General features: G+C 30.5%; 1 protein-coding gene, 1 long non-coding RNA gene and 3 other non-coding genes across 5 annotated transcripts; 2 read left to right on the forward strand and 3 right to left on the reverse strand.

Moving 5' to 3' along the window:
• Positions 1 to 11,513: 11,513 nt before the first annotated feature.
• LOC129905750 (uncharacterized) lies at positions 11,514 to 12,508 on the reverse strand. The gene is made up of 2 exons (XR_008770646.1): positions 12,203 to 12,508; positions 11,514 to 12,134 (listed from the first exon to the last, which is right to left on the reverse strand). It is a non-coding gene; the product is annotated as an uncharacterized LOC129905750 (long non-coding RNA).
• A 3,781-nt stretch (positions 12,509 to 16,289) lies between these two features.
• LOC129914117 (protein suppressor 2 of zeste) lies at positions 16,290 to 69,228 on the forward strand. The gene is made up of 7 exons (XM_055993189.1): positions 16,290 to 17,873; positions 51,953 to 52,491; positions 52,576 to 52,669; positions 53,049 to 53,210; positions 53,354 to 53,594; positions 53,758 to 57,751; positions 68,204 to 69,228. Exons 2-6 carry the CDS (start codon positions 52,032 to 52,034, stop codon positions 57,742 to 57,744), a joined length of 4,944 nt encoding a protein of 1,647 aa, XP_055849164.1. The 5' UTR covers positions 16,290 to 17,873; positions 51,953 to 52,031; the 3' UTR covers positions 57,745 to 57,751; positions 68,204 to 69,228.
• A 5,466-nt stretch (positions 69,229 to 74,694) lies between these two features.
• Trnae-uuc (transfer RNA glutamic acid (anticodon UUC)) lies at positions 74,695 to 74,766 on the reverse strand. Its single transcript has one exon. It is a non-coding gene; the product is annotated as a tRNA-Glu (tRNA).
• A 26,898-nt stretch (positions 74,767 to 101,664) lies between these two features.
• Positions 101,665 to 101,736, reverse strand: Trnae-uuc (transfer RNA glutamic acid (anticodon UUC)). Its single transcript has one exon. It is a non-coding gene; the product is annotated as a tRNA-Glu (tRNA).
• A 7,218-nt stretch (positions 101,737 to 108,954) lies between these two features.
• Positions 108,955 to 109,036, forward strand: Trnas-aga (transfer RNA serine (anticodon AGA)). Its single transcript has one exon. It is a non-coding gene; the product is annotated as a tRNA-Ser (tRNA).
• Positions 109,037 to 144,179: the final 35,143 nt, after the last annotated feature.

Raw genomic sequence — 144,179 nt, forward strand, 5'->3', positions numbered from 1 at the left:
TACTCGTTTTGTATTGAAAATAACTGAGAATTATAATGGAAGGGGAAAAAAAAGGTAAAGGCAATTTTGAAGTGCACACGATGTTGATGATAATGACGAAGCAATTCGAGGCAGTCGGGTAAAATTTATTATTGTCGAATATAATGTGAGTTTGAGTTTTGTGTTTGTTTGTGTGTTTGTGTGTGTTTTTTGGTTAAACATTGAAATTCGTTTTTGTGAATTGCTTATTTTGGAATTGATGATAATGAAGTTTATATAGGGTGATTCGAAATGAAGAGAGGTGTTTCTTTATTGATTATGTTAAATTAGGAAAAAAAATTCTACTTGGAAAGAAATATAATACCAAACTTTTACTATGGATTCAAGGAACAACACTCAACGATTCATCTTGTTCTTGGACTTCAAAGTGGGACTGAACAAAAAGGAAACCCGCATATTATGCTTGACAGACATCGAAAAGGAATAAGATAGAGTTTGAATCAAATCAAGTTAACTCAAGAAGCTATAATGGAACTTGGCTTTTCAGAATTTAAAGATAATCAAAAATTTTCGAACAGATGTCTTTTTTGGACAGGTTTTTAGCGAAAAGTCGGGACTACGAAAAATTAAGGCCGGAGTACCACAAGGACCAACTCTAGGACCTATTCTATTCAAGAGCTAAATACACCCCAAGTAACAATTTAGCTTTCATAAGGGTCAATGCAAGCTATTTTTTGGCTTTCATAACAAGAAGGACAGGTCTTATGCAAATCATTTTGGCGCATTTTACCGAAATTGCATAGGACTTTCCTTCACAGGTAGTCCACAAGCTAATAGCTAGTGACAACCAGCTTAAAATGGACTTACGGATTACTTGCGTAGGATGTTATAATAAGGCCTTATAGATGTTGTTGTAGGTGTTGTAGAAAATGTTGAATTTATGCATAAAAAAAGAGAATTAATTGAATTTTATTTCATTCTTTTTTTATTTTCTTTCGATTTTTCTCTGTTTTGCATTTTCTACATTTTATTTTATTTATTTTAATTTTTGCCTATTTTGTTTCTTTTCCTTTTTTGGAAATTCCACTGCTTTTTCTGTTGTTCTGAAATGATGAGAATATTATTTTAATTGAAAAAGAACACATTTTTTTATTTTCATCACCTGGTCCGACCAGGAATCGATCCCACGTACCTCTTCATCTGCATACCAAGCCAGCACCTTACCAGTAGACCTATGCTCAAATATTAAAGATGAGTGGAAAATTGGGAGCTAATTGAAACCTCACATTGAAATGCAATGTTTTTTTTTCTAATGCGTTACAAACATTGCATATCTGCAGGATAAAAACTTTGCATACTTACAGGTGAAAACATTGCATACTTACAAGAACCTCTTGGAACAGGTCTTATAGAGGCCTTCTGTCACTTGAAAATACAAGGCTTCTTTAGAACGGTTCAAACAGGTCTTATAAAGGTCTTCTTTAATTGATATTTACAAGGCTTCTTCTTAACACTTCTAGATAGCCTTAAGGAGACCTCCTTTCTTTCCAAAATGAATGACTTGCGTTAGTAAGCCTTAAACTAAACGTATACAAACTATAGCTTGTCGAATCGAACAAAATGGACCTTATGCAAGTAAAATTGTTACTTGGGACTGCATTAATGATTAACCAAAAAAAAAAAAAAATCCCAAGCAGAAGGACTATGTAGATGACTCTATTACATATTCAATTTCATCCTCGCTAGAGATTTGGGCTCCGCAGAGTGAAGGAGCACGTCAACGTAAGACAGACTAAAGTAATTTGCTTCAAACCACCACAAACAATAACGAGGATACGAAGAAGGATTTCCAACAACTCAGTTGTAGCAACAAAGAACAGTGCCAAGTACCAACAAACACGTTTTTTTCTCTTTTCATCTTATTCATGCACTACTCACGAAGCAGAATGAACTGAACAAGAAGACGAAACTAGTGCTTTGCAAGAAAATCATTAGACCCGTCATCACCATTTCCCCATCAGTCATGAAGAAGATCAAACCTTTAGAGAAGAAAATCCTCAGAGTTTGCATTGGACTTAATCGGAAGAGCCTTAGTATTGGCCAAAGAAAAAGTTGTACAAATTCGCATTCATGCAGTTAAATACGGCATAATGAAGAGTCTTTCTAAACGCTTGAAGCCTTAATTGAAAAAAAAAACTACAGTATTTATCAAGCAAAAAGATAAGATATTTGACATGAATCACTTCGGACACAAGAGAGACAAATTATATTTTTCAGTGAATTGGTAGCCAGCCACAACCTCAGGGGTCCCAAAAAAATAAATTGCTTTTTTGAAAGAGAAATTACATATTATGTTGGGGCCCCAAAAAATATTACTTGCATAATCTTAAGGACCGAGAAATAATAAGTGGGCGTATACGTAATTTTTTATTTGTTCTTATTTTCTATATCAAAGGGGCCCCAAAAATTTAGTCTTGCCCCGGGGCCCCGACAGCTCAACCTACGCCCCTGTGTCCATCCAGTTCTATTCACACTGAACTGAATCTTCCTCAACTATTCTAGGTCAAGAGCTTCTTGTCTTCAGACTTTATTGTCTTGAACGGTTTCCTTTTGGTTTGCAATACAAATATTTCCTTTTCGAAGATCATGTCCATTACATTGTCACTTCGTAATGTAATAATTACTTAGGGCAACAATGGTTTTGTTTAATTAAGTTTGATAAACTTATCCGAAAGTTTTTGGGGTGCTGAACTTTAATCCGAAGTCAACAAATTTCTATAAGCTCGCGTTTTTCAGATATTTCCATTATTAATCTTAATAAGCGAATATTTGTAACTTTTTAAGCATTTCCCTAGCTTACAGTGGTACCTGTATCACCCAAATCAGAGGTGCTAGAAAAAAACTGAGGGCAGATTTGCTATGTTTAGTTGAGGGAAAAAAAATAAGAATCTTAAAAAAACATTTGAGCGATGCAATCGTAGCTTGGTCTTTGAGATGAAAAAGTCATTCTTCAAAATATTGGACAACATAACAAAAGCACCGTTTTTCTTCGCAAAATGCTGTTGATTTCTTGGTTATTTTAACATTTTACCAAAAATTATTTTTTTTTTTAATCTTTGGATCACCCTGTGCGTGTCATCCAAGTAAACAATGCAAAACAAAACAATATCCCGCATCTATACATTATTGAGTTAAGTGTACTTTTATATAAAATGTGTATATAGTTGTGTTTGTGTTGAATGAATCACATAGCCTACGCACACTCTTACGACCAATATTGAATTGAAGTTTTTGTAGATGTGGGTAGGTTTAATGCCCATAGGGTTTCTGTTCAGCTACGCATTACGCATACAGAAATAAAATTAAATTTTAATTATAAACGTGTTCAAGCGTAGGTATTTTTAAACAATTTATCTACTTGGTATGTTGGTAGGTATGTAAAAAATTATCTTCATTTCGGAAAAAAATAAATTGTTGAAATTTGTAGGTACCTAGTTGTTTGACAAATAGAAAGATTTGTATCCAAGTTCAAATTTTTCAATTTTGTAAAGTTCCCTAAATTAATTTTAAAGTATTTCTGAAAGTGGGTTAGGTTTTAGTATTACATTCTTAAATGTATCTACTATTAGAACTATAAATCCTAAGTTCTAATAGATGTTAAAGATTTTTTATTTTCCTCAGATATCTATGTACCTACCTAAAATGTAATTTTCATATCAAAACTGAATCCATAATTTAGAAGTCGATACAAAAATAAAACTGAAGAAGTATGAGTGTCCTTCAATAGCACAATTTTTATTGTTTTCAAAAAGTACGAACACTGCTATCCTCTTCTTATGTAGGTACATAAAGTATTTCTATTTATTCACTACAGTATTTTAAATACCTACCTACCTACCCTCGCTATAATGTAAGATACTCGTACATAATAATTTTCCTATATGGTATTGTCTGTACTTATTTCTTTTGTTATTCCTCATACCCTCATGTTTCAGTCTTCACGACTAATTTCTGTTATGTGTTTTTGTTTTTTTTCCTTTTACATGTTTTTAATGTAAAAGACACTGCAATACCGACTCTGAGTTTATTCACTTTGTTTTTATGCTACCTCACCAACTTATCAAAATGGTGGAAACAATTTCTTATTGGAATTTTTTTCTGACAAGAAAAATATATACCGCCTGCAGGGGGCAAAAACTTGTGAACGTATTGAATTGCATTTTTGTTTGCTTTTTTTTTTTGTTACGAAAACGGCACATGTACCATGAACGTGACGTCAAATAAGGTATGAAGTAAAGTTTAAAACATACAGTAGTTATTGGAGCATTCCAATCTTCACCCGAAAAATGATTCTCAACCTGAACGATTATGCTGTTCAAATGTTAAAAATATGTTCTTTATTATAAGCTTTGTTTTTTCTATAACTCTACTCAGGAGCTACTCATTGTACTTATGATTTTATTCGGAAAATAAAAGCTAGTAGGTACTTTTAAGTACATAAGAAATTTTGATAGATATCCCAGTCTTCTCCGTATCCCTTAAAAAACTTACAGAGATATTGTACCATTTAATACATTAACCTACCCCCGAAAATAAATAAGAGAAGGGTGACAACGCCCTCTTGAAACTATTACCGAAAACATTTAAAAGCTTCAGCAAAGCTTTTACATCTATGTACGTATACAAAAAACTGATATTAAATACTTTGTTTCTTTGTTTGTTGTGTTTATTGTTTCTGGCAAAACAGAAAGTGTAGGTATTTGTTCTTTCTAACGACATTTGAACCAATTGGGCATTTCACAAGTAAACGTTCTTTTGGGCTTCTTCACATGAATAAATTTGAAATAAATGAAAAATAAAAAACAAAAAAAAAAAAAACGGCTAACCGGGCCGTTTACCCGGTTCCCACTCTCGTGTGAAATAGGCCTTAGTAGATAGACACGAAACCGAAAAAGTCGATAGGAAAAGATTTATCTTAGAAGTCCTTCACTAAAGTGACATTGGTAGGGTGGTTGTTTTGTTTTTATTTCCCTCCGATTTTCCTTAAAAATCCCAAATTTATCCAACCACCAATTCATCTAATTTTCCTGCAAGGAAGATTTATAAGGTATTCACATTGGTGAAGAATCAGTCCTTCTGTTTATATGGGATAAGTCTGGCCATTATCAACTTCGTGCAGTATCTATCTACTGGTTTTCAAAAGCCTCCCTCATGTTCTCCAAGGTTCTCAATGGTTCAAAGTACAAACTTCTCTTGACTGCACCAGCTTTGGTGGTCTATTTTGTTTCTTGCAGCATTTTCAACGTTTTGTATGAAGTGCCAAGCAGAACTTCTCAAAGGTTTGTGGGCACGGCAAAAATAAATATTAGGTATGCGTTTTAAGGTACCGAAAAAAGTGACTGAGTTTGGCTGGCTCAACAGCAGCAAAAATGTACACAAACAAGTCCAAAGAGTTATGGCTTTATGTTTTTTAGTCTTTGTTCTTTGTTGCACTTAAGCATCTAAGCTGAACTCCTATTAATAGTTCTGACGTAGATACATGACATAGTCGATAAGATGATATTCCTCCATTTTCTCAATAGGTAACCATGCTAAGAACTTCAGTAGGATTACCTAAATGCATACAATTATGAATGTATCTACTACGAAATTTCTTTATGATACAAATTCTATAACAATACAAATTGAAACCGTTATTCAACCGCACTTTTCTATCATGTTAGCATTAGCACTCTTATAAACGGTATTCATATTCACATTGGCCTCAGTCTGCCGACTCATTTTGACATTTCTGTGTTCCTTTTCACTTGCACTTCATGGTAACAAAGTTACAAATTAAAATAAACGAAAACACTCCTAACCGTATGTTCAGCTATAATGAAAAAGTGTGTCACTTTGAGCATAATTCCAGGTACCTATTTGAACATTTTGCTAAGATTTTATAATCTAATCGCCTCTAAAAAATCGTTTTAGTCATTTACGTGTCAGTCAGAAATCAGGAAAACGGTACCGATAAAAACGGTGCAAAAATGTTTTTATTATTTCAAAACCACGAACTTATTTTCGATTGTAGATACCTACATATAATTTTTTTTATAAATAAATTTTTTAATTGTGTTTTGACGGGTGCCTGCTAGTTAATTTTGGTCTTAAAAATAAAATTTCTATTTCTCCTGTAAAAACTCATGACTGCCAAATTTGAAAGAAATCGGTTCAGAAATGTAGCTCAACATCTTGATACAGACATACAGACAGACAGAATTCCGGGACCCAGTTTTTTCGCCTTCTAAATGTTATCTGAAGCTCAACTAATAATATGAAATTAGGTACGACATTTTTTCTAGTTCCGTAATGATTTTTCTATATAAAAAGTCATGAATGTTTTAGGAAGTTTCGTCAAAATAAATTTACTTTTTAAGCTAAGTAGGTAATTGACGTTCACAGTTCAATTCAATAATTTGTATGTTAAACAAGAAATACAAACAATAGTCGTGTTTTCGTGAAAATTATGTCAAGTAAAGCCTAGTATACAGTTCTTTTCGATAAAAAATGAAATGCACGAACTTGCTCTTAGAGTTAAAGTTGCTTAAATTTTTATGACTTTTTATATAGAAATTTGGAAAAAAAAAAAAATAAAATTCGTTTAAAAAAAAAAAAAATAAAATAAAATCTGAAATTAAATTGCCCTCCAAAACAAGTATGCAGTTTTGATTGATATATTAAGATGCATTTTTAGAAAAAAAAAATTTCAAAATCGTTAGAGCCGTTTTTTAAAAAACTAATTTTTTTATAAATAATTTTTTGGAAAAAAAGTTTTAAAATAAAATTGGCATGCCATTCTGTAGAAATCACTAATCAACATCTAAAAACAAAATTTCAAAAAAAATTCAATGTCCCGTTTTCGAAAATTTGATTTTTCAAAATTTTTTTAAAAATCCAAAAATTAATTTTTTCAAAATTTTATTTTTAGCTTATATTTAAATTATATAAATGCTTCTTCACAAAAAGTTTCGTTGAAATCGAATAAGCAGTTTCGGAGATAATTGGATTTGAAAAAAAAACGGTTCTATGACAGGTACCGTTAATAATGATTTTCAAAAAAAAAATGTTTCATTTAAAGATAGACCTTAGCTTAAAACTAACATTTGAATTTTTTGAACAAAATCGTTAGAGCCGTTTTGGAGATATTTCAATTTTACTAAAATCGGTATATGACAAGTACCGTTATTTTTGGTCTAAAAAATTAATTCCAAAAACCCCTCTGGAGAGTCGCCAAATAACGCTACATACCAAGTTTGACATTAATCGGTCCATCCGTTTAGGCTGTAGCTCCTTATACAGACAGACAGACAGACTGACAGACTGACAGACAGACGGACTTCCGGGACCCACTTTTTTGGCATTGTCTACCATCGTAATGTCATGGAAAAATGTTATCTCAACTTTTTTTTTGTACGAATGCATAACTTGATATAGTATAGTACCTATATCGCAAGTAAAAATAAGTGGTGAAGAAAAAAAATATTTGTGGTAAACAGATGACAGTTGTAAATGGCCATACTTCGGTTAATTTTTAAAAGAAAAATTACTGAGCCCAGCATTTTGAAGAAAATTGAATCTTATTTTTTTTGTTTAGTTTAGAGCAATGAATATGTTTAATCTAAGCAAAAAAAAAGATACAGCCAAAAAAGCAAAACAACTCAAAAATTAGAATATTTTGATTTTTTTGTTATGTTTGTTTCGGCTGTTTTGGTATGAAAATTTTTTTTTTTCAATTTTTAAAAAACATTATTCGTATAGGAAAATTCTCTACAAAAATTTTAAGAGAAATTTATCAAAATTTTGCTTTTTTACGAGATATATTGAAAAAAACCAAAAAGGGGGCTTTTGGCCCCTATCTTCAATTTTCACCCCCTCATTTAATGGCACTTTGCGGTTTTATCTTCTTTTATAACCCATTGAACGATTCCGATAACGATTGCAATAAAAACCCATGAACGTCTTTGTTCCTTATTGCTATGATTTTTATGACATACATAATCAATAGCCTATTTCCTCTACAAATAAGAGTAGGGGCGTAAAAAAAAAAAATGGACCACAAAATTGACCGGCAAAATCCACATTATTCATCTTTGACCTCTCCTGAACTCAAATCCATTGATGAAACTCGGTCCTTATATTTTGCATACTCAACTACCTCTAGCGTCCTAACAAGGTGAGTAAAATTTTGTTGCTGGGCTCGGTAGTAAATTTGTACTGGCTGAAATTTAAATTCGAAGTCGCACGGAAACACTGCTAATATAATGTTTTATAAATTCTCGTGAATATTCAAAGAAAAACGTCAGCCATTTGCAGTTACAAATAATAAAAAAAAAAACTGTGATCAAAAGAATATTCTAATAGCTAACGAAAAAAAAATTATGTAATTACATAGTTGGAAATATCATGGTTAGTTGAGGAAAAGTGAAAAAGGACAATTTTTACACTGACAAAAAAACAAATTTTTATTTTTAAGAGGCTGGTTGTTTTTTTTTCCATAATTTTTAAACTAAGAAAACGAGAAAAAGTGATGGAATTTGTCGGAATTACTATGATTAGTTGAGGAAGACTAAAAAAGTACTATTCGTGTACCTACTGAAAACAAATCACCTCACACACCATTTTATATTTTGGTTTTTACTTATTACTTTTGAAAAAAGTTTTGATAGATTATACTAAGCATGTAGCTTTTCTAGGTGCTCATATATGGCAAACCAAAAAAATCAATGATTTTAACACTTGAACAAATATTTGTATTATGTGGTTTTAAACGTGAAATCATTCGTATATTCCTGATACAACATTCAATCACGTAAGACTTCTAAGTAAAATAAATACAATTGAGGCGTAGTGCTATCTTTTTCTAAGTTAAAAATTAAACAAGGTCACTGTGGCGTATACGTACTATTTTTATTTTATTTTGTATGTGACTACAAAATAATGCTTTTATAATCTTTAACTGAGGGTAGGATTGCGAAAATAAAAGTTGGGCTATTCTGGGCTAACCTTGGGAAAAAACAGGAAAACAAATTCATAACTTTTTTCGGTTTCAACTAACACTACCTATGGATATTGAGTACCTACATGAATATTGCCAATTTTAAGAATTATTTCGTTTCTAAGCTACTCATAATTTTTAACAGTCACAGTCACACTATTAGTCATTTAAAAAGAAATTTTATTTCAAAACTAGTTTTATGTCGCAAGGTCGAGGTTCACACATAGCTAGTAAAAAGTTTTCATAACCTTTATTACTCACGAGAGTATTGATTTATCACAAATAAAACGAGACAAAAGCTTACAATGCATGAAAAGCCGACTAATTGGACAAAAAATTAAGTTTCAATTTTTTGCGTTTGTTTAATATGCAAAGTTTAATAAAGTTGCATTTTATTCCTCCTAACACAGGGAAACTAAAAAAATAAGTTATCTGAATCTGAAGTTGCCCAAAAAAATAATCTTCTTTTACAAAAGAATTACAATAAATCAATCAGACATGACAATACGATGATACTATTCTGTTTGACATACTCTGTTTATCTTGAACTGTAGCCTTAATTACTGAAGCAATTTTCTACAAACTTTGTTTTTATGACTTTTATGAGATTGAAATTTTGCTTACGCTACCTACCAGCCTTCCTCTTCCGTTTATTCGGCGCGGGGCGGCGTTGTTATGATCTAGCGGATCACAATTCTCCTTTGTCCATATCGCTCATTTACTTGAACGCTGCCATAACTCAAAAAATTAGTTTTTCAGGATACGAGTTTTAAATTTAGTATTGATCTGTTTTTGTATGTAAAATGGAAGTTTCTAACACAAAACTGGTGCGCCTTGTTCGTCGTTTTTTGAAGCTGAGAAATGAGTTTCTGCAGTATTAGAGATTAATTTATTCCAATAACATCTGCATTAATAAACTCAAAACCTGTGATTTTTGAGTTATTACAGTATTCAAGGAATTCAAGTAAATAAGCAATATGTGCTTCACATTAATGATCCGTCTGTATGGAGTTCGATGGGTTGGCCTCAGAAATCGGGGGCAAGCTCCCGGTTTTGTATTGTTCCAATTCTGGAGACCAACTGATAGCTGATGGTGTTTTTGCATTTGTTTGTATAGCAGGAGTTCTGTAAGTCCTGCTGTCATACGAGGCATCTTCATCTCAGCTGTTGTTTACTTTCTCTAATACCCTTTGTACATTGTTCAACATTGTGAACTGTATGTGATTAATTGACACACAACAGCGGTGTAGAGGCTTCATTTTAACTTAGGGGGCATTTTTCGATCACAGAAGATATCAGACTTTTACGGTTACGCTCCCTACTGCCATATAACCAAAATAAAATATACATTTTTTTCTGCAAAATCTCTGGCAATTAACTTCGTACTTTTTAATGCAATCCGAAGATAAATCTACGGACTAAAAACACTGCAGCTTGGGAAAGATTTAGAAATTCAGTTTGGAAGAGTTCAAAATAAACAAAAAAAAAAATGCTTCAATGTCAAAAATATATAGATTAAATAAAAACCATCGAGAAATTCAAGTACGGCAAAATTGTTCATGATTTTTTTATAAATACCCGTAGATCAGGGTTCTAGTAAAATAGGACTTATCGAGATTGAAACTTTTGTAAAACAAAAACATTTTAAAACCTTTATAAACTATTTTCAAAGCTTTAAAAGAACTATTGATACGGGTGGAAACTCGTTTAATGACTGAGTACTTTCCATTTTTGTTGGCAGTAAAGTTATGGCCGCACCTAACAAAAACATATCTATTAAAAAGGACTTTGAATTAGTGCCAGGACATTGCCAAAGATTTACAAATCATTTTTACTTGCGATATAGGTACTATAGTTACGGTGCACATATTTCTGAAAGTGAATTCCGAGAAATGAAAAATTCGTTGGATATAGTTTGGAAAATATTGATTTTTCAAAATAAAAATAAAAATTGAATTTTTTTTAAAATGAGTTTTCACAGCTTTTCCTTATTTTGATATGAGATTTCTTAAACTAATTTATGGGAGCATTAAGTCGTTGGCGAAATCAGAAATCAAGAAAGCGGTTTAAAAATAGGTATTGTAAATAAGTTCTAAAAAAAGATGTTTTAATCAAAATCATGAGAGCTGATTTGAAATTGTATAATCTTTAATTCAACTTTTAACATGCTTAAAAGTTTTAAAACTTAGCTGGGTTCTTTACTCTTCCATAGTTGCTCATTATTCGAAAAAAAAAACTTTTCCAGGTGTAGCTTTTCAACCTGACAAACACAAGCTGGTGGTATGTAATTTGCGAAAAATTTAAAAAACTTATAAAGCCTAGCCTAGTAAGAGGCGAAATGAAAATTTTCATAAAAAAACCAACTCAACGAAATCGAAAATTTTGCTTTTCGTGGCACATTACGCAGCCTAGCTGCTGGGGACTATTGTTTTGCTTCAGCCGCGTACTATAGGCTTAACGCTTTTATTAAAAAAAAAAATTTTACATTTCATATAGGGTCAATGTGGGTAAATGTAAACAGGGGTAAATGAAAACATGGCTCATAACAAGCTTCAGTTAAATCTATTTGATGCATACATAAGTACAAATCGCGGACGCATGTATCTTTTAACTTATACGTCAAGCTCATTGCTGTCAAGAGAGAATTCATTCGACGAGCGTATTTTCCGTGAAAGATAATTTTTTAAAGTGCCAAACAAGTCGTTAGTCTTTCAGAAAAATTAAATATTTTTGCAAATTCAATAAAGTCAGTATAATTTGCAAATATTTTTTTGTTTTTAATTTTGATGTAGATTCTATGTGATACAAGCAAATTTTAAAATACAGGACATTTATGTCGATTTGCATGTGTTTACATTTACCCCAGAATATTTTTCATAATGGGTAAATGTAAACAACGTATTCTGGGGGTAAATATAAACATACATTTTCGGTGAAATTATTGGTTTTAATAAAAATAACATATTTTTAGTCAATTACTACTGCTAAAGTGCCGCGGAGTCACATTTTAAAGTAGCCAACACCATCATTTTCAGTGGATGATGTTGCAAAATCGGCCTTTGACGTAAAAAAACAAAAAATATTACGTTCAGAGCTGCTCAGGATGCATATTGGGCGCCTATATAAAGAATCAAAGGAAGAAAACAAAAACTTTTATTGGAATTTAAAAAAGTTTTTGTCAAATACCTTCTTGAACGTTTTTCAAGTTGTTATCCATATGATAAAGAGGAAATTCTAAATTTTATACCACCGTTTACATTTACCCCGAATTTGCAAAAAAACACAAACATGGTGGGGTATTTGTAAACATGCCATATTTGACAGTAATGTAAACAATTTGGGAAATATTTGTTTATATTTATAAAGAAGAATTGCCATCATTTCATATTTGCATTTGAAGATACCATTCAAGTTGTTCCGTGAAAACATAAAAAAATCTAAAGTCGAAAGAAAAAAAAGACATGAAATTGTTTACATTTACCCACATTGACCCTAAAATTTTTGTTTTTTGAATGTTATAAAATCTTTAACAATCTAGGCATTTTTTAACATAACAGCAAGTACGTGCGACCCAGTCGTGCATTTTATGTAGAAGAACAGTGCCCTAATATTCACAAAGTATCGACAAAAACATGAAAAAAAAACTAAAGAAAGATTTAAAAAACTATGTTGGCAAACTTGCTCCTACTGCTTTAAATGTAACCCTTAATGTGTTTGATTAACTAACATGGACAATTTATGAAGATAGAAAGTTGTAGGTACCCGAAAAAAAATACGTAAAATGATGGCATCAAAGCCCCTGGAATTACGTTTCACCAGATCTGTTGATATTTCTCGACTATTCTTTAAAAAGTTCTATTTCTAATAAAATTCTTTAAGCTTTAAAATTATTTGGTTACCTTTGGAAAATAATAAAAAATTGTTTTCGTTGAAAAAGTTATCAAAAAAACCGTACGAAAACAACGTTAACTTCAAGAAATCAAGTAAACTTGTATATAGCATTCACTTGCCACTCAGTCTTCTGTTAAAATTACTATCTGATCGCATCTAAAAAGTTCAACAAAAAAAAACATGATTTTTAAAAGTACTTGCTGTAAATACTAAAGGACTGTTTTTTTTTTTCAAACCAAAATGATAAAATGTCAAACGACATTTTTTCGACTAGTAGTTAGGACAGAGTATTCGTGGATCAGTCAGTACTCCTGGGGCCCAATTCCGCGAGAGTGAGCTTTGCACGGAAAAATGTGTAAATTGCCTTGCGAACAAGGCAGGCAAAAACTCACTCAAAAAAACACACTCTTGGGGAATTGGGCCCCTGCTCTGTAACTTAATCACAACATTTTTGAATGTCTATAAAATCCATTTTCTGCCTAAATAAAACAAAATATCTTTCAAATTCAGAATTTGTGAATTAATAAATTATGAATTTGAAAGAAATTCTTTTTATTTTGATGCAATAAAATGTATTTAGTAGTTATTCAACAATTTTATAGCCAGTGATAAAATTTGCAGAAAAGAAAAACACTGTACAATGCGCTGCGCTGTGAGGACAGTCACAATTGTAACGAATGCAGTGAAAGTTAATTTTTTGGTGTCACGCGTGTCTTGCTGTTTTTTTATGTTTTTGGGCCTAAAATATTATATTATGTCTTAAATAAGCAAAGTGACCAAACTTATTTTTCAACTTTTATAAGTTTTTGTAAAACAAATAATTTGTACAAAATCATGTCCCCTACGTTCTCTCTTCCCCTAGAATATCACAGCTACAGCAGCAAATCGTTTCAGTGTTCCAGGAGAGAGAGGCTCTTTTAACAATGGTTTCTTAGAACAATATCGGACCTCAGCATAATGAACCAATCTTAAGTAAAACCAACGAATAATAAATCCTTTAAGGGCCATTTGCTGAAACGAGTTTTAAATATTTATGTAGACTATGAACTCGTATTCCCTACTTTTTCCTCTGCGTAAACTGTAAAAACAAAAATAAATAAATAAAAAACATAAATCCTTAAGTTTCGTTTGACCAAACGGGTCTTTAAGTGAAGTACAATGTTGTGAGGGAGCTTATTTCAAAAAAGGAGCAAAAATCCGGCTTGGAAGTAACGAAGGTTAAGTCAACAGTACCTACTCGTACTGTTCACAAAAACTATTATATAGGGTCTTGTCCGGAGACTAAACACATAAAGGGGCAAAAGATAGAGATGGAATACGAAAAAGAATTTTATGAAGGCACTAAATGGTGCCTTTAATTTTTTTCTAAATGTTTAATTCCAGGTTTCCAGGATAAAACATATTTTAGATTTATGTAGGTAGGCTTAATGATTGTATTCGGAAATTCACTCACTGTTTTTGAATTTTTATTCCAATACAAATATTATCAGAAGGCTTCTAACATTTCGTCACCTAGAACTAGGGCTACTTAGACTATGTCACAATTAAAAAAAATTTTCAGGAGAGCAATTTTAGAAATTAAAAATGTGTTTATGTGCGATCAACTGGTGGATGAGTAGTATAGTGTGTGTCACTTTTGTAGGTATAGCAAAAAAAAAAGTACTCTAATTTTGCAATGTAATAGTGGCAAAAAGTTTTATTAGGGTCTAAGGTTTAATAATATGTAAACAAAAACTATAATATCGTTCGTCTTTGGCTCGCTCAAATCGGTTGAAGTTGTTAGGAAAAAAACGATTTTATATGAAAAAATGATTTCTTTTCCTTCGCATATTATTTCGCAGCTTCTTTACTTAGTCTTCAATTCCAACAAATATAAGCTTAAAAGTTTTTTCTTATATATATATATATATTTAATATATTTGTTTTTGTATTTAAACGGTGCAATTAAAAAAAAAACATATATCTTAAAAATCTCTAAAAATCCAAATTTCTTCGATTTCTTCCTATATTTTGAGCGAGCCAAAGATATTAATTAAAATGAAAATTGTAAACGCAGGATTTATTTTTGATAAGTAATGTAACTTTTAAAAGCTATTACATTTGAAAATTCCATACTTTAGCATTTTGACACACCCTAATGAGTAGGTATTGGTACCTAGTCAGTTTTCAATTGAAAGGTGATTTAATTGAAGTTTTGGTCTGAAGACAATGCGAACAACTTCAAATTCTATCGTACGTATTGAACTAAGATATCACTTTGCTTCAACAATTTCTTGGATAGGAATTTTAAATCATTAACTTTAATTGAAAGAATTTCAGAGTCGCATGCTAATAATAATTAGATAATATTGAATGAGAAAGTGAATTTTGTGCTTTAAAACTTCTTCCCAGTATAATCGGAGGTTCACCTAGATACAAAGATATCTACATGGTTAAGTGAAGGTCAGATATATTATCTACGAGATTAAACAATAACTTTAATCGCTATAGCTTTAACTTCCATAAAGTTTCTAGGAAATTATAAGCAGACATCGTTACCTACCTTCTCAACTTACTAAAATACAAAATCAATATTCAAACCACTAAAACTATAATTACACTTCTTATAGTTAATTTCAGTCTTTTTTCATAAAATTCTCAGAATTCATTCTCCACTTCCATGCCTATAAAACAGCCTTCATACTTAAAAATAAAGTAGAAACATCCAAACAAAACGATACAAACGTGATATAAAATCGAAGAACTACACAAAAAAAAAAAAAAATGAAAAATAAAAATGAACAACAAAAGCACCACCAACAAGATTATACAAAAAAAAAAAAATATAAAAAAAAAAAAAATACATCGCCTCCATTGAATCGCATGAACCTGAAATCTCCACACCGCCGAACAACAAACGAACGAACACAAAACTCACTCACAAAGTGGTCGGGGTAAGCGTCACTTTCTCTCTCATTCACTCTATCCCAACTTTATATACACCCTATTCACTCTTCCAACACACCCTGCTCAAACAAAAATACATTCTACTTTTTTTTTTCTTCTCTTTTTTCCTTTGAAAAATCCACCGGCAGATACACTTTCTGTGTATCTATCTGATGACGACACTAGCGCCGCCACGTATCATTAACGTACATTTCGTGCAACAACAAACAAGTTTTCCCTTCGTTACACAAACAAAATGGACAAAATCGGCACAATTCGGCTCTGTTCGGCTACAATCGGATTGACGTCACCCCTCGTCTACCAATCGCCAAGAGGCTTACTCAAATTAAAGGCGGAGTTATCAAAGCAATTTTGTACCTTTCATTATATTCCATCTCTTTCGGACTAAGGGAATTTATAGAAATGAGGACCTGTATCGTCTGCGCCATGTCCGATGTACTTTAGTCGAGTGATAGTGTTCGTGGTAGAAGGTACCGTTATCGTCTCATCGAACAAGAAAAAAATAATTTTTTTCAGTGAGACAAGAAAAAATAATAAAAACAAAAATTCAATTAAAGTTTGATGAAAAATTCCATCAAAATCAAACAGAACTGATAACATTATAAACAATTTGACATTTCATAAGACTCGGTGGTGAAAAAAAGAACTAAATTTTCTCCACTTTTTTTGGTGCCGGTGAAAAAAAATTTAAAGAAAAAATCAATTTAAAGTGAAAATTTTTCAGGGAAATTTTTTTCTTCTTTCCTTCCCACAAAATCAAAGAAAACAGCTGGAATTTAAAGAAAATTACAATCTGTCAAATTGATAGAACTGTCAAGTTACTTATTTTAAGTAAAAAGGTGACATATTGCAATGACAAAAATTGAATTAAAAAAAATTTAGTGAAAAAATATAAATTTTTTTTTATTACAAAAAAAAAAAAAACCAAAAGACGACGAAGAAGAAAATCTAATACGAATTTAGAGTTCGCTCTCTCTATCCCCCAATATTCATGATATTCCTATCTCTCTTTTACTCTTTTGATCGCCGTGTATATCGGGTGTGTTCGTTTAACAACAGCAAGCAGCAATAGCTGAGGCCAGAAAGTGGTGGAATTCTCGAAATGTCGTCGTCGTCAATGTTTGTATTTGTGAGAAAATCTAACACACACAACACGTGACTTTCCTTTGATTATGATGTTCTTCTGTTGACTGTTTTTGTTAGTGTGTGTGTATTAGTATTGTTTGTGTTGTTGGAGAGATTGCGCAATTTCCAACATCGTCGTTTTCGCTTCCATCGAGTGTATCTATTCGATACGGATTCAGAACTGCGTCTGCATTCGCCGCCAGAGGTCGTCCGTGTCGTCGTCGTGCATTCAACAAAGTTTCTTCTTCATCAAACGCGCCTCATCGTACCGTACCGCGCCAACCAACCAACGAAGCAGAAAACACTTTGCAAGATACACACAATTTTTTGTTGTTGTTGTTGCGTTTCGCCTTCGTGTTTCTATCGTTTGCCCGCACTTCGCATCAAAATGCAAAGAAGATTGTGTGTGTGATCTCTGCAAAAACGAAGTGCGTAGTTTCGATGTGTGGTGTGTGTGCGTGTGTTTGTGTATTATAATTGACGGTTTTATACGTCAGAATTTATTACAATATTTTACGGGCCTTTTTGTGGATTAGTAAAGGCACAGCAGCGTGTGTATATTTTATTACTTTGCCCCTTCCCAGTCACCTTTTGTAAATTGGTGTGTGTGTGTGTTTGCTTGTTTCGTCTGTTCACCAACTCGCTTTTATTGTGGATTACGCGTTCTGTGTGGTGTGTATGTGTTGAGCATACACGCTCGCAGATAATACATCTCTGTGAACCCAAAACAGCAGCACACACTCTTAATTATAATAATAATAATAAATCTGGAGGATTGATAGGAGTGGAAGAAAGACCGTAAAAGAAAATACAACAAATTTTATAGAATCGGGCTCCAAAGAGGAATACGAAAGAAAAATTAATTCATGGATGGATGCTTTAGTGGATTTCAGATGTAAGTATAAATTCTGTTTGTATACAGATGTTTTGTGTGTGTTGGTTGTGTGTTTGGTGAAAATAAAATATTATGATATGCGGTTTTTTTTTTGGATTTTCTTTTGTGTTTCTATTCGTATACCCTATTTTGTAGATTTTTTATTTCGATTTTCTACTAGATTTGCTTTAAAAATTGTTAAACTGTGTATTGTGTGTTTGTTGAACGTGTATAAGGATGTATTGGTGTATAAAGAAGAGGGCATCAGCATGAAAAGATGTTTTTCTTGCTATTTTTTGTTGTTTCTTTTAGCTGGTACTTTCTTGAATATTATTTTTTTTCTATTTCTCTTTTGAGTCGGTGTGTGACACGTTTTCTTTTTGTTTTTGTTGTGTTTTTTTTTTTCTCATCTAATTGGTTTTTGATGATGACAAATATGAGACTGAAAGATTTCGCTTTATTTTATTATTGTTTTTTTCTTATTCCTTTTTTGGATTTTAGCATAATAAAAGCTTATAGATAAAATAAACAAAAAAAATATTAAGCTCTACCTACATTCACATTAAAGTCTTTTTGGAGTTGTAAAAAATTAGATTTTTAAGTTTAAAATGCCATCGACCCTTTTTTGTTTTTGTAGTTTTTTTTTTTTGCTTGTTTAAAGTTTTGTATAAAATTTTATTTTGGCCCCATTTGGCCCCCCTTTTTCTCTTTTTTATCATTTTCTCTCTCTTCAAAAAAAGACCGACGGAGTATTTTTTTTTTTTTGTTGTTATATTTTGTTTTGTTTGGGAGGAAAAACCTGCGCTTTAAAGTCATACAGAAAATGAAAAATGACGATGATGTTTGTTGAGGACACGAAGTGATAGAGGAAATATATCTACATGAAGTAGAGAGTAAAAGAAGAAGAGTCCATGTACTGGCAAGTGTCCTTATATGTTTGAGCTTTTTCTACTTTTTGTTGTTGTTGTTGGTATTATTGGAGGTACTTTATGGTAATGGTGAGCTTTATTTGAGTAGGTAGGTATATGCAGTTTTTTTGCTAGGTTTTTTTTTTATAATAAAATGGAGTGCTTCTTTGAATTTGAATTTTTATTTTTTATATTTTTTTTTTAAGTTCTATGCAAAATGATATTTATTGGGGAATATGCTAATTTTTTTTTTTTAGTTTATTTTATTTCATTTTATGGTAATGGAGTGAACACACATATTTGAATTTTTTTGCAATAGCAAAAAATAGTGATAAAATGCTAAAAATGTATATGAGGATGTTAAAAGTTGAGGGTTGGATTTTAGAGCTCCACATCATATATGATAACTATTAGGTATAAGTTTGAAGCTTTTGTTGATAAAGTTTTGTAGGTATGTTTTTTTCGTATGTATATTTTATGGACATATATTTAATTAAGTGGCACTTGACATTGACATTGTTTTGTATTACTATCTGTATTCACATAACTAGATATAAAGCTATATAGGAAGTTATTGGTAGAGACCTGTTGAGTTGATTGATTTTTTAACCAAATTATAGGTACCTACTAACATACGTTTTTTTTAGTTTTTAAAGTTCTCAACTGACTTTGGGATGCTGTTGTTTTTTTTTCCAAAAACTCGTCCTTTTTTTCTTTTATAAAATTTGACTGAAAAGATGAGTTATCTACAAACAATTTTAACGACAAAACTCTTCCTCAGAAACCTTAGTAAATAGTGTAGGCACGAAATAGTAGGAAGTTTTTTATTACACGGTTAGAAAAATGAGATAACCAGTTGTCCTTCTGAAACTGTCAATGCGCCATTAATGACAAAATTTAAAACTGTGTAACTGCATCATTGCTGACACACAGAAATTTTGCAAACGATCACACAACATCACACAATTGGGAAAGATTTTGACCTCACTTTTATGTGAGAGAGTCAACTCCTTGACCTATTTGATAGACCGTGCTTAAAAAAGATCAAGACCATTTCAATTCTTTAGTTTGTACATTCATTCAGATTTGTCAATTCTGGTAAGTAGACAATTATTTTATTGATTTTAATTTCTAGTTTTTTAGTTTTTAACATTTTCTTGCAGCTCTAACATACTCTGATGAAGAAACTATTGGCTTTAGCAAAATCTGGTAACAATTTGAAGTGCAGGGTCCTGAGTTATATATCTCGAAATAAAATTCTCAAGAATGACACAGACAGGATACCCAGTTGTAATATAAAAATCCTGCCAAAGTTACGAACCGTTGCACTGTTTTAGTTGATTCTGAAAACTTAGGTAACACCTAAAATACTGGCATTTCTAAAATTAGTGTGAAAGGATTACGAAAACCTCACTTGGGACTAAGTTTCTGTGCCAGATTATCTATTTTCTGGTTTAATACCTACTTGTGAACTTCTGGAAAATTTTTCCGGTTTCTGTATCGATGTGACGTAGTGACGATGGAGATTTTGAAAGCTAAAATGCAGTTCAAAATTGGATTAACCTCCAAAGTAATGAAGAAGCAACTTGTCCGTTCTGCTTGTAGATGCAAAAGAGCCCTTCAAAGTCAAATCGGTCGAGTTTCTTCCCTATGAGTGTGGTTGACAAAATTTGGAATAAGTTCGTAAGATAAAACATCAAAAATACAGTATAGTTTTCAATCATTTTTATTGAAGTTCAAGAATATTTTATTCATACAAAACACTGCAAGATATAAAAACATCACAACCAAACATATCTTTCACCTAATAAGGAATTATAAACGGATTTGTTTCATATATAAAACTTTGAAATTCCCGACAAACAATTTTGGTTCTATAAAGCTTTACAGATGCAATTGTTGCTTCTGTAAAGCATTATAGAAGCAAAATTGTTAGTAGGGTTGACAACTGCCAAATTGAAAATATTAGAGTCTACATTTTATATTTTATGGGAAACATGCCTAAAGTTTCTAAAGAAGAACGTGGCTAAACAAAGATAAATTTTTATCAAGTGTCTTAAAAGCATATCTTGAATTTATCACCCAGCTTTAACTAAACCCTACTCGTGGAATTATATGACATAACACTCATCTGATCCTCCATAACCTTTTTATTTTTCTCAAAAAATGTTCTTACTGGTATTGATTTCTTTTCAAATAGATGGTTAAAAGAATTTATTCAAAAAGTCTATATAACCTTCCGAAACACAAAAGTTGTTTGTCCAGAATGCATAAAAAAGATATTAAACGAAGTCGATAATGTCAGTCGATTATCAACATCAATATTTTCTAATAAAATCATGAATAAGAAGCGAATGAAGATTCCTAAGTTACCTCCCGGGCGCCATTTTTAAGTTTTCAATTAATGTTTTATCAAGAATCCATATTTTTCACGAAATGCATTAACAAGAAAATGAAATCCTCGGGGGTATCTCCCGGGCGCCATTTCATTTTCTAGTAGTGTTATTAGATGGAACATCCGCTTCAAAAAGAAAGCAACTGAGAAAGGTTCGAATAATAAACCAAGAAAACCAGTTTTTTGCCAATTTTTGTCACTAAACTTAGTAAGCCTTTAAAATTTTGTTTCACTATTTTCAACAATTTTTATTATACAGGGTGTCCCACAGCCACCGCCCCAAATGAAAACCATGGATTCCTGAGGTCATTTGAAGTCGAAAAACTTAAGAGGTAATTTTCTCGTTTTCGTCCCGTTTTCGAGTTACCACGGTTTTTATGGTTTTTGCTCTCTTGTCCTTTAACTGGCTTTATCTTTGCCAAACTAAGTTTGATTTGAAAGATTTTTTTTACAACCAATCAAGAATTTATTACAGTTTAAGTTTGTCTCAAAACTTTTTTTTCTGCGGACAACCGTTTTTCCACAATTTTGCATCAAACACAATTTTCTTCGTTTTTTAAGTTGTTTTTTACACTTTCATATCATTTAAGTCAAAAAAACACGTTAATGAGTATTAATTTTTTGTCCTTTTTCTTAAAGCCCAGTTTATTTTCATAAAAAAAATAAGTTTTATTTCATAAAAAAAGCTACTGAAAGTAATTAAAAAAAAAATAAACAAACTGAGTGAATTAAAAAAAAAATAATTTTTAAATAAAAAATTGATTTAAATAAATTAAATTTTTTTCTGAGCTTTATCTATTTGTTCTTTTCTTAATCACAATAGCTCAGAAAAAGTTTTTAATTCATTAAAATCAATTTTTTATTTAAAAATTATTTTTTTTTTTTTGAAATTGAAAAATTGAATACCTCCTCCTTTTAGGAAGTTGGTAAAAAATAACTTATAGGTAAGGTACTATGTATTTTCTTCATTGAAAACAAGAAAAGAAGAAAGAAAACTTCGTAGATTTCTCCCGGGCGCCATTTTTAATGTATCAATCAAGTTACACTGATTAAAAAAGTGTACAAAAACTCTCAATTTACCCAGTACATAATCAAACAAGAAAATTTTTCAGTTAAAGCATGAATAAGAAGAGTTATCCTTAGTTATCTCCCGGGCGCCATTTTTATTATTTAATATATTTTTTATCAAATAATGGTTTAAGAAAATTCTCAAAAGAATGTGGATTTTTTATGAAATGCAGTAAGAAAAAAATGAAAGCCTGGAGGAGAGTTTAAAAATTTTTACAGCTGATTTTCTAATAAAAAATTTAAACAAATAGCTACTGAATTATGGAAACTAGTATTCATTTCTAATTTATTTAAATTATAGTTCTTAAATAATTCTAAGGTCCCTGTTAATGATGATTCTGACCTTTTAGGTCATCCCATTCAAAAACATCAGGCATTTTAAAGGTACAAGTTCCTGAGATCAAAAGATTAATCTGTATCTGGTTTTTGGACATGCTGTGATTTGTCATTTTGATAAAGTTGTTTCAAATTTTGTTCTATTATACCGGTTAATATACACAAAAGTGTGCCATTTACAAAAAAATCTGGTCCATACCGGATGACCTCTGCTTCCACAATCCTGTTTGTAATTCTATACAAATTCCAGTTTTTGCAGGCGTAAATCAACATTTTTCTTTCTTTTTCATCTTTTCTGTACCAAAAAGCTGATTATGGTTTAAATTCGAGCAGATTTTTTTTTTTTATGTTTCAATGCTGGACCGGATGCCAAAGGTGAAACTCTTTTTTATATCAATTTTAACCTTACTTAACCTACCCCGTTTTCAAATATGGGATGGTGGTTGTTTTTTATACCTATCCAGCAGCTGGTTGCATGTCACCTTGTTTCGAATACTGCTCTGGGATAGGTAAAAAAAGAGTTACTAATGGAATGGGATGATGCTAAAAGTGGGTTGTGTGCAACATGCCAAATGGTTGTTTTGCAACTATTTATACTATACAACTGGTTACAGCATCCACTTTGAAGAATTCTTTTCAATTTTAGCTTTTTTTTTTGTTAGAAAACAAGGTGGAAAATCAGGATTTTATGTCCTATTTCAATCTATAATGACACATCTGCTTTTTATTTTTTTTGTTTTTGAGATGAAAGCTGTACCAAATTAGTCTAGTAGGTATCATTTACATAAACCTGCATCGGTAACCTTGTTGAAAAAAAAAATTAAAGGTGTTATTTTTTTTTTTCCAAAATCTCGTTTGAAAGGATATTCAAGGTGGTTTGGTCAATAGTCAAGGTGGTTACCGTAACCTTGTGTTTTTTAAAACTTAAGTTGAAGTTAATCCTTTTCAACTTTTACCTATTTTATTCAACATTTTTTAATTGAGATGAATTAGCTTAAAAAAATGTGGACGGAATTTTTTACGGAATTGGAACGTAAAAATGTGGTTAGCACAGGAAAGTGTTTGAAAATGTTGCCTAGAATTTTAATTAAACTTAGTGCATTAGAACATTTCGGATAAAAATAGACTTTAAACAAAGGGTGAATTTGATTTGCAAAGTACTGAATTTAATTTAAAATAAATGAAATTAATTTCCAAAATGGTGTATTTAGTTATGGGAATTCAATGTGCAAATAAAAACACTGTACTTTTCAAACTTCAGGCCTTGTAACATTTCAACATGGAGTTCCTCAAAGAACCCACATTTGTCCACTTTTATTCATTTTGTTCAAAGAATTTCTGACCATCACTTCTCATTTTTTCGAATTTTTGTTTTATTTTATTTCGAAAACCTTGATGACAGTTAGTAAAAGCAACAACCTCATTAATGTCAAGCTGAAATAGAAAACGTGACAAACCAGTTTAAAGCTTAAAAAAAGAAGAAAACAAATAATGTCAGTATCTTTTAACATCCTAATTCCATGTCAATGTTTATACAAAATGAATCTTTTGTTAAAAAGCAAAGGAAAGAAAAAAAGAACACAAAATTCCTGCATACAAATTTGCTCCTTATAATATGATAAAATTTCTTTCAAACTATTGCAAGGTCACCAAGAAAATTCTAATGCCTCTCTATAAAAAATAGATTCTTTAAGGCAACGTCAAACAAAACATATTACTTATCATTTCGTGATTCGAACATGTTTAGAAAATTTGCACCCAGGCAAAAAAGAAATAAAGAAAAATTCCATAGGGGAAACCCCATTCTAAAATAAGAAAACGAGGGTCAAGCATATGATGTCAAAAACATTCGGCAGATACTTTGACATTTCGGTTTTACAAAGAACAATATAATGAAAGGGTTGTTTGGTGTAAATGGGCAAATGTGTTCCCTTGTCAATATATGAAGTACATAGAAATTCCCTAACTGAGATTTAATAATAATTTAATGCATTCAAAAAAATATATGTAGGTATTTACAACCTTTTTATTTCCAGTATTAATATTATGATGTAATGTATTGAAATATATGAAGAAATTTATGTATTTTGGTGAATTCACCCCTTATGTAAAAATAGTTTTGAATTTGATTATTAAAAAATATTTTTCACCCTTCTTTCGTAATTTTCCAATTTACGTAATTATAATATCACAATTTTCCATAGTTTGGAATATACTTAGAAGAGATTTTTATAAAGGATTGACTTTACTACATTTTCCTGGAGCTATTTATAGAAACTTGTAGGATACATTAAACAATATAGGTATGTATTCGAAATTGCATTCTTTTAAAAATCGATAAAATGAATTTAACCAACAAATGTTTTGGAATGAAATTGGGAAAACCGAACATCATAAATACGTTCTTGACCTTTTAACTTGTTTATACTTGTGTGTTCGTATCTATACAGAAACTCATTCATCCTTCCATAGTTCATATATGTAATATATTTCAACCGCATTCATATAAAGGGGTATTTCCATGAATTTTACATGACTGACAAGTTCTCACAATTTCATAACATTTCAAAATATTGTGTTGGAAACATGCATTGTTATTCATGACAAACCACAAATAGAAAAAAAAAAAAACAATGTGTTATGAGATGTCCTAACCAAATATGTACCTATGGAAGGTGACATCCAGGCAAATTCAAATGTTATGTTCTCTGTTTTCTTCTATAACACCTTGAACTTTCTTTCATACATAAAAAAATTTAAGGATTTTTCCAGGAAAAAATTGATAACAGTTTGATATTGCAATATCTTGAACTACTTTTTTAATTTTTAATTTATAAATCATATGTACCAAAGTAGGTACTGTATCACAAACAATTTACCAACACGCTATCATGACCACATGCATCTTTATACAGGATGTCCCACAGTTACCGCCCTAAATGAAAATCATGGATTCCTGAGGTAATTTTAAGTCGAAAAACTTAAGAGGTAATTTTTGCGTTTTCGTCCCGTTTTCGAGTTATGACAGTTTTCTTGATTTTAGCTCGTTTTTCTTTTAACTGGCCTTATATTTGCCAAAGTACCTACTTTCGAATTGAAGGATTTTTTTTTACAACCAATCAAGAATTTATTTCAGTTTTAGTTTGTCCCAACTTTTTACTTGCGATATAGGTACTATATATCAAGCTATGCATTCGTACAAAACAAAAAAAGTTGAGATAACATTTTTCCATGACATTACGATGGTAGAGAATGCCAAAAAAGTGGGTCCCGGAAGTCCGTCTGTCTGTCTGTCTGTCTGTATAAGGAGCTACAGCCTGAACGTTTGAATTGACTTCAAACTTGGTATGTAGCATTTGTTGGAGGCTCTCCAGAGGGTTTTTTGGAATTATTTTTTTTGGTCCAAAAATAACGGTAGGTACCTGTCATACAAAAATTTCGGAAAAGTTTAATTTCACGAAAACGGCTCCAACGATTTTGTTAAAAAAATTCAAATGTTAGTTTTTAAACGAGGTCTATCTTTTGAAGAAAAGAATTTTTTTTGAAAATCATTATTAACGGTACCTGCCATAGGACCGCTTTTTTCAAATCGGATTTTCTGCAAATCTGCTTATTGTATTTCAACGAATTTTTTTATACAAAAGCATTTCTATACTTTAAATATAAGCCAAAAATAAAATTTTGAAAAAAATAATTTTTGGATTTTTAAAAAAATTTTGAAAATTTTTTTTTGAAAAATCAAATTTTCGAAAACGGGACTGTGAACTTTTTTGAAATTTTGTTTTTAGATGTCGATTAGTGATTTCTACAAAATGGCATACCAATTTTGTTTTAAAACTTTTTTTTCAAAAAATTATTTATAAAAAATTAATTTTTTAAAAAACGGCTCTAACGATTTGGAAAATTTTTTTGTTTTCTAAAAATGCACCTTAATATATCAAATAAAACTGCGTACTTGTTTTGTGGGGCGTTTTGATTTGATTTTTTATTTTTATTTTTTTTTATATACCTACATTTCCCAAGTTTCTATATAAAAAGTCTTAAAAACTTAAGCAACTTGAACTCTAAGAGCAGGTTCGTGCGACCCAGTCGTGCATTTTATTTTTTTCTGCTAACAACCGTTTCTCCGGAAAAAAAAATCACGAAAATTTGTGTCAATTTTTTTCGTTTATTTTCTTAAAAAAAAAACTACTGAAAGTAAAAAAATAAACAAACTGAGTGAAATATAAAAAACAAAAAAAATAATTCAAATGAATTAAAAATTTTTTTCTGAGCTATTGTGGTTAAGAAAAGAACAAATAGATAAAGTTCAGAAAGAGTTTTAATTCATTTGACGTTAGAAAGTCACATCCGTTACATCTTTTTCGAAGATATTCTCAGACAGCACAATAGTTAGAATACTTTTAATATTAGAAACAAAGAAACAAATTAATATACTAAGTGTTAGTGTATTAAAGTACTTAATTTATTGAATAGGTAAATAAATAAGACAGAAAAACATGCAAATTAACTAAAAATTTGAAGGTAAATCAAAGAAGTTTTTAACGGAAGTTTCTTACTTTTAATAAAATGCAAATAAAATGACCGTTGGCTGATATTATTGTCGGTAACATGCGCGCAAAGTGTGTAACTCCAATTTTTTCGAAAATGAGGTTTTGATTCTATTTGTGAATATTTCAACTCCTCCCTCACACCATAAATTTTCACTGTATTCTTAAATAAAATTATTTATGATTCAAATTATTTCATTAAAATAAATCAATTACCATTGAAAATAGGAAGTTAATTTTAACTCTCCTGTAAAATTTGGTAAAATGGAGTTACACATTTACAAACGAAAGAATTTGTTTTAAATTTTAGCACATTTTTTTTTTTGTTTTTCAAAAACAAATGATCTTTTTCGTTTCGTTTTTTTTTTTACAAAATCTAGCGACTTTCGATATCCTTGTTTTTCCCTTCAGAAGACTTTGAAATAAGGCTTATGCTTTCTCATTTTCAAAATGTGTGTCATTATCTTGTGTTCCCAACACATTTAATATCTAAAAAATGGAGTAAAACTGAAATCATCCAATCTTTCTATGGTCTGATGGTCTTAAATTTTCTAATGCCAACTTGTTATCAAGTCCTGAATCCTGAATCCATCTACCAAGTATCTTCTGAAACCTCTTTCTGATAAAAACCGTCTCATTTGTAATTTCTTATTTATATTATTAATGCCTTCAAAATCAACGAACCAATGCATGAGTCGAGTTTCGTTCAATAAAATTTTAAATTCGTAATAATATATTGTTTTATAAAAGAAGGGGTTAGTGATAAAGTTCAAACTTCAAAGACACCAAACCAAATGTAAACAAAGAAAAAGAAAAAAAATATTCAGTTTGCTTTCAATAAATATAAGTCCGCTATCATAAAAAAAACAGTAGCAATTCAGTTCAATGTTTGACCTGGATTACCTCAAAATCAATTAACAAACAAACAACCTTTTTTCTTTCCTCCAACCTCAATGAACCCTTTCAAATAAAAAAAAGAGTGCCTCTTCATATAAATTGATTCAGGAAGTCATCTAAGATAATATACCTCAAACTAATAGTAAAAAAAAATGGAAGAAGCTAGAAAGGAACAGATCATCAAACAAAAAAAAAAAAAAGTATTTTTGTATGAAAAGTACATTAAAAGTAAACCCAGATTAGGGTGGACCAAAAAAATTATTTTTCATTATTTTGATTTGCTCTACCGATAACTTGTTTTCTCAACACAAAATAATGCTACCCTAATTTTTTCAGAATGTTTCGATGATGTTAAGGGGTTGCGCGCACCCCTTTATTAAAAAAAATAAGCTCTTTTAGTTTTTAATTTTTTTAAAGCTTAAATAATTTTTTTATCGAAAAGCTGTTTGAGTAAAAAGTATTGAGTATCAATAGATCTACTTACCTCAATTTTTCTCTTTTCAAAAAAAAATATTTTTGACTGATTCCCAGGCGTTAGAAGTCGAAATTACTGATAAATGCTGGGAAAAAAGCCTTAAAACTATGTTTTACTGTTTTTTATAACGGTTAAAATTATTTTTATCGTATTCCTCATTAAATTTACTATAAAAACCGTGCTTTTATATTGTTCAATTCTTCTTAGATTGATAAAAGAAAAATAATTTTTAAAAAAGATCGTACCAAAACAAGTGAAGGAAAAATGGGGGAGGGTACTATATCTTGGGTGCCGAGATTTGATAACAGTATTTTGTAGAGGAGTTAAATACGATCATTTTTCATTATGTTAGGGGTGGTCTATCTGGCTCCGTTTAGGCGGGAATGGCAATTTTCTAAAAAATGACTTTAAATAATAAAAAAAATATTAAAATACAATGGCAACACTTACAGTTATGAATGATAGCTTTTTCAAAAGCCAGAACTGTACACTTTATTCTAATTTTGAATTAAAGTTATTTTAATCAATTGTTTTTGAAATAATCGATTGAAAAGTAAAAAATTGGGAAAAAAAAGTTTAAAAAACACATTTAATACTGTTTTTGTCAAGATTGTGGATTACAATACAAAAAAATGGCTGATAAAATAAAGGGCACAATTGATTCCTTATTAAATACTGAAGTCCATATGTTTTAACGCTTTCTAGTTTTTGAGAAAATTGAAAAATAAAAAATTTCTTTTTTATCAGACCTACTCGAGATCGTCCTTCTGGTTCCACGAAATTTTATTTTGATAACTATCCATATTTTTTTATGATGTTGTTGTTGATGCAGCGCCTTATAATGTTGAATATCGGATATGTTTTTTGATGGTGGCAAAAATATCAAAAACAGCCATACAAATTATAATCTGATAAAAAGAATTTTTTTTTATTTTTCAATTTTCTCAAAAACTAGAAAGCGTTAAAACATATGGACTTCAGTATTTAATAAGGAATCAATTGTGCCCTTTATTTTATCAGCCATTTTTTTGTATTGTAATCCACAATCTTGACAAAAACAGTATTGAATGTGTTTTTTAAACTTTTTTTTCCCAATTTTTTACTTTTTAATCGATTATTTCAAAAACAATTGATTAAAATAACTTTAATTCAAAATTAGAATAAAGTGTACAGTTCTGGCTTTTGAAAAAGCTATCATTCATAACTGTAAGTGTTGCCATTGTATTTTAATATTTTTTTTATTATTTAAAGTCATTTTTTAGAAAATTGCCATTCCCGCCTAAACGGAGCCAGATAGACCACCCCTAACATAATGAAAAATGATCGTATTTAACTCCTCTACAAAATACTGTTATCAAATCTCGGCACCCAAGATATAGTACCCTCCCCCATTTTTCCTTCACTTGTTTTGGTACGATCTTTTTTAAAAATTATTTTTCTTTTATCAATCTAAGAAGAATTGAACAATATAAAAGCACGGTTTTTATAGTAAATTTAATGAGGAATACGATAAAAATAATTTTAACCGTTATAAAAAACAGTAAAACATAGTTTTAAGGCTTTTTTCCCAGCATTTATCAGTAATTTCGACTTCTAACGCCTGGGAATCAGTCAAAAATATTTTTTTTTGAAAAGAGAAAAATTGAGGTAAGTAGATCTATTGATACTCAATACTTTTTACTCAAACAGCTTTTCGATAAAAAAATTATTTAAGCTTTAAAAAAATTAAAAACTAAAAGAGCTTATTTTTTTTAATAAAGGGGTGCGCGCAACCCCTTAACATCATCGAAACATTCTGAAAAAATTAGGGTAGCATTATTTTGTGTTGAGAAAACAAGTTATCGGTAGAGCAAATCAAAATAATGAAAAAATGATTTTTTTGGTCCACTCTAACCCAGATGAACACCTTCTTTTTCCAATATTATATCTCCGGAAGCAATTTTTATCTTTTTTTCTATTTTTTTTTTTTTTTTTTTTCATTTCATAAAATGACTCTCCCATTATATTTATTATCATTTTTGTTTTCATTTTTTTTTTCTTTTTCTAATCCGAGAAGCAAAAACAAACCTAGACAATATTGTTGTCTTGCTTAGACTATAGTGGCTTTTGTATAAGAGTATGCTATTTGTATCTTAAAAATAGCTCGTGCCGACACGACGACGTAGTTTTGTTTTGAGAATATGTAGTAGAAATATACCTTGCCTATCTTTGGTGCATAAAAAGACACATTTAGACAAGCGCGCACACACCGCATATGTAATAATAAACATCTCTCTCCACATCTTCAAGATATAATACACGTTTATTGTATTTTTATGAATAAGGAAAGACAATATTAAGGAATGCGGGCGGCATGCATACCTACTATACCTATAATACCCTGACGTTTACCTTCGGAAAAAAAATTGTATCAAAGAAAATAACAACAAAACAACGTAGAAAAAAAAAATTTCCCTCACTTCTGCCGACATCAATGGAAAATAGAGAAGTGCTCATTAGTAAACGATGAATTCAAGAACGGATTGATGCTAAATGGCGCCCGGGAGTAATTTTTTTTTAATTTTTCAAATTAGTAGTTCAGAGAAAATATTTTTTGGACTTAGAAGAAAAACGTTTTTTTTTCGAGAAAACCGATTTTTTGGAATGAAATCGTTTTTTTGGGAAACGGCTTTTAATACTCTTTTTTAGTTGAAATTGAATTTGAGAAAAATATTTTTCTCAGTAATCACAATTTTTTTTCTCAATAAAACCGTTTCTTTTTCACATTTTCCGACAAAAATTGTTCTTAAAAAAAAAATAATTATTTTTTGAAAATAAAATTCACCAAAATTTTTCAATAAAAACGGCAGTAAACGTCTTTTAAAAAAAAAACTGTTTTTTTAGAGATTTTTTGGTTGAAAAAATACGTCTTTTGATAACGTCATTTTTCCGAGAGTACATACTTTTTTGTTATTGAGAAAACAGTTCTTTTGGTTAAAACGGCAATTTTAACGTTTTCTTTGTAAAAAAAAACATAATATTTCTCGCTTTTTAGATTTGCGAATTTATTTCTTGAGTAGAAGTTTAAATAGAAACAATAACATTTGTAAGAAACTTGATGTTCAATAAAAACGGGGATAAACGTCTTTTCCGAAAAATAAACGTTTTTTGAGAACAAACTACCTTTTCGAGAAAAACGTTTTATTTTTTTTTTCGAGTTAATTTTTTTTAGAAAACGACTTGTTTGGTAAATAACGTTAAAAAACGTTATTTTTATCGCTTTTTTGATTTGCCAATTATTTAATGAGTAGAAGTGAAATAAGAAACAAAACCATTTGCAACAAACTTCCTGTTCAATAAAAATATGGATAAAAGTCTTTTCCAAAAAAACGTTTTTTTTTTTGAGATTTTTTTCTAGAAAAACGTCTTCTATAAAAACTTCCTTTTCGAGAAAAACGTTATTTTTTCGAAACTAATTTTTTTTTCTCGAGAAAACAACACTTTTGGTAAAAAACGCCAATTTTATGTATTTCCTTGCAAAAAACGTTATTTTTATCGCTTTTTATATTTGTTCAATTATTTAGTGAGTAGATTTGAAATCAGTAACAAAAAATCATTGCAAAAAACTTGTGGACCTACTTTTGGTTTTTAGGCCTATTTTTGGTCTGTGTCAGGTTCGTCCTTGTATGATAACAATCAAATAGGAGAAAAAAAAATGTGTTAAAGTCCGAGAACGATATTTGAAGAAAAGGAAAAAGAATTTTTTTTTATTTTTCAATTTTCTCAAAAACTAGAAAGCGTTAAAACATATGGACTTCAGTATTTAATAAGGAATCAATTGTGCCCTTTATTTTATCAGCCATTTTTTTGTATTGTAATCCACAATCTTGACAAAAACAGTATTGAATGTGTTTTTTAAACTTTTTTTTCCCAATTTTTTACTTTTTAATCGATTATTTCAAAAACAATTGATTAAAATAACTTTAATTCAAAATTAGAATAAAGTGTACAGTTCTGGCTTTTGAAAAAGCTATCATTCATAACTGTAAGTGTTGCCATTGTATTTTAATATTTTTTTTATTATTTAAAGTCATTTTTTAGAAAATTGCCATTCCCGCCTAAACGGAGCCAGATAGACCACCCCTAACATAATGAAAAATGATCGTATTTAACTCCTCTACAAAATACTGTTATCAAATCTCGGCACCCAAGATATAGTACCCTCCCCCATTTTTCCTTCACTTGTTTTGGTACGATCTTTTTTAAAAATTATTTTTCTTTTATCAATCTAAGAAGAATTGAACAATATAAAAGCACGGTTTTTATAGTAAATTTAATGAGGAATACGATAAAAATAATTTTAACCGTTATAAAAAACAGTAAAACATAGTTTTAAGGCTTTTTTCCCAGCATTTATCAGTAATTTCGACTTCTAACGCCTGGGAATCAGTCAAAAATATTTTTTTTTGAAAAGAGAAAAATTGAGGTAAGTAGATCTATTGATACTCAATACTTTTTACTCAAACAGCTTTTCGATAAAAAAATTATTTAAGCTTTAAAAAAATTAAAAACTAAAAGAGCTTATTTTTTTTAATAAAGGGGTGCGCGCAACCCCTTAACATCATCGAAACATTCTGAAAAAATTAGGGTAGCATTATTTTGTGTTGAGAAAACAAGTTATCGGTAGAGCAAATCAAAATAATGAAAAAATGATTTTTTTGGTCCACTCTAACCCAGATGAACACCTTCTTTTTCCAATATTATATCTCCGGAAGCAATTTTTATCTTTTTTTCTATTTTTTTTTTTTTTTTTTTTCATTTCATAAAATGACTCTCCCATTATATTTATTATCATTTTTGTTTTCATTTTTTTTTTCTTTTTCTAATCCGAGAAGCAAAAACAAACCTAGACAATATTGTTGTCTTGCTTAGACTATAGTGGCTTTTGTATAAGAGTATGCTATTTGTATCTTAAAAATAGCTCGTGCCGACACGACGACGTAGTTTTGTTTTGAGAATATGTAGTAGAAATATACCTTGCCTATCTTTGGTGCATAAAAAGACACATTTAGACAAGCGCGCACACACCGCATATGTAATAATAAACATCTCTCTCCACATCTTCAAGATATAATACACGTTTATTGTATTTTTATGAATAAGGAAAGACAATATTAAGGAATGCGGGCGGCATGCATACCTACTATACCTATAATACCCTGACGTTTACCTTCGGAAAAAAAATTGTATCAAAGAAAATAACAACAAAACAACGTAGAAAAAAAAAATTTCCCTCACTTCTGCCGACATCAATGGAAAATAGAGAAGTGCTCATTAGTAAACGATGAATTCAAGAACGGATTGATGCTAAATGGCGCCCGGGAGTAATTTTTTTTTAATTTTTCAAATTAGTAGTTCAGAGAAAATATTTTTTGGACTTAGAAGAAAAACGTTTTTTTTTCGAGAAAACCGATTTTTTGGAATGAAATCGTTTTTTTGGGAAACGGCTTTTAATACTCTTTTTTAGTTGAAATTGAATTTGAGAAAAATATTTTTCTCAGTAATCACAATTTTTTTTCTCAATAAAACCGTTTCTTTTTCACATTTTCCGACAAAAATTGTTCTTAAAAAAAAAATAATTATTTTTTGAAAATAAAATTCACCAAAATTTTTCAATAAAAACGGCAGTAAACGTCTTTTAAAAAAAAAACTGTTTTTTTAGAGATTTTTTGGTTGAAAAAATACGTCTTTTGATAACGTCATTTTTCCGAGAGTACATACTTTTTTGTTATTGAGAAAACAGTTCTTTTGGTTAAAACGGCAATTTTAACGTTTTCTTTGTAAAAAAAAACATAATATTTCTCGCTTTTTAGATTTGCGAATTTATTTCTTGAGTAGAAGTTTAAATAGAAACAATAACATTTGTAAGAAACTTGATGTTCAATAAAAACGGGGATAAACGTCTTTTCCGAAAAATAAACGTTTTTTGAGAACAAACTACCTTTTCGAGAAAAACGTTTTATTTTTTTTTTCGAGTTAATTTTTTTTAGAAAACGACTTGTTTGGTAAATAACGTTAAAAAACGTTATTTTTATCGCTTTTTTGATTTGCCAATTATTTAATGAGTAGAAGTGAAATAAGAAACAAAACCATTTGCAACAAACTTCCTGTTCAATAAAAATATGGATAAAAGTCTTTTCCAAAAAAACGTTTTTTTTTTTGAGATTTTTTTCTAGAAAAACGTCTTCTTTAAAAACTTCCTTTTCGAGAAAAACGTTATTTTTTCGAAACTAATTTTTTTTTCTCGAGAAAACAACACTTTTGGTAAAAAACGCCAATTTTATGTATTTCCTTGCAAAAAACGTTATTTTTATCGCTTTTTATATTTGTTCAATTATTTAGTGAGTAGATTTGAAATCAGTAACAAAAAATCATTGCAAAAAACTTGTGGACCTACTTTTGGTTTTTAGGCCTATTTTTGGTCTGTGTCAGGTTCGTCCTTGTATGATAACAATCAAATAGGAGAAAAAAAAATGTGTTAAAGTCCGAGAACGATATTTGAAGAAAAGGAAAATTGAAAAAAAAAAAAAACATTAGAAAATGTTAAACCAGCTGAATGCATATAAAATGAGAAGTTCTTTTAACATGCAAACGCAAAGCAACAAGTAAGTCAAGAGGCAGTCTGTCATTTTGTCTATCTGTTTTTATTTTGATTGTCTCCATGTCGTCTATTTCGATGACGACGAATACGATGCCCGATGCCGCTGTTTGCCGTGCCGCCCGCTGTCGTCTAAAACGACATCATCTGTTTATTTGACTATTTTTTTTTTTTTTTTGTATCTTGTGTGGTTTTCAAATACAGATATCCCGCTGGTTTGTGCTTATAACACCATGACGAATGATGGATGGTCCATAAACATGTGTTTTTTTTGTTTTATTTGAAAAAAAAAATAAGAAAAAAAAAAACCAACTCGAGAAATGGACACACGTCGCGTCGGACGGAACCTCGAAATGGATCATTAACGCTTTTCGGATCTTCGCCTCATGCCAAATTATTTTTTTAAATATGTACATATAGAAAAAAAGATTCGCACGCGATCTCTACACTTGCGTTTTAGTGTAATACTTATCTTCAATAGATTTGTTTTATTTTTGTCTTCTTATTTCATTTTGGTCGTTTATTTCAATGATCCACTGACACAAATTGACGGATTGAGATTGCATGTGAAAAGAATTCATTCATGTTTGTAATTTTTTTTTTTGTTTGTTATTATTATTGAAAAATTACTACAATTTGAAAAATTGCAAAAATAAAACTTTGACACGCTATGTTTAGGAATGGAAATAATAGAAGAAAATGCTGGAATGTGTGTCGGGAATCTTTTTCTAAACAAACTTGTAAACTAAACTATTTTATGCGGATTCCAAAAACTCAAAATTTTTGAGAGTAATTTTTTGGGTTATAATAATACACACCAAATTTCGTTAAGATCCGATTTTTTAAATGGATAACTCGATAAATGGCAACAAGAAAATGAAAAATCAATCTTGTCACGTTTTCATATCACATGAAAAATTTTTCCAATAATAATAACAACATCCATAAAGTCATAACATTTTCTAAAAAACTCATTTCAAATAAGTTATGGTCATTACCTATCTTCTTTCTTCTAACTAACATTTTTTATGAGAGAGTTTGAAATTGGTATTCCATTTGGAGTTTTTGTCATTTCCGGCTTTGAAGTTATACATTTATTATTGAGTGCTAGAAAATTGTGTTTTTCCTATCGTATACCTTTTACATTTAGACACTCACTTTTCAAAGCAATTAAATTGAACATAAAATGTCTCTTTAAAAATGAAGGGTGTCATGAGATGGTTATTGGAATTTTAAACAGGAATTTTAAACACAAGAAGTTACTTAAAATACAAGAATGAAAGTGTTTTTGTTATTTTATTTTGTGAAGATGATACCCACGTACTTTGCTATGTAGTACCTATTAATTTTTCTCACATTTCAATAAGTGGTTTAATGGCTTTAACATTCTCTTAATTTTATTTATACAATTTTGTGTTTATTTTAGTTTTGGGGAATGCATTTGCATTCTTTTAATATGAGATCAATATAGTTATTAAAAATCAAAGATACTATTTTAGGGCAGGATAAACGTGAGAATATTTCAAACCAAATTTAAGGTGTCAGAGTCAGTGCTAGCAAACAATGAATATTTTTGGAATAGTCATTTAAATTCCACATGCCACTAATAGGGCCTGTAAGAATTGCAGATCTCATATATGTAGGGTAGGATGGTATAAGAGTGCGCGGTCGATAAGAGTGCGCAAAGCGATTTACTACGAATTGAAAGGGAATATAAGAGTAAATGGACTTATTTTGGAGAGATCTTTGTGAGTTTGATCTGCTGTCAAAATTTCATTCAAATGTGTTTGTAAACAGAGGTGCTTGGTAAATTTTAGTTTTTTAGCTCTTTTTTCTAGTTTTTCTTCATAAACAAATTGAATTTTCTGCTTAACTACAAAGAATAACAATAAACAAAGTACGGGATATTGAAAAGTCGACAAAAATAAAACATTTGAGGAACACATAAGTTTGATCATAAAGTGCATTGTGAAATACATATATATGTATTCTTCGATTACATGTCTGAACGTGTAAGAGTGCGCGGGTTATAAGAGCAGTAAAAGGATCCAATGCTATCCAAGGCTTCAAAATAACTGGCATTTGCCAATATAGCAGCAAGCAGCAGCTAAAAAAAGCAATTCCTACAAAATAGAAACCAAATACAAGTTTGACAAAAAAGAAGTGAATGGAAAAACTAGAATAGGTATGTGGAAACTTTTTCGGAACCATTAGTCGAAGACTTAATAGAATGTTTCTCATGCAAGGAGTGATGGCTCGAAAAATGCACTTTTTATTTTTGAAGATAGGCAGTTTTATCTGCGACTTTTGTGCAAATTTACCCCTGCGCACTCTTACAAACTAAGTCGCGCACTCTTACACAATAGTATGTAGGGGAAGTGGGGGCAAGACCGCCTATGGGGGCAAGACGGTTTTCGTACTAGTTGTATGTTGTACACTTGCAATATAAAAAAGGTGCCCTTTTTAATGTAATTTTTAGCAATTTCGGTTAAGACCCCGAAGAGTTACGGTAAATTTTGTGATTTTTCATCAAATTGTTATCGTTCATGTGAAATTTACTAGTTGTAATTGACACTGAAATAATTAAAATGTTTAACTTTTCATTTTTTTATAATAGAAAGTGAATATTAAAAAGTATTTTCTGCGAAAGAAGGAGTCATAAAGATAAATAAAAAAAAAAAATAATACAGAACATCAAATATGATATGACTGGTTTGATGTTTTTTCAAAACGTATTATCCTTTGTTCAGTATTTTTTTATTTTTTTTATAATGATGAGAATTTCGGCAAAAAACATTAAACTTAATGAATAAAAACTTTATTCTATTTAAAAGATGTTTTTTATTGGTTTTTAAGACAGTCAAACACTGAGTGGGCGGTCTTGCCCCCACTTCCCCTATAAGAGTGCGCAAATGACCTAATGTGGTTTTTTGTATATAACTAATGAATTAATAGTTCTTTGTTGCCAGTTTTAAGTTTTTTTTTCGTTGCTTTGATTATAAACTAAAAACCATACCTACATAAAAAAAGTAGTTAAATTCTTTTTGTTATTGTTTTATTTGGTGTTTTGTCAAAAGTGTGCACTCTCGTACCACCTTACCCTACATCCCAAAAATAGCGATTCCTTTTTGATCTTAGACTATAAGTTTGCCCTTTGCGTGTTTGAATAACTAAAGTTCAGTTGCTTTTGTACAGCGAATACATTTTGCATTAAATTCGGGTGTTCTGAATTCAGCCGTTTGATAAACTTGGCTTATATCAAAAATTAGATCTTAGTTGGGAACCTCATAATATAGAGAATTTCGTCAAATCTTCTTAGTTTTTTTTTTTTTAGTTATTTTATAAATTTTATCTGTTCTAACGCTAAATGCTGAAATATTCAACATTTTCACTTTGAACTTAGAATAGGTAAATCTTGAAACATTATTCTGCACAGAAAAAAGTAATAGATTTTAAAAAATATTAAAATTGATTTATTTTGGACGCATTAAAAGAATGTAAATAGTCGATTTTTTCATTCAAAAGTATCAACTTTTTATTCATTATAACTTATGATCTAGTTATTTTATCAAATTATTGGAACTTATTTGTGTGCGGAATAATGTTTTAAGGATTGGTATCAAATTAGAAGTAAAAATATTCAAAATTACTTATTAGGTTTTTTTGTCTGAAGAGATGAATTCAGGTATTTTTTTTTGATTTGTTTTCATCTTTGACATTGTGCCTTCAGAATCGAGTGTGGAAAACTTATATTGTTTACTGGCCCTTATCTTAAACAATATATAAGTGTCCCAAATATCAGAGCAACTAGATTTAGCACACGGTTTGATTAGTTTACACTGTATTATTATTTTAGAGTAGTCATTAGCAGAAAAGGGTTTAAGTTTTCTTTTCGTAAAAGAAAACTTAACGAAAAATTCTTTAAGTCCGTGATTACATTTTAGCTCAAGTAAAAAGGCGATATTTTTGTCCACCTTTCAACTTCACATTAAATTTTCTTTCTGACAAAAAAAGTGGAGTTTTGTCTCACATGTTGTGGGAAATAACTTTTTGTTAAATAATTTTGAAATGAAGTTGAAATTAATTCAATATCCCAAAATAGTCATGACAATGCTTTATTATTATTTTACGTACGCATACGCACGTACATTTTAACAATGGAAACCTGTTAATTGTTCAGTTGCTGATATAAAATAAAGTGCGTTATATTCTGACACGAAAAAGTTATTTTTTTTTTCATTCAAAAAGTAGATTATTATGGATTTGGAATTTTAAACCCCTAAGTTAACCTCACTTTAGTACATATTTCCCTGTGCAAACAACATGTCAACTGTCAACCAACTGTCGGACAATTTGAACTTCATGATCTCTGAAATTTCCTTTTTATTTTCTAATTCCATCAAAATTCACATGGGACACCAATTAAATATCTTTCACCAACAGATGATACCCTCTTTTCTATCCAATTTATGAGCTTATTATAAAATATTACAACAATAACAGAAAAAAAAAGTAGAATACAAATAAAAATTGCAGGCATTCTTATATGTATCCCCTCCCCCTTTATTTCAAATCAAAACCAAAATTAATAACCATCTTATGCCTTTATAGTACTAAAGTAGAAAAAAAAAGAAGAAGGGACATTTGCAATCACATTAGTATGTAAACAAGAATCTCAAAGCCTGCAATTAAGTAAATTCCACTAATTCAGGATTTTTTTTTAAAGTAGATATCCTGAATTGAACTTGAAGGACGACACCCTTGTTCAAACCAACTGATTTTATTCTTTAAACATTGAATGACGGGAATTAATACTACTCTTCAACCCTCTTCTTTTTTAAATATCGTCATCGTTGGTTTGCCGTCATCTGTGACTGTCATATAGAGAAAATGTGTATTACGCGCAAAAGTAATAATATGAACTTTTCCAACAACAACAAAAAAACAGAATGAAAACCGAAATATTTACGTTGCATGGAAAATTATCCTATGGCACTCACTACACCCTCGGGAGGATATTAAAAATTCCACTTGTAACAACACACGACACGATATATCCATATAAACATGGGAGAGACAGTATAGGACTCGCACATCACACACACACACACACACATAGAAAGTTTTAATTTCGAAATGGAATCAACTCCATTTATAGAGCCATGAGGATTAAGGAAGGATATGTACGATAGAAGTACAAAATAGGACAAACAAAAAATATTAAATCGGAAGGGATGAAAAAAAAAAGATGTGATGTCTCTTCTTTTCGGTTGTCATATCAACCCCATTGAAAATACCTACTCTTTAGAACTAATCTAAGCCCATATGAGACTAAAGACACACGGTTACTCTACATGTTGCTGGTATGATCACATATACACACAATTTGTGTGCGTGTGTGTGGTCCTGCATTCGAATCTACGTAATTTGATTATCAATATCTCTGAAGTTTGAAGTCACCCCTGCTTTTTTCTGTGTTATATCACAATTCACCGCCAGGAGTACACACTTTATCAGGGGTATTTTTTTTCTAGGAAATTATGACAAAAAAAAAATCTAATAATTTATGTGTGAGATGAAATGATGATAAGGGTATATTAAGGGGTGTTGTGTGTTGTGTCGCATAACGATGTCGTTTTGTTGGCACCAAGGACGTTGATAAGAGTGTAAAATACTATCAAATTTTATCCAAATGAATGTGTCAAATATTACAGTCATATTGTGGTTGTTTACGTAAAGATGATGACTTTTATATATTTTTTCTTATGGGGAGTTATTTTTACTTGAAATTTGAGAACACGTTTGACTTTTCTAAAAAAAAAAATAATAATAAATAGCAAAATGAGCTTCATAATGTGGTATTATATAATAGCGTTATGTGAGATAAGGACTCAAAAGACGGTCTTCTTTTATATTTTTTTTGCTCGCAGAATAGGTATCTAATAATATGTTACTCTTAATGATTGTAAGATTTTTAGGAAAACTATTTACAAAATTTTTGATAGGTATACTTACATAAATGAGAAATTCCTACCCGTGACATTTATACCTACAGCTTTTTGTTTTGATTCGCTTTTTTACTATAAAAGCTAACAATGTTTTTTGTAAAATAAGTTAAAGGATTTAAACAAAAATTTGAGATAGATTCACAGAGATTCTGAAAAATACCCTACCCCAAAATCGTTAATTGTTCTGTTCCATCCGTGACAGGAGTCAATTTTCAAAAAATTCAAATTGGCACATTTTGCTTTGTCTAGTTAAAAATTGCGAACAAAAACCATGCTAAATTGGTTTTAAGAATGTTCAAAAGACGAGAAGGGTTAAATTTGCAAAAATTTGTAAAAAAATAAAGAATATTCGAATTTTCAGTGTTTGTTAATTTTAGCTCTTATATTTCCCAAAAATGGTCTATCACGGTATAAAAGCTCATAAAATTTGCAATATTTTGAATTAAAATCTTTGTAAGAGTAATAATTACCATTTCAAAATTTTTATATTTTTCCAAAATTGATTAATTTTTTAAAACCGGTTTTAGGTACAAATAGTGCCTTCAAATGTGATCTCGTTCCATTCTTTGTAGGTACATGTTGCTTTAATATTGTCTTTTATTAAAATTGCGATTCCTCAGCATTGAGAGAGAGTTCGATCCACCATTTTTAATCAAAGATGTACAAAAGTACATATCATCAAATAACTTGCCACTAGTATCTGCATTTTACGAACAACAATTTTTGGCAAAGATGTTGGAGCATAGCATACAACCTGCCTCTTAAGCGCCGCCGGGGTGTTGCGGTAATGGTGCGGCGAAATTTTGCGTCAAACGAATTTCTTTAAGTTGTTAAATATCCAGTTATTACCTGAAACCGTCATCAAAGATAACGTCTTCCTCCTTTTTTTGTTCGTTTTCTATTAAACAAAAAAGTTTAGTATAAGAAATCCCATCAATGACTTATTTCTTTAAGACATAATAATTACAAAAGACCTCCTGAAATCCTTGAAGAAATAGCGGGGGCTAAAAATAGTCTTCAATTGCCTTCAATTTATTTGAAGTGAAGATTTTTTTATGAAAATCTTTCAAAAGTAAAAGTTCATTTTCCACCTAATTCTATAAACCAAAATGTTCCATCTTATATAAAATCATTCAATTAGAATTCATTAGCGTCTTTTGAAGCAGAGTACATTTTTCTTTAACACTCAATCTCCACCGCTACATAGATTTGTATTGAATATTTCTACAAAAATCCATACAGCATTTTGTTGCCTCTTATGATGATGGAGCCGTTGTTCGTTATAAATGCTACGTTTCGCCACCACCACAGCGCCGTTGTCGGGCCTCCAAACTCCTCCGCCGTCGTTAAACAACAAAAGAGCCTCCCCAATAACATTTTGCATTGCACCAATTCTCATCTTTCTCTCACAAACTAATGCCACTAATGGCCAAGTGATGAAACATCAAATGCGGCGCACCAGCATAATGAACGAACGGCATCATCAACTTTAGGCCAAAGGGGCCACCTGACTGTTGTTGTACTATGACGGTTATATCTATATAAAGTTCATGTAGAAGTAAAGGGCCCTCAAAGTCCAAGAGCTATAAAAAAAACAGAAAAAATAATCCCATAAACGTAACGAACGGGAAATAAAAAGGAAAAGAAGAATAAAAATTGTAACCCCAAAAGCCATCTCCATATAGTATACACACAGAAAGATATTTCAATTCCCCAAAGGCCCCCCTAAAAATACAAAAAAAAAAGAAGAAGACAAACAAAACAAAAAAAAAAGGCCGGTAGAAAGGTGGCAAGTTGGTATTCTTCTCTACGTCATCATCGCATAAACATCACAGCGCGGCGGCCGGCGTTGATTTTCTTTTTGGATCGCACCACATAGTCAAACTCTTTCAAACCCTCCCATTATTGTGGAGCCAGGAACTATTATTAGATTGGCCTTGTGTTCCCCTTTTTTTTTTGTTAGGTATATTTATTTCTTCATTCATATACACTGGTATAGGTATATAATACGTGTGTTATCATTTAAGCCACTATGCACGACGACGACGACGATGTAGATATACGGGCGGCCTATTTGTTTTTGGATTAATAAATGAAGGAACAATATGTGAAGCAAAGGCACACATCAGAGAGAAAGAGAACGAGGAAGCCATTGTTTATTTTTGAACTTAGATGACTTTGTTTGTTGACGTTTGGTGGTCCAACAAAAGTTAATAAATCCACAACGATGATTGAAATTTATTGATATGAGTGTTTTTTTTTTTTTTTTTCAGAAAAACTGTGCTGTGCAAGCCAGATATTGGTGTGAATTGTTGTAAACAAATAAAGATTTTTGAGTTATTTCAGTTTAAATGAAATGTTACATTTCGAACTTGGAAGTTGTTTTTCTTTCTTTTTTGCGCTTCGAATGATAGCTAAATAATTTTCTAAAATTTTAAGCGATATTTTTTGCTAGGCGGTCACATAAAAAAATTTGTGGTAGGTATGACATTTTCCATGAAAGAGCAAGGCCTAGTGACTAACAACTCTCAACCATTCTTGAGTACCTACGGGTTATAATTTTTAATAAGAAAAGGATGCATGTTTTTTTAGGTGGTGGAGGCTGGAATACGAACCCAGGCCTCTGGCGTCATAGTCCACTTCTGGTAATTAAAAAAAACTCTTGTAAAAGATCGAACCAAACTCAACCAGAGCAATGAAGTGCTTCTGCAACTATTACTGCCACCTCAAAATTTTTGAACCAAACTAATCTAATTTGTTCATTTACCATTTGTCCATCCTAAATTTTCGATTGTCAACCTTTTAAAAATTAGAGAAAATTCATTTTGTAGCAGGAAGTCTGAAAAATGATAAATCGTACAAAGAGCTAAAATTTTGAAATAGACGTATTAAACCAATTCAATCATTTGTTCATCACGGGAAATGAATACAAACCGAAAATTATCTTTTTTCCACCCTCAGTCAAGATGATATTCAAAGAAGATTTAATACCTATTCGTATAAATATAATTAGATTGAAATATACAAAAAAAGTTACGTATACAAAACAGTGACTTTTTTAGTTTCCTCTATTTTAATGACAAAAACACAATTAGAGACATAAAAAATTGGCTTGGATGGTGTCACCTCTATTTTGATTGGAATTTTTTTAAACATGTAGTCCAGTGCATTTTTAATTTGACTTAGCAGTTTGTACCACCCCCAAATATTTTTTGCTCGTTCGATATGGCATTGGCTGCATATCATTACCCTGATTTTACGCACTCGTGAAATTCACCTTTCGGCGGCCATCTTGAGTTTAAGGTTTTGTTAAATATCTCGATTTCTGTTTATCCTACATAAAAGTTGTGAATGCAAAAATCCTAGACAATTTCGATATTCTGAATATTAAAAAAGTTACAATCCAAAAAAAGTAAAAAAGGACAATTTTTAAGTTTTGAGCCCTTTTTATCAAAATTATAAAAAAACCTTCCGAGAAAAAATTGTTCACCTTAAATTTTCTACAACTCTGCTACCTATACAACTTTTTTTCTGTGGCTATAAATTCAAAAGTTATTAATACTTTTTTGTTAAAAATGTGTTTTTTATCTTTACTTTTTTTCTTAATTTTTTTTTTACCAAATCTTGAATTTTTAACGATTAGTTAGTATTTTATATGTAGCTTTGTGTAACAAGAAAAAATTCAGGACCTGCAATTTTTTTTTATTTTTAAGTCTCTTCATTCCGTAAAAAAGGGGTATTTTTGAACAAAAAAGTATTAATAACTTTTTTAATTATAGCGATACAAAAAAAGTTGTATAGCAGAATTTTAAGGAACTTTAAGGTGAACAATCTTTTCTCGGAAGGTTTTTTAAAATTGTCATATTTTTCGTTTTTTTTTCACGTTTTTGGTTTGTAAATTTTTAATATTCAGAATATCGAAAAAGTGTTCTTAACATAAAATAAATGCAATTTATGCAATGTAGGTACTAATGCGGTGAACAAACCAAAATTTTGGGTTTGGTCCAACATATTTGAGGTTGCAGTTCTGAATCCTTTTTTGGTTAAACACAAACTGATTTGGGGGTTATTTTACGAAAACATCCCATAACCCCAAGATTTAGAAATATTGCAAAAAGTTTGACTTCAAATGACTACACCACTGCTTCATCCTTTTGACATCTCGTAAAACTCGTGATCAGAGGCGGCGGAAGGGGTGTGCGGAGTGTGCCCCCGCACACGGCCCCGCGCGTGGAGGGGCCCCGCGGGCATCATATGAAAATGTCTCGTTAATAAAAAAATCCGAAAAACATTTCTCTTTTATTTATTTATAACAATCAAACAAAAAAATAATTCAAATTGGCTTGTTTCCACTATATTTCCATAATTGCATTGAGATGAGTCGAAGCATGGTCTTAACTACATTGGCCACTTTTTGCAAAAGTACGAAAGAAAAAATATTTGTTTTTTCGCTAAAAAAAGAAAATTAAACAATTTCAGATTATTGTTTAACTTTTTTTTCTCAAGTGAAGCACATATTTAGTTTGCCAAGCAACTTGGATTGTCTAAAATGTATGCTCTTAAGATTCCCAATTTAATTTAAAACTTAATGAAATGTATACATTTTTTGTTACAAAATCTCTTTTTTCTATTTTTTAATTTTGTATAGGTATTTAAAATTGTATGAAATAATTTTTTGTTTAAAGCTTTAAGCTTTTAGCTGGGTAAACTTTATTTCCTGTAAAAAAATTTCTTGCCTCGCTGACGCTCGCAATTTATATAAACTGATTTTTCACACTTTGTACCAATTTAAACACTTTGTTAAGGACTTAGAACTTTTCTATCTTTCTCCGCCAATTTGTTGATTTCCTGAAAAATGGTTAAAAAGGACCATTTTGTTGAATGGAATTTTTGAATTTTTACTGTTCGAAATTCCGTATTCGAACACATTTTGCCGATTCATTGATGTTTCAAAATACGAACGGATTCACAATCCACCAAACATTTCCCGTTTTAGTTTAACAATTTTGCTCAAACAAAAATGTGAATCATTTTTGTATTTATTAGTTATTTCTGAAAAAAAAAAAAAAATGAATTATTGATAAGTATCTAACAGAGGAAAGCAAACATCAACAAAAACAATTCCCATTAGTCATTATAACTTAGAGCGGATTTTTCAATCTTCTAATAAACAGTCAGTTAACTGTTCCACGAATAAAGTTATTAGACTCATAAACATTCAGATAACAACATTGAATTTTTCAATCAAGAATAATAATTCATTGGGCACGTTCAGGGAATATTAGGGACTAGATACATATTTAGGCAACATCATTTTCTGAACGGAAATTTGAGGAAATTGACTAAATTACTATGGATGTGATGCTATTGTCAAATTTCAAAATTTACTAAAGTATTTTACCGATCGCATGGGAAATACACCAAATTTCACTTAACTTTAATGAATAAATAATATTAATTATAACCGATAATTCACTTTTTACTCGTTTTTCACACAAATAAATTTAATTTTTCTAAATTAATTCTTTAATTAAAAACAATCTGCTGTCATGTTGACAAAAAAAACTTTCCTAAATTTTTAGGGAAAATTTTCTTGCCTAACTTTCCAATAAAATTACCTAAATTGGAAAGATTTTTTTTTGACAGCTGACCAATCAGAGAACGAGAAATTACCTAAATATTTAGTGCCTAACGTTTCTGAACCTGCCCATTCTACAGAATAACAACAAAAAAAAAAAATTGTCAGATTCAAAAATATTCAAAATTAAACGTCATTTTTATTCATAATTGTTTTTGTTTTCTTGTGTTCCTCTGTATTTTTTGTCAAAATTATTTCAAAGCAGCTTAGACAATTGACACAATATTTTTGTTGAAATTATTCCTTAGAATAATTTTTATTCGTCTCTAAAAGAAGCAGATAGTTTTATCCCTAGTAATAAGCTATATCTGCCTGTTGAAAAAATGATTTTTTCTCTATCGGTGTAATAAGTACTATCTGACTGTTAAGGAATAAAATAAAAGTCATAAGCATTTAAATACAAAATGGTGTTTTGGAAAAAGCTCGATAGATTCTTAACAACGACCCAAAGTATATGCAAAACTACTAATAATTCAAAAAAAAATCTCATATAGTACACTTTCGCTCTTTGGACTTATGGAGTTAAATGGCAAATTTAACCTCAAATTAAAGCTTATAATGTCTACTTTTGAAAAAAAAAAGGTTTTTCAAGTCAAAAACTGGAATTAGGTCATGCAGCCTGTTTTAAAGTAAGGAGCGTTTTTCGCTTCTAACGTTCCCACAGGCTTGAGGGTGAAATGCCAAGCTTCAATCCGGCAGACCTCTTTATTTTGACATCACTGAGTCATTAATTCCTATAGGTATTAATAATAACATTTGCATAATACCTTTTGTTGAATTTTTCCGTTTATATTAATGATTTTAAAAGTACTTTGTGTGGATAAAAAAAAATCGTTGAAGAACGAATTAATTTTTTTTCTGATAGGTATGAACGTACTAGAGTGGCCGCAAGAAATCGATTTTAGAAATTTGGTCGGAGGAACCCACAAAATGTTCAGCCTTTGCTGATTTTTAGATAACCAAAATTTAAGCTCCATTCCATAAGTCTAAATGGTGCCGACACTCGCTCAAAGTATCAAAAATCTCTTTTTCTTCACTGTTTTTTTTTTTTTTTTTAAGTAAGACTAAACAAATTAAGCACCTGAATAATGTGCAAAAACAATACCTTTAATTTAATATATAAATAGTGAAAATAGCCCCATTTGTTTGGGAGCTAGAGCTAATTTTCTTCACAAAACAGTAAAGAAACAGAGATTTTTGATTCTTTGAGCGAGTGTCGGCACTCGGCACCATTTATTAAAAATCTGCAAAGGCTGAATATTTTATGGGGTTCCCCCGGAAAAAATTCGACAAAAATTTTTTTATATAGGAGTTGCGGTCACTCTATTACGTACATTTAACAAATCTTATTTATATAAAAAGTTTTAAAAATTAAAGCAATTTGAAGTTTAAGAACAAGTTCGTGAGATCGAGTCGTGCATTTTGTTTTTCATTTATATTGAAATGAAACACCTATAAGTTTGTTATAAGAATTTTGAACTTGAACTTGGACGGAATATTTGATATTTTTTTTTAAAATGATAGTTCAAAATCATTTTCCTATGGGCCCCGCAAATTAACTCTCGCACACGCCTCATTTTGGTCTAGCGCCGCCTCTGCTCGTGATGAGAATCAAATATGCAGTTTCTGACTACTTTCAATAAAAAATGGCTGTTTGTTTGACAGTTGAGTTGTCAATTTATATAAATGGCCTGTCACTTTAAATGCCAAAAAGTTTTGTCTAAATTTTTGTTCGGTAGACAAAAGTGCCCAGAGCACCCATGTTATCAATTTCAGTGCAAGTATTTTGCATAAAACCCACACCTAATTAAAATCCAGTGTCATCACCACTTAATTTTCAAGGTTTTTGCTTAGTTGATTATTTTTATTATAATTTTTTTTCGCACAGTTTTTGCAGTGAACTAACAAGTTCCATTTTAACCATCAAAAAATTCCATAAATTTTATAGTTTTATCGATCCGCGCAACATCCAAAATATATATTTCTCTGTCTCTACACAAAATTTATATGCAAATTTTTGTTTTGATAATAAATTTAGCTAGGAAATGTTCTTCAGAAAAACTCGGTCAATGTAAATTCGTTTCGGATGAAATCTATTTTTTGTTTAAATTGCATTTCCAGCTATACGAACTGAAAAGGCAAACATATGGCAAACAGTTTCTCATCATCTCTCTCCATGTCCGTTCACAATAATCTTTTTTGCTGATCCCAAAAACCGAACGAACGAACGGATTGCTTGTTGATTTGCATTGCTATAGTACAGCTTTCAGCCCAGCTAACAGCCAGCGCCAAGAGAGATTAGGAGGTATACGTAGAAGATGTGCCGCTGCCGACACTTTCAAATACTTAAATGCAAATTACTTTGCTTCTTCTTCGGTTGTTTTTTTGTTTCCTCTTTCATCTCTACAACACCACCTCGATATCGTTAGCCGTCTTGGTCGTATGTAGTCTTCGATGATACTTCAAATCTTTGACGTCAACTTGTCTTCTCTCGCACCTCGCACGTACATCTCTGAACAAAAAAAAAGACGTGTTCGATTGACTCTATCATCTCTGTGCGTTGCATCATCACACTTCACCATCATCAGCATCGGAAATTTTCATGCGATAATCATCAGCAGCAGCACTCTTCACTCTAGCAACATCGTCGAATAGCATCAGCATCAAATCAACATTCAGCAGCGGCAATATCTCATCTTAACTCTTGCTGTCCTATAACGGATTTTATTGGATCGTTAATTATGAAGTCATTAATCGGAGAACTACTGTGTGGCTGGGTCAGTGTTGCTGGCTTGGTGTTTCTTCTGTCAATTTTCCCCCAAGCTGTATACTTTTATACAGCTTCTGTCACACTCAAACTATATTAATTCTTTCCATTTGTTTGTCTGTCATTGATTGTGTGGGCTTTTAAAAGCAGTTTCAAAGAGTCTGTTGGCTGTGTGTCTATTTGCGGTGGCGATAAGGCGTCGACTTTTTATAAGATTCTCTTCGATGTGGCTGTGCATTTGCGTCGTGATGCCAGCCAGTAGTTGCCAGTGCCAGCAGCCAGGCCTGCTCTGTTATGCAAATGGCATGGCTATGAATTTAAAAGTAAACTTTAGAACTTGTGCCATAAAACTACCCAGGGAAAGATTAATGAGAAAACGGTCTTGTAGACAACACAAGGCCTGTTTATATTTTCACACAGACCTGTTCAAAGAATTTTTAGAAAAGTTTGTTTTAGTATAACCATTTTTTTTTTTAAGAAAATGTTTCCACATCCCAATTTTTCATAGAAACCCGCCTAAAAGAGTTTCAACAACAAATTGGAATTAACTCCTACCGTTTTTCTTATAAGTTCTAAGTTCAATCTTTTGCTGAAAATTCCAACCAATATGTGTTTGTTGCTAAAATTTAGGTCCTAGCAACACCAGCAACATTTGTTGCTAGAAAATCCATAGCAACATTTTGCGTGATGTGTTGCTAAGAAAAATTGGTGGCAACAAACGGGAAGACAAACAGCAGCTTATAAGAAATTTGTATCATATTTACAGATTCATTACGAAAAAAGTTGCTGGCAACATTTCATCTAGCTTCTATTTTTGTGTCAACATAGGTTTCTGTCAAAAATTCTTTCCATTTATGTTTTTGTGTCAATAAATTCTATGCAAGGTGAACTATTCAAAGTTCACGACAATATACGAGTACCCACGTATATGAACTCGTTTGTAAGAAAAGTTGCTTGCAACATCTTTCTAAGAGTAAAAATTTGTTGCTACCAAATAATTTTGCCTACAGAAATTGTCAAGGTCACTTAAGTCAGTTTATCTTCTCAAGATACACTTTATATCAAAACGCACACACAAATTGTTGTAAGAATACCTACCATTATTACATTTTGCAATATTTCAAAATTTTATATTTTTTTAAACCACAAAATCCGCCACTGGCAATGTTGCTCGGTACTGGTGCGCACTTTAGTATCGAATTGACTATCTGACTGGATTTAACGGTCAGAGGAATTCATAAAAAAAAAATGACTTCAAATAAGTATCGCCTGAGTTACACTTTACACACGAAATATGAGATTGCTGGATATTGAAATTGAATGGATGTAAAAAAGGGAACTTCTCGTTCAAAGTTAATGACAAGGAACAAATGACCAAATGGTCACAAACAAAGAAATTTTTCATGATTAAATTTTTGGTTTTGGTCTGAATTACTTGCGAGAGAATGTGTTGATTTTTTTAATACATTTTGAGAGTGCATAACATTTTAAGTCACGTCCGTGATAGAGTTAAAATACAATGTGTTTTTAATAGTTTTGTTTCATATTGTAGAATGTGTACAAAACATAATCTTTTTTAATAAACATTTTGGCTGAATAAATCACAAAATTATGGGAAAAAGTGTCACGCCCGTAACGATGGAAATGCCTACTAACTGTTGCATACAACTAAGAAATAGCTTAGTATTGTATTTTTTGATTTGTTCGTAATTTGTTGTAATAAACACAAAAGCGTTTTTTTTTCATTTTAAAATATAAAAAAATAAAAAAATATAAAAATATAAAAACATAACAACATAAAAATATAAAAATATAAAAATATAAGAACATAACAATATAAAAATATAAAAATATAAAAATATAATAATATAATAATATAAAAATATAAAAATATAAAAATATAAAAATATAAAAATATAAAAATGTAAAAATATAAAAATATAAAAAATATAAAAATATAAAAATATAAAAAATATAAAAAATATAAAAAATATAAAAATATAAAAAAATAAAAATGTAAAAATTTAAAAATATAAAAATATAAAAATATAAAAATATAAAAATATAAAAATATAAAAATATAAAAATATAAAAATATAAAAATATAAAAATATAAAAATATAAAAATATAAAAATATAAAAATATAAAAATATAAAAATATAAAAATATAAAAATATAAAAATATAAAAATATAAAAATATAAATATATAAAAATATAAAAATATAATAATATAAAAATGTAAAATTATAAAAATATAAAAATATAAAATTATAAAAATATAAAAATATAAAAATTAAAAGTAGTTAACAGGTGTGTGTGTGTTCCCTTTAGACTGCATATAAAAGATACTTGTTCATGATATTTTATTTCATGTTCTGTGACACCTTCTTTATTCTTCTATAAAACTTTTTTCTTTCAGATAACCCAACATAACTAAGGCAACTAGACCGCAACTTCTTCGTACGAAGAAAAAAAAATTATCTTCACGGTGCCTTATCATGCTAGATATGATAGCCGATTACCACAAAAGTAATATCTGCAAACGTGAAGATATCAAAGACATTACTTCTACTTCTGTTGCTTCTTCACCAACAACTTCAGATGGCATTACAACAAAAAATCTACAATTGCAACAACAACAGCAGTCCACTACGTCGACAACGATGAGTGCACCAAATGCAAGACCTGTAGTAACCACATTCACTCAATCGACAATGGACAAATCTATTGTCACGGCTGTTGCATCTCCTGCTACTACTGAAAGTGGTGCTTCAGATGTTTTTGAAACAACAATGAAACCTCCACCACCAAAGCATCATCAACATCAAAAACATCTGCATCATCATCAACAACAACGTCAAAAGCTTAAAGTCAAAGATTTCAATGACGTCATTGTGTGCAATTTATGTCGTGGATATTTGATTAACGCAACTTCGGTTGATATATGTGAGCATTCATGTAAGTTTCAGAAAGAAAAGGGGGGGGGGGGGGGGGGGTTATATGATATTCTTATTTTATAAAAAAAAAAACTTTTACAAACAGATTGCCGATCCTGCATTGTCAAGTACCTTGAAACTGATAGCAATTGTCCTAATTGCAAACCACAAATACGTTTCATCACACTTAGTAATTTAAGGTTAGTTTTGTTTACCAAACCCGGACAAAATAACTTCAGGGATAACTTCTAGTTGATTTAATAATAATACAGTTAAATACACCAGAAATATTGTTAAATATACAAGAAATATAGTCAAATATACCAGAAATATAGTTAAATATATCAGAAATATGGTTAAATATACCAGAAGTATTGTTTACTATATCATAAATTAGTTAAATATACCAGAAATATAGGTGAACATACCAGAAATGTTGTCAAATATACCAGAAATATAGTAAAATATTCCAGAAATATAGTTAAATTTACTAGATGTTAAGTTATCCCTGCGTTATTTTCTCTCTGCGCCCCGCATCAGTGAAAAGATTATTGAATTAACAAATTTTTCCAATATTAGATCTGATGACATCCTGCGTACGTTGGTCTACAAACTTGTACCAGGTCTTATACAACAAGAACGGGAACGCCAGTTGCATTTTTGGAAAACCTTAGATTCAACATCTGACTGTGATATGTTAATGATGGAAGATGAATTCATTTATCCTGCTGAACCAATAAGGTAAATACACTTTTTCGTCTCATCTAACCTTTTTAAAAAAGGACTTTCCTTTGTGATCCTTTTGTGCAAAATGAAAAACCAATTATTCATTCCTTTGTCTTCTTTTTTTTTCTTTACTTTTTATTTTTTTGGATGTGAAATAGTCTTTCGCTAGAATACCATCCAGCGTTATTGGTGTCTTGCAACAAATCTCAAATCCCACCAGTGAGATATCTGCAATGTCCTGCTGGAGTGACAGTTCATCATTTGAAACGATTCCTTTGCTCCAAGTACGATATCGATCCGGATAACCAACGAGTGGACATTGACATCATCTATGAGGATGAAATTTTGCCAGAAGATTTTAGTCTCATGGATGTTGGTTATTGCTATAACTGGAAGAGGGTAAGTTTGTCCTTTTTTTTCGATTTTAACTTTTCTCCTGAGGACAAAAGAAAAATCCTTTTTGCCAAGGAGACCCCCCCCCAAAAAAAATTATCCGACAAAGAAAATTTATTGTTCTTTTGTTTTTTCGTCTGTCTTTTCATTTTTTTTTCGAACCTTAAAGGTGGCTCCAATGAGATTCTGTTATAGAATTCTTTTGCATAGCAACATACCATCACCAACAGCTTCTGCAACAGCAGCAGCTTCTAAGACAGTGGCACCCTTATCCACCACAACAAAAGTATTGGGGGAGAATAATCAAAATGACTCAGGCAGTCCAGAGGCTAAACGTGTTAAAAAGTCCTCTCCTACAGATAGTGAAATGATGATGGCACCAGCTGTCCCGTCAGTAAAATCGGTAAGGTTCATTGAACCATCAAGCCGTAAAGTCGACAAAAATGGAGAGAATAATAATAGGCAGGTTACCTATTCGGTTTATAAATCCAAGTCGTTAGATATGAAGGATTCTTCGGGTAGTTATGTGAATAATAACAACAACAATGAAATGGAACGCGAAAAGAACGAAAGTAGTGGAGTTATGAAAATGATTATAGCCCGAAAACAGAGCCCTAAACGGTCTAGTTCGGAAGAGTCTGTTTACAATATTACAAATGACTTTAAAAGTCTTCGGAGTAACGATATGCGTTACAGTGATTATGCAGTGACTTCAAACTCCACAACTCAATTAACAAAGACATCCCGGGAAGATTCAAAACCTGCGGTATCCAAGTGTGATATTGTAGTGAGTATCCCTCAATCACAGATAAATCGTTCACCGAATTCTTCCGATGAAAGTTTGGAGAATCTTTCATTGGCTGAGTTGAAGACCGCTGGAAAGAAACCATCTCCAGCGAATAGTCCGCCAAAACCGAAGAACGTTCCTAAGCTCAAAATTGAGTTGGTAAATAGCCCAAAGACTAAAATAACTATACCGAAGCCTAAATCAGCTGAAGTGAGGCAAGAACCGAAAAAAATATCTAAGCGAAAATTCTCGATTGATGAACCGCCAATGTTGCAGGAGAAGTTAGACTTGAAGACCTATGCCAAGAATATTGGATTGAAACCAATTGAAATGATGGATAAACCAAAGGATCCTTTGGAATTGCCTAAGACAAAGACAAGTCCTGATGCATCACCAATGTCGACATCATCGTCGGCAAGTTCGTCAACGTCAAATGGAACGTTTTCGTTCTCGGGAAAAGATGAATACCCATCGTTTTCATCGTCGTCACATAAAAAACGAAAGAAGAAGCATTCAAAGGAACCAAAAGATTCGAATGGTAAACGTCGGAAGCTTCATGCGGAGATATCATCGCAGCCGGAAAATGAAAGTCTTAAAATGAAGGTTAAAATTACTGGAAATCATCGAGCACACAAAGTGGAAAGTCGAAAATCTAGTAGTAGCAGTGATGATGTTATACTTACAACACCACCGATAAGCTTGAAACTTCCTCCCCCCATGCCAGAGCCGACAATCTTGAATGGCAAACATCATGCCAAAAAACCGAAGCTGTCATATTCTCCCCCAACGTCGACAACTCCAATTGCAAGTCCGGTTCCAAATGTAATGGCAAGCTTAAATTTAACAAATCCAATTCGAAGCTTAGAGCCTTCAAAGAAGGCCAGCCCTACGAGCCACAAGGAGTCTGAAAGTTCAAAGAAGGAATCAAAATCTAAAGAGATGAAAGTAAAAGACGGAAAGTCTAAAGATTCTAAGACAAAGGAATCAAAGTCGAAAGACTCTAAATCAAAGGAAGGTCACTCAAAGGAGGTTAGTTCGAAGGAAGTACTTTCCAAGGATGTCAGCTCCAAAGAAATCACCTCCATTAAAGATGTCAGTGCTAAGGAAGTCAGCTCTAAAGAAGCTTCTTTCAAAGAAGTCAGTTCTAAGGAATCAAAATCAAAAGCCCCCAGCGCGCCCCAGATTATGACAACCGTGCACGCAAGGATTCAAACAAAACCCTCGCCACAGATCACATCAACAGCTACTATCAAGTCACCTGCGCCAATTTCCAAGCCTTTGACGAATATTCAGGAAATGAAAATACCTGCTTCGCCACCGCTTCCGCCTAGTCTCTTCAAAACTACCCCGCTTACCATTCCAACTATAACTCCCACTTCAACAAAACCTGCTACTCCACCACTAAAGCCAGTTCCCCGGCCTTCGGTGACTACCCCAACACCAACTCCAACACTCCCAGTCCAACAGGCTTTAAACCGATCACCTAAACTACCTGTAACGCCACCAACAAAGCCTCAATTTGCTATGCCCCAAGCTCCACCAAAAGTCATGCCAAACACTCATAAACTGAGTCCTATCTCCTCGATAGCAAGTTCGGCGCACAAACATGCAGCTCAGCTGAAACGTTCCCAAAGTCTTGATGGACCACATCCGACAGCTTTGCTAACAAAACAACAGAAGACCGAACAAGATCGCTTGATGAGAAAATCAGCTTATGGTCCGATGTTTCAACACAATCAGCGTCCGATAAAGCCGTCAAACCCTACGACTTCAGGATCAGCCCCAATTAAAACACAAGATAAGCCTTTCTATACCTCTTCCATTGCCTCGAGCTATACTCATGAAATAAGCAAACGAAAACCGTTACCCATGCTGATGCCACCTTCATCAATCAGCGTTACCAAAATGTCGGAAAGTACAAATGGAAAGATTACACATTCCTCAAGTACTTCGGCTGTCACTATAACTTCAAGTCAGAAGAAACCTTACACAACAAGTCAAAGTAGCAGTCCATCAATAAGTCATAAGCCGGCTTTGGAGATATTAAGGGTTCCCCATGTTCCAACATCATCAACATCTTCACCCACAGAGCAGCAAAAACCAAGCTCGGTGAAGTCAAGTCCTCCAAAAGCTACTCGACCTCCACCACCTCCAATACCTTTGGTAAAGATTAAGAAGTCCCAAAGTATGAGTACACCCTGTGTGAGATCACCTGCCCTAACTGTGAGCACAAAGAGCACAACTGGACATTCACAAGCCTCGCCACCAGGACTTATCAGTATGCGAAGCATCATTCCTGCAATCGTGGCTAGTAAATCTGCGGCAACTAGTGCTGAAAATGCTCCCAAACAACCTGAAAAGCCTTCATCAGAGACTAATGGAAAGTCGTCGTCAAAGGAGAAATTATCGTCGGCATCTTCGTCATCATCCATTAAGGATAGAAGACCTTCATCTCGGGATAACAGTGTGGAAATTCTTGACCTTTCTGGCAAACATTCAAACCATCCCAAGCCTCCAACTCCACCAACACCACCTGCCGGCAATAGTTTGGAAGCAGCTTTGAATAAAATTAAACAAAATATGACTTCAAGCACGGTTCCAGACAGCATTGCTGCTTCAGCAAATAAGTCTTCAAAAATGGAGACTTCCCCAGAAGATCTTCAGAATCTCCACTTACTTTCCGAATCTGCAACATTTCGCGAGAAAATCGCCATCAAAACTCTCCCCAAACTAAATGAGATCTCCAAAGTTCGTGCTACCCAAACACCTGTGCGCCAACAAAACGCTTCAGTTCGGAACATCCCAAATCCATCAGCCCTTGCTTTCCGAAATCAACCACAGATTCCTATGCTCACCAGTATTAACAACAAATCATCCTCCACACCAACATCACCCGGAGTGGTTTCAACAAAACCCGAATTCAAAACACCAACTCCACCAAACAACAGCCCTTCGAGCAGTACAAACCCTGGATCACCACCAAGGCTAAAGAAGAATTTAAACATTGAACAAGTTGCCGCTAATCTTAATTTGAGAGCTGCAGCGGCAGCAGATAAGTCAGAGGCTATAGCAACAGCAACAGCTGCTGGTTCAGCTGTATCAAGTGTTTCCACAACAAGTGTGACGAATTCGTCAAGTCGACAAGCTGAAAGCTTTTCAAATAATAAAACGGCTAAAACAACAACTACTCCGGTGACGTCATCGAATGTGGTTTCATCATCATCATCGTCATCATCATCGGTTTCGCCGGGTTTAAGTCGAGAATCAACGGCTGCACCACCAAGTCAGCCGAAGACTTCGTTTAAGAGCATTTCATCACTAGTGGCGTCATCTTCGTCAAGTTCGACAGTTAGCGCTGGAACAGCTTAGATATAAGGTAAGTTTGATTTTTGTGTCATCTCAATTATTAAAACCCCTGAGTCCCAAATCTAATCCCTAAGCCCTGAGTCTCTGAGATTCAAAAAAGTAAAAAAAAAAGCCAAAAAAGGTAAACAAGTTTGACGATTCTTACCAGCTTTTAAAACCTAGCAGCTTTGTTTTTCGTCAACTTTCTTCCCGGACCTTTTTCCAAAGTTTTAAAATCTAAAAAAAAGCTGTGAACAATCTTTAAGGCCTGAGTCCCTGAGATTCAAAAAAGTATAAATAAGGTTCTGAACAATTTTGACGATTTTGACAAACCCTTAAAGCCTAGAAGCTATATTATTCGACAATTTTCTTGTCGGTTTTTCTTGAAAAGTTTTAAAATCGAAGAGAAATTTCAAATTCATCCCTAACCCCTGATACCCTGAGATTTAAAAAAAAAACTTGAAAAAAATATTTTAAACAAGTTTGACGATTCTGACCAACTTTTAAAGCCTAGAAGTTTTATTTTTCCACAACTTTCTTGTCGGTTCTTCTTCCGACGTTTTAAAATCGAAGAGAAATATGTGAACAATCCCTAACCCTTAAGCCGCTAGTCTCTACTATTCAAAAAAATAAAAAAGAAGGTTCTGGGCAAGTTTGATGATTCCGAGCAGCTTTTAAAGCCTAGAAGCTATATTTTTCCACAATTTTCTTGTCATTTGTTCTGTCTAAGTTTTAAAATAGAAAAGAAAGTTGTGATTTTTTTTTTGAAAATCCTTCCTACTTTTTGAAGTGTAAATACCCTTTTTCCGACAACTTTCATTTCATCCGATTTTTTCTTAAAACTGTATGAGACCCTTTATTAAACCATGCACCCATCCCATATTCTGTCAATCATAACTTTTCCATTTAAGCCGGCCTTCACTTTAACGCCAAAGAAACCGCTTAAACGAGTAGTTTTTTTTTTTTTTTTTTTTTGTCTCAAGACATCAAGTAACTTCACCATTTAAAGTGCAAACTTCACAAAACATTTCCGTATCGGTTTTTCTTCCGCACAACAATTATTACAAAGAAACAAGCAGAAAAAAAATCAGGCGTTAATGCAATGAGGCTCCTTGAAGCCTCAACTTACAACTCAACAATTATTGTAGTCGCAGCAGCATTCACTATAGCCCCCCTTGTGTCAAAAAAGCCTCAAGTCTCTTCCCATTCAAATGGAATAGACATCAGTGCTCTCGCAAAAAAAGAACTCTTAATCTCCACCTCGTTGCGCCTTTCGGCTGTCAACTTCTTCTGTGTAGGATAGGTATAACCAAAGCCCAAGCGAAACGAAGGCGCGCACGCGCTCATAAGCATGTCCCACTTGGCAATGGAACTGGCCAAGCCAGGCCATACCAAAACCAAACCAGACCAGACAACACCATCGTTTCGTTAAGTCTTTGAATATACCTACACTACATACTCGTATCTATATCTGCCTACTCTCTGTGTTTGCTTTGAGGCGAAATCCAATGATTTATGGAGCAATGCTTGGAGGCTGGTTGCTAGCTTGTGCGCTCCAAAGTCCAGTGTCCATATCAGAAGGGGGAGACTTGACTCTCGTCGGTGTCCCATAATAGTACTTACTCTATATGATGCACACAATATAGAGTGGTGGTGGTGGCAGTTTTGTATATCCCCTGTCTATCAATGGCTTGTAGATATGCATGCATAAGACAACCAACGACGAACGATGGCTTTTGTATGCTTAAAAGCGTGGTCGCCAAAAGAACGGATTTACGACTTCAATTGGGACTATGAGACTATAGTACGAGTAGATGAATACCTACACTTTTTGGTAGTCAAAGACTTGAATTGGCACCTCTGTGTCTGTATATGTAATCCTATCGTCTCTTCGTGTTTTTTTTTTATACCTACTTTGATTGCTTCTTTTTGCGGCCTTAAAAGTCGCGCCATATCAAGTACTTTTTTTATAGGTACATATTTTCAGTGATGCCATTTTAATAACATTTTCCATTCAGTTTCTCAAGTTTTATTATTTTAGATTTGAGCGTCTTTATAACTTGGTAAAAACAATTCACAAGTAAAAAAAATCTATTTTGCCTGAAATTATATCTCCCGATTAAAACTTAACGAAGAAAAATTAAAAAGGTTGTTTTTGGCTTATGGCAGCTTAATAAATGACAAGTAGTTAAAAAAAAAAAAAAAAACAATTGAATAACATTCATCTCATGTTTTTTTTTCACTTGTATACTAACAATAAAAGGACTCAAGTTCTTAAATTATACTTAACGAACAAATTTAACTAAACAAATTTATTTGAACTGTGGGATTAAGATTATCGGCAAAAGTAAGTTCGTATGCGATTTTAAATTTCATCTTATTCAGCAGATAAACGAAATTTAAACTAAAAGTAGAACAAAAATGGTCAAAACAATCTGAAGAGAATATCATAATTGAACGAAAAGTGATATTTTGATAAGTAATATGGTAAGGACACCCCTGAACTACATGAACTTATCTAAATTATCTAAACGCGGACAGTTCTTTTTTTAACATAAGATTTTTTGAATTTTTTCAATTGCCAATTTTTCGTTAAGTTATTTACTAACCTCATTGCAATGAGAAACAATTTAATTTAAACTGTCTTATTCGCTAAGCCAGTCGAAACTTAGTCAAATGTGTATAATTTAACGAAAGTTAAGTTTTCATTTAGATATGAGCAAGACACTTATGATTAATTGATTCAAAATGGATGCCCATTACCATAGAGAATTGACAATAATTGAGTGTAAAACAATAGTAGTTTGTTTTTGAATTTTTTAAGAGATAAAGTATTTCCTAACATTTTTTGTGTAAGAATAACATTTCAAACCTTTTTAAATGCGTTTTTGACTAAAATGTTAGATTAAGATTTCAGTTGAATACGTTTTAAATTTTATGTGAAAAAAAAGGGAGCGGGTCAAAATTCTGACTTCGAAATTCAGGTTTTCAAAATTCTGCTTTTTGTCAATTCTGTTTTTTTTTTATAGCATATGCGGTGGATAAATATACACCTCATTAATGTAGTTCAAAATTGGTACTTTCAAATGTCGAAATATTTTTTTAAAATGAATATACTGACTTTCTTCCAAATAACATACTAATTGGAACCGATGTTGTTTTATACAAAATATTCCTTTCTTTATTTTTGATAAACTAATACATTTTAAATTATTTTTCGAAAATGTTTAATATTAAAAACCTTTTCTTAATATTTTCAAATTTATTTATTTATAAAACAGAAAATTAATATGCATTAAAAGAATAACAAATTATGTATGCAGTTAAGTAATCAAATAAGCAGATAATTTTTCGAGAAGATAATTTTACAGAATTCTGCAAAAAATTAAAAAATGGTTTGGAAAATGTTAAAAAGCGCCCGCTTAAAAATTAGAATTTTGAAAAGTAGAATTTTGAAAAAAACAGAGTTTTGAAAAGCAGAATTTTGATCCCGGCAGAATTGTGACCCCAACCCGAAAAAAAGTTTCGCAGTTAAAATGCTGGTAAGCTCAAAAAAGAAATATAATTTTCATACAATTTTAACAATTACAGCAGTAAGCACTCAACAATGAGTTTACTAAATTGACTGCATGTACAAAATATTAATGCTAGCTAAAAAAAAACAAAATTTGCACTGAAAAATTCAAAAGTCGTCGAAATTCCCCAAAAAAATTGAATTATGTTTTTCATTTTTATGTAAGCCCCACAGTCAAAATTTTTTACTCTTCAGCCATATAATTTTCACATTAAGTGAATAGTCAAAAAATTCAGATGGTTTTACTATTCAGTCAGTAATTAAATTAGAGGCAAATAACAAAGTCACTGTGGTGTATACGTAACTTTTTTGTAATCGTAAAAAAATAAAATTATTTGCGTTAAGACTAAATTTTTTTTTAATATCTCCTAAACGTTGATCTAACTCAAAACACGAGCTTTTAAGACGATATTTATTTTTTTTAAACTTCTTATAAAATAAAAAAAATTGCTCTAAAAAATTTTTTGAAGAGTAGACAAACGAACATTTTGGGTGGACAAATATGAATAAAAGGTGGAGAAATTAGACTAATTAAAAAATTTTGAGGTCACAATTCTGCTTTCACGGAGCTGTGACTAAAAGCTTTCTCAAACCATCTTTGGAGAATATTTTCGACTTGAGGCAAGACTACGAATTAATTCTCCCTCAGAATTAAATCGTAGAAACTCTCATTGTTTAATTAAATCCACTTAATTTTTTAAAAAACATTTCCAAATAACTGGGCTTTAGTAGATAATTGTTATTAACACACGATTTTATCAATAACTTCACAAAGTGGCATCACTTCTCCATTCATTTTGCACTCTGATTTGTGTTCATTACGTTAAGTCGCCATCGCATCGCAAAACGTTTCTCGCCGATTTCTCTTTTTTTTTTTTTGCATTTTTATTTTATACGTTTCTCCAAGTTTTGTTTTTTTTTGCTTTGGCGTTGTTGTTGGCTATACCTACATATAACTTGAATGGATTAACAAACTAGCACAAGGTGCAAATTAAAATGTCAACGTCATGAAGTCGAGCAAATAATCGCTTTGGTTATACCGGCCGTTGCCGCCAACAATGTTTGCTTTATATACAAAAATTCTTATTTCTCTTTTTATAGTCTTTTCCAAAAAAAAGATGATATGACGACAATTTCATGATGAAGATGCTAATGATTATGGACTTTTTGTGTGTGTTTACCAAAACAAAAAAAAAAACAAAAACATTTTGAGGCTTTTAGTTATTATTTTTGGAGACAGCTTATGAAATATGAGCCCTATAAAATTTATGAACAAAATTATGACGAAATAATATATAATTTTGTTAGATGAAGTTGACTAGACCGAAAGAAAAAAGTTCAAATTTCATATTCTTCCTCTCAATCTCGTAGAAAAATAAATAAATTGTGAATACAAAAACCCTTAAAAGGAATTTTAAAAGACAAAGTTTGGCATCGAATCAATAGGTACTTGATTCGAACAAATTTTTCATAAAAATCATTCGAGTCGTTCTTGAAGAAAAGAACTCCCATTTTCCCAAAGCCTTTAACACAAAAAAAAGAGTTTTTCGAATCCAAATATACTTTTTATTATATCGGAAGGAAGAAAGTTAACAAAAAAAAAATAAAAAAGGAAACACAAAAATCACTACAATCTACCTATTTCATTTGAAATAAAAGTCTAATGCTGCATTTCTGAAGCCCCCAAGGGTTCCATATCTATTCCATATCATAAATATTTTATAATGAACCCCAGCTTTCTACAAATTCCAACTTTTTTGCTTCTGTTCCCTTTTCCTGAACTTTTCTACAAACAATTTATGTGGAACTCTCATCGTAATCCAGTATGAAAATGTCTTTCCCCTTCTGTTTGCCTTTCTTCCTGCAAAAAATAAAGGGTGTTGATGGCGGCGGCGGGTTACTTTGGGGGTATGAATTGAGGTAGAATTTTCCAGAGTTTTTTTTTGCCCATTTTAATATTTAGTTAAAATCCCTTCGGCAACGTGAGAGATGTGATCCTTGCTTTTTACAGTTTTTCTGCACTTTTATACTTTCACATCCCGTCGTCCCCCTTTCCCGACGTTCGTCGTAGTCTCCTTCATCGGTCGGTAGTCTTCGTCGTCGGCGTCATCCTTGCTGGTTATAGAATAGCTTGTTTAAAGGGGGTGATAGGAGGGGTAAAAACATTGTTGGCAGAGTAGTGTAGCCTGGTAGAAAAGTTTTTTTTTTTTTTTTAGATAAAAGCCAGGAAAAGGGGGTTTCGTCCTAGTTAAAAGCTTGAAGGATGTAAGTAGGCGTCGTGATTCAAAAGGATACAAACTACAAACACAAAAAAAATGTATAAAAAAAAGAGAATAGAACATCGGACCGATTTCAAGGAGTAAATAAAAGTTGAATAGTGAAAGAGTTTACTTAGAGTTAAGGTAGCTAGCTTGCATCATATAAGCTTAAAAGAGGGTGCAAGATGTTATATCTACTTTTCTACACATTGTAAGTATAGAGAGTAAGTTAGACAAACATACTTACATGAGTGAGGATTACTTCCTATAGATAAATGGGCTCTTTTTGTTACATTTTTTTCTGCTTTTTCAGCTTTTTCAGCTTTTTCATCATAATCTTTGACCGTGAAAAAAAAATGAGTTCGACTGTAACTTAAGGACTTTTTTGTCTTTGAATTTAGAAGCTAGATAATAAACAATCTGATGGTCATTGTTAAGTAGCATAAGCTTAAGTAAACAAAGATGCAAGTACAAAATGTAAGTTTGTCCCCATAAATAGGGAGCAACAATGTGAGAATAGAAGATGAACATTATGTATGTTTACAACCAAGGGCTTAATTCTTTTGTTGAATATAAGGTACTCTTTTTATGGGAAGACACATATGTTTTTGATAGTTATTGAATTACATTTAACATTTACCTAACTAACATTCAATTTTTTAAATTGGATCATTATTCAAAAGTTCGGAATTGACCTTTTAGCTACAAGCGTTTTTCTTAAAACTGAACAAAAATCGGTCCTAGCGAGCTATCGATGGGAACGAAAAATTCTTCGATTTCATACCAATAATGCTTTCGAGATGTTATTCCGACCAGTAAAAAAAACTCTCCGATTTGTATGAAATCGTACAAAATACCGCTCCGACAAATCCCTCGGTAGGGCCCAATACAAAAATATGTGAACTTCAAAGTGTCCATAAGGTTTTGGAGAGAACAAATTAGAAATGGGTACCTTGAAAACGTGTTTTTTTTTATAATTTTGAGATGCTCGTAGACTAACGACCACTTTAAAAAACTATGTACTTCGATAACAGCAAGATATAGGAATTTAATGGGTTCATTTTTGTCATTATATTTTTACTCTTAGGCCATAACAATTTTGTATTGTATATTTTGTAATCCAAACTAAAGACAAATTGTAGCAAAAAGTTATCACAAATACATAAATGCTCTAAGACTAAAACTCAAAAAGAAGCATTTTTGTTTAGTTTCGGGTGTGACACTTAGTTGATAATCCTATAAATTACACTGGTCTGCAAGGAAATTCTCCTTTAAATAAAACTATACTTTTCTAAAGCATTTTTTTTATCACGTTTTTTAGATATTTACGTTAGAAAATCTCAAAAACCCATTTTTTTGCTGTTTTCGAAGAAATATTTTGGCATAATGTAATCTTTTCAATTAAAATTGTTAAAGTTTATGAAAGAACTTATTTTTTTCTTTCAAATTCAGTTTCAATCTTCTCAATATCTCTTTTCTTCTCCGAGATATCTTAATTTAAGTAAGTTTAGTCAGGTTTGGCATATCTTACCATAAAGAAACCGATCTCTAAAAATTAATATATCTTTCTCCCTAGAACAAAAGTTTACTTTTCTAATGGACTTTAGTGTGCTGATTTTGAATCCGAACTCGAAAAATTTCAGTCAGTTCTGGTTTTTGAGATATAGGTTGTAGTTTTTTTTGAGATTTTCTAAAAAAAAAACTTGATTTTGTCATACTTTAATGCGAATATCTCAAAATTCTGACGTGATAGAATTTTTTTGACTTCAGATTCTAACTCAGCACATCAAAGAAAAGTATGCTTTTGATTCTAGGAGAAACAAATGTGAAGCTTTAGAAGGCAGTTTATCGAATGGTTTATTACAAATAAGATATTTCTAAATAAAAAAATATTTGGTATATAAAATTACAAAACACGTAAAAGTTTTGTTTAATGTATTTTATTATGGTTTTCTTTACATATTTGACTTTTCAAATATAATGGGCGTTCATATTTTACATTTTCCTTATTTAAGGTGTTATTGTTCATCTAGGATTTACTAAAAAGTGAAGGATTTCTGCTTTTTTTTGGTCAATCATTATTTTAAAATATGAGTAAACATTAATGTAAAAGGACATATTTACTGTCAAATAATAGGTCATATAATGAGGAATAATTCCTCCAAATTTGAGGTCAATGCGACAAATAGTTTTAATTTTATACTTAGTGCCAGTTGTACAAACGTGGGTCAGCCTTGGTTCAGGAATTTAACCCACCGATTTCGGCGGATTAGCAGCGGGTCAACTTCGGTTCAAGCATGAATGTGGCTATTTTTACGTATATGGACCTTGAACCAGTGCTAAAACTCAGCTTTACCACCTATTTCAGAAGATAAAAGTTGCTGATCCACGGATTAAATATTTGTACAACTGGCCCTTAAAGGTTAAAGCAATCAATTTGATGCCAAGGACTTTTTTGTAGAGCGTTGCTCCTTGCTCTTGTTTATATGGTAAAAATGACTTTTAAGTGAATTAGAAAATTTTGAAAAGTAAAAAAATGTTTTCATAATTTTTTTTAAATTTGACCTCGAATATCTTTCAAATAAGTAGATTAATAAAAAAGTACACAAGACCTTTTTTGTGGAGAAATCTGTTTTTTTTTTTTATAAGAATATTTCTTGGCTGTTTGATTATTATAATTTTTTCAATTTGCTTCAAAATTAAAAACAAAAGATTTTCCCAATTTTTGGACCTTAAATATCTTTTAAACGAATAGATAAACGAAAAAAGTGTACAAAGGTTTTTTTGTAGAGTATTAAATTTCCTACAAGAATATGAAAAGAAATTTAGGGGAGAGTGGGGCCAAATGTAACACTTTTTTCTAAAATCGATGGTTCTCCTACAAATTTGAAAGTGGGTCAACCAGACCTTTTTTAAATTAAAGACCCATGTTTTAGCTCCAAGATCCATCATAAAAATTTAGCAAAACATAACGGTAATGTTGAAAAAAAAAGCTTCCAAAAAAAAAATCGTGTTGTTTCAACTTACCCCACATACGGGGCAAAGTGTAACACATACCGGGGTAGGTTGTACCAAGAACTAAAAATAAGAGAAAAATACCTTTATTTGTTTATATTTATTTATTTTTAATTAATAACAATAAAAACAAACCTCAGTCATGAAATTTTGGTGCAAATTTGTAAAAAGTGGAGCAAATCCAAGATTTCCAGAGAAAATTTGACAGTAGTCTTAAATAAAAGTTATTCGAATTCATAAATTGTTTTATAAGCTTTATGAATTCAAGTGGTGGTTCAAAAATGTGTTTCCAATTTCAAAATAAATACAAATTCAATTACAAGCATTCATATTCAGGGTTGTTAATTATATTAGGTAAACAATTTTTCAGTATAGGTAGGTTTTTACATGGTACAACTTGCCCCGGAAAAATGTTACAACTAGCCCCAGCATGAAATTTGGCACATAAAATCAATTTAAAAAAAAAGCGAAACTGATATAGACATAAAATATACACGCAATTTGAGCCAAAACACAGTTGCATATAACAAAAAAACACTTAGCACTCTATCTTTTTCGGGTAAAGAGGTAGACCAAAAATAAAATTAAAAAAAAAAGTTACAAACATGCATTTTTTGGGCACCACTAGTGTAACTTCTCACCCTGTCGTCTAATCTTCATCTGAAGAAAATGTGCCGGTAGATATGCAAAAATTGAACATTTTTCTCCTTTACACGTTTCTTAATATTGAAAGGAACATCGCTTTTTTTAGCTGTTAATTCTTACCCCTGTTACATTTAGCCCCACTCTCCCCTACTAAAAAGTCGATTTATAAAAAAATTATTTTTTTTTTTAGTAGAAGATTGATGTCAAAATGGAAAATTGCGAGCGGAGGACTTTCCCATTAATATAAAGAGCTCATATTTTGAGTATATTCTAGAAGTGTCTAACAATCGATTTTTTAACCCACCCTAAATACAATCACTTTTCACTTTTTTTTTTCAAATGAAAACAGCAAATTGTTACCAAAAATCGGTCCCGGAAAACCGTTGAAAACTAAAAATCGTATGAAATTTCAGAGTTCCGCTTCCAGTTTTTTTTTCGATTTGAAATGATATAGGTACCCAAAGTGTATTTATCCCCTTTTGTAAAGTCACTCCTCACTTGTATTTTGGTACTTAATTCATTAAGTGTTGTTTTGGTTTTTGAACGTTGGAAGCGCTTCAAAATTTGTAATTTTTCTTCAGAAGAAATCCTTATTTCAGTTAAATAAACCATGAATATTAATGAAATATTAAATTCAGTTAAATAAAATTTTGCCTTAAAATTGTAATTGTAAATACAAAATATTGAAATTCTAATCCGATCAAAAAAATTATATTTCTACTCCCAAATCTTAGTCTTTAACTCATCGTAGGGACTTTCTTTCTCAAAAAAACCTTTCTACTACCTACCCACTTTTTCAAACTTTGTCGTCATGAATTATTCATTACTTTCGTCAATTTTTTGTCTTCAGCCTTTTTATTCCTTTTCCAATCCTACTTACAACCTATAGCAACCCTTCTTTTCTAAAGTCTTCCTTCTTTTATTACAACCAAAAAATTGTCTAATAAATCTAATACTTATTTATTTATTTTCTGTTTCTTCCTAATTACAGGATACAACTGCAATGTAGCATTAGAGATCCTTTTTCCGCAATATCTACAACAAAAAAAGAGGCATACATATTATTATCATAATTTTTCTGTTTTCCATTCGTTCTAAAAGGATATTAAAAAAAGAGGAGAGAAAGAAAAAGAATCAGAGAATCACTTGACATGGATAAAAAGGACACCCACATACAAAAACAAACTTATACATAGAACTCCTACACATACAAGTCATCATGTATACAAAGACACCTACATGTTGGCATTTTGAAGTTTTCCGGCTTTCGGCTATATCCTTCTATCTTATAACACAAAAAACCAACCCACATAGAGTTTTGTTTTATATTTTGTGTGTCCTTCGCTACGATAAAAGAAAGGAGAGAACATATTTTGTGGGGGAGGACGAACCATTTGATATAATTTCTTCGAGGGCTCACAAAGTAAAGTAGTATAGTTAGCGGTAACAGCAGGCGGCTTATTATATTTTTGTATGTATATAAATTTTACACTCACACATCAATGTTTTATGCATTTTTTTGTATATCTATAAAAAGTAAAGAAAAAATAAATATGAAAATAGGTATTAAATGTGTGGCATGCCCGAATGCCCAAAAGGATATAAAAAATAAACCTGTGTACAGAGTGGCACAAGGATATTTTATTATTATTTTTTTGTTTGTGTCCTTGTTTTCTGTAAAAAAATATTCTATCTCTCCTTGTTCGTTTTGAATTTAATTTTTATCTTTTTGTTATTTTCTTTCCAAAAAAATATATATATTTTATTTATCGATTTTAACTAATTTTTTTTTTATATTTTTAACTATTCTATACGCCCCATATTTTTATGATCTGTTATCTAGTTATCTACACATTCTAAGCATAGATATAAATATAATCATAAATATTCATTAAATTCATAAGGTTTTTTTTTTCTGTGTAGATCATTTAAAATAATAAACAAACAAAAGAAATGTGATGTGAAGCACATCAAATGTACTGGCACAACCCTCTATAAAAAAAAAAACATTAAAATTAAATAACAAAAAAAAAATGTGTAAATTAGATTAAATAGTTTAGCATTTTAGCAGATTCAAAACGGTAATAGCGATATAGTGAAAGTGTGAGATACAATAAAAAAAAAATAAAATAAAGATAAAAAGATACAAAAATGTGAGAGATACATTTTTTAACACCCAGTGTTTGTTTGTCGTTGAAATTTCTATGAAAAAAAACTGAAATTTTAATATAAATAAAGTTCTCCTACTGACACACTTATAAATATTTAAATAAACCACTCGACTTTGGCGGGCAAATATACAAAACCAAACAACAACAACAAAAAATCATAAAAAGAAATATTCTGGCGCCCATATGGAATAGATTAGTGTTATGCTATTTTGTCGTCATGTGATTTGTTTCAAGTGTCAGTTGGTAGATTTTATTATTTATTTAAACAAAATTAATAATAAAAGAAAAAATTGTAAAATGAAAGATGGCAACGAATGAATAATAAATTAATTTGATTGGAAATACCAGAAAATTGAGAGAGTTAAGATAATGAATCTTGTTTTTTTTTTTAGTAATTATTATACACAGATTAAAATAGATGTATAACTATAGTTAGTAATTAAATAAAATAACAACACATAAATGTTATAACAATTTAGAATTAAAACAAATAAAAATTAAACACAAACCTTGTACCTATATGATGTATATGTATATTTATTGCTTAAAACTAATTTAATTTTTAATCTATTTTTTGTTTTGTTTTTTTTTATAATATAGAATTGCTCTTAGGTTGTTTTTTTAAATTTATTTAAAATTATTTTTATTTTTTTCCAAAATAAAATAAAAATTAAAAAAAAATCACTGTACATGTATAACGGGCTTGCAATTTCCTCTAAACGTATAATAATTAAATATTTTATAAGAAATTAATAATATTTCTGAATACATTTTTGTTTTAATTTTACCTAAAAAGAAAACTTAGTTTTATTTCGTTTGAAATTTCTGTAAATTTATGAAAAAAACAAAATTATTTTAGATTAAAATATTTAAAAATTATAATATAATATTAGCAGATTCAAAAGGTATATATTTCGATTGTGTATATTGGCTTGGTTTTTTTTTTTCCTTATAAAATTTATTTATAAATAAAATAATAAAAATAATATTAAAATTAGTATTTAGAAAACATAATTAAAAATAAAATTATAATGAAAATTTAAAATAATCTTAAAAAAAAATATTGTAATCAAAGCAAAATATAATGATATTATGTAATGGAATATTAAAATAAAGAATAAATGTCATTTAGCAAAAACATGAAAAATATTAATTAAAAAAAAAAAAACAGTCTTTTTATTTGATATTAAAATGAGAGAGAACATCGATGGGTTGAAATTTCGACATGCTTTTCAGTGATAACTATTTTGGCATAAGAAGTTGGAAACTGGGCTCTGCAGCATGATCTATAATTTATTTAAAATTGAATTACAGTGAAAGGTTTGTATTTAATCCAAATAAAGGAACTGATTACAGAATTTTTTTTTTAAGTTAGTCGAAACGAGGTAAAGGTATTGAAATATTCAAAGGTCTTAAAAGAGGATTTGAAAAAAAAAAAAATTTAGTGAGATTCCGAAATACAAAATATGGATACATCTTAGAAATTTTAGTAAACAAGTTATATTGTTCCTGTCTAAAAATATCACTTCCTTGTTAAAATTGAAAAAAAATTTTTGATGAATTTCTGAGGCTAAAGTTTCGCGTGGTGGCATACCAGGTTTAGGAAATATATAGTTTGGTAAATCTCTGATTTTAGTAAAGATATTTCGCATTTTTTTAATTTGTAAAGGAGAATGGGCATATTGGACGTTTGGCGGCCAGTAATGAAATTGGTATCAAACGAAAGAACTATAACGTAGGAAAAATTTTTACAATGGCCGTTTTGTTGTATTGCATTTGGAATGGAAGATATTGCAATATTAGTGTTGTTAATGTATCGAGCAATATGCGAAGGGCAAATTGAATTACTATTTAAATTAAATTATGAAATATGATTTTATGTCATTTTTTCTATGATTTAAAACCTCAATCTTGAATATCCGACCAATGAAACTCAAAATATAAGCTTTTTAAGCCAACCACTTCAAGATTTTGTTTTTGAGTTTTCAAAAGGAAAAAACAAATAAAAAATGAAGAAAAAAGTCTTAAAATAGACTCGAAATTGATGTTTTAAAAAGCCAATATTTTGGGTTCTATTGGTTGGATATCCAATATAAAGGTCTTCAGGCTCAGGGAAAATGACAGATTATCATATCTTGCACTTAAAATACACGTTCAATTTTAAACATTGAGACAATTTGCATTAACTTTTAAATGCAAAAATGCATTTCATCGGTTTTTGAAGAACGTTAGAAGGATAAAACTTCTGCACAATGTATGTAAGACTTAACTACATCAAAAAAATAACAAAATCGTTCTTGGCCGCGGAACGTCCAAGTTCCATACAAAATTGCCCATTCTCCTTTGAAAAAAATTCAACTTTGTTAATTTTTTTTTGCATATTTTGATAAAATCGGCTTGAAATTTTCATTCAACCTTCTTGGATACTATTGTCAGGTAATGTTTGAAAGAATACGGGGTCTGATAACTAATAATAATTTAGATTTTGTAAAGAGTAAATTTTCTTGAAAAAAAAACAATTTTTTTGTTCTGTCAAAAATCAAAATTTTCAACTCAAAAAATGCATTTTTCAAATATTTTCAGGAAAAGTTTTTTTTTTGTTTCTCATTTGAATACAAAGCCGAATTTTCAAAAAGTAGAAATGAGGAGTTGTTCTTTCTTAAGTAGATAATCGACAGGCTTAACTAATATTTCAATATTTGGAAAGATAATTTACAAGAAAAAGCTAAAAACAATTAACTTTTTTCTTTTCTCATTATATGTATTAATTTTTTTATTTTAAAAGCTTACAAAAAAAAAAAATAAACCATTAAAAAGCCAAATATTTCTTCTAAATAATAAAACCATTTTTTAATTTTTACAATGCGCAAAAAGTATTAAATTAATTTATTAAAAGCAATCATTTCTTATGAAAAAAGTGAAAAAATCATTTCCATCACCCAAAAATTATTTTTTTTATATAACAACCTATAGTAAATTTTATACCAACTGAAAGCTTATTGCTTCAGCTCAGAATATATTTATCGATCATGTCTATTAGGCATCTACAAAAAGAGCTAAAATTTTTTGAACTCGATCAATTTTCATCAAAAAAAGCAAAAAAAAGTAAAAAAAAAACATTTATAATTTTATGTTCTCACGCTATTGAATCAATTTTTTTTTTAGACAACCTATAAAAAATTTAATATCATGTAAAAGCTTATAATTTCACCTTTCATATGACGTTTCAATCTTATTTCTGCGATGCCTAGAAAAAAAGTAAGAATTTTTTAAAGCCAACCATGTCTACATTTCAAACTGAGAATACGGTTCTTCCCACACTGGTGGCTGTTCATGACCAACAGATCTCCACAGGTGTTTCAAAGTATTTTGCAAGTTTTTTAATTTAACATTGTGTATCTTGTAGTGAATGTACATTTGTGTGTGATATACCAAATGAAAGGTAACATAGAACCGTTATCTCAAAATTGTGAATACAGAATTGATTGAAATTTTGCACAGATATAGTCCTGTCTATAATCTATCTACAATATAAATTTCATTTATTTATCTGTTGAAGAAAAAAAAGATAGAAATAAAAAACGGTTAAAAAAAGGTAAAAAAAAAACCTGGGACAAAAAAACATGTTTTTTCCGTTATTCGGTGAAAATGCATTTTGAAATACCAATTTTTTGCACATGTATGCGCACAGTCATAGACTACATGTTCTATAAGCTTGAGATTTTTTGAATGCTACAAAAAATAAAAAAAAAAAATAAAAACTCACCCAAATATACCCCAAAATAAGTACCTAGGTGTTTTTCAAAAATTCATATTTCGAAACGCAGAGACTTAAAAAAAAATCTGTATCAGAGCTCTAACTTTTTTTTTCATATTTCGAATGACTTTTTTCAAATTGTCAAAAAAAAATTCCCCTACCTATAATCACTATTTTGTCAAAGGTCTACCTCATGTTTTAGTTTTAAAAAACCATTAATAGCTTGGTTTTGAAATATTTTAGAATTTGTTTTAATACCATTGTCAGTCTTGCAATAAGTTTATCTATTGATTAAAAAAAATTCAACTCTTTAATTGTCGCGTTTAGAAAATAGCCAATTTTTTGAAATTCTGTTTTACCCCTATTTACCCTATTAAAAAAAGGAATTTTTTTAAATTCCTTCAAATGTATTTAACTTTATATTATTATCTTTCAAATAAGCTATAGAAGATTTTTGTATCTCTAATAGTTAATTTTTAATTGAACGTGCGAGAGTGGAACGCTAGAAACTGGCGTCACTTTTTTGTGGTGGCTGCCATGGTTCATCGGTTTATAAGACATTATCACGTCAAAAAAATGTACCTTAAGCCTGCTTAACAAACCTATAACATTAAACGACTTTATTTAAGACACATTTGGATAATATTCTTATTAAAAATCTAAACCTGAACAAAAACATAGAAAGGTGATGTCCAGAAAAGGAGTTTTTCTTTTATTTAAAAAGAACAAAATAGTAAGTTCTTGAGAAAACCTGAAAGCCATCAGTGTATTGTAATTTAAAGAAGTTAAACTCAAACTTATAAAGAATGCTCCAATTTATTGACCCCTAAAGTTTAAATTTAATATAATGAATAAAATTAGTTTTAATGGCCAAATTTCGTCAACGCACAACTTTATTTCTGCTTTTAAACTCTTTTCTTTACACTTTACGATACCTTCATTAATACTATCACAAAGATATTAAAATTGCGAAGCTCATAAATAATATCTAAGTTTTAAAGTTTAAATGGCATCATTTGTTTTGTTCCACCAAAAAAATGATAACATAAAAAACCTTTTTAACTGTTTTAACAACGTTTCTCTTACCCTTTTCTGAAATCTATTGTTAATAGCTGCAATAAGTCCAATATCATGCTTTACAATAACAATATTTAAAAAAAATCTCTACTCGTTTCAAAAGTCGTTTATCTTCAACAAAAAAAGTGAAGATAAATAAAAAGAATTCCAAAGAAATAAACAAATTCCATTCCGTAGAAGTCTTGATTATGACACCAAAGTTTTTTTGTATTTTTTATTTGCTTCTCATTTCTCAAACCTTTTCATAGCAAAAGTTTAAAAGTTTTTTTTTTTCATGATGGTGTATCTCTCTATCTTTCTGTTGAAGCTTGAAGGTTTTCTTCTTTTTTATTGAGAAAAGTTTTCAGTTTATATTAGCGTGAAAACAAGCAAATAAAAGACTGTGCAACGATGTTTGCAAAATGGCGATACATTTAATTTGTTTATTAGAAAAAAAAAATAAGTATAAAAAAAAAACAAAAATTAAAAAAAAAATATTTCCCATACCGGGAATCGAACCCGGGCCTTCTGGGTGAAAGCCAGATATCCTAGCCACTAGACCATATGGGATATGAATAATGAAGTGGCAAATACACGTTTTGATATCAGCAGAAAATTATACGACTCACAAGAGCTCTGAGTATTTATGAAATTATAACCAATAAGATAATTTGGATTGGGGTGAATTTGTTATGCACTTTGATTGTTGACAGTGAAATTGAAAGGGTGGTTTTGTGTATTGTGTGGTATGGTGAGCTCTATGTAGTCAAAAGGTCTCAAATTTCGTGAAGAAAATGAGTTAACAGTGGTCTGTCTCCATTGCAGTGCAAATTATAAGGAACAAACTTAATATTTGTGGATAACAGGTCTCGATTTTCAACCTCGAAGGTGCGATTTTTGGTCTGCAATTTGCAATTTGAATTAAAAAAAAAAAACAAAAAAATATGTATATATCAAAATTCTCAAATGCTATAATAAATAAAATGCACGACTGGGTAGCACGAACTTGCTCTTAGAGTTAAAGTTGCTTAAATTTTTAAGACTTTTTATATAGAAATTTGGAAAAAAAAAAATTAAATTGGTTTTATTAAAAAATAAAATAAAATCTGGAATCAAATTGCCCTCTAAAACAAGAACGCAGTTTTGATTGATTTTGATGCATTTTTAGAAAAAAAATTTTCAAAATCGTTAGAGCCGTTTTTTAAAAAAACTAATTTTTTTATAAATAATTTTTTGGAAAAAATGTTTTAAAATAAAATTGGTATGCCATTTTGTAGAAATCACTAATCAACATCTTAAAACATAATTTCAAAAAAATTCAATGTCCCGTTTTCGAAAATTTGATTTTTCAAAAAAAAATTTTCAAATTTTTTTTTAAATCCAAAAGTTATTTTTTTTGAAAACTTGTTTGTTGGTTTATATTTAAATTGTATAAATGCTTTCTCACAAAAAGTTTCGTTGAAATCAAATAAGCAGTTTCGGAGATAATCGGATTTGAAAAAAAAAAAAAACGGTTCTATGGCAGGTACCTACCGGTAATAATGATTTTCAAAAAAAAAATTTTATTAGAAGTAAGACCTTGTCTTTAAACTTATATGTATTTGAATTTTTTAAACAAAACCGTTGGAGCCGTTTTTGAGCAATTTCAATTTTACTAAAATCGGTATATGAAAAGTATCGTTATTTTTGGTCAAAAAAATTTAATTCTGGAGAGTCGCGAATTAATGCTACATACCAAGTTTGACATCAATCGGTCCATCCGTTTAGACAGACAGACGGACTTCTGGGATCCACTTTTTTGGCATTCTCTACCAGTGGCGTATTGAGGGGGGGGCTCAGGGGGCTCAAGCCCCCCCCCCAAGCCTTCCAGATCATGTTATTTTTTACATAATTTCATTGTAATGTATATGCTTCACTGAAACTTGTTCGTAAATCTTATAGATTTAGAGGCAGCTCACATGCTCGAGCCCCCTCCAAGTTCTGAAACGGCTATTTGTGTTTGTTTGAGTAAGAGCCTTAGCTGTAGCTGGGGGTTGGGTGGTTTTTTTCGGATTTAAGTCCAATTCGAAATTCTTCAGATCACTTTTTAATATAATACGTACGTCGAATATCATCACCGTGTAATTTTGCAAAAGTTCTTATGCAATCTCGATAAACACTTTTTTCAAAAATTATATACTTCTCAAAGCTATTGGAAATAGAAATATTTGATATCTCAAAATCTTAGTGGTCAACATATGTAACTAATGGTTTCTTTCAGCAAATGCCAGTTTGGACTTCGAATTCGGATTATAAAAGCAACATATTACGAAAAAATATATATTTCGAATTAAACATCTAAAATAATTTAATGGAAAATTAGTTTCTAGGCTTTCACTTTCTGCATTTTTCACTCATTTAGATTTTCTGATCGAATTCAATTCACATTATTTCTGTTTGTAAATTTGGTGCCTTTTTTAATGAATCTATAATTTTTAGACAAAATATTATCATAACTTATTTGTGTCTCCTTATTTTTTCTCTTGAATTCTTCTTTTTTTTTCATTAAAATTGCCGATAAAATTGCATCCAGCAGTAATAATTTAACTTCAGAAACAAAATTAAAAAGGATGATCCTTCAGCTATGACAGTTCGAAGCAATTTCGAAGTTTTTGAAATTGATCCAAATGAAGAATATGATATTTTATTTCACGTGAAATCTAAAAGTGATTTCAATTCACTTTCAGTCGAATTGCGGAACAAGAACTTTAAAAACAGGAGACAGCAGTACGAAGCTGTCGACGTCGAGAGCAGTTAAATGCTACTATACCACTTTCAGTATCGCAGCACAGCGCTTCACTCTCGATCAAAGGTGAATAAAATAGAGAGAAAAATTTTTCGTACCCCTCTAAAAAATGTTTGAAAAATTTTCTAGCCCCCTCCAAATTTTTTTCTGGATACGCCACTGTTCTCTACCATCGTAATGTCATGGAAAAATGCTATCTCAACTTTTTTTTTGTACGAATGCATAACTTGATATATAGTACCTATATCGCAAGTAAAAATGGGTTTTCACAGCCAGTAAAAAGTTTTAAGCTCTAAATCTATGGAATGCATTTTGGATTCACTTTGTATCGAATCTATCATTCACCAAAAAGGTGGAACAATAAGAGCATTCCATTTGGTATCTCATATCATCTCTTCAATAAGTAGGTACTTAGTTTAAAATTTATTAATTTGTCTTCTTTATTTTATTATACCTAATTTTATTCATATTTTAACGATGTGCATTTCATCCGTTTCCCATGATTTTCATTGTACATTATTGACCATCCTATTGTGGTCCATATTAACCGAAGTACAAATGGTTTTTTATTTAATATTTTTAGCAATTTGAACAAAATTATCAAGTAGAATGAGTGTGTCCCGTCCCAGGTGTTAAATACGGCCTACCTCTGTATTTTCTAAACATAAACCCACAAGCAAATAAAAATTGTCTTTTGGAAACACGTACTTTTCATATTATTTTACTTTTTTTTTGCTGAAGTTTTGTTTTTTTGGATTTTGTATTAAATTGACAACTTTTTCTGAAATTTTCTTGATTTATGATTTAAAGACTGAAATAAAAATGATTTTAAGGACTTTTTAAATAAAATGAGTTTGAAATTATGCTTTAATTTAGAAAAAAGTTAAGGCGGGAGCCATATTTGCCACACTAACTTAAAGTGCGAACAAATAGTTCAATTAACGTTAACTGTCATAAAATCCAAAGAGAAAAGTATTTTGTTTTCTTCAAAAAACGGCTTTATCGATTTTAATTTCCAGAAATTGGATGTATCCAATGCTGCAAATGAGTCCCATTGTTTGAATAAAAATCGTTTTATTTTTTTATTTTTGATTTTCTCGCAAACGACCTAACCGATTTCAAAGAATTTTTTTCATACAGAAGCAATCAGCAAATGTAAGGTTAAAATTGTACAAGGTTTTCAATATAAAACAAATTTTTTGAAAATGTTGTCGAAATTTCGTTTTAAAGTTTTTTGATCAATGTTTTTTTTTTTTCAAAAAAATCATGCAAAATTTTCTTTTGAAAAATGAATGCATAAAAATAATTTTGTTTTTAAAAAAAGGCTTTAATGATTTTTATTTTTTTTTTCTAAAACTCCATTTTATTCAACCAATTAAGTGGCATTCTTCGTTTCTCATAATTTATAAGCTTTTCCACGGTCACGTACAGACAAATCAGTTTTATTATTGGTATTTTCTCAACATTCTTTGAAGAACATACAAAACTAAGCTCCCTGCTTCTCATTGTACTTAGAGATTGAAACAAAAATAAAGAAACGTCACGTACAGACAGGAAAAGTCAACCAAGAAATTTTATTCAGGTCGAAGAATTAGTTTTTCAATAAGTTTGTAAGACTTAGAGATTAGATATATGATGGCTAAATAACACTAATAAAAAATTCCTGAATTTATTTAAAAATCCCTTGAAAATGAGTTAACATATAAAAATGTCAGTTGGTTAGTACAAACAAAAAAAAAAATATTAAAAGCTATAATAACGATTTGCAGAAAAAATACAAAAAATATTTTATAAATTCTGTTATTTAACAGGAAGCAAATAAAAAACATTTCCTGTTGTTATGTGTGATATTATTCACTTCCGGCAAAAAACTTAATCTCGAAATGCAAGTAAAATAAAGTTGTGTGTCTTGTTTGTTTGCTGTTTTTTTTTCTTTAATTATAATACAAGAAAAATAATTTAATCAGCAAAACGCAAATTAAGATTGTGAATAATTGAAAAAAACAAAACATGTTAAAAATTCTAAGAACACACTTAGAATAAACCATGTTTCCGTTGATCGTAAATCAATCATAGTGTGATGCAACATGGTTTTACGCATTATTCAAATCCTTAATCCCCACAAAATAAACCAAAAACAACAGATGTTTTTTTTTAGTTTAATTTTTTTTTTTTTTGAAAAAATCTCGTCTATAAAATATGTGCTTGTTGATCTATTTTCGCTATAAATTTTGCTCGCTGACTCATTCATCGCTTTGAATTTTGATGCGATTTTTTCAACTTTTTTTGAATTTATTTTTTTTTGCTTCGCCACGCCAAGATTGTGTTCTCTGTTTCATAGCAAGAGTGAATAGATGTAGATACAATTTATTATTAACGTTTGGTCAGCACAAGCACACTACACAGTCAGTCTATACAGTATAGAAACTTCATAATAAATTTTCAATGCATGCAAATGAATACGTCTGTATCAACAGCAACAGCCGGTTTGCATTTGAAACAGAGCATATCGTTCGTAAACAAACACATATTTCATGGACGAATGAAATATATATATTTTTTTTTTTATTTTTATGGGAGCACAACAGTTTTCATTAGATTGACGTATGAAGAAAGGAGGTGACGTATGAGTATTTCGATTCGAACTATACAAAACGGAGACAGAGAGATAAACAAATATAAAATACGGCGGAAATTTTTTTTGTTTATTTTTTTTTTTTTTTTTTAAATTTTGTATTGACATAGTTTTGTGACTGCGTTGAATCGATGACAAAAACAAAAAATGAGATGACTTTATTTCAGCTTTGTTTTAAAGAGTTGACATTTGTGTTATTTTAAATAAATACACTTTTTAAAATAACAATTACATTTTCTTGGAAATTGAAAGCTGAACTGAAACAATTTGTGGGATTCTTAGAACAAAAAGTTTTGATAAATAACATTAATAATAATCGATCATTTCTGAAAATTTAAACCACTTTAAAAGTTATGATTTTTTTTTTGTGTAGAAAATAATAACTTAAATTTTATATAACTCTTTCTTATTTTACGAAAAAATACCTACTAGGATTTATTGTGGCTTCAATCTTATTTATTGAATAGATCCTACTCAATGGTTTTTAACGATTTACTATCAAACAACTTCTGTTTTTAATCTGGAATACCACAAGGCAGATATTTAGGGCCCTTACTATATATATTATTTATTAATAAATTATCTCAAACAATTGACAATTTGAAACTTTCAGGTACTCCCTTTTATTTGTCAAATGGCTGCCCTTGTCCAATTTTCAAAACAAAAATATTTTGTTTAAATATTGTACATTACAGTAATAAAAATTCCTTTCATTTGGGACCAATTTTGGGTATTTTACTTTTGCTTGATTTTATTATTTGCTTAAAAAAATTCTTTTTTTCATCTTAATTTTTTATATGAAGCCACAAAAGTCCCTATATAATACCCAAACCCAAACGTTTAATGAACGAAAACTTTAAACTTATTTTTCTCGAAATGTTTTTTTTTTTTGCGCTATGCAACACAACTCGAAAACTATTAAAGCCATCGACTATAAATTTAGCTGAAATACTAGTCAACTCATTGCATTAACCTTAAAGTTTAATGTCCTTACACAACATATTGTTTTTATAACAATTTGTTTATGAAGCAAAGTGTTTTTCGTTTTATTTTCCTCTTTTTTTATTGAGTTTAGCAAAGCAAAGCGTACTAATATATTTTAATGAAAAAACACTTTCCTTTTTGATAAGATTAATAACCTGAACGTGGGCATATTTTTTAAAGTAAAATAAATAAATAAATTTTAAATTACCTTCATTTAAAAAAAAATTCAACACACTGTGGCGTATACGTACCATTTTTTTTTCCTTAACTTATCACTTTTAGATTAAATAAGTCAACAAAATATGATTTGCTGTGTAGATTCAATACAATATATTCTGATTTAGAGTTAAAATTAAGTTAAGTCAACAGAATAAAGGGAGTCAATTGGACATTGCACGTCGCAAACTCGAGTCGTGAAGAGCAACTATTTGTTTTATGTAAATAAGTCGAATCAATATTTCAAAACGTCAATAATATCATATACTTTTCCAAATTTCAATAAATGCTTTCAGTTTTCCAAACAAAATTAGGTATTGAAATATCATTCGTCCAGAACGATTTCTCTGTTAAATTTCATCTTCTTACTATAGTGAGATTTCTAGTTAAAGTAAAGGGAATTAGTTTTAACTCTGTTAAAAATAAGTATGCTTAGAAAAACTAACAACAACAAACTTAAAAAAAGCTTAAAAGTATAATAACGGTCTTACAAAGAGTAAAAATCACCCTTTGAATGCAAAAAAAAAAATTTATTCAATTATATACAAAGTTGCAAGATATATGCAAAAATGAAATTTAAGATCATGGTATTTTTTCCTCTCAAAAATTGGAATTAATTCATACTACTCATTTGCTATTTTTTTGGGGGTTTATTTATTTTAAGAAGTTTATATTTTGAGCTAAGGAACCTTTAAAAATGACACAAAAAGATTTTATGACGCAATTATTTTTCCTATATTCTTTTCACATGGAATTACTCATGTCTTTTTCCACCGTTTAGGTATTACCATAAAACTATTTCGTTTCAACAGTATCAATATTGGTTTTGAGTATGTTTTAGTTTATCCCCTACACTTTGAACCATAAATCATTTGAATTAGTTTGACCTCAAATAATATATCTACGGTATTTACATTTTTTTCGTTAATAATGATGAAAAAGCGAAAAGGGAGAACATTTCCGGAAGTTTTTTCCAAATTGGGAATTGAAAATAAAGAAATTTTGACCCAGAATCCCTTTTTTTAAATTGAATTTTTGGAAGTTGTTTAATATTTGATTGCAAAAAAATTGGTGTATGTCTAATACACTTATTCAAGAATACTGGAATTATTGAGTATATTTCTTATTCTGTAGAAAAAGTGGATTTTTTTTGTTTAGCACATTGAAATTTTTAATTGAGCCAAATTTCATGAAAAGTTCAAATTAAAAATACCTACCTACTCAAATTTCATTATGTTTCATCGTTATGTAAATGGCAATGGAAAGTTGTTTTTTCCTGTAAATCTGTAATTCTGTAAAAAAAATCGCAGATATATTTCTTCAACTTGGATTTAGGTTGAAATTTTCAAATGAGATTCGGCAAAATTTCATCGAAAATTTGTCAAAAGGACTGACTTAAGTGCTTCCTATACCGCTAAATAAATATTTTACGTATAAAGTTTTCCATCAATCTTTAAAATCTACTTTTAACATCCAGAGTACGTAGGCACTACTATTATAGGATTCAGATAAATTATTATGTAATAACTTCTTACTTCAGAACTGTCGTATTGAATCTTAGTATTTTAATACCTCAAAGAAAATCTCAAATTGAAAAGACATTTCATATTATATAACAATAATTACCCTACGCACGTAAAGAACGTACTTGATCCCACGGATTTATTCATTTATATCAGAGAAAAAATAGAAGACGTGCTTCAGCGTATAAAAGTCACCAAATCAAGAGAAAATGTTTAAGCAAAAAAAAGAACAAAAAAAAAAGAGAAAAAAACGACACAAAAGAATGTCGAATTGTTTCCTCTTTAATTGGATAACTTCACGGAGATTTATTTCCAATTTTGCCAACGAACATATGCTAATCTTTCAGCAGAGTCACGTGTTAGCCTCGCATCCATGTCTCGCACATCATAAGAAAAAAGTACCCTTCATACCCATCACCATAGCACAGAATAACTCGTGTACTCTTTAGATTTTCTCATCAACCCTTACCGCACCACTAACGTCTCTCTGGCGCGCATAAAATTATGGTGCTGATGTTTCTCGTTCTCGTCTTCATATTATGCCAATCCATCTTCAAAACGTTCGTATACATCAATCCATTCAGAGACTCTTATGTTTAGCTTAGTTACGTTTTTTTTTTTGTATTTCATTTTCTTCTTTTGTACTAAACCAATAAAATATCTGATAAAATAAAATAAGAATAAGCAAAGCGTAAAAAAATGGAAATTTTCTTCTTCATTTTTTTTTTCATTCTTTTTTTTTTCTGATCAACCTTTAGGAATTCTACAGAAATTGCAGCTTTATGCGAATGGCATACACAAGTGAAATTCCCAAGGGAACCTCCTGTTGCTTTAATATCTATCTGTCTGTCTCAGTGATTTTTATTCCTAAGCAACAACAACAACAATTGCTATAGCAGACTGCACCATTCCATCTTCATAATGCACGTGAATGAAAATCATTGAAAAGGGCTTCATGTTCAAGAAGTAGAAACAGTCAGCGTTTAAAGAAATGAAGGGTCAATTTCTTGAACGTTTCCTTAATTCATTTTATACCATATAGTTTTTTTTTTTGTGGTAAACAAAGGCAGGAAGGGAGATTCCAGTAGTAGGCCCAAAATCATGGAGGTGAGAAATTTCGAGGACCAAATTCTTAAAAAAAAATCAACTTTGTTTTATTATAAAAATTTCATGCTCAAATGTTCGCTTAAATTCGCTTAAAAATATAATTCATCGGTTCATGAACGGGCAAAGCACAAAAAGGTATATTTTTCAAATTAACCACAAAACCCCAGATTTAGTATACTAGAAAAACGTTCCTCTAAATGATTGTGATCTCTTCAAAACCACTTTAGAGGTCTAGAAGTATTATCAATGTGCATGATGTATCATTATATTAACCCTCTGTAGGCCCACCTTTTTTTGCGAATTTAGTTTATACTTTTTCATGTCTCTAGAACTTTTTTCGGTCTCACTATTTGATAGAGAATCATATATGAAATTGATGTAGAATATTCCGAGGAATTCGAATATTGTATTCACAATTCCAAAAAAATGTATTATCACCCTTATAAAGACACTTTTTGTGACCACGTTTTATTTATGTCCTGTCAAATTCGCACCCGTGTGCCGACAGAGGGTTAAGATAGTAGGTCTTAAATGAATCAAATATAACTTTATTTCTTGGTTCAGAGACCGATTTCGAAAAAAAATTTTTCTATGCATGTCCCAAATAACTACTTAGGCCATACAAAATTTTTGCATTTGTTTTTTTGGTAACTTTTTTGATAATAGTGTAAATATATTACAGCCATAATTAGATAAGATACCGATTAAAAATATCCAAAAGATGCAGAATTATGTGTGTAAGACCACATTTTTTAATTCAGATTTTAAGAGCTTTTCTGGAAATGACGTTTTGACCTAGATTTATTTTTATTTTTTATATCACAAGATAAAACTAAATATATTTGAGATTATATCGTAGTGGCTTGGATTTTTTTATCATAATATCACCAAAAAATTAAAATTTTAATCTAACTATACCCCAAAACAAGCGTTCCCGAAATGACGGTTAATTGATGTACGCTACTTAAATATGAAACTAAAACTATTTTATAACATACATTTTATATAAAAGTTCGGAATGATAAATTTACATATATAATATCAACTTTTAAAACTGATTGCATCACCTTTTTTACGTTAGATGATTAAAATACTGACACTTTAAGAAATGTTGGTACGATGCGTAATTTTTCTTGGGACAACTTTATATAGATTATTGTGTATAAGTGTTTAAGAAAGGAAATTCTTAAAAATAATTAACTTAAATGTCTTTTTAAGCCATTTGAATTTCTATTTTTGAGTTATGGACATTGGGCATGTCCGGGAACGCTTTTTTTTTGAGTATATTCAGTGCCGGTTTAAGCACTACCGGCGCCCCTGGGCAAGATTGCAAGTGGCGCCTCTAAAAAAAAATTCATCTAAAAACAATTTTTTAAAATCACGAAAATAAGCAATAGCAGATTATGTCTTACCTCTCATATACTTGTTAATGCATTTATTAAAAATGTGCAGTGTATTAACTTAAAAAGGTTAACTTAAAAAAAAATTAATTATTCATGTCATTTAGGCTAAATTGACAAGACTACCTTTATCTCTGACTTTTTTGTTTAAACACATTTAAAGATTAGGTACAGTTGGTCTTATTTGAACAATATTTTTTCAAAAACTTTTTCAACTAGGTACATTAATGTCGTTTTCCTTTTCGATTGGAATCACTCAATGATTCACTCATTCTGAATACAATAAAAAACTTTGAATCGCTTCCACCCAATTCTAAAATTTAATATTAATCCAGTCAAATAAGGGTTTAACCTCGGAGTGAATGTTAGTAGAAATTTTTTTTGCTCAATATCTTCCTTTTGCCATTCTATAACATATCTCAAAAGTCTAGAAAAATCTCATGTCCGCTTGTCGCGATTTCAAGGTCAAATCGCGAAATGGAGATTTTCAAAATTAGCAAAAATAGGCTATGGTATTATATACATATATGATACATGATTTCAAGGTATTTTTTAATGCTAATTCCAAAAAATCTAAAATCAAGACAATCTGACGTCTCTGGAAAAAGTTATACCTGTTTTTCATCTGTCAACTCATATTATTATAACAGTTGCAAACTTACTGCCGAAAAACCCTTAAAAGTTATGGTAGATGAACCAAATTTTGCATGAAGATTTTAGAATCCATCATTATTAAAAATCAAAACAATCCATTACAAAAAATATATATACCTACGAAATAATGGTATTTTTTGATGGAGGGGCAAATTTTAGGATATGCACTAAAGAAGATTCTTGTTCATCTTAGGAATAAGTGCTAATAGGCTAATTTTTTCATTTTAATCTTTGTTTGGATATTCTTTAACTACCCTCAAAAATCTAAAAAAATCTCATGTCCGCAAGTCCTAATTTTCTTGGTTTGAAGATAAGGTGCAGATTTTAAAAAATTGAAAAACTACACTTTAGATATTTGTGTCAGATCAACATGAATAAGGTGCTTTACTTTTCAGGGATGGTCAGGTTGACTTGTTTGTGAGTTTTGTTGGAATAAGTGTTAAAAAATACCTTTAACTCATGTCGCTTATGTTGGTATACATATAAAAATTTAAACTTTTCTTATTAATTTTTTAAAATCTGCACCTTATCTTCAAACCAAGAAAATTAGGACTTGCTGACATGAGATTTTTTTAGATTTTTGAGGGTAGTTAAAGAATATCCAAACAAAGATTAAAATGAAAAAATTAGCCTATTAGCACTTATTCCTAAGATGAACAAAAATCTTCTTTAGTGCATATCCTAAAATTTGCCCCTCCATCAAAAAATACCATTATTTCGTAGGTATATATATATTTTGTAATGGATTGTTTTGATTTTTAATAATGATGGATTCTAAAATCTTCATGCAAAATTTGGTTCATCTACCATAACTTTTAAGGGTTTTTCGGCAGTAAGTTTGCAACTGTTATAATAATATGAGTTGACAGATGAAAAATAGGTATTACTTTTTCCAGAGACGTCAGATTGTCTTGATTTTAGATTTTTTGGAATCAGCATTAAAAAATACCTTGAAATCATGTATCATATGTGTATATAATACCATAGCCTATTTTTGCTAATTTTGAAAATTTCCATTTCGCGATTTGACCTTGAAATCGCGACAAGCGGACATGAGATTTTTCTAGACTTTTGAGATATGTTATAGAATGGCAAAAGGAAGATATTGAGCAAAAAAAATTTCTACTAACATTCATTCCGAGATTTACCCCTTTTTTCTCCTTATTTGACTGTATTATATCTGTATTGGTGAAAAATCAAATATTGTGTTTTGTTTTTTCACTAGGAGAATAAAAAACTTGCAGCACGCTTCTTAATGATTCCAGGCGCTTCCGGACGGCCAATCGAAAACAACATACCTTTATAAGTATAAGGTTTGTTCGTTGTGAGCTCTAGGGCACTCTGGGTCGCTCCGAATTCGTTGTCAAGCGTTTTTTGTAGCTCCTTTTTCAACCAGAGTTATTTCCTCTGTGTTCGATGTTCGCTGATGAAACTAAAGCTCTGAGGTGTTCGATGTAAAATGAAAACCCGAGAAATTCTGATTTTTTCACAGTTAATTGAAATGAGTTAGAGTGCCCTGGAGGGGGGAACAACGAACAGACCTATTTTTTTATTCTCACACACAAACGTAGTTTTTATGAGAAATGGAGAAGCTGTGAATTTTGGCATTTCTGGATTTTGGGTTTTCGGGATTTTGGGATTGTGGGTTTTCGGGATTTTGTGTTTTTGGGTTTTCGGAATTTAGGGTTTTCTGGATTTTGGGCTTTCTGGATTTTTAATTTCGGGATTCTGTCCGTCTCCCTTCTCTTTCCTTATTCATTACTATAGGGGCACCTTTGTAAAAATTAAATTGGTAGGAGGAATATTAGGATTGCTTTAGTCTTTCAAAAGAAATTGGGGCGCCTTGTTCTTCAAAGATGAACGAAGATTTTGGACACCATTGTCCTTCCGGAAGCCAAATAAATTAACCCAAAATTGGGGGGCGCCTTCATTCTTCAAAAAGTTTAGGACAAACAATACGAGCGCCGTTGAAAATGTAAAATAGAAACAAATTGGGGCGCCTTTGTGAATGTAAAAAAAAATAAAACATCGATTGGAAAGACTTCGTTATTTATATAACTTTTGTAAAAGTTCGGGGAGCCTGCGGCGCCCCTCAATTCTTGCGCCCCTGGGCGACGGCCCAGGCTGCCCACCCCCTAAAACAGGCTCTGAGTATATTAGGAATGGAAACTTTTCTAACCGAAACATATATATTCCCAGTTGCGTGCCTGTTATTTTAATTGGTAAATGAGAAAAAACCTTTGATTAAATATTATTTCGATTTAAAAAAATGCCTCGACATCACATTTTCCACCTCGATGATTTTGCAGTAGGAAAGTCTTAAACTTTACCTAAAACCATGTTTGGATTTCTTCAAAACCTAGCTGAAAAATTATTGAATAAGTACATTGGGAATGCATTGTTTGTCTCAGATCAGTTTTAACTGACAAATTTGTTTAACTGTCATATTTTGACAGTTCTTATTGTGCAATATTTTTAATTCTTTACGGACTGTAATTATATTTCTTGGACTACTATATTATTTATTTAATTGTCTTATCCATCCAATCATTTGTAATCTGAAAAACATTAACTTTCCAAACACTAAATAACAAATAAGTTCGTATTGCACTACAAATTTATAATTTATAAAGAAATACAAGACCTAAAGCTCTGCCCCTATTTCATTGTCAGAGAAAGAGATTATTTCCTTTGTTAGCTGTGGTTCATTGTTTACAACTGCAACCACAAACAAGTTCAAATCATAGACAAGGAACATGATTTAAATTCTATTACCAGAATCTATTTATTTGACAATGAAATTGTATACCCAGAAACACAAATGCATCAAACATCCCCTTTTTGTTTTAAATGCATGCTCGTATTTCAAGTTAGGTTAGGTATAGGTACCTCCTCTATTATGTGCATGTGTATGGTCTATTAGCAAATAGATTGGATTAATTGCTTATAGACAATGTCGCTTCGTAAATAATAAATAAAAGGCAAACACAATGAAACCGATTGACACTACATGACCATTTAATTAATATTTTATACATATATCTAGCTTAATTTTTTTTTTTTTTTGCTTAGACAATTTAAAGAAAATTGTATGTTGCACTGTTATGGAAATTACAAGGTTTTTTTTAACATAAAATATTCATGCTTGTTAGTTGTGTAATTTCTGGGTATAAATCGATAAACTGAATAGGTACATAAATTAATGTCTATCAATGCAATGATTACGATACAATACAATGTTATCTTACTTCCTTTTAAACAAAGTCATTTTCTGAATGAAAATGTATCGCAAAAATGTATTAATAGTCAGAATATAAAAGAGTGCATTCCAACTTACTTTCAATAATAAATGAATGCTCAGAAAATTAAAAAACTTTTTATGTATTTTCCATAATTTTTTTTTTTTTTTAATTTTTTGAATGCATCTTGAATGAGATCCTCAAAATGTAAAGAAAATCTTTGAGAAATTTTAAAACCTATTTTATAATAATATACATAATTTACTTATGCAAAAATAAATTGGAAATTACCTTTATTAAAAATGAAATTTCCGTACACGGTGGCGTATACGTACTATTTTTTTCCTTAATTTCTCACTGTGTTTTAGTTGTGTTTTTAGACTTAATAAGTCAACAAAATATGATTTGCTGTGAAGATTCAATACAATATATTCTAATTTAAACTTAAAATTAAGTTAATTTAATAGAATAAAGGGAGTCTCTCAAAAATATTCATAGGTATGTCAATCAATATTTGTTTCACGTGTACAGAAAATGTATATTCTTTCAAAACTCCTATTTTATATGCATATGATTCTTTCATAAATGCTTTGACGCTTGTAAGTCTGCAATTATTTTAACGCCAGGAAAAGAAATGTTCGTTTTTGTTACACTTATCTATATAATATTAACGTTAAGAAATTTCAAACTCAATAAACTTAAACGCAAGAGCAATTTACTTTGAAGAGTAAATATTTTATTTAAGTATCCATTGTTTTAAGGAAACATATTCCCTCGGATTTATAAAAGTTGTATAACTTTAAAAAACTGTTTAAATTTGGAAAATGTGTTAAAAAACCTTGTTTATTGTTGTCTTATAGCTGTCAAACTTATACACGAGAGTAGATGGTCTTTACCCGAATAATGTGATTATTATTTTTATAATAGAGCATATTTCTAATTATTTGAAAAAAGTAATGCACTAATACGAACTAGAAATTTAAAGGGAACAAACTTAAGGTAAACAAAAATTATACCTAGCAATAAAACAAATTCCTACTTAAAATAAATTCCGCGGAGTAAGTACTGCAAAGAAAATTGGTATTTTTGAAAAAAATATTTTTAAATTGATAAATAAGTGATACCTATAGATGCATTCAATTCTAAATTGTTAAAACAATTTTTATTTATAGTAAAAAATAAAACTAAAATATTTTCTAAAATAAAATTACAATTTTTATTTTTTCTTATAAGTAATCCGATTTTATAGATACATTTGCTTTATTTTGTATTGCATCACTATAATAAGTATTTTGTAAAAACTAAAATTAAATTTTTTGCGAATAAAATTTGTTATTGTTTTTCTCCAAATATTCTACTGAATATTACACTGGTTTACAATGCTTTTGTTGCCGACACAAAAATATACTTTTCTGAAGGTTTTTGGTGTGCTGAAATCGAATCCGAAGTCAGAAACAACTAATCATCTCTCGTTTTTGAGATATTACCGTTAGAAAATGCAAAAAACGTTTTTTTTTTTTTAGTTCTTCGGGCCTTATTCTTTTGTATAAGGACAATTGTTAGAGCATATTTAGTAACGGTTTCTATAAGAACTTTTTTTCATCTTCCGATACCTGTTTAAATCTTTTCAATATCGTTTGCATTGCCCGAGATATCTTAAAATGAAGTAAGTGGGTTTGGCTTCATATATTTATCATAAAGGAGATAATGACGTTATAAAATTTATAAAATATGCCAAACAACTGAGGATATCTCGGGCAGTAAAAAAGATTGAAACAGATTTAAAAAGGTGAAATAGTTCTTATAAAAACCGTTACTAAATATGCTCAAACAATTTTTTTTATATAAAAGAATAAGGCCCAAAGTACTGCATTTTCTAACGGTAATATTTCAAAAACGGGAGCTGATTAATTTTTTGACTTCGGACTCGAGTTCAGCACACCAAAAACCGTCAGAAAAGCATATTTTTGTTTCGGTAACAAAATAAAAGTTTAATTTTGATAACCAGTGTTATGATTTGGGTGGGATTATAAACTGCAAACTTTATCTGGCTTTATAACAATTTTGAAAAAAAAGCAAACACACAAAAATAGCTCTTTATATAGGTATAGGTATAAAACATGTGCTAAGAAATAATTTTATAGAATTTAATTTTTTGAGAATGTAATTCAAGTATCCAACATTTTTTTTCAACAAGAAGGTACTTTTTTTGAGCATTTAAACAAAGTTGCCGAATACTTTTCATTGGCATCCGGCATAACCTATAAATTCATAGCTAAAATTTGATGTATAATTTAGTACATTTATATGTAACTCCATAAAATATGATGAAACGATTATTTTTTGTTATTTACAGCATTTAAACAAGGTTGCCGAGGATTATTAATATTTCAAGATGGTACCCGTATTTTTTTTTTAAGAGAAGAATCTTATATAAAATTTAGTGTGTAATTAAGTCTTTGAAAATTATTTTTTTATGTTCACTTTTTTATGGTTATCATAGTTTTTGATAACCATGGAAAATGAAATAGAATAATTCAAATAGTAGCTATATTGATGAATTAATGCCGTCTTTAACTCTGAGACCTGATAAAAAAAGTTGATAAAAAGTTGTTTCGTTAAAAAGAAATATCTGATTTTGATAAAAGAGTAGCTGAGCTATTTTTTTTTTCACCTTAGAAAAATTTCCACAAAGTTCAATATTTATCAAAACATTTGTTTACAAACTAAATTCTTCTACGCAATATCAGTTCCACTAAAACTTAATTACGCAATAAGTATAAATGAAAAAATATTATTCATTCTGATGTTTCTGGCAAGTGTCCAAAAACAACAACCTAATTGGTTGACTGTCACAAATATTGCATTTTATTGATGACACCATACGATCTAGGACCGGGCCTAATTAGTTTAGTGTCTATAATATACGTGAAAATTAATTCTGAAGTACAACGAGAAGAGAGAGATATCTATCCTTGTATAAATCCAGGAATATAAATCAGATTCAAGTCCTCTTGAAGTATAGTATCATGATGTATTCCTGTTATGGTGCTCTGTTCTCCTATAAGAGTCGAGTAGTATGGTCCTGATCCAAGTGCTGAGTTTTTGTCGCCATTCATCATGTCACCGCGCAACGTCAATTAATCGTTGCGACGAAGGAACTACTTGTCATCGTCGTCGTCGGTGTTGCTCGCCATAGTCGTATATAAATACGACCCACAGATGAGATGTACCCCAGCCAGATGCAGAGCTAGATAGATACTCCACATATAGCAATCGTTACGTTAATGTCGCCTTCATCGGTCGTCGTCGTTGTATCTAAAAAAAAAACTCCTGTCGATTGTTGTTTGGTTTCAGATCGGACGAATGCAAGAAAACTTCCCACTTTTCAACCATCACCATCAGAGAGCTCTATACTCTATATTCGTAGAGTTTGTTGAGTCTCATATTAAAGTGGAGTGTTTCTCTCATGGAATTATTCATGAGGCACGATATACGGAGCTCTACAATGACGATGACTACAACCGACGACGACGACGACGACGATACAATCACATGAATGTTGACTACTCTCTAGCTTCTGGCTGCCTTTTCCGTTGACAACGACAACGACGATGAACGTTGCCTTAACCGTACCATGCTGGTGTGCTCAAGTCGCTCATTAAATTCTTATAATGAAGGTAATTAAGTCTGTCTTTCCCGTTCTTTCTTACAAGCCTCGACTATATAGTGCTTGTTTTTTTTTTCAAACAATAAAAATAAACAAAAAGAGTCCAAATGGAACCGGACCGTAACGACCAACTACGGACTTGGGTACTTTAGTTGGGACAATTTGTTGCTGCCAGCCAGCTAAGCTACTATACTCGGGTCGGGGTCGATTTGAGTGTAATTATCGTGCATTATGCCGAGTAATTGAGAGGTGTATACCCTGTAATTGTGTACGCACATGAACCTTTAGTGTGTCTTGCCATGGCCCCTTAAGTTCCCATATGAGGGGAAAGTCAGTCAGCTTTGCGCTGCGATGCTGGGAAACTAAACACATCACACAACAACAACAACAAAAAACTATAAAAATAAATCTCATCTTTCAATCATTGATCAATCAGTGAACGTTTTCATGTTTTATGCATTTTTGGTATATTTTTATAGGTGGCGCTGATAGCAGAACAGAGAAGATAGATTTTGAGTTTCGAATAATTATTGCTTACACCTCTGCGTGATGAGTAGGTTCATACCATATTATAAGATAGATTGAGATACATAAAAGGAATGATTATTTTTTGTTAAAGTCGATCGACTAAATAAATCAAAGTCATGTTCAAAGTTTTATTTGTGTACCTACAATTCATTTTTGTACAATTGCTAGTATACCCTATTAGCGCGCTGCTTTTAAACATTTTCAAACATCTTTTATTGTTTTCCGAGTTTTTAAAAAGAAGGAAAATTGCTAACAGTGAGACAATCCATTTTTGTCTTTTCTGAAAGCAAGCACAGTAACACTAGTTTGGGACAAAACTTTTAATTCCCCTTCTACGTGATTTAATTTTGTTTCGATTGAATTTAAGTTGCACGTTTTCTTACACCGGAAAAAATCACCCCAAATAATTTATCTAAAGGGCCGGACCATTTTTTAAATATGTATAACATTAATCTATTCTTTCATAAAAAAAAAAAACAATTTTTTAGTATTCCTTGGTGTTTTTTTTTAATTTATATTTTTCCGTAAAATGACAAGTATAAAAATAATTTATTGAAAACAATCATATTTATCAAAAAAAAAAAAGCGAAAAACACGTACCTAATTTTATCTTCTCACGATATTAAATGCATTTTTTCCCTAACAGCCTATAAAAAATTGTACACCATCTGAAAGCTTATTGTCTTAGCTCAAAATATATATATATATCGATCAAGTCTATGAGACATCTACAAAAAGAGCTAGAACTTTTTAAACTCGATGAAATTTCATCCAAAAAGCAAAAAAAAATTTATTTTTATGTTCTCATGCTATTAAATCAATTTTTTTGTTTGACAACCTATACAAAATGTTATACCATGTGAAAGCTTATTGTTTCACCTTGTATAATGATTTATAAATCTTACTTCAAAGATGTCTACAAGAGAAGTTAGAATTTTTTAAAGTAAACCATGTCGAATTTCCAGACTGAGATTACGGTACTTCCTACACTGGTAGCTGGTCATCGCCAACAGATCTCCACAGGTGTTTCGAGGTATTTTTAAATTCAATTTAAGATTGTGTAACTTGTAGAGCACGTAACGTTATGTGTGATATATCAAATAAAAGGTTATGTTATCAGCATGCATATTAAAGTTAAATCAAATTTGTATGTGCACTAGATCAAAAGATATAACGTTTGTTGGAAAAGAACATCTTTTTACCGTTATCCCCGAATTTTGAATATGAAATTAATTGAAATTTTGTACAATTATAATTTATTTAATTACCTATCTACAGTACAAATTTCATTCATCTATCTATTCAATGGTAAACTTTGAAAACTGTTACCATTTGGAAAAATGCCGTGAAAAAATTCTGTTTGTTCAGAATTTGTATAGGTACATTTTTTTAATTTAAGATTTGTTAAACGTAGTAAAAGACCACCAGATTTTTAGATTTTTAGATTTCTGCGGAAATCCACATAATTTAAGATGAAAATCTTCTTTATCATCTTAAATTAAGTGGAAAAAAAACTATGCAAGTTTTTTTCTCTGTGTAGTGAATATCTAATACAAATTGAAAAATTAAGTGATTTAAAATAATATTTTAAATCGCTGCTTGTGAACTGAAAGGATACTATTATTAAGGTAGATATACAGGGTGTCTCAAAAGTAATGGATAAAATAAAATATGCTAATAGGCAAACTTAAGGAGTCTCAGAATTTGGTAACTTGTTCATCCCAAATCCTTACGGTTTTCGATTAAAAGCAGTTCTTGTGAAATTTTGAAAAATCTGTACTTTGCAACAGTATTTTACTTCCTGTGCCCATAATTGAATTTTGTTTTTTTCCTATTATTTCACTAAAAACAGTGCCTAAAAATAATAAGAAACAATTAATTGATCAAAATAATTTTCATTTCATAATTAGTTTTGATGCAAATTAATTAACAGTTCCAAGTTTTATAAAAACTCAATTTCTTCCTTTTTTTAAGAGCAACATGCCGAAAAAAATTGTATGGTTTGACAAAAAGTTGATGTAAAATTTTATTAACATTTTTTTATTACCATTTGAATTCAACAAAACATAGTTTTTCAGAGCAAAAAGTTTTAGGTTTTTTATTTTTATCTTTTTCAAAAACAAAAATTTTTCTACGAAATTTGGTGAAAACTTACCTTATTATGTCCCAAATACACTGTAATTTATGTGATTTAAAATATTAATTTGTTCACCTTATTTTGACTTAATACCAAAAAAACACCCTAATTTTCAATCGAAAATTCACGTGTCAAAATATCAGCTTTTATTCAAAAAGTCGGTGGGCATTTCGTTTGTTATTTTCTATTTTCTGATGGTGTAAAAAAAAATTTAGATTAGTATACTATAGAACATGTTTTAGTAAAATGCAAAAAATGAAAAAAGCTGGAATTCGAAAAATTTTTTTATCATTGTTTACAATTTTGGCCTATTTACTCAAATTTACACTTTAATTACTCAAAAAACGTAGGATTTCATTTAATATTGATTAATGTTACGGTTTTTGAGTAATTTAAGTGTAAATTTTAATAAATAGTCCAAAATCTGAAATAATGATAAAAAAATTTTCGAATTCAAGCTTTTTGCTTTTACCGAGAACATGTACTATGGTATACTAATGTAAATTTTTGTTTACACTGTTGGAAAGTAGAGATTTTAACGAACAAAATACTCACCGATTTTTTGAAAAAAGCTGATATTTTGACACGTGAATTTTCGATTGAAAATAAGGGTGTTTTTTTAGTATTAAGTCAAAAAAAATTTAAAAAACAAATATTTTAAATCAAGTAAATTACAGTGTATTTGGGATACAATAAGGTAAGTTTTCACCAAATTTCGTAGAAAAATTTTTGTTTTTGAAAAAAAATAAAAAACCAAAAACTCGGTTTTTTGAATTTTTCACAAAAATTTTGAGGTTATGTGAAAAAATTGTTGATACAAAAGTTGTAGATCTTTTTATTACCTACAACTTTGTCATACAACTTTTTTCTATAGGACTTGTAGTTTTGCCGGAAATCGAGATATACCATTTTTTTACCATTAAAAACTCAACCCACCCACTTCCCGAACTCGGCTCGCCCGTAATTTATTTTTCCTTTAACTTTCATCATACTCACCTCCTTTTCCAATGGGTTTCATTTTACTATGATTTTTTTTGGTTTCAAAAATTATCGACCCTGGTCTAAATGTGTTTATTTTTGTTTGATTTTTTCTCTGAACAACCCTGTTTTGTTAAGTCCTTAAGTTGGCCTATCAGCATATTTCGGTTGATCTATTACTTTTGGGACACTCTGTATATTCAACAGATGGTATCAAAAAAAAAAATGTTTTTGATTTCTCATTTAAACTATACTTATTGATCATTTAATTACTATTTAAGAAACGAATTGGTTTTCAAAATGTAGGAACTAGCCTTGTCAATTTATACAGTCAAAAAGGATCTATTTTCTAACCGTTCTTTAATAAATTAGAGTCCTCCTTAATCATACCATTTAATTTATTTACATAGTTTCCATAATTTAAGGTCAGAATAACTCAATACTATTTTACAAAATCTCAAAATAAATTATATTAAATTGGTTAACAAAATCACAAAATAAAATTAAAATGGGTACTTCCAATAGCCATCGTTATGTTTTTAGTTCCACAGATTGTTTTAACATTCATTAAACAATACCCATGTCCAAACCATTGTGTTCCTCCTGAACTCTGCTGCGTTCCACCAAATTGCCCTTTAAATTCATTAATGTGATCCCATTCGATGGGTGTTCATAGGAAAAGCAAAACCAAAACACACCAATTAAGTGTGGCATCACATCCAATAAATGCGACGCAACATCGACAAAGCAAAAGAAACAAAACTCTTTCACCCAAACCACCCGCGAGAAGAGACACCATCGACTTCCATATCCGATACGAAGCCAAACGAGCAGAGTCAGGACTGGATGCTAATTTGTGTTTTATTGCACCGCATCACCAATTAAAGAGCCGAGATCTCCAGCCACCATCTCTCTCTCCATTTGCCACCGACACAATACGCCGCAGTGCAGAGTGCCCCAACATGCTCGCTGGTTGTTCTAATGGGGCCATCTAGAGGGTACCCCAATCGTGGTTCTGTTCTGTCGGTCGGTCGGTGGGAATCGATGATGCAGCTGCCGCCTTTGTTTTCTGGGCTGTGCGACTCTTGCTGCTATCGCTGCCTCCGCTGGCTGTAGTTGCTGTCGAGATTTATAGCCCTGGCATGGATTTCACATCAAATGTTCCGCCCACAACGCAAAGGAAACAATAAAAACGTACCAAACATGCATGTAAAGTGTACGCACGTCACGGCTGAGCTGGGAATCGAACAAAGTGCCGTGTGGAACAACAATGACGTTGTTGTCCGTTCGCTATAGCCGTCGCGACGCGTCGACTGGACACGGTTCTGCTGATGTGGTGCCCTTTCGGCGTTCCGTGTCTTTTACTTTGTTTTATTACACTAACTCTCGGTTTTTCAGGTATAGGGTGATAGTGGCATTTCACGCAATTCCCCAAGTGTGGTCTTGGTCTGACGTTATTTAAATATAGCCAGGACTTAATGTGAACGAAGAAGAAGATACAACAAAAACGGACGCAAAAGACTGTGAAAGCTTTCGATATACGAATGAAGTCGACTTTGAATTTAGTTTGTTTGTCCATTTCTTCAGAGTGAGTTACGAGGGTTGAAACAAAAACAACCACAACACCTAAAATGGGGTGGAAAAAAAAACTACCTCTACTTTAACTATTTAGATATACAAACACTCACATGTAGGTTGCACGTGACACGTTCTCATAGCTCACTGGGGGTGTGTAAAGTAATAGAAATGATAGACAGAGGGTGGCTTTTTGAATTAAGTGAAACACGAATATGGTGCGGCGTTCGTCCGCTCATCATTATTCTTGAAGGATATTGTGGTTTATTAAAAAGCTATATTTCTAAAAAAAATAGGTTTTTTTTCTAGGCTGTTATCATTTTTTTTATATCAGCGATAAAGCCATCGTTGTTAATATGTGGACATGGAACGCAATCAGTTATTATTTCAACAAAGAACAACGACCGTACAGCACGCACTTGTTATTTATGGCTAACAGATTGCAGAAAAAAACAATACATTGGTTGTGATTTGTTTTGTTAGTTTTTGTTTACGTTGTTCAAAGCACCTTAAATCCTACTTGTTTTTTAAATGGGCTAGTAATAAATAGTAAAGGGCTGAAGACGATCTCCTGGTGGACATCGATTTGAATGATAAATCCTTCTTCAAAGTTGTTTAATTATTCTTTCCTCATAAGCATAGTCATTTATTTAGGATCTATGCCATGCAATTAACGAATTCAATAACTCTTTCATGCAATAACATATCAAACTGTTTTGCTAAATACTGATATTCTCAACAAATTCAAACGGCTGAATTTATTCAACAAGTATAAGTGGAAAGTTAATCATCGAGTTAACACGAATTTATTTTAATTGCTAAAACACTGAGCCTTAAAAAGATTAAACAAAAAATTAAACCAAAGTTGGCGCAGTTGTAAGCCCCTAAAAATAAAAAAAAAAATGCAAAAAAGATAGGATTGAACTTTTTTTGAAAAACGTTGCTGCGGAGCGGATAAATACATGAATTGAACTAGGTTACTCGTTGACAAAATTACTGGATAGGTTAATGGATCTTTTTATAGTTACTAGATATTTGTTGTGTCTTAAAAATTAGTCGTGATTTTTGTTAAAACCACAAAAGTGTTATAAAATGAAAACCAAAACAATCTTTTTTCGAAAATGACAAGCACAGATATCGTCCCAATAAATTGTATTTTGTAAAAAGGATTTTTGGTAAGTTCCAAAACATACCTATTTCATAAAAACAAATGAGCTACGCCAAAAATGCGATTTCAAGAATATTTTTGTATATATTTTTAATTTGACTTGGTTATTATAGTAGAGTAACTAAAGCAAATTATTAGGGAACCCGGCCGAACAGCTCTGATTTTGACGATTTTTTTTTCAAACGTAGGTAATTAAAAATACTTTAAAGTCTATAGATTAAAAATTGCCGGTGTTGCCGTATTGTTTTTAAAAATTAAAATTAATTTTTTTTTAACAAAACCAATTTTTTTGCTTAAATTTCATAAAACAAATGATAGCAAAAGATTCTCTAGGTAATTTAAGGAAAATATATAAAAGGCAGTAAGGGACAATCTTCCATCGTTTAAGCGATAAATGCAATTTTCTAACATTCTGACCTCAAACACAAAAAAAATATTTTGAAAACAACGGCAACACCTACAATATTTTAAAATAAATTTTTAAAAAGCCAGAACTCATTCTTATCTCTTAAATTTAAATCCACTAAATTTAATCAAGACTTTTTGAAAAAATGGTCCTCAAACTCAGAATTAAAAAATAAAAATGTTATTAGAAAAATTTAAAATGACTTTTTTCCAAAAAATTTTTGGCCATAAATATTATCAGTTGAAGTTCGAAGCAAAAAAGGTAAAATATATCACACTTTTGAAAAAAAAAATGAAAAATTACTTCAATTTCAATGGTTTTTTTTATTAAAACTGAATTTTTGCATTGAAATAATTAATTTTCTCAAAGACTGTGGTAAATAGGAACTTTAATTTTTTGCTATTTAACTTTCAATAGTAAGGGTTATTAAATGAATAAAAAATAATTTTATGTTTAGATGTTGAACTTTAAAAAAAAAATAAGTTACATTTTTTTTCAAAACTTTTATTAAAAAAAGTTCTTCGAAAATGAAATACTTTTTAATTTTTTTCATAAACCGTAATACATATTGACATTTCCTTTTATAATTTGAAATCATAATAAATGCGGCCAAAACAATTTGAAAATAAATGCATTTTATATTACGACCAAGTTTAAAAAACGACATGTTAAAATTTTTTCAATAATTTTTTTTTTTCAAAAATCTGAGTTCAATTACCATTCTTTCAAAAGCCGTTCATTCAATTAACTTAATTTTAATTTTACACATATGACTGAGCTTCTAGCTTTTAAAAAATGTATTTTTGAATATTGTAGGTGTTGCCGTTGTGTTCAAATATTTTTTTTGTGTTTGAAGTCAATTAATAAGAAAATTGCATCTATCTCTTGAACTATGGAAGATTGTCCCTCACTCCAGTATATTTTTTTTCCTTGAATTTCTTAGACAATCTTTTAGCATCAATTAATTTATGAAATTTAAGAAAATTTTTAAAAAAAAATTTGTTTTTGTTCACAAAAATCTTCAATTAAATTTAAAAAATCAAAACGGCAGCACCGGCAATTTTTAATCTATAGACTTTAAAGTATTTTTAATTACCGACTTTTGAAAAAAAAGATCATCAAAATCTAAGCTGTTCGGCCGGGTTCCCTAATATTGCCAATTTTTGAGCTTTAGTTACTCCACTATTACCTTATTTTTGAAAACAAACAATGAAATTATTTATTTTTAAAATTATGTCTTTTTTTTGTAACTTCTATGCTATGAAATACCTTAAAAATGGTGTCGAACTCACAAACAATGTCTCAAAATGTTATTGGAGTAATTCAAATCATATTACTCGTTTAAAACTTATTTTTCGAGAAGAAAATAAAACGTAAAATAGTAAAAGTAAAACAGACCATTGGCATTGATTGATTTTTTGAAAAGTTGTTTACTAAAAACCGCATTCATTGTTAACTCTTAACTTTATGAATTGTTTATAAAAAAATTAATTTTGGAGGATATATTAAAATCACATTTTGGAGGATTTCCAAACAGAATAAGTTCTTGGAATATAATTTATAGTGTTTATAATCTTTTATTATGACGTCACAAAATAATAAAAAAAAAACAAGACACATATAATATACATTAAGGTGGAGCGATTTTATTTTTGTTTTTTATTTTCTACTTTTTGACCTTTAAATTAAATGGGGAAAATAAATATCTACATAATTTTTTTTTTAATTCATGTTTCACATCACAAAAATTAGTTACTTGACTTTTTAATATATTTTTTTAGAAAAAAGTCTTACGAAAAGTATGAACATCGAAATTTAAGAATTCTAGGTTTTCAACTAACCGCACCTTTGTTAAGATTTTTGATTGAAATCTCAATTAAAAGTGTAGTGAAACATGTTTTTTAGATGATTCAAACTCAGTTAAATATGAATTTAAAAAATTTATATTGAACTTTATTTTTCCCCATTTAATTTTAATGTCAAAAAGTCCCCTTTTTAAGCATTCAGAGGGCTGGGCACCTCAAAATTAAATTATTTAAAAATTTTAAGTATCCAGTTTTGTTCGTTTATAAATAGCGCAACTTTTTATTACTATGCCATTTCGAAAATAAAAAACAAAAATAAAATCACTCCACCCTAATAAACATATATATATCATTTAAAAGACGAAGCATAAGTAAAGCAATAATTTAGCCTTTTGTTTTCTTAAATAATAAATCTTTTATTTAACGAAATAAAATAAAAAATTCTGCTAAGAATACCTACTGGTACTAGTGGTACTGGCCAGTAACATTGTAGTGCTAGTGTGCACACAATTTCTTATAGTATCAAATGATATGAAATAAATAGAATCTAAATCTGAAAAGAAATTTATGGAAATGATTGTCAATTACTTTTTGGTAAACAAAACAACAAATTGGAACACTTTGTTATATCAATATTATAAAAAAATAAATAAAAAAATTCCCATACCGGGAATCGAACCCGGGCCTTCTGGGTGAAAGCCAGATATCCTAGCCACTAGACCATATGGGATATAACAAAATGGTTGGCAAATGTGTAATAAAATAAATTTTTCCATTTTTCAAATGCGAATCAGCACAGCAGCGCAGCGCAGCGATTCAAAAATATATCAAAGTGGATTTTATTAATAGAGAATAGGTAGATGGTTAATATTTGATATTTTCTGACTTTCTCGTGAACGGTTCGATGGATTTTAAGGAAATAATTTTATAAGCAGAATTTTTAGTAGTAACATATACCTATAATTATGAAGAATTTTGTATTAACATTTTTGAAGTGAAAACTTCTTTAGTATCGTAGTGATTTGAAACAAGATGAAACGAAAACGCGACACGACTTAAACTTGTTATAACTTTTTTTGTTTTAATAGATAGATGAATGAAATTTGTACTGTAGATAGGTAATTAAATAAATTATAATTGTACAAAATTTCAAATAATTTCATATTCAAAATTCGGAGATAACGGTAAAAAGATGTTCTTTTCCAACACACGTTATATCTTTTGATCTAGTGCACATACAAATTTGATTTAACTTTAATACGCATGCTGATAACATAACCTTTTATTTGATATATCACACATAACGGTACGTGCTCTACAAGTTACACAATCTTAAATTGAAAAAATTGAAACATACCTCGAAACACCTGTGGAGATCTGTTGGCGATGACCAGCTACCAGTGTAGGAAGTACCGTAATCTCAGTCTGGAAATTCGAGATGGTTGACTTTAAAAAATTCTAACTTCTCTTGTAGACATCTTTGAAGTAAGATTTATACATCATTATACAAGGTGAAACAATAAGCTTTCCCATGGTATAAAATTTCTTATAGGTTATCAAACAAAAAAATTGATTTAATAGCATGAAAACATAAAAATAAATGTTTTTTTTTGCTTTTTGGATGAAATTTGATCGAGTTCAAAAAATTCTAGCTCTTTTTGTAGATGTCTCATAGACCTGATCGATATATATATTTTGAGCTTGGACAATAATCTTTCAGATGGTATATGCATTTTTTCCCTAACAACCTGTAAAAAATGCATTTAATAGCGTGAGAATACAAAAATTCGTGTTTTTTTCGCTTTTTTTCATGGAAATTGATCGACTTCAAAAATTCTAGCTCTTTTTGTAGATGTCTCATAGACCTGATCGATATATATATTTTGAGCTTAAACAATAAGCTTACAGATGATATAAAATTTTATATAGGTTGTCATATAAAAAACATGGATTTGAAGGTGATAGAATAAAAAAAGGTAGATTTTTTCTATTTTTTTTTTTTGCAAGAAAAATGATTTTTTAAGGTTTCACTTCTACCACGTGTGAATTGCACACATGATTTTTTTTTTTTTTTTATTGTAGGTACCTAATATTTGTTCAAAGATATTAATTCTTCTGTACAGTGTGTCCCAAAAGTAATGGTCCAGACAAAATGTGATGAAAGGCCAAAAAAGGGGCTCACAAGGAGAGAGCAGTTGAGATTTATACCTACCTATTTTCTAAATGTAGTCTCAACGAAAACTACAAATGGTTTGCCTATCAAGAAATGCTCTTAAGTTTATTTTCTGAGTTTTTTTTTTCAATTACCCGACCCTGATTTAGCGGTGTAAAAAATAGTATGTCAGAAAAAAATTAAAATACCTACTTTGCTATTTAGAATTTTTAGAAGCTTAAAATTTGTGTGTTGGTCAAAGGTGAATTAAAAAAAGACCACAAAAATTTATAGAAAGAAGCTAGAAATTGATTGCAATCGATAGAAATTATACTCGTTATTATATGAAAATAAACAGCTGGAGATATGGACGTTTAAAAATCAGAACCGTCAAATTCGATCTTTGAGAAATAATTTACCAAAAATCAGCCTTAAAGATATTTGAAATAATTTGTATGATATTCGATAGAAAAAATAAAATAACATGTAACGCGTAAGTACGAAATTCTTTATTTAAGTTATTTTTTTTGTGTTGCTTCTATGTTTTTTTAGGGTAAAATACACATTAATTGCACTGTTAAACGAAAAATAAAATTTGAAAATACTGGTAGTGTGGCATAAGCAGTTTAACTTTAACTTAGTAGATTTTTAAATGTTAGCATTTTTTTTTGTTGGGAAGTAAAATGTAGGTAGGTAGGTACCTATGTTTTATTACCACTGATTTTTTGTAAAAATCGAGTTTTCGCTGAATTCGGGTGTATTACTAAGGGTCATTCTGATTAAGGTACCATTTATTTTTCGTCCCATAAAAATCATCATTTCTCAAAATCAACAAAAACCCTTAATTTCCGAGTTTGAAATTAATGGTTTTTTTTTTTGCATTCAAGAATGTCCTTATATTAAGTGTTGTCACTGCATAATGATGCCATTTTGTTCGTATCATATTTTAAGAACATTTGTTTCCGCAACTTTAATAAAAAATTGCAGTTGTCCTTTCAAGTGTTTATAAATAATACCCTGAAATCCTCTATTAATCCATATATTCTCCACATTTGAAAAAAAAAAGTAAATTATCATGTTGTCTGGGAATTTTATGGAAGCAATAAAAAACGAGTTAATTTGTACATAAATGCACTTGAACTTTTGAGTTATGATGAGGAGACGTACGAGTACATACATATCAAAATAATGTGAACGATTGTTTCAATATTAATTTTCCCACACTTCACGACAGTCAACACCGAGACTGAGAATAAAATCCATCTGTTCCATTTCAATGGGATTGGTAGTAAAATTTTAATTGTTTTATTCTACTCCATATGTTTCGTGTTATAATTCCTTGAACTGTTTTGGGAAGATTGCAGGGGCTTATGCATGTGCACATTGTGCGTGCATATTTGAAAAATATATCGTGCGATATGGTTTTGAGTGAAGGAAAGGATTGAAAATAACATTGAAATGACAGAATTTGTATAAAATAAAACAGAACTTTTTTAAATCAAAGTATAGTAATTTCTTAGAAAAAGAAAGAAATCCAAAATTGAAATGTTAAAGATAATTTTTTGTTAACAAAAAAAAAAAAAAAAAAATTAAATAATTATCAGAAAAAAAATTTAATTAAGTCCAAAGTCAACCATGATCTGAAAAATACATTAAGAATCGAAATTTAAAATAATATTAAGTTAGAGCTTGCCCCAAAATATTTTATCAAACAAATTCTTGACACCAACTAGTCTACCATAGTCTCTACAAAAAGACCATATAAGTATCAATTTAAATACTTAATAATCTAATCAAAGCAATAACTTATTTGATCGGCAGTGGTTCATTTTGTATAGACTTATAATAGTAACAACAAATAAATTAATAAACCACTTCTGATATGGAAAATAAACCTTTTATTACTATTACAATCGAAAGTATTAGTAAAGTGTAAAGTAAATATTTCTATGAGGGAATTATTATTGATGGGCTGTCAAAAAAAAGAATTAATATTTTACCGCGCAATCACTATTTGTCAATAAAACATTTTTCACAACAATAGAAACAGGTATATATTTTTATTTATATGTATGTATGTATTTGTCTCTACTCATTTATTAAGTGCTCGAACTCATATTAGAAACGATAAAGTCAAGTGTTTATTGATTTGTGTTCTTGACTGATCAAACTTGCCCAACAACTATTTGCGCTCCATAAAATCAATTTGGAAGCAATAAAGATAAGAATAAAAAAAAAAAATAAAAACAAAAATGTCACCTAAGGCAAATATTATTTTTATTTGAGTGAATGTGAACAGTGGGAACCCTCTTTTTAGGTACAGATTTGGTCAAATAAAAATTGAGGTTTTCAAATTTAATGAATTTTCTTAAAGGGTGCAACTTCGAAAATGTCAAAAAACGTAGTCACCATTTTTTTGGTTTTTTTTTCGGCGTCTCTTTTGGTATTTTAATGAAATTTTAAAAATAAGGTTTTTTTGTCATAAGAAATTTTGGTAGAAAAAATGGGATCGGGTCAAAATTCTGGCTTCAAAATTCTGCTTTTCAAAATTCTGCTTTTTTAACGAAAATTCTGTTTTTCAAAATTCTGCTTTTTTTCTATTCTGCTTTTCAAAATTCTGCTTTTTAAAATTCTGCTTTTCAAAATTCTGCCAGTCTTATACTTAAACAAAAAAATTCTGCCAATTCTGTTTTTTTTTATAGCTTATTAAAATTTTTGAATATTCATCTTCATTTGACAAATTAAAAAATTTTAAATTATTTTCGGAAATGTTTAGTATTAAAAACCTTTTCTTAATATTTTCAAATTTATTCATTTATAAAACAAAAATTAATATGCATTCAAAGAATGACAAATTATTTAGGTAAGTAATCAAATAAGCAGATAATTTTTCAAGAAGATGATTTTACAGAATTTTGCAAAAAATTAAAAAAGGGTTTGGAAAATTTTAAAAAGCGCGCGCTTTTTAACATTTTCCAAACCCTTTTTTAATTTTTTGCAGAATTTTGAAAAACAGAATTATGAAAAGCAGAATTTTGAAAAACAGAATTTTGAAAAATAGAATTTTGAAAAGCAGAATTTTGAAAGCAGAATTTTGTAAAGCAGAATTTTGAAAGCAGAATTTTGACCCCGGCAGAATTTTGACCCCAACCCAGAAAAAATTGAGTTATCACTAAAAAAAGGGATTCTACTGTAACGATAATGATTTTGTAATTTTTTTAAATCAACAAACTTGTCTTCATAAAATGTATCAACCAATTAAACAAACTCTGATCCTCATATTATTTTAAGCGATAAGAATCATCTGCATTAATACAAAAAAGTTGATAAAAACAACAAGTTATACAACTTTAACAAAAAAAAAAACACATCACTTTTTATAACTTAATAAAATAATTGCACCTTAAACACTAAAAGCATTTAATTTATTTAAAAATAATTGCTCATATTATTATCATCATCGTAAAAGACGAAAAAAAACCACAACAATTTATTGTGATTAAATTACCTTCATAATATAGTTTTCTAATGGGCCATTTCTGAGCACACTTTATAGCACAAGTTCATCTATTATCTACTGCATCAAGTCAATAGATTACAAACCATTGTGTGTCATTAGAATTCAACAAACCTCAATGCATATAATTGCAGCAAATGGGTTTTTGGTATAATTTTATTACAACTTGAATGCAATTTCCATTTCTATGTCATAGTGGCAAATAATTGGCGCGATCTGATGTGATAGAGAGATGATGTTGAGCAAGAAAAGTGCGCCAACTCTCAACTTGAGATTATTTCATTTATTATGGATTTCTAATTTGCAATTTTGCAATGTCATTTGAGTTGATTGTTTTTTAAGTGTAAAAATATGTCAGAAGATAGGTAATAAAATGTGTAAGATTGAATAAAAAATGTGGCTGAGTTGCCATTGCTAAAAAATTATTTTTTACTCAAACATCCCATTTCTGAAGCAAATATTAAGATATTTTTGAGCGGAAATCAACTTATTCTGAACTTATTTCTCTTTTACAAACTATGCTAAAATTTGGCCTTCTTCTCCATCAGGAAATTTTTTACACGTACAAATTTTTTTTTTTAAATAAAGACAATATCTCAATTAAAAATTGCAGTTGGTATTTTTCAAGCTGTCTTCTAAATTGTAATATTTTAATATGATCAAATAAATGCACGTAGGAAAAGTAAAAAGTTGTGAGAAAATTTTAAATCTTTATTCACTCTCATATGAATAAAACGTATACATAGCTATATCTAAAATCAGCAAAATATGTTCGTAAAAACAAAGCTTTTATAAGACAATCATTTTTAGCAAAAAAAAAACAAAACCGACTTCAAAACTGGGTTTTATGGTTTTTAAAATAGTTCCTATAGCTAAAAGTGAACGAAATTGAAATGTGACCACACTGCCAAAAGAATTATCAAAATTGGTTCACTCAGTCCAAAGTTATGAGGTAACAAACATAAAAAAAAACACAGACGAATTGAATACCTCCTCCTTTTTGGAAGTCGGTAAAAATACCGAAAAACATGAAAACTCGTAACTCGAAAAGGAAGCGAAAACGAAAATATTACCTCAAACGTAAAATCTTATTTTAATCCAGGAGCCCGTTTTCAAATAATTGCTTTAAATACAAATGTTTACTTTTTTGAAAACATTTGTAGATACTAAAATTAGGTACACCCGCTAAAGCTTATATTAAAAATAATATATATTGAAATCTGTTGAGTCCACAACGAGAGAGTCAGAAAACTAAACAATTTATTGAAGGCAGTCAAACAATTTTCATTTTAATAACGCTACACCTTATTTGTGACTAACAAAGACAAATTTCAATCAAATTGTTAAAAATGTTTTTGAGAAAAATATGATTTTCATATTTCTGCAGCGCTAGCATGTTAAGATATGTGTCGTTCTAAATGAAATTAGTTAGAAGATATCCTGAGAAATCCTCCAAAACGTAAATTTGCAATGTAGGAACTAAGTAGCTATGTCATAAGTTAAAAATTATGTCTATTCATGGCAAATATTTGTTTGTTCCAGTGGACAGACATTTTCCAAGGTCAATGGAAGTACTAATTTTAGTATCATACATTTCTTTTGTAGCTTAAAAACACTTTTGCATCTGATAATTTTTTTTTAATATAATAATTTTTTTCGAATGTGTTCAATGTTCATGTTGCGGCATCTTTAATCTCATTCGATCTAGCACTAAAAAGCAAACAAAAGGCATGAAAAATATGGCCATATTGTATTAATATAAGTTATTCAGATTTTAAACCATCACGTTTCCCCTTATCTCTCTCTTAAAAGGCTGTTTATTAAGACCATCCTCAGATGAAGGGTGGCGTATACGTACTATTTTTTTCTATAGAAAAACTTAAAAAATTGTATAAAAAATTCTGAATGGATTAATATATTTTTATGATCATTTTATGATACTTTATAATATTTATAACTGGACAGGAAAAAAATATTAAGGCAGTAATTTAGATCATTGTGATAAAAGTCTTTGTGGAAAGACACCTACAAAAAATTATGGCAAATTCAGAATTGAAGCAGACATTAAACTTACACTCAAAAGAAATATTTTAAACAGTTAATATTTTCATTCACTTGCAGTCTAGAAATAACCTACTTCCACATCAAGTATTACGTTTTTTTTTTTTCAATTCCATATCCACTCATAAAATCATGCCTTTGCTCTCCTTTGAACCCAGTAATAGCTCTATATTAAAGCCATGTTAACAGTTTCTTAACATAACACCAACTTTCATTAAGCAGTCGTGGCCGAGCGGTTAAGGCGTCTGACTAGAAATCAGATTCCCTCTGGGAGCGTAGGTTCGAATCCTACCGACTGCGAGAGTTCTTTTTTTTTTTAATTTTTAATTAAACATTTCAACTTTTAAATTCCAATTAATAATTTATGTAACCCTACATAAAAAAAAACCACATGTAGAAATATCGTCTCATGAATAACGTTTTTCTCTCTCGTAAAATTGACTTTTAATTATACAAAAACTCAAGTCTTTTCATTTTCTAAAGTGATGTGTGGTAACATAATGTAAATTGAATTGCTCAAACAGAGTGTGGTGAGGTAAAAAGTGAAGAAACCCCAACATGAGGGTAAACCCTTCCTCTTACCCAACAGAGGGTATCTCTGTATCTTTACTTTATTCGATTTTTCTCAATGAGATGTGTCAGACAAGAGGGTAGTCAGTAGACCATATTCGTATATAATGAAAAGAGACACAATGGGTATAAGGTATCTATCTCCTGCCGCTATAAAGAGTGTGGGAGTGTGATAGCAGAGGGTAGCAAATTATACAATAACCAGGCCGGATGAAAAACTTTTTCCAACTCACTTCATCGAAAGACAACGAAACGAAGTGGAAAGTTTCCAAATTTGAAAAGTTTGCGGCTAGAAAAGGTTTTTTCTTTTCACAAAAAATAAAAGAAACTTTACTTCTGTTACCGCAAAAACATGCCAGAGTGCCGATCACATTCAAGTCATTTTTCGGTTCTTAAAGGACTTTGGTGTGAGTCGGATAGACTTTTTCTTATACTCGCTCAACCCAAAAAAATGCAAGGGATCAAAAGTTGTTAGCCATCTTGGAATGAGTATCGGATGGAGCCTAATAAAATTTAATAAAAAGAAAGAACGAAAGAATCAGATTGACAAAGTTTTTGCAGCAAAGTTGATATATGACAGTTGACATTCTGATACTTTTTCTCTTCTTCTTTTTTTTTGTAAACAAAAGTTTTAACTCCGAAGTGGATTTGATAAAGAATTGCTATTTCACTTAGAGGTTTTCTCCCAAATTCAGTCTCATGGGTTTTTCGTTCTTCATGAAAATAATCTTCATTTTTAACTTTTTACATGATTTTTTTGTCTGAAAAAAAAAAAGAAAAGAAGATTAAAGTTGGAAGACTTTCTTTTTATATGTTGACATTGACACGAACACCAAATCTGAAGAAGGGTAAATTCGTTTTTTTTTTTTTATATATTTTTGTTACAAATCGTGTAAAAGTGAAAATATGACAAGTCTGGGAAACACAACATTCGGGGGGTTCAATGTAGCGAATGGGTAACAACTTTTGTTTTGGTAATCGAATAAAAGAGAATTGTGTAGGATTGTAGGTACCTACTTGACGTGAAAAATCTTCATGGATGACAGCCATTTGACACGATACACATGTTAATGTTATGTGACTTGAAAGCGTATAATATAGCAATGTTGCAATTGAGAAGGTATTGATTTTGTCTTGGATATACCTACGATTGAAGCTTTAAGGGTTAAGACTTGGTAGTTGTTCAAAATTGAATCCAACGAAAATTGAATTTGAATATGATAATCCGTTCTTTTTTAAAGACTTCTAAAAAGGAGGAGTATTCAATTCCTCTGTATTTTTTTTTTATGTTTGTTACCTCATAACTTTCGACTAAGTGAATCAATTTTGATAATTCTTTTTGTATTGAAAAGCTGCAGTGTGGTCCCATTTTAATTTCGTTCAGTTCTGGCTATAGGAACTATGAGAAAAACCATATAACCCAGTTTTGGTCCATGGAAGTCGGTTTTGTTTTTTTTTTTTTGATAAAAATAACTATTATTACAAAAGTTAATACAAAATGGCGACATAAATAAGCAATCACATTTAATTTTTATTTTAAAAATTATTATTAATTATGGTCAAAATATTGTTCGAATTTGATTTAAAGCGAATTTCTTCCTTTTTCTATCGTTCTTCATTCACGCAAAGCCAAACATGCTCTGTGTAATACCGGACTTTCTTCTTAGAAGTATATAAAAAATTGATTTTTCATTTTCAATAAGAAAGAATAATTTCTATCTTCGTGACCTTTTTATTAAAATATTGAATACTAAGCGATTAGAAAGTTTACCATATTTCGTCTTATAAACGTAGTCAGCACATTTATTCTGTGTTCAGTCATAACACTCAGAGAACAAAGTAGTTCGTATCGGGATAACTGTTAAAATAGTTTAAAAAAAAAATAGTTATTTATGACTATTATAATAGTTAATCTCAAATAATTCTATTCTCCAAATTAATTATTAAATAATTAATTTTAAATTATTATGTAGACAATTTTAAATATTAAAATAGTAATGTGTAACTATTTAAATAGTCAATTATGACCATTTAAAATAGTTATCCCGGTTTTAACTATTAAAATATTTATTTTTCTCTGACTGTAAGTTTGTAATTAAACTATACCTATAGCTTTTTACCGCAGTAAAAACATAAAAGGAGGCAGTCTTGTCAGACCGATTTATCAGTAGCATACAAAAGCTTTTTTTGTGATTCGCATAATTTTTTTAAATAACCCATTAGAGACTGGAAATTTTTTAAACTTAGTGAATTTTCAGGAACATTCTATTACGTTACAGATTTTTTTAAATGAATTTAAAATACAAGTAACATGAATAATTTTTGAGATTGCATAAGTTGTTTTTTGTTTTTTAAAGAAAAAAAAATAATTGTGGTGTAACTCCATATCAAAGTTCAAAATACCCAAAAACTACGTTTTTGACATGTTAAAATATTTTAAAAACACACAAAAATTTTGACTTCGGGTAAAAAAAAATATAATAAATTAAAATGTATTAGTTTCAAATACAAAACATTTAAATGTAATCAAAAGTAATGAAATATAAGAAAAATTTAATCAAAAACTAATTCCTTTTCACCTAAATTATAACTTTAAATGGTTAAGAATTGAAATTTAAGTGCTCGTTTTCTTTTTTTAGTACAAGAAAATCAAATTTTAATCAAACTGTATTAAAAACGTATAAACGAAAATGGAAGCGATTTAAAAAAAAGAAATACATTTTTCTATTAAACTCAAAAATGTATACAATCAAAGTATTAAATTTAAATAAAATGTTGGTGTTGCCTCACATGTAACCACAATTTTTGTACAATCTACACAAAAATTTTCGACCGTGTAGGTAATTATTATAGTTAATGTTCAAAGGCGATATTCGTTGCAAATGCTTGCTATCGGGCACTATTGGATTCATCTGACAATCTTCTTTTTTCTAGAACGAAGTTGTTGTAATTTCATTTAATTTTTTTAATACTGGTCTTGTCATCTGATGGTAAATTCTATAGGGAAAGGCAGTGCGTCAAATGTAGAAATGAACTTCCAAAGCAGGATTTCCTATATAGAATTGTCAAAAATGCAAAAGAAAAAAAAAATAATACCAACATTTTCCAGATTTGGTTGATTTTAAAACGATGTATAACGATCTTAAGGCATTCCACTTTCCAATAATCGCAGCCTTAAACTATCTTTGTGTAAACTATCTTTGATCACTTAGTTTCATAACCAATGAATGTATTAAGGTATATTTAATAATCATCGACCGAAAAGTGATTGACCTTCATCCAAATATGCCTACCTATTTGTTTGAGTGTAGTACAAAACATTATTTTAGAAAAAGAGAAACATAAACCATCATAATCCAAGAATCTTTCCGCATTCCTTTCTTCTAACATCAGAACCACCAACGTATAACGTATAGTTATTTTTTGCGGTTTATGATCAACATGGCTATCGTATTAATTTATCTTTTACAGACCACTCGCCTGTTAGATATTATCGGCTCCGCAACTCCAGTAGCCAGACCATAAAAATGGCGGGTGGGCAGCAAATCTTTCTGTTAGATCATCACCTCGCCCAAGAAAGGAACGCCACAGCCACTCCAAGCCACAAAAACAACAACAGAAAAAAAACCCAACCACATTGCCTCGACATCAGGTAAAACAGTATAACTCTGATGCACACAGGTAGCTCGCGAGCTCCACAAGTGAAATACAAAAGCTGTTTGACCACAGAAAGATACAATGTATCTGAGGCCAGAGAGACCGCATGAGGCATCAGCATCAACAGCAGCATCCAGCAAGAGGTCCAAATTGTGGGTGGATCCATAATGAGAACCAGCGCATAGCAATAAATCGAGGCAGATCAGAGATTATCTCCACGGAGGTTGTGTTATTTTTTCTTTGATTTTTAATTTTGAACACGAAGAGAGGATTAAGCTTTGTCATGGATTTTTGTTTTTATTTTTGTCATTGCGAGTTGGGAGGGCGGTCAGTTTAATCGGATGCATGTCATTCCGATAAAAAGATTTTAAATATTTAACACCAAAAAAAAAACGATAAAATAAAAAAAATGAACAATCTTCAAAAAGGGGGAATGGTGGAATCCAATTAAGGCTTTTAGCCAGCACCAACCAGGCGTGACTAATCGTCGACAGTGGAATCAACTTCATTCAACTCTCTCCTCTCTCTGGGAATATATTCGACTCGATGAATAATCCCATTGACTGCGGAATACTGAAGTTATGCCACTTCCATGCTCTGCCTCACCATCGAAGGATCTTAAACAATCGATTCAGAGTAGCACATCGAAGCAGGGGTTAGAATTTTTCGCTACAAAATACCAACTCGCACCACCAAGGACATCCTTTTACAACAACAAAACATGTCTATCATTCCCTGCAGTTTTTTTTTTTTTAACCAGTATATGCGAATATACCTTCATGGATAGGGATGTTATATTGTATAGAGAGGATGACTTCGCCTTCGCCAACGATGAAATTGCAAAAATAAATAAACCCGACCACTGCAAGTGTCAAAACAGGTGACACATGACAAATGGCCAGCAGACACGAGAGCCAGCACACAGTCCATAGTATTTAACTTTACTATAGGAAGGAAACAACCATTTCGAAATTATAAGGGTAGGAGGTCTTTCGTGCAATGACTAGGATCAGGATTGTTAATCTTTTGACATTGTCCTGATATTTTGATGGTTATACTTTGGTAAAAATTTGTTGTATAAAAACACATAAAATGGTATTTTCCATAAAACAAACATGTTTTTTATATAACGACAATATAACCTCTTCGATATTTGATTTAATCTTTTAAGCGAGAATGACTGGACTGCATGAGATTGGAAAAAGGACTTTAGTTTTAAAAGAGAATTTTATATTAAGGTAGACTGGAGAAAAAAAAGAGGTATAGGTATGATATTGAGACAATTTTTTTTTAAATCAAGTTTGTAACACAAAATCTTGATGCATTTCCTTGTTAAAATGTTGTTAAATGTTCCAATTGGTTTTTATATCATTAAATGTCCTTAAATTTAGTAGAACAAGGTGAGCAGATAAACATAAGTTTTGTTATTGGATCTTTTAGTTCTAATTAAGTGCTATAGTTAAGTACCCCAAAATTATATTAAGTGCTCCATTACATTACGAATGTTCTGCTAACTTGATTTAAAGTTATTTTCATGTACAATACAATACAAATTGATGATCTTAAATTTCGTTTTTTTTTTCAGAAAAATTCGAGCTGAATAATAAAGCGTTCGACTTATTTTAGTAAAGTACTTGATTTTCCTAAGAACTTACGAGATTTTCCAATCAAAAAAATAGTGTCATTTGGATTTGAGCTTTCTTGTTTTCTTTTTTTTTTCAGATTTTTACACTTCATGTTCATAACTTTAGAGTTGTGTAGATACGTTAATTTAAAAAAAAAATTTTTTAAATAAAAATAACTATGTCTTAGAATTATTTTTTTAATTAAAAAAAAAACTAATAAAATGAATAAAAATAATTATATCTTAATATTATTTTTTAGTTAAAAAAAAAAAAACTAATAATAACGTTTTGAACCATGAATATAAAATATTAAAATAATATTGTAGGGTAAAACCATACAATACACCCCAGTTTACAAAACGCCCCACCAGTCTCGTACTAGGGTTGCCAGATATATTTTGACGAAACTAATAATCGAGATGTAAAATTCCGGACTTTCCCGGACAAATAAGGACACAAAAAAGAGTACAAAACTAGGACAAAAGGAATGCATAGTTTTATAAAAACAAAAATATATTAAATTAATATGACCATATTGATATTAAGAAAGTTTAAAAAATGTGCTTCTTAGTTCTTTTTTGGTAATTCCTTGAGATGAGTTTGGGTTGCTATATTTTTGCATGCGCGTATTGCACTTCGAAATTTACAAAACGCCCCAGTACAGTGAGTGTAATACGGCCCAGGTAAATTATGAAGTAAAATACTCATCAACATTTTTTTTTATTTGCTATATGCTTAAGAATTGCATTAAATTACAAAAGGACGACACTGGGGCCATTATGGTCAAAAAACGAAAATTATTACAGGACCGTTTTAAAGAAGTTTAGTACGAGATTGCAACATTTGCGGCGCAAAGCATTCTATATTCCAAAATCAAATAATTTAATTTTTCTAATTTAATACATTTGTACCAACTTTTTCCTTAGGGGCGTTTTGTCACTGGTGTGGGGCGTTTTACCCAGCAAACGAGTTAAAAAACGCCCCACTTGAACTTTTTTTAAACGATTTATATAAAATATATGCTAACATATTTTAGTAGGTAGGGGAAAGGTGCGAACAGTGAGACAGTGCAAACAGTGAGACAATCCATTTTTCTCTTTTCTGAAAATAAGCACAGTAACGCTAGTTTGGGTCAAAACGTTTATTTCCCCGTCTGCGTCTTTTAATTTTGTCCCGACTAAATTAAAGCTGTCCATTTTCCTACACCGTAAAATATCACACAAAATCAGGTGAAAGTAGTTTTTGGAGTGTTATAAAAAGAGTGTATAACATAAAAAAATCTGGTTAGTGGACAGAACTTTTTTTAAATATATATTATATTTGTATGTTCTTTCATAAAAAAATATCATGTAATTAGAATTCCTTTTCATTTTTTGTAATTTTATAATTTTCCAAAAAATGACAAAAAGTAAACAGTGAGACATTATGTAAAAGCAAACAGTGAGACAAAGATTTTTTAAAAAGCAAACAGTGAGACATAAATTAAAAAAAAAAAATCTATTATTTTAGCATGACTTCAATATGATGTCGTAGTTTTTTTCTTTCGTTTTTTTTTTTGGCTTTTTGTTATTTTTTTTTTGAAAAAATGGGTTAAAGTAACATAAATTAATTAATTATATACTTGTCAATTACCTAACTATTTGACGTTTTCGTTAATTTTTTTTCACCTAAGAATGTCTCACTGATCGCACCCCTTGCAAACAGTGAGACGTTTTGACTTTTTCTACATTTAAGTCCAATGTGATGCTCTCATTCATTCTTTAACTACAAGTTTTTTTGCAACATTAAGATAAAATATGTCTTAAACTGTCTTCAAAGTTTCGTTAAGCTATCTTGAAAACATTCTAAGATATACCAATATAAAAAAAGGGTGTCTCACTGTCCGCACCTCTCCCCTACATATGAATATGCCAAAAGTAAGAAAAAAGACTATACTTTTTATATTTACCAAAAAAACTATTATTTTCCTCTATTTTTTTTTTTGTTTTATTGAAGATTCAAAAAAAGTGGGGCGTATTGTATAATCTTACCCTATACTAAGGTGGGTCGTTTTTGGGTTTTTTTTCGAATTTCAAATCGTAATAGTGCGGAAAAGTTGCGAATGGTGAAGACTAAGAAAGGGTTAAAAAATAATAAAAATCAGTTAATATCTTCAGCCCGATAGGCTCTAAAGCTAGAAAAAAATTTAAAAAAATAGAATTCTTACTAAACAAAAATTGAACCACCCTAACATATTTTTTTTTTTAATATAATAGCTTTGGACAACTCTTATATTAACTGAATAATAAGTAGGAAAAGAATATTGTTCAAATTGCGTAAGGATTTCGGGTAGCAAATCCGTTTTGAAATTTGTCGAAATATGGCAAAATTCCTATATTTTTACGAATTTTTCTGGAATGGTTTAGACTTTTTGGGAAATTAATATTTTTAACAAATTTGAATTACAAATAAAGTTGACAAAATCAATAAATGCTATGAACTCGTTAAAGATTTGAAAATCGGTTCGGTCAAGAGGAATTTGATTTAAATTTGGTCTAGATACCTTTATTATTAAATAGAAAATATAATGCACTATCTTGCTCTTAGAGTTCTTTAGTTTAAATTTAAATGGTTTTTCATATAAAAAATTTATAAATTTAAATTAAATTAAAAGAAAACACAACCCTTAATTGAATTTGAGCTGCAAAAAAGTACCCTTCTTCATTTCTTTGATTAAGTTGCATTTGGAAAAATAATCATGATCTACGAAACCGAACCGAAATTATAAATAAAAATGGCATACCAGTTTTTGCAGTTAGGTAGGTATTATTAGGGGTATTCACGTAAACGCGGAAAACCAATAGAAACCGTAGAATTTTCTATCGGTAGAAATGAGCTGTCAAAATTTGTATGGGAAAAATATTCCGCAAATCAAAGAATTTTATCTCATAGCAGAAACCGTAGAAAAAAAATCTGATAAACTTTGGGTGTGTTCAATCACCTATCGGATAGGCTATCTGGGATCCCCATATCTGGAATATCTTTTTGAACACGATTTATGTCTTATTATTCAGATAACCACAAATAAAATATGTTAATATTGAAAAGAGAATTTTATTTTATTTGAGGAAATTACTCTTTTTTATTGTTGCATAGATAGTATTTGCAAAATTAGCTTGACTTAATTTTTTTTAATTAAACAAATTTTATAAGTTCAATTTGACGTTTAACAAACAGCTGTTTCCCTTGTTTACGCAATTATTTTCTACTGGGGTGTTCATTTAAACCTTTTGCGGAATTTTCTATTTTTCTGCAAAGTCGAAAATTATTTCGTTACGTGAATACCCTTATTAAAAATTTTGTTTACATTGATTTTATAAAAAAGGTTTAGCACTCAAATTTTGATGTCCCGCTAAAAAATATTTTTGAAAATTATTTCATCAATAGATAAAATTTATCCAATAAGTACCTACTTTTTGTTTTTTTTTTTTTATGAAAATCGTTAGAAGCGTTTTTGAGAAATTTAAAAAATCTAGAAAGTGTTATATAGGAGATTTACGAAGTGAAAATTTTCAGATTTCTAAAGAAATAATTTATATCTACCTAGGTACTAAATTCAAAGAAAATACTTCAATCCGTTCAGGCAGTATAAATGTGCACAAATGGACGCACAAACTGGTGAATGGCATGACAAAACCACTGATTCGATTTTTCGACATGAATGTTGAATTAGTTTCAAATTTTACAAATAGTTTGGCTGAAGTTTGAAATTTTTTGTTTAAGTAATCGACTCTATCACGAATTCCATTCGTTTCGGAAATTGTCGATGAATCCCGAAAAAAAAAACAATCAAAAAATCTGTTAATAATGACAATTTGTATGAAATTTTCTATTAGGTACAACTGGAGTCTGGTGATTGATTTTTCGGGATTCGGGGTTACTGTAAATGCAGAAATACCTATATTGTCGCCCGTCGTTTTGAAATTTCACTTCAAAAACCTTTACATTTCTAATCAAAAAAGGTTCGAGTAATTGCACATTACCAAAACATGCCAATCTTCCCAGAAGTGAGACTCAAAAATATAGGTATTCATCTTTAACTTCAAAGTGACATTGTGTATTGCTTGTTGAGGCGTATGGACTAGGAACGTTAATAACCCCATCTAAACTATTTCTCCCCGTGAGGTCTTCAAAAAAATGTAAAAATATATTTTCATCTATGTTTAAAACACCTCCGCTACGCAAAAACCTAAAGCACGTAAGTCTAGTCATCCGCTTGACTTGAATTTCAATTAACTTTGTTAACTATACTTATCCTACCTTTTCTCTACATTTTCTCTTTATTAACACTTACCTTATTCCACGTGCGAACGAAAATAGGTACTTGAAGAAGTTGGTACGAACGAATGAAAAAAAAAATTAATTAAAAGTAAAAGAAGTTTACGACAGCTAAAATGAAAAAAAAAAAAAAACGGAAAAATCAAAAAAGGTAAACGATGAAAAAATGGAAAATTAAATGCTGCCAATTAATTTCCATAAGCGATCCAATTACAATTCCAAGTGCTTCCAAATTACCGATAAAATTACTTTCCAAAACTTTTTCCATGCCATGGCCTTCTTCGCCTCATGCTCTTTCCACAGTCGTCGTCGTCACCCCTCATTGGTATATTGCTACTTTTTTTTTTTGTTTGTTTTATTTTTGGAGCACGAAGTAACGTAACGAAGGGAGTCATTGAGGGGTCCCCCATTAACACACAAGAGTTTGTAACTTTTTCAACGGAAGAAGAATGTGTTGTATAAACCCTTACGAGAGTTACGAGTGTTTCCAACATAAGTGGAACTAGGAGGATGGAGGTTTTACCTCCCACATCAAAATTTCAAAACAAAAATTTTGCTTTGCCCGGAAATTCCCAAAATAACAAAAAAAGTAACAGGCAATTATTTTCATAACGAAATTATCAAGATAGCCACCCTCCCACCCATTCTCTCACATCGAATTTCATAGAGGTATCAACCCCCTCTGGTGGTGAATTTTGATATAAATACGGTTCCGCTGTTATTATTCTTCTATATCGTTCGAAAATTCGTTTTGCGCTGTCGATGATGCCAGGGCTCGTCGTGAAATTGCAGCGATTCCTCGGGGGATTTATCCCGAAACATATTTTCATTAGCGTCAAGCGTGAAAAATCTGGTGATCAGTCATCTGTGCCAAGCCGGGGCTATAGAACACAGTGTAAATCATGCACTTAGCCACGAGGGTTGTAAACTTCTTCACTCATCTATTTATTTATGAAAATTTTTGCACCAACACACACACACATCCATATGCCGGGGTTTTTTGTCTTTATTTTGCTAAAAAGGGGTGCTCTACTGTACTCCAACATTGTCAGCCAGAGCACTTAACCTCGAGCGAGGAATGAAGGCTTTTTGGGTAACGAAACAAAAAAAAAACTACCCTTAGAATAGAAATAGAGGAATAGTCGAGCTGGGATAATACGTTATGGTGTTGGTGGTAGGTGAAGTGCGATGGTTATTTGCACGGTACTTTCTTGTTAGATGGGTTAGGATGGGACAGGATAAAGGACCGACTATAGGACACAACTTGTAAGGTGGAACCAAGCCATGAGGACGAGTATACGGGCATCAGTATTGTACTCAACATCCCACTTCTACGTGCCTAATTCATTTTATGTTTCAACCCTCTGGATAATGTTGTTTTTGTTGTTGGTTTTGGTACTTTTCTAGAAGACGACGATGATGACGATGTAGATGATGATGAAAATAGAAACAAAGCAGACAACAAAAAATATGTGTTTTTTTTTTTGCACCCCTCTTTTTTGGTCCGTAAATGGAAAATGTTTCTATTTGCCGTTTCGATTTATTTTTATTTTGCACTTTGTTCGGTTTTTGTGTGCTTATTCGTATAGCGACTTGTATAGAGATAGCGCTTATGGCCTACACTTTTTGGTAAGGGTAGTTATAGAGTTCCGTATATATTTTCTGGTGGGGTTTTGTGTTTTTTCGTTTTTTTTTTGTGTGTTCCCGTTTTGTTTTTGCTATCCCAGCGGATTTTACGGGTTCGACTTTTATTTTTTTTTTTTTATTTATTTTTATGTTTACTGTGTATACGGGGTACCTCTACTACTCATATTTTGGGTTGACTTGTTGACTGCGGTAACAACTTGCAATTCAATAATCGTTTGATTGCGACCCCAAAAGCAATATTGGGAAAAAGGTTGTCAACGGCAACTGGCTAGGATGATTTGTGTACTGGTATGGGAAGAAGAAGAGGGTTTCAAGTTGTTTTTCCTTCCTTGTTGTTTTTGTTTTCATTTTTTTATACATTTTTTTTTTTACTGGAAAAAAAAGGTCTATGGATATTGTAAAGTTTTCCGATGATTGGCTTTAAGAGAGTGTGGTGGGTTGTTTAAAGTATTAGTGTTTTTTTTTTTTTTGTTGAAGCTTTAAAAAATAAATGATAGGTTTACATGGCTTTAAGTCTTTAATGGGATTGGAAAATTGGAAACAAATGTTTATTTTTATCGTTATTTTTTTGGAGTCTTGAAGTGGAATGATTATTTGGCTTAGCCTTTCAGAATTTTATCTTGTAAAGTGATGGTGGAGAAGATCCATCCAATTCAAAGTCTTTTTTTATGAAACACAAAATTGATGACTACCAGAGTATTTTATATTAAATCTAATAAGTCAGAAATGTCTTCTATTTATTTCAGTTCAGTCAGGCGGACTTCCCCATTTTTGGTGTTCATGTTCAGCGAAGGAAGATCTTAAGAGATTCACCTGAAATTGAGCGGTGGGGGTTGGGATCTGGAGTCTAGTCCCGGTCTTGTATGAAATCAAATTTGAATGTCTTATTTCTTTTAAGAAGATGAATTGCGAACTTTTGATTCCTATACCTTACCTAGATGCCTATCAATATGTAGATAGGTAAAACATAGCCAAGTCGAATAATCATAGTCAAAATAGACAGGAAGCTTTGTTTTATTCAACAAATCATAAGGGAATAAGTGGAATCATGTTTGCAATGTAAAACCTTTTTCGTTTATGAAAAAATCATCCCGAGAGAGATAAGAAGTTTAGAATTGGTATAAACGAAATTCAAAAAACTCACTTCTTGTCTGTTGGATATTTGAATTTCTGTTTCTTAACCTTACATCGGATCGTATCCTAAATCACTGAAGCGATTTTTGTTAAGATATCTACAAAAATAAGTATACATATTTTAAGAGATGAATATAATTTATTTTTTTCTTGTAACAAGAAGACTTTTGTTTCAAAATTATTTTTTTTCGTGAATTTTAAGCTTTGTACCTACCTATTTGCAGCATTTATTTTAAATATGTATATTTAAATATTTGCATTGAAAATAAAATTTTTACTGCAAATAAAAATAGTTTGCGTTAAAAAAATGCTAATGCAAATAAAAAAATGTTTGCATTGAAAAATGCAAAAAATTTGTGCATTAAATATTTTTTTTTTAATATTCATCGAATATCTATGGCTATTTGACCATACATAAAAATTTCAAATAATATTAAACAAAGGCGAAATACTTAGTCAAGATTGTAAGAAATTCGATGAATATCAAAAAAATATTTAATGCACACATTTTGCATTGATTTTTTTTCAATGCAGAACATTTTTGTTTGTATTAAAAAAATTTTAAGTAATGCAAATATTTTTTTTACATAACAAGCCTCAATGTGTCCATTTGGGTTGGTTGATTCGAAGGTGTTAAAAGCGTTTGGCAATACCATATACATTTTCCAACTCTTTTATGTCTAAATTTAAAATGCAAAGTTTAGCTAGCTAATTATGACATCACCAATTTTTCTTGTAAAATCAATAGTTTTACAGTATACGGGTACATCATCCAAATCAGCATGTTTGTCGAAAAATGTATTGAATTGGTTTTACTGCTGACAGAAATTTTGTATTGTCACTCTTCAAAAATATCAACAGACAACACTACACTACATGCAAAATTCATAAAAAGCGATAGTGGCAACACTAAACCATATTTTTCTTCAATGCAATTTGATACTTAAGCTTACTGAATTTATAATTTGTTTTCATTTTATATCCTTTTAAACTATGGCATCTTTAATAGGGTTTCCTAACACTTTTGGCCAAGACTATTAACTTTAAGAGCTCATGCCAAAAATATTAATTTTACAAAAAAAATGTTTTTGGCATAATTTTTAGAATTTTTACATTAAAATTTGTATATCGAAAAATAAGTGGAAAAGAAGAAACAAACTGCTTTTCGACGCCATTTTATCGTTATGCGATTTTCGTTTAAATTTCCAAAAACAAATTTTTGTCGTGATAACGTCTTATAAATCGATGAACCATGGCAGCCACCACAAAAAAGTGACGCCATTTTCTAGCGTTACACTCTCGTACTTTCGCAATGCCAGGTGAAAGATGAAGGAAAAAAAATTAGGCGTCTGATACGGATTTTTTTCCAACGCTCTGCGTTTCGAAATATGAATTTTTGAAAAACGACTTGTTTTTTAGGGGTGTTTTTGGGTAATTTTTAGCTTTTTTTTGGATCGTTCAAAAAATCTCAAACTTATAGGACATATAGGTTTTGGCCATATGCATACATGTGCAAAAATCGAAAAATGGAATCGTTTAGTGAGTTTTGACCGAATAACGGAAGAAACAAACACGTTTTTTTACTGTTTTTAACCGATTTTCATCGTTTTTTATTTTAATCTTTTTTTCTTTAATAGATACAGGAATAAAGTATGTAAAGTAATGATAGACCATGACTACTACTATATGTGTGCGAAGTTTCAATCATTTTTGTAAACACAATTTTGAGATAAAGGTAAAACAAAATTTTAGAATTCAACAGGTTATAACTTTTGACCAAGAGCAGAGAGAAACTTTATTATCACTCATAACGGTAGACTAACTACAAGCTACACAATTTTGCAAAAAAACTCAAAACACCAGTGGAGATCTGTTGCCCCCCGAACAGCCACCAGTGTGGGAAGTACCGTAATCTCAGTCTGGAAATTCGACATGGTTGACTTTAAAAAATTCTAACTTCTCTTGTAGGCATCTTTGAAATGAGATTGATAAGTCATATGAAAGGTGAAATTATAAGCTTTCACTTGGTATATATTTTTTATAGGTTGTCGAACAAAAAAATTGATTCCATAGCCTGAGAACATAAAAAAAATGTGAGTTCAAAAAATTCTTGCTCTTTTTGTAGATGTCTCAAAGACTTGATCGATGTATATGTTTTTAGCTAAGACGATAAGCTTTCAGATGGTATACAATTTCTATAGGTTGTTAGGGAAAAAAATGGAATTAATGACGTGAGAAGATAAAAATTCATGTTTTTTTTTTTTGCTTTTTTTTGATGATTGTTTTCAATAAATTATTTTTATACTTTTTGCACATTGTAAATATTTAAAAATGGTTTTATTCTTAAGAAGAAATACTTGGCTTTTTTTTTGTAAGCTTTTAAAATAAAAAAAAGAGTGTGTGTACACATGTCGTCGCCCGAGAGTTGTTTTGTCGTAAACGCCAAAATGCACTTTTTTAAACTGGATATGTAGTAATAGGTTTTAGAACGTTCTCTTTTCATTTCTGTTATCAGATTTGTCCTATCGTTTACCGTTACTGAGATAATTAGTGTGCATTTTGTCGTATATCCACAAAATAAGCATCGGATTAGCATTGGTTTGTCGTAAGCGCCAACTTTTGGCGTTTACGACAAAAATTCTATGTATTTTTCAGCTTTTTTTTCTTCAGTATTGGTTTGTCGTACGTCGTACAAAACAGAAAGGGTAGAAAATTTCGAACTTGTTTTGTCTTACATGTATGTATGTAGGTATATGACCCAAATAGAATATAAACAAATATAATAAACCTACTAGAAAAGTATTTATTGAAAATAAGGACTTCATGTGCTATAAGGACAACGAATTTAAAAACTAAAGGCTGCATTAAGCTTTGCGCTACTTGAGGTTTTGCACTATTCCTAGAGGTGCAAGGAAGAAAAAAGTGCATCTGAGAGACATCTCAAATGTTGTATTTAATTTTGTCATGGTTCTTTTCGTTTGTTCCTGCCGCTAGATACTTGACCTCATCCTCGGTCGCAAGTACCGCTTATAAATATGTACACTTGTTGTTCTTCTATCGAACACAAGATCAAGAAGTCGACCGTCGGTCGCCGGCGCCGCGAAGTGAAAAAAGGTCGCAGTTTTATTGTTTTATTGTTGTACACTTATTGATCTTGTCACTTCGTTCGCGCACGCTGTCTTCAACGAAGTAAAGTGAAAAAAATGTTGCTGTTTTATTGCTGTATACTTATTGATCTTGTATCGAACACACAAGATCAACAAGTCGACTGTAGTCGTGGGTGCCTCTTCGTTCACGCGCGTTGTCGTGAACGAAGCGAAAAAGGGTTGCAGTGAGTTTTGTTATTGCACCCGCTCGCAAAAAACACCTGCTGGTCGAAAATTATTTTTTTAAGGCGCCATTGTTCTTCGCTAAATTTGCGTTATTGTTTTGCAATACTGATGATACTTTTACACTATTTTATAAAGCGAGCGGTAGAAAAGTGGAATATAAAAGCTCATCAATATTTAAAACATATAAAAAGTCTACCATAGCAACTCCTGTAAATTTGTTCAGCCAATGTCTTCAAATTACTAAAAAATCTAAAGCGATAGCTAAGGAAAAGATTATTGATATTAAAAGCCTTTTCATATTTATGCCTAAATCGGACCAAGAATATTATGAAGCGTTATTCAAATCAAAAAATTAGAATATATTCTTTAGTTTGATATTTATTTAATTTACTTTTATTTATGACCATATATTAATTTATTAATTTAACCAAACTTGGTTTATTTTTATTTTATTTCTTTCATATTTCATAGCCAAAGGATGACTTTTATTTTTTGTTATGACATTTTTAAAATTTTTTTTATGTTTATGGTCATATTTTTTGTTTTTTCTTTATTTTAAATCTATTTATTTTAATAATTGAGCCTCTAAGTCAAACCAATACCACTTCTATGTAATAAGAAACTATTTTTTAAATGTTTAATTAATAAATAAAAACGAACTGTGAACATTTTATTATTTATTTTTTAATATTGGAATGTTGTACGTGCGCCTACTTTGTCGTACGTGTACGGGATGGAAAAAAAGTTGATTTTGGTGGCGTTTACGACAAACTGATTTTGGATAAAAACCTTGATAATTTAAAAACTAAAATAGATGTGACAATTTTGCCAACATAAATATGAAGAAGATATCGCACAAAATATTCTATTAAAAATTGAAAAAAATCTATCGGCCAGTTTTTTTTTTATAAAACCTCAAACCTTAAAATGCGATTTCCCAAAATTCCAAAATTGGCGTATACGACAAAACAATTCTCAGGCGACGATGTACACTCGACTGAAGTTATACTTCTCATTCAGTATACATATATAAATGAATTTCATTTGATATTTTTAATTTCTATTATTAAATTAATTGATCCACACTTCGTTTTTTACATTTTTATCAAGTGAACAATAAATTAATTCTTTCATCCTCCTTGCGTCCATGTAGTTTTCAATTTAATCTGTGAACTTTACTCATGTTGTGCGGTTCAGAACGTACTATATATGGTTAACTCATTTGAGCTGAGCTGAAAGTGAGCTGAGCTGATGGTTGAGCTGAGCTGTTGGGTGAGCTAAGGTAAAGTGAGCTGAGCTGAGCTGTGATGGGTAAGAGGATACATTGATTTTTATTTGGAAAGTATAATGAAATATGAAGATATTTTAAACTTTTATAAAACACCATAGCTTAAGATGTTTGGTTCTAGTTATTAATGGAATTATTTTAACACATAGATATTTTTATAAATAAGACAGATAATTTTTCGTGATCTTTTCTCTTGGTGTTTTTGATAGTAAATATATTTCTATTTTTTTAGTAAAATATTTCTTTTTTTATCATAAAAAAAAATTCCGGTAGAATCCGGTTTTTCGACTTTTTTCTTGAAAGTTGGGGTAAATTTTTTTTTCGAAAAATTCCCGAATCTTTAAACGCTCCTGGAAGCTAAACCGCTTTAGAGCAATTTTTGGGAGTGATGCCAAATGATAGCTTGTGTCATGGGCCTACGCTTTGCACATTGTCAGATTTTTAAAAAATCGCCTTCCATGTTAAACCGCCACATCATGCCTATTTTTTCAGAATCGTGCCTATTTTTTTTTTTACTTTTAAGTTCTCCAGGTTTGAGAACGCGTGGACCTACAGGAATGGGAGTTGTACCCAAATGTAGGTTAGAGTCCCCGCTATCTTTTGGCATCAAAAATTTTATTTTAATTTTCTTCAAAATTCCGCGATATAGGCGTTGGAACGCTTTGATCTAGAGACAGGGGAGTGGTGCCATATGAAAGCTTATATTCTCATCTAGCCGATAGTGGTATAATCCGGTTTTTCGATTTTTTTCAAAATTCCGAGAAAATCGCCTTTGAAAGTTGGGGTAAAATTTTTTTTCGAAAAATCCCCGAATCTTTGAACGCTCCTGGAAGCTAAACCGCTTGAGAGCAATTTTTGGGAGTGATGCCCAATGATAGCTTGTGTCATGGGCCTACGCTTTGCACATTCTCAGATTTTTAAAAAATCATCTTCCATGTTAAACCGCCACATCATACCTATTTTTTCAGAATCGGGCTTAACTTTTTTTTTACCTTTAAGTTCACCCGGTTTGAGAACGCGTGCACCTACAGGGATGGGAGTTGTACCCAAATGTAGGTTAGAGTCCTCGCTACCTTTTGGCATCAAAAAAATTTTTTTCATTTTTTTTCAAAATTCCGAGATATAGGCGTTGGAAGTTGGGGCGCTCACTTTCAGCTCAGCTCAAATGAGCTTAGCTATGGTACCTAGCTTAAATTTGAGCTGAGCTGTGAGCTGAGCTGAAATGTGAGCTTTTTGCAACCCTGGCAACTTGCCACATGGAAATTACCACATGCAACTTGCCACACGCAACTTGCCACATGCAACTTGCCACACACAACTTGCCACATACAACTTGCCACATGCAACTTACCACATACGACTTGCCACATGCAACTTGCCACATGAAACATGTAACTTGCAACGTGTTGTGTGTTTTATGTTTGCCGTACTACGGCGTACTGCATTTTTAAATACTAAAGTACTGCCTACTCTAAAGGTGAAACGACAGCCCTGCTACCCAGGGTGATCGCGTCATAATCCCTTTGACATTCTTGTCACAAAGTAAATTTTCATACCCACCCTCCCATAAGAAGTATAACTTCAAAAATTAATATAATGAGAAGATAAAAAAGTAATTTTTTTTTTTAGCTTTTTCTTGTAAATTATGATTGTTTGAAATAAGTAAACGCTTCAAATGACTCATTTTAAACAAAAGCACACAACCTGTTTTCTGACGACGTTATCACGAAAAATCATCGTCCGTAAACCGGCTTTACAGACAACCTCTTTTTTAGTACCTAACACAAATATTTAAGTACTTAAGTTATTAAATGAATTTGGTCACTCGACCCAAGCCCTTTTTTTTACATTAAGTATGTAGTTACTTTTACTGATATTACTGACATGAGGTATTTATACTTTGCTTTGCAGTGCAAAGACAGTGATTTTAATCATAAATTGTCTAAACTAATATCATTTTATTAATGAATTATACCTAACACTATTATTCGAAACATGTTTTGTATTTATAATAAATTCTGTAATCTACTAATTAATTTAATCCCAAAATTCCCAGAGTACTAATTGATCTAAATGTTCCCTGGGAGTTCTTCAAATCAACACAAATTTTGTGCCACTGAATATACAAAAATACCTCATTAACTATCCCGAAAACCAACTTCACATCTTATCGTATTTATTTCCAAAACAATCGATGAACAAAAAAATAAAATAAATTAAATCTTAGATCTTTTTTTAAAATTCAAATTTTTCATCAGTCTCTTTTATTCGATGGCGCGCTCGTTAATTTACATTCCAGAGTTTTGTTAGAGCGTTTTAAAATTCGATTCACACCCGAACTGACGCACGCTCCTTGAAATCGCTTTTGAATAAATTTTCTAATCCATTGAACACCTCATGAATCGGCCATATATTATATCCATTTATTATTACAATCGGCATTCGGCTGCTGCTCTGGGTCTGGTCTCTGTCGGTTTTGTTTGGCTGCTAACTTCTATATACTATAAGCTGTGGCGACACAGCAGCAACTCAATGGTAGTGGACGCCACCAGTGCCAACGCCAAGCCGCAACAACTCTAAATTACAACAAAACCCAAACCGATTTATTATGCGCAAAAATGTCGTTAAAAATTCATAAACGTGATTTGTGTCGGCTATGCATTCATTTTAATCGCTTCTATATAGTACTCGAATCGACTCGACTCGACTCCTCACTTGGCACACATTCAAATTCGACAGACATAAGAATCAACCTTTGTTAATACTCATATTCGTGTACTTGTAGATATGCTTTATGCACATGAAGAAAAGAAAAAACTTCATTTCATTCAACTGGGGCTGCCCTTGTCCCGGAATTTGTGGTGTGGTGGAGTAGTCTCTGTCTGGTCTTGGTTTGGTATAATAAAATGTAACCCAATCATCTAGATATGAAATGGAAACAACTATAGCCGCCATTCTGTCAATCAACATCAGACCAAACGCAAGAGCACTCTTCTTGCAACTTCTTAGAGGAATCGTGTGTGTTTGTCATTTCATGGTTGGTGGGTATGGAAAAAAAATTGGTTCGGTTTTCCAGAGAGCCTCACCCGATCACACTGACTGGAGAAGATCGATTGCGATCTTGAAAGATATTCTAATTCCATTTGCCGCCACTGGGGAGCGGAGGAGTCTATGTTTGAATGTTGAACTTGTATATGTGTTTATGTTTTATTTTCAGAGGGTGAATTTGATTTGCAAACTTTGTTTTTATGAACTTATGTCTATGTTAGTTAAGGTAAAAGTTCACAATTGAAATGTGGACAGATAACAGTCTTCGAAAACAATACCATTGTACTCAAGTCAGGATCTAGCCAACGTTTAGCGTGGGCGAAGTTGTTCGGTTTTGAGACTAATATTTTTTTTTTTGACGTGATAACGTCTTATAAATCGATTAACCATGGCAGCATCCACGAAAAAGTGACGCCATTTTCTCTCGTTCCGTTTCAATTAAAAATTAAAAATAAACTATTAGAAATACAAAAATCTTCTACAGCTTATTTGAAGGATAATAACGTAAAGTTGAATACATTTGAAGGATTTTAAAAAATTCCGTCATTCAATAGGGTAAATAGGGGTAAAACAAAATTGTGAAAAAGTGGCTATTTTCTTAACGTGACGTTGTACAAAGTTGAATTCTTTTTTTTTTGATAGAAAAATTTATTGTAAGGCTGACTATAGTATTGAAAAAAATTCTAAACAATTTCAAAACCAAGTTAGTATTTTGGTATTTTAAAGTGATTTTTGACCGAATAATGGGAAAAACAAGTTTTTTGTCCCAAGTTTTTTTTTACCGTTTTTAACCATTTTTATTTTTATCTTTTTTTTCTTCAACAGAAATTAATACTGTAGATAGATAATAAGCAGGACTCGGTTTGTGCAAAATTTGAATCAATTTTGTAGTCACAGTTTTGAGATAACGGTAAAATAAGGTTTTTTTTTTCAACACATTCTTTCTTTTGATCTAGAGCAGATAAAATTAATTTTATTGAGAATGCTGATAATATTACCTTTCATTTTATGTACCACTCATAACGGTACATTAACTTCAAGCTGCACAATGTTAAATTAAAAAACTTCAGGTATATTCTCAAAACATCTGTTGCAAATGACGAGCCACCTGTGTAGGAAGTACCGTGTTCTCAGTTTGAAATTTCGAAATGGTTGGTTCAAAAAATTCTAACTTTTTTTTGTATAAATCTTAGAAATATGATTGAAGCGTCATATGAAAGGTAAAATAATAAGCTTTCTTATGATATATAATTTCATACAGGTTGTGATAGAAAAAAATTAATTTAATGACGTGAGAAGATAAAAAAGATTAATATTTTTGTTTTTTTTTTTATGAAAACTGATTGGGCTCAAAAAGTTTTAGCACTTTTTTTAGATGTCGCACAGACATGTTCGATAGGCTTTCAGATGGTATAAAATTTATTATAGAATGTTATATGAAAAAACTGGATTTTTTGGGTGATGGAAGTAATTTCTTTGTTAACAAGAGCACACAGCCTGGGTTTATATGACGTTATCACGTAAAATTATCGTCCGTAAACCAACTTTATAGACAACCACTTTTTTTTACTGACTTAAAGTTTAAAAAAAAAAGGTACATCAAAGCAAAAATAATATTCATATTTATAAAGAAAAATATCTGAAAAAAATCATGCTTCCACCAAATTCCAAACACATACAATTAATTCTTTTCGACAGGCTAATCAGCACGTATATTCCATTTAATTTTATTACGCATTCATTTTGACTCACAGGCTTAATAGCAAACAAAACAAAAAAAAAAAATATTAAACACAAAAGGCCTTCATTCTGAGTCTCTATCTAAATCTTTGAATTTGATATAATATTAAGGAAGTGGTGTCTCATTACTTTTGTGTGTGTTGTTGTTTTTGTTTCTAGATTATTGTTAGCCTTCTTCGTTATGACAGAGTAATAAAATATTTCGTAGTAAAAAAAAATATATATATACAATTTTTTGTTATTATTATCCCAAATTTCATTTTTATTACAGAAGCTTGCTGTGTTCCAAATCACCCACTAAATGCGAGCATTATAATAAAAGAGCCAACTTGGGTAATAAACATTTTTATGATCCTTTTAGATACAAAAAAATAAATGCTACTTGTTGTTTTATTCTTACTTTGGACTATAGGAAGGGGCAGATGTTACCTAAGGAACACAATAATAATAATTTTTTTTGTTGCTAAAGTTTTATTTTATAGTTATCAAATAAAATCTCAAGAGAATGTAATTATTCTAATTTAATACAACCTTAGTTTTTACTTAGTAAAGATTTATCATTGAGATACACACCATCATGAATTTGGAATAATATTAAACTTATCACTTTTTCAACTATCATCGTCGAAATTCCACCTACATGAATAATTACACAGATAAAATGAACACTCAATCCCACTATTTTTTTTTTTTACGTACTTTGATCTCAGGGACTCGGAAATCACTTTAAAAAAAAGTTACGATAGATACGTTTTCGAGATATGAAAGTTTTTTGTCATTGTTTTTTTCCAGCCTACTTAGTATTCGGGCTATATCTTGAGTAATAAACGACTAATCTGAACAGAAAAACTGTCGACTAAAAGCTGAGTAAATAAGCAACAAACGCTAGAAAAACTTTTCTGGGTCACTCCAGATGTTTAAGTGCAATGCAAATCGAGTTTTTAAAGAAAATTTCTGCAAATAAACTTTATTACTGAAAGGAAAAATCAAAATCTTTTAAATCCTCATAGTTTAAATTTCTTGTGTGAATTACACTTTCTGGCAAAGATAAAAAGATAGTCAAAATCTATGGATAAATTATAAGGATATGACCATTTTTGTAACGATTAGTATTTTCGACTTTTTATGTTACTTTTTCAGTTTTTGTTTATAACTTGAAAAGCAAGCCGAATTTGAAATTTCTTATTAAGAAATTTTTTGTAGATTATTAAATTTCCTATCGATGTGTGTCCTTTTAAAAAAAATAGAAATAGAAATATTGTAAAAAACTTAAGAAAAACTATTCATAAAAGAGAAAAAAATAAACGAAATTTTTGATGTTTTTACTAAATAGTCTATTTTTATCATTTGAGCATTTATAGATTTTGAACATGTAAAGGACAAAAGAAGATACTTTATCTTTCAACATAATGGTCACAAAAGAAAAATTGTTCAAAAAGACCAAAAACTGTAGATTTTAAAAATCCATATTCTATCCAATTTTAGCCGTATTCAATTTTTGTGACCATTATGTTGAAAGATAAAGTATCTTCTTTTCTCTTTGTGGGTACGTAAAAAAAAAACTTTTTTTTTGAAAAAACGGCTCCAACAATTTTAAAAATCTCTTGTTATACTGGAAATTAAATAGCATGCTGAGTTTGGGGTTCAAAATATTAAAAAAGATGCTTTTGTAATTAAAAAAATCAAATTTTGGTATTTTAACCAATTTTTACCTGCGATCCAGTCATGCATTTTATTTAAAATTTGATTTATTTCACTTTATATATTTATCAGAGGTAAAGGTTTGTAATAAAAAAAATACACGTTAAAGTTTTGTATATTGCCTGTCCAGAAGGCTTTTAATGTTTAAATGATTTTCTCTGCAACGTGTTAGTTTTATAAATCACTGTTTGATATCAAATTTTGACTCATAACCTGAATTGTTCAGTACCACGGCATGTCTGATCATTACTTTTATAGTAAACAAAAAAAAAACATTTTCTTTCGAGTACCGATAAACTTTGTCTTGTTATATGAAACGAAAATGCAATTAATTTTTTTCAATTAAGAATTTGCCCGATCCTCCATTTTTGTTTACTTTAATCTTCTTCGGGCTATTATTTTATAGAGCATAAGTTTTGGGGAGCGGGTCATAATTCTGCTTGTCAAAATTCTGTACGACAAAATTCTGTGAGGTCAAAATACTGTAAGACCATAATTCTGTACGTCATTATACTGTAAATACAAAATTCTGTACGTCGAAATACTGTATTTTTAAAGAAATTTCCTTTGATAAAAAAAGGCTAAATACTAGCTTTAAATATAATTATTGACAGTAAAGTTGTAATTTTATACAAACATAATTATTAAAGTAAAAAAGTAAATCAATTCTAGGAACACAAATCAAACTTTTCTTAAACATACAAAATACATTTTACAAACAAAATTTCAAAATCAAATAAATTTAATTTTTTTTTTCAATCCGTTTCAGGTATGCAACGTGGTTTAATTCAGATTGTTTTTTTTTTTAGATAAGTGTAATTTTGTTTTCTCTCTTTTTTTTTCCGTAGCTCCTAATAAAGTAACTAGATTAATCAGCATTAGAAGCTTGCCTCTTTATATAGTTGACCTCTTAGAAATTCATAGTAAACCCTCTTTTAAATATATCTGTATTTCAAAATTCTGTAAAAATGCTTTAAAAAATATAGTTTTGATAATGTAAAAAAGTCTGCGCGCACTTTTTTACATTATCAAAACCATATTTTTTACAGCATTTTTACAGAATTTTGATATACAGAATTTTGATGTACAAAATTTTGAAATACTGTATTTTGACCAACCAGAATTTTGCTATACAGAATTTTGACTTTCAGAATTTTGTTCGTACAGCATTTTGCACATACAGAATTTTGACATACAGTATTTTAGCATGCAGTATTTTGAATACAGAATTTTGCAACATACAGAATTTCGACCCCAACCCGAAGTTTTGTATGCAAGCTCTACAGTCTACAATCTATACATTTGTAAATTTGTTGTTTAAATAAGGTATCAATCGCTGCTCTTGGTGTACCGTTTACTGTGACTCTGATGACGGAATTTCGAAATCTCAGGTATACAAAAAAAAAGGAATAACTCTTTGATAACAAAATGCTAGAAACAAGGACAAATATTTCAATGAAAAGTCTATTTATTGAAGTTCATAAACAGTTTTTGTATCAATAAGATTAATCTTTTGTTCATTAAACTTAGTTTTAACAATAAATTCAAAGCTAAAAAACAATATCTAGGAAATAAACTCATTCATGGGAAACATCGAAATGAGCTTACACCATAGAGATCTGAAATAAATCTCAACCTTTTGAAAGGTTCCTTAATAACTCTTATTTGTCGCCATTTTCAATAAAGGTCATAAAATAACCTTTATTTTTAAAAATACAAAAATTTCGGTCAAGGTCTGAGAGAAACCTTTATTTTGTATTTTTTTATGTTTCGGTCAACCAGTGAGATTTATCGCTGAGAGAAAAAAAAATAAATCTCATCTGCAAATGTATCAATTCCTAGAGACATGGGAGAGCTTATATTCTCAGCTACCCGAAAGTGGTATAATCGGGTTTTTGGATTTTTTTTCAAAATTCATTTCAAAATTGGGGTAAAATTTTTTTTCGAAAAATCCCCGAATCTTTGAACGCTCCTGGAAGCTAAACTGCTTGAGAGCAATTTTTGGGAGTGATGCCAAATGATAGCTTGTGTCATGGGCCTACGCTTCGCACATTGTCAGATTTTTAAAAAATCATCTTCCATGTCAAACCGCCACATCATGCCTATTTTTTCAGAATCGGGCTTAACTTTTTTTTTAACCTTTAAGTTCTCCCGGTTTGAGAACGCGTGCACCTACTGGGATGGGAGTTGTACCCAAATGTTGGTTAGAGTCTCCGCCACCTTTTTCATTTTTTTTTCCAAATTCCGAGATATAGCCGTTTGAAGTTGGGCGGGCAAAAATGCTTGTGGAAGCTGAACGCTTTGACCTAGATATTAGAACATCGGTTTCCTGAAATATTCGAAATTGCATTGGTTGAGCTTGTCGTCCCAGCAGCGACTCAAATCACAGAGGAAAACACATTTTCGTCTTTAGATTTTACTTGAAACGTCTATTGAGAGTCGTTTGAGAGTCTATTTAGTTCATACATTATTTAATACATAAACTTAGAAAAATCATCCTTTTCATACCTATTTATTGTTGCAATATAAAGACATTCTTGACATTATCGACATTTTCCTTTGAATTGACCATTTTTGAATTTTGGAAAATCATACAACAACTGCAGAGGTTTTGTCTTTTAATTTGGACAGTTTGTAATTTTCTCTGATTTTTTTTCACATAAGCTTGAGAGTCACTTTTTACTAAAAAAATATTTGAAAATTATCATTTTTTCAATTGCTTATGCAATTTCAATACTTATACATACTTACAGACAGATATGTGAATGCATGCAATTTTCAGGATTCTTGAAAAAAAAAAAACTTCACCTAAACGTATGTATATAAAAGTTGTTTGTCAAAAGGGAATTAAAAAGGATCCATGCGCTCTACGAACTTTGTCGACATTGATTTTTTTTTTGTTTTTGTTTCATATTGAAGCAGCAAAAAATACAAACAAAAAAAAACTGGCGCCCAAACGGGTATTTATGTAGTCTGAAAATCTTCTATACGTCAGGCTCCAAAGATATGCCTAGAATTCACAAATAATGCATTTTCCTCTTCATCATTCACATCAAAGCAGAATTGAATATTTAATTTGACGTTTTTATGATCGGCCAAACAAAATAAACAAAAAAATAAAAAAAAAATAAACTCTATCTGAACTTTGGACCAATTTTTATAGTTGGCATTATTTTTTCATTTAATTCTCTTTTTTTTTGGCGGGAATCAACTATACACAAACAGGGGCGTATACAGGTTTGCTTCTTGGGGGGGGTCATGCCAATTTTTTTTTTTTTTTTCAAAAGTTTTGATAGCAGGCATAAACCTGAAAATGGGCTTTTTGAATTATTAAACATTAAAATTTGTGCGTCTTGCATTTCGAAGTTCTAAAAATAACCAAACAAAAACGGTATGAGATTCGTTTAAGTTTAGCGTTAAGCCTTAAAGCCTAGAACGCTGCTGATGTGAAACGAAATTTTTCGTCGGTCTCCACGAGGACAACGAAATGCTTGCGAAATCTGGACCGAAAAATACTCAAAAATTGCAAAACATAAATGAAAAAAAAGCAAACACGCATCGCAGAAAGACATGCAATGACAAAATGAACAACAAAAACAAACAAAAAACTCAAAATGTCATTTTTCCCACACACAATGAATGTCCCCGGCAATTGTTTGTGTGCGAAAAAGAAGTTTAGACTTTCAATTTCGTTGTGCAGAACGAAAAGTTGAACGAAATTTAAATTTACCATTTCGTTGTTTCATTTTTGTATGGGATTTTTCGTTTCTTATCAGCAGCGTACTAGGCTTTAATTTTGACCAATTGAGGCTATCCTCTCCTAAAAATAAAATGTACTGTACGAGTACTTCGATTGAATAATTTGACTTAAAACAACTGTTCATTGTTTTCCGCTAGCCCAGAAAGTTAAAATAAAAATCGTTTTTACTTAATAACAGTTTTAACTTTTCAATTAAAAGTCTTCCTAACCTCAGGCAAACGAATCGCAAAGTTTTGTAAAAAAAATTGCATTGAAAATATAATTTTTTTTAAATTTTGTTTTAAAATTGTATGGGAATTTAAAATACCTCTATTAAAATAGTAAAGACAAAAAAATAATTTTGGCGATATTTTGGAATTCGTCCGTTTTCAGGTATTAATCAGCGGTTTACAATATAAAAAACATTCTTTTTAACACTTCAGAAATTTCCGATGTAGTGAGCTTAGAGCAAGCTGCAATCTACAATCAGAGGCTCATCATAAGTGCATGCGTTAGATTTCAGTATCACATAACAAATTCTTTTTTAAGTTCTGAGTTCTTGGGGGGGGGGGGGGGGGGTCATGACCCCGTGACCCCCCCCCCTTGTATACACCGTTGTAGTTACACCTCCTAATTTCGGATTATTTCGTAAAAACATCTTTTTTTCTTTTCTTGAATTATTTTTCTTAAAAATATATACTATATATGTATATAAGACTGATTCAAAAAAAAAAATTTTTTTTTTTGTTCAAAGCATTGTTGAAAATATTGTTGGAAGTGACGAAAAAAAAAATACTGTAAAAGTTTCAGCCCTTAATGTTAACATTTAGTACCACCGCATCCCAAATTTCTATTTCCCATACGATTTGTAGGGGAAAGATTGTGTATTTGTGTTTAGAATTTTTTATCTTTTTAATGGTTCATCCAAAAGGCTTGACAAAAACATTTTCTTTTTTAAAATTGTCCGCTCTACAAAAAAGCTCTTATTAATTTTTTTGATTTACCGCCGCGTTTCGAAGTAATTCAACTTTAAAATATAAAAAGTAATTTTTTCTCATTTTTTTCCGATTTTTTGACGAAATTATTAGGTTTTTCAAAAAATTTGGCAAAATTTTCGAATATTTGTATTCTATGTTGTGTTTTGGTTTCATATATCCTTTTATATAAATCTCAAACCCCTAATACTATCCTATTAGATTTCTTCAAAAAATTCGAATTATTCATTTTTTCAACTAAAAATTATTTTAATTAATTTTTCGCGTCCATTTTTTTTTAAATTTTATAAATGCAATTTTGTAGAGCGTTCAATTTTATGCAAGAAAATGATTAAATCTAGCCTTTTTGATGAACCATTAAAAAGATGAAAAATTCTAAACACAAATACACAATCTTTCCCATACAAATCGTATGGGAAATAGAAATTTGCGATGCGGTGGTACTAAATGTTAACATTAAAGGCTGAAACTTTTACAGTATTTTTTTTTCGTCATTTCCAACAATATTTTCAACAATGCTTTGAACAAAAAAAAAAATTTTATTTGAATCAGTCTAATATATATGGGCAATTCCATGGTAACTCACGTTACATTCACAAAAATTTCCTACACATACCTAAATAATTTTTTTTTTGTTAATTTTAATATAAATTGATACTACTTTCATAATTAACAAAAAAAATTTTCTTTATTTTTAGCATTTGCTTGGGAGAAATAAAAGTATGATGGTAACTCACGTTACAAAAATCGGACAACAGTTTTAAGAGTCCGACAGTATGAAGTTTTTCTGCGAAATTAAGAACCTTTATTTGTTTTTAATGAAGATTCCATACATAAAAAATTACAAGCTTTTAATATTAGTGACAAAACCAAACATTTGTTCAATATTTCGAGGAAAAATTTTAAAATATTTAGGTAACTCACGCTACATTATTTTGGTAACTCATGTTGCCTGCGATTTGTGGTTCCAAAAGTAAAGAAAAGATGCATTTTCACTCAAGTTTTTTTTAAATCGAATATTGTGTAACGAAGCTTGCTTAAATGTTAATTTATTTTAGCAATCACGAGGGGATATTGTCGTCGTCACTATTAGATTCATCTAGTTTTCTGTGGGCTTGTTTTTCCGTCATTTTCATGTGAAATTCTTCTGTAGTTGACAGCTTATGCTTTAAAAATGCTTTAAGATTATTTATACTCCCTGAATTTATTTTCTATCCATAAGGGAACACAACAAAGAATCTTTTCTTGCAACTTGCATTAAATGTTACCGTTTGTAAATAATAATTTGCTATTACAAAAAGTAAAAAAAACGGCATAATTTGTTCAAAATTCGTGTCCACTTTTTCATGGAATTACCCATATTCAGTTGTATTTATTAGATTAAGCCCTGCTTTTTCAATCGTCAGATAGACTATCAGAAGAATAAATGTCACAATAAAAAAAAACTTTTATTCCTAGGAATAAGCTCTAACTTAGGTTTATCTAACTATTCAAAAAATTAGCCCTAAGTGATATTTAATAATAATATTTAAATTGCCTTAGATAAGGTTGCTTACATTGCTTCTATAATTGGCTGGCCATTGATGATTAACAAATCGATAGTTGTTTCAAAAAATGCAACAGATCTAACAAATTTAGTAGGTATGTACAAAATACTGTTATATTCTGTAAGCAAACAAAATTCACCAAATTTTATCAGACGAATGTATTGAACTGGAACATTGCAAAAAACTAAAAAGATTTGAGAAATGATATCCTTCTTTAACATTTTGCCGATGACGAATTTTATCAACAGAATTGACCTCCACACAGCAAGGCCACAGAAAGCTTCCCTATTTAAAACATATTTAATTCACTTCATCATATAAAAAAATAGAAGATATGGCTGCTTCTTTTATTTGCTGGTAAGCAGTGTCTTAAGATATTATTTGTGTGTACCTACTAGATTCAATTTCTTTTAAAAAGCTTTGAATATATTACTTATCCGAATTTTGTTTCCATACAAAACTCTACAGCTCAACTAATATTATCGAACGAATCAAAATAATCCTAATCCAGCATAGCGTTCGCTAAAAATATGACCACATCCCCAAAATATGGTAAAATAGTTTGTTTGAACACCAAAAATTTTGTTTAATTTTAATTTTCGTTCATGTTCTAAAACTTCAACATTTTGAAAATAATCTTACTCAAGAGATTTCAGTATCACATAACAAATTCTTTTTTAAGTTCTGAGTTCTTGGGGGGGGGGGGGGGGGGGTCATGACCCCGTGACCCCCCCCTTGTATACGCCGTTGTACACAAATACCAAACCAAAACTTAAAGTAAACATCCATTCGGTATAAAGATATGCGGTAATAAAAATAAATCAATTGCGGTCACAGATACAAGTAGCCAAGAAAAGTACGATGAAGCAGTGGCGGCAACGGCGGCAGAGGCAGTGGCTGGCAGTGTTTTATAAATAATTTATAGACTCTTCGAATATTTGTACCGGACCAGGGCTCGCTATAGAGTTGTTGAATGTGATGGTGGTCAATCCCACCAACAGAACCAACGAACAACCCCATCGGTGGTGGTCATATCCAAAAATAGCAGCTATCGATACTCTGATATTGTATCGATGTGTGCGTATTTGTATCTTTGTGGTGTGCAGTAAACAGATACTACATTTCTTTGGCGCAAATCTCATTTTGGCTTCGCAAAAGTTTACGCGCGATTTTTCGCGTGATTTTCACGACGAAACCCGCAAGAAAAAAATCGAATCAAGTACAAATATTACGATTCGATCTAAAAATACTTATAGTTTGACCAGGGCAGTGCGCGCAAGGAGGGTAACTTGTTTACACCACCGGAGCGGAGAGCTGGTCGGGGGGGGGGGGGGATAATAATGATGTTTATGATGAGATTATGTGGCATTTGAGAGATAGCAGCAAAGTATGGAGTACCTACTCAGCGAGCTCATTAGGCCGACAGAATATGTACCTTCACTTAGTGTTGCCTGCGCTTTCCCCTGCTCCTTCTTCGGTCCAAAACCGACCGACAGATAGTCGGCAAAAAGGAAACAAGAAATGCGAACAACATGATCCAAAAAAAAACAAAACACAAATCCAAGAGGCCTCACACAAAATAAAAAACTATACTCTATCGGTTCTTTGGCCGCGCTTGGTGTTGCACGAATGAAAAAGTGGAGGCAGTCACTCGCTTGATGGGGCAGGAAATTCGAGTTTTATTCGTTTTGCGCCTTTTTTTTTAGATTTCGATGCCAAAGAAACACATGCCAATCTTTTCGGAGCTGTCGGAGAACGCAGAGTTTGAAATAGCATTATGGCCATTAGGTTCTTGGAAATCCACTTGGGCCATGGATGGGCTATAAACGAAAAAGAAAACAACAACAACAAAAAATAAGGAGGAAACAGGAATACCACGAGTTGTGCTGGTGGAGTGCAAGTACGTGGTAACGAGTAATTCAGGCAGTGTATAGTGGCGAATGCAATTAAATTACATGTGGTAGCCGCTGTAGCAGCAGCAACTCTTGGAAATGAATGTAAGCTTTAATTAGCCACTCCATGTTGATGTATCGCTCGGGTATCTGGGGAATGTATCTGTGGCATCTTTTTGGCGTGTTTTAACTTCAGAATATGGTTACAAGTTTTGTGCTGTGCTTAAGTTGAAGTACTTCAGAGAGTAAGAAGTACCTATAGCTTCTTTGCACTTTTTGACGTAGCGCACACCCATTTATGAGAGTAAAAAGTTGCAATAACATTTGAGTGCAGATATTTTTATTTTAACTGCAACAAATATTTGCAATTTTTGTGAGTAGGTAGCAACCTATAGGTAGAAAGACAGAGATTTTGTATTGCAACAAAAAAGGCGGGAAGAATGCTGTTTTTGTATAAAAGGTTTGGTATGGTTGTTATTTTTAATGCAAATTGTACCAGATTTCTTTACATTTTGTCTTCTTTTTAATTTGTGAAGAGACTTAATAAGGACAAGTTATGCATTCGTGACAAATGTGGTCGCTTCAGTTTTGAATATACTCATTCATGTTGAGTATTTGTGTTATTGGATTGAGTAAACAAGTTAAAGTTATTTTTACGCTGTGTTTTATACTTACAACAGAAGTATAATAAACATTATTAAATAGACATGAGGCCAATTTTTTTTTCCTTTCAAAAGCTATTGGCAAATAAATACTTCTTTGATTTAGTGTTGCAGAGTAGTAATTGAATTTTTGAAGATCAAAAAAGTCTGCTAAAATAACAAAACTTAAGAAACCTATATTTAAATCTGAAAGTACCCAGCAAATTTACAAATAATTTTTTTAATACATATATAGCAATCCAACACAATGATACAAAAGACCGTACGGATATTCTTAAGATCAGAAATTGAACTTTTTTTTATCAGAGAGCCAACTTTTCTCAAAAAAGCTTTAATGATTTTGATCAAAATTTGTCTCATATGTCATATATGTTCCATCAAAGGAGGTGTCTTAATTTTGAAAAACAAAACATATTTTTTGAACCATTCACTGGCCCACAAAAAAAAAATAGTTATGTTAAAAAAATCCCAAAACTTTATAATTGAACTAAAAAAAATTTTTTTTTTTGAAAAATAATTGTTTTTAAAGCGGGTGATCTACATTTTCTCAATAATGGTATAGATTTTTTTTCTGGAAAGTAATTGAATTTTTTTATACATACATAATTTACGCGCGCGCGCACTTTTTTACATTATCAAAACGATATTTTTTTACAGCATTTTTACAGAATTTTGATTTACAGAATTTTGATGTACAGAATTTTGAAATACAGTATTTTGATCAACCCGAATTTTGCTATACAGAATTTTGACTTTCAGAATTTTGTTCCTACAGCATTTTGCACATACAGAATTTTGACATACAGTATTTTGGCATACAGTATTTTGAATACAGAATTTTGCAACATACAGAATTTCGACCCCAACCCAATTTTTTTCTAAAAAATATTTTTTGTTCGAGATACAAAATAGCTTACTTCGTTTTGCTTAAACCATTTAAAAAGATTTTTAAGGATTATGCAAAAACAAATTTTATGTTTTTTAAATATCTAATCAAAAGAATTTAAATTTTGTTCATACTTTAATCATAAGACCAATCACGTGATGCCCATTAGTGCATTTTACTTCAAAAAACAATTTCGGCTCTAGATTTGTTTGAGTAATTAATCGATGACACAAATCATGTCACAAAATTAAATGACAAGAAAAGAAATTACACCAAAAATTGCAAACCTCTTTCTATTATATCAATTTTACAAAACACAAAAGTATTCAGATGAAAGTTCAAAACTCGAATCACGATTTCACACCGTGAGAAAAAAAAAAAACAGAATGGATAGAGCAAAATTGAGTTGCTTGATTTTCAAAAAAGTTAACTACTGCCTAATACCGTCTTCTATGACGAGATTCCATTGTGAACCAATTTGTTATTCGAACATACTTGTTATAAAGATTTTTTGAAAGTTCATAGCTCTGGTTCACTACTCTGTCACTATTCTTTTGTTAAATCAATTTTAAAATGGCATAGATATCGGCTTGAGAAAGGATTCTGTTCCACCTAGCGCAATGCTATTAAAAAGATAATATAAAGGCAAACAAAATACGTATACGATCGAGTGACTTGTACAAAAACACTGTTTTAAAGAATGCATAGCAATGATGTAAATTTGCACATAGAAGAACATAGATAACCATCGCTTTTTTTTCTTCAAAATGCAACAAAAATTGTAAAAAAATTATACAATTTTCAAATTGCTCATTCATAAAAAATTAGATTAGTCGGATACTCGGGTGTATACGTACTATTCTGTGGCAATATGGCAGAGTAGCTTGGCTTATGGGTAATTCCATGGAGGGGTTTTGGCAGAGTTTTGTATATTTTTCGCTCTTATTTATTTACTATTCACTAGGTTAAGCATTTTAATGCATTGAGGGCCAATTTTCAATAGTCAGATAAACATCATATAGAACTTAATCCTAGGAATAATTTTTTTTACAAACTGATGATTGAAAAATCAGGGCTTAACATAGAATATTTATTTGTTTCATTGTTTTTAATAGTATGGAAAGTCACGACTGTTACATCTTATATGAAAATATTCTCAGGCAGCACAATAGTTTGAATGCTTTTAATATTAAATAGGTACAATGGAAAAGAAATAAATATACTGAGTGTTAATGTACTAAAATTCTTAGCTCAGTGAATATTTAAGTAAATAAGAACGAAAACATATAAAAACATGCTAAAACACCTCCATGAAATTACCCTTATGTCGACATACGAAATTTTTTAAAATTTCTGTAGTTTTGTTTTAAATTAAAACTTTTAGTTAATGAGGAAATAAAGACAATAGTTGATTTGTTTTCAATTTTTTTTTTTGACTTAAGCTACTCCTATACTATAAAAATCGAAGGTATTTGTTTGACTTATTTTTTATCACAATGCGTTCTTACTCCTATTGATAAAAAAAAAAAATGTTTTCGTCGGGTCGGTCACTCGGGTGTATACGTATTTTTTTTTACTTTGCAATTTATTTGAATGGTTAACCGCTGTGCATTACTATTAACACTTCGTTAGTATAGGGACATATTTGAGTTTTTTTTTACAA

The sequence above is a fragment of the Episyrphus balteatus genome, chromosome 1 (assembly GCF_945859705.1).
Source record: "Episyrphus balteatus chromosome 1, idEpiBalt1.1, whole genome shotgun sequence".
In the NCBI taxonomy this organism is placed as follows: Eukaryota; Metazoa; Arthropoda; class Insecta; order Diptera; family Syrphidae; genus Episyrphus; species Episyrphus balteatus.

Excerpts from the sequence above, each read along its gene's own strand:
- LOC129914117 (XM_055993189.1), top strand. The coding sequence starts at position 52,032 with ATGCTAGATATGATAGCCGATTACCACAAAAGTAATATCTGCAAACGT. Across the intron at positions 52,492-52,575 it reads TGATATATGTGAGCATTCAT|ATTGCCGATCCTGCATTGTC; the intron begins GTAAGTTTCAGA and ends TTTTACAAACAG. Across the intron at positions 53,595-53,757 it reads ATTGCTATAACTGGAAGAGG|GTGGCTCCAATGAGATTCTG; the intron begins GTAAGTTTGTCC and ends CGAACCTTAAAG.